At 47.5% G+C, this 131259-nt stretch overlaps 12 protein-coding genes across 21 annotated transcripts; 5 read left to right on the forward strand and 7 right to left on the reverse strand.

The window, feature by feature from the left end:
• Nucleotides 1-7274: 7274 nt before the first annotated feature.
• Nucleotides 7275-13818, reverse strand: LOC131213448 (diacylglycerol lipase-alpha). Its single transcript, XM_058207489.1, has 9 exons — nt 13724-13818; nt 13508-13614; nt 12816-13420; nt 12591-12689; nt 12233-12433; nt 11714-12132; nt 11238-11612; nt 10975-11107; nt 7275-9164 (listed from the first exon to the last, which is right to left on the reverse strand). Exons 1-9 carry the CDS (start codon nt 13816-13818, stop codon nt 7275-7277), a joined length of 3924 nt encoding a protein of 1307 aa, XP_058063472.1.
• Nucleotides 9646-11083, forward strand: LOC131213267 (uncharacterized). The gene has a single exon (XM_058207277.1). The coding sequence runs from the start codon at nt 9746-9748 to the stop codon at nt 10739-10741; it is 996 nt and encodes a 331-aa protein (XP_058063260.1). The 5' UTR covers nt 9646-9745; the 3' UTR covers nt 10742-11083.
• Nucleotides 13819-17786: 3968 nt separating the features above from the next.
• On the reverse strand, nt 17787-18813 carry LOC131213790 (fatty acid hydroxylase domain-containing protein 2-like). The gene is made up of 3 exons (XM_058207915.1): nt 18735-18813; nt 18011-18641; nt 17787-17928 (listed from the first exon to the last, which is right to left on the reverse strand). Exons 1-3 carry the CDS (start codon nt 18811-18813, stop codon nt 17787-17789), a joined length of 852 nt encoding a protein of 283 aa, XP_058063898.1.
• A 1380-nt stretch (nt 18814-20193) lies between these two features.
• LOC131213718 (uncharacterized) lies at nt 20194-20970 on the forward strand. Its single transcript, XM_058207831.1, has 3 exons — nt 20194-20305; nt 20391-20544; nt 20720-20970. The coding sequence occupies exons 2-3, from the start codon at nt 20463-20465 to the stop codon at nt 20968-20970; spliced, it is 333 nt and encodes a 110-aa protein (XP_058063814.1). The 5' UTR covers nt 20194-20305; nt 20391-20462.
• Nucleotides 20971-21013: 43 nt separating this feature from the next.
• On the reverse strand, nt 21014-23055 carry LOC131213649 (glutathione S-transferase 1). Of its 2 annotated transcripts, XM_058207734.1 has the most exons (4): nt 22758-23055; nt 21978-22274; nt 21685-21884; nt 21014-21621 (listed from the first exon to the last, which is right to left on the reverse strand). In XM_058207734.1, the coding sequence occupies exons 3-4, from the start codon at nt 21817-21819 to the stop codon at nt 21055-21057; spliced, it is 702 nt and encodes a 233-aa protein (XP_058063717.1). In that variant the 5' UTR covers nt 21820-21884; nt 21978-22274; nt 22758-23055; the 3' UTR covers nt 21014-21054. The 2 variants fall into 2 exon arrangements, with proteins under 2 accessions (XP_058063717.1, XP_058063716.1); XM_058207733.1 differs by having other exon boundaries at nt 21685-22274.
• A 2823-nt stretch (nt 23056-25878) lies between these two features.
• On the reverse strand, nt 25879-43416 carry LOC131213449 (neurobeachin). Its single transcript, XM_058207490.1, has 22 exons — nt 43258-43416; nt 42230-42461; nt 41970-42166; nt 41770-41891; nt 41446-41692; nt 41187-41333; nt 40794-41111; nt 39904-40044; nt 39668-39804; nt 39529-39598; nt 39298-39441; nt 37818-38404; nt 34708-37714; nt 34475-34649; nt 32895-33326; nt 31753-31862; nt 27271-30148; nt 26809-27152; nt 26631-26727; nt 26359-26555; nt 26127-26278; nt 25879-26004 (listed from the first exon to the last, which is right to left on the reverse strand). The coding sequence occupies exons 1-22, from the start codon at nt 43414-43416 to the stop codon at nt 25914-25916; spliced, it is 9984 nt and encodes a 3327-aa protein (XP_058063473.1). The 3' UTR covers nt 25879-25913.
• Nucleotides 43417-50755: 7339 nt separating this feature from the next.
• On the reverse strand, nt 50756-53302 carry LOC131213674 (protein peste-like). Its single transcript, XM_058207769.1, has 3 exons — nt 53149-53302; nt 52730-52898; nt 50756-52657 (listed from the first exon to the last, which is right to left on the reverse strand). The coding sequence occupies exons 1-3, from the start codon at nt 53260-53262 to the stop codon at nt 51435-51437; spliced, it is 1506 nt and encodes a 501-aa protein (XP_058063752.1). The 5' UTR covers nt 53263-53302; the 3' UTR covers nt 50756-51434.
• A 2743-nt stretch (nt 53303-56045) lies between these two features.
• Nucleotides 56046-98534, reverse strand: LOC131213450 (protein sevenless). Its single transcript, XM_058207491.1, has 21 exons — nt 98438-98534; nt 98076-98206; nt 79766-79828; nt 68757-68816; nt 68337-68681; nt 68019-68261; nt 65909-66073; nt 64766-65836; nt 62574-64723; nt 61618-62522; nt 61303-61551; nt 59828-60050; nt 59405-59762; nt 58939-59287; nt 58649-58848; nt 58433-58540; nt 57730-58355; nt 57484-57641; nt 57135-57191; nt 56738-56794; nt 56046-56680 (listed from the first exon to the last, which is right to left on the reverse strand). The coding sequence occupies exons 1-21, from the start codon at nt 98532-98534 to the stop codon at nt 56046-56048; spliced, it is 8250 nt and encodes a 2749-aa protein (XP_058063474.1).
• Nucleotides 98535-105095: 6561 nt separating this feature from the next.
• LOC131213847 (blood vessel epicardial substance) lies at nt 105096-124548 on the reverse strand. Of its 8 annotated transcripts, none has more exons than XR_009156984.1 (9): nt 124453-124537; nt 123491-123744; nt 122389-123429; nt 113227-113384; nt 111965-112067; nt 111619-111768; nt 111370-111517; nt 108934-109955; nt 105096-107336 (listed from the first exon to the last, which is right to left on the reverse strand). XR_009156984.1 is itself a non-coding variant. In XM_058208033.1 (9 exons), the coding sequence occupies exons 3-9, from the start codon at nt 122974-122976 to the stop codon at nt 107269-107271; spliced, it is 1248 nt and encodes a 415-aa protein (XP_058064016.1). In that variant the 5' UTR covers nt 122977-123429; nt 123491-123744; nt 124453-124537; the 3' UTR covers nt 105096-107268. The 8 variants fall into 8 exon arrangements, 7 of the variants coding, with proteins under 7 accessions (XP_058064016.1, XP_058064018.1, XP_058064017.1 ...); XM_058208033.1 differs by having other exon boundaries at nt 108934-108966; XM_058208035.1 differs by lacking the exon at nt 108934-109955 and having other exon boundaries at nt 105096-107333.
• Nucleotides 119823-121588, forward strand: LOC131213849 (uncharacterized). Its single transcript, XM_058208037.1, has 3 exons — nt 119823-120149; nt 120245-120486; nt 120615-121588. Exons 1-3 carry the CDS (start codon nt 119899-119901, stop codon nt 121100-121102), a joined length of 981 nt encoding a protein of 326 aa, XP_058064020.1. The 5' UTR covers nt 119823-119898; the 3' UTR covers nt 121103-121588.
• A 789-nt stretch (nt 124549-125337) lies between the features above and the next one.
• Nucleotides 125338-128728, forward strand: LOC131213566 (uncharacterized). 2 transcript variants are annotated; one of them, XM_058207635.1, is made up of 4 exons: nt 125338-125586; nt 126846-126975; nt 127044-127354; nt 127428-128728. In XM_058207635.1, exons 2-4 carry the CDS (start codon nt 126860-126862, stop codon nt 128252-128254), a joined length of 1254 nt encoding a protein of 417 aa, XP_058063618.1. In that variant the 5' UTR covers nt 125338-125586; nt 126846-126859; the 3' UTR covers nt 128255-128728. The 2 variants fall into 2 exon arrangements, with proteins under 2 accessions (XP_058063618.1, XP_058063617.1); XM_058207634.1 differs by having other exon boundaries at nt 126857-126975.
• A 696-nt stretch (nt 128729-129424) lies between these two features.
• Nucleotides 129425-131215, forward strand: LOC131213451 (cilia- and flagella-associated protein 57-like). The gene is made up of 3 exons (XM_058207492.1): nt 129425-129490; nt 129607-131097; nt 131153-131215. Exons 1-3 carry the CDS (start codon nt 129425-129427, stop codon nt 131213-131215), a joined length of 1620 nt encoding a protein of 539 aa, XP_058063475.1.
• The last annotated feature ends 44 nt before the right edge of the window (nt 131216-131259 follow it).

A 131259-nucleotide genomic window follows, 5' to 3' on the forward strand; every position in this document is an offset into this window, starting at 1 on the left:
TGGAACATCAGGATAGAACGAGAAAAGGAATTCACATTCGCGCGCAATCACCGGCGACTTATTGTCACACACCACTACAACTGTACTGACACTCGTCTGCCCGGTGTAATAAAAACACAAAGCTGGGTAACATTGTATAGCCCCGAAGTTCATCGGAAGTGTCTTTCTTGGAAAGCCTCCCTTGCCCTCCCAACCTTTTTCTGCCCATGTTCTTTCGAAGAAAGATTTCTGTGGAAAAAATGTGTCCCTGGGGGGCTACATGAGGCGTGAAAACTAGCGTAAAATTAATGTGTAATGTCAAATCGTCTACGCTTCGTGTGGCAGCAAAAATATTAAAACGAAATGTCAAACGTGTTTACGTTCGTGTTTTTGATCCGAGAAAATAGAAATAGAAGAGAAATTAATTGATTTCTGAATATTTTTTTCTGTTTTTTTAGATTTTGTTGCTATACGAGCAAATAAGAACTTGAATTATCCTCTGTTTGTAAGCCAAAAGTATTCAAAAAGTTTTTACGCTCGAGTTTACGCCTCGGCCGACCCGTAAACGTTTTGACAGAGGCGCAGCAGTTTAACATTAATCTGTAATGTCAAAAACATTACGTTACGCCTCATGTAGCCCCCCAGTACCACTAGCTAATTTTCCCACTAGCCGACCAGCCACCATGATGGCGGCAAAGAAGGCCATTGTTTACATCCTAGGTTAGAGGCATCGTGCGACGGTGTGCGTAAGCAACCGTCCCAACTGAACTCTATACTCTATACGCAACTCTATACAGAGTTGGAATGATAGTCGAACGACTACGAATATCACAAAGCAGCCTTATTCGATGAATTTTGATTGAATTGAATTTGAATTTCTCGAATTTTCTCGATTGAGTTTGGCAGAGCGTAATTTTTTTTAATTTGGAATTTTTAAAGGGTAATTTGGAAGCATATCGTTGACATATCGTACGCGTGTTGGTGTTACGGTCCAAGCGTCGCCGGCATTTCCGGTTCCGGGAAAAGTGCGTTACGGCGACTGTTACTTAGAAAGGGTAACACTAACTGACGTTCGTCTGATAAGAAGTTCACACACTTAGGTAATAGTTGCCCGTCGCACCCGTCGAAACACACCGCACTGCCGCACCTGTAATCTCTTTATGCGAAAATTGTAAAAATATCTATACAGAGCGCGTTCTGAACACTAGTTATCTGTTAGTAGTAGGCAGCGCAAACAGACGACAAGCGGAGCACTGTCCGCGAAAATTAATTATTGTTCCAAGTCAGTATTACGTAAAGCAAACCGAATTTTAAAGTTAACGTTTAAGGCTTTTATTAATTCATGCAATCGTGTGTGTAATATCTACCCCATCGGATACGTGCAGAGGACAGAAAACTCGCATTGTTTTTGCACTGTAACGTTAAAAGCAAAAAATATAAACATGTGCTGAAATGAAAACTAACCACTACACTGTATTTACTGTTGACATCAGCGTTTGTTTTAATTTTTGACCCATCCTTTATTTCCTCAAAAATCCATACATAGCTCGTGGATAGGGTATTATTAGAAACATGGGCGTTCAATCGGTGACCTGTTCATGATCCCGTCTTTTTGCTGAATGTTGTATTGATTTTGCTGTTAAAAAATATGTTTCGCCAAGTTCTCTTTAACAAGTTAGCATCTTCTCGCCTTGATTATATCTCGATGTTGCATCGGTTATACGTTATCACCCACCACTCATCACTATGGCAACTAAGACATTATATGTTTACAATAATTACAACTTCAAACAAATCAAATTATAGGCTTACATAGGCTTCTGTTAAAAAAATGACCTTCCCTGAAAATGAATGATTTTCCTATTAAAAAATGAAAAATGAATGGGAATGTTCTATTGATTTTGGTGGTAAAACAATATTTGTGCCCTCAGAAGGCTTAGGTTCATCAAGAATGAAAAAAAAAATATATATTCACCATACTCTTCCTCCTACACTTTACTCATTTCATTGGCAGATAGCATGGATCGATCAAAATCATGTAAACTAATTCAGTCGCGCTCGATATTGCTCTTCGGTTTCACCGGAACGGTTGCCTTGGGCAACCGTTCCACAACTTTGGGCAACCGTTTGGGCAACATTTTGGGCAACCGTTTGAGCAACTACATTCCTGGCAACAGGAGCGAATCGGATCGCTCAGGAATTTGCGGGCCGCGATCGACTTGATCACTACCACCCCGACCAGCAGCTCCGTTTTCATCCGCCGCCTGGGGCTGCTGCTGGCTTGGCGATGTTAAAGATGTGCGCTCCATGGTGGACGATTCCGAGCTTAGCATGTCCTCGATTAGCCACAGCTCCCGACTGTTGTTACTGGAGGATTCGAAACACAGTTCCGGCTCCATCGACGACTGGCTGTAGTTCGCCTCCGAGGTATCCGCGAGCGGGTCAAACTCGACGATGTCCGAGTAGAACGACACAGTCTCATAATCATGCCGCTGACCCTGGTTCACGACGCCTCTGTGGGCGACCGGAACCGGTTGCAGTACCGACCGTGATGATGATAGCACCTGGGGTTCCGCCAGGATGTTAGAGATCGGTTGTGTCCCCCCGCCAGCATTACCGTAGTATGGTTCCAGGTTGTTGCACATGCACATGCATAGATACTAGAAAAGAAGGTGACGTGCGTGTTCGAGACCACGTTTTCAGTCATCATAAATTCGTAAGCTGTCACTGACGTAGCTATAGTAATTGTGTAAAATATCTGAAGACATAGAACTACATATTTCATTATTCTGTTTTAATGTAAACACAACCAAAAATATATATAGTTTATGAAGAGAAAAGGAACAAAAGTGAACAAAGTGGGGCAGAATACATTAAACATGAAACATGTGACATAAATTAAAATTTTCAAAAATGCAACCATGCAGATGCCATTTGAATTGACGCTTCAACAGTTCACCGATGGAATGGACACAATGCCGTTGTCAGTTAAGCGGCAGGTAATATCGACCTGCGCGCTTAACTGTCGGGACGATTACGCTGCCGGCCACCAGAGACCGGAACTTTTTAACCCGTGAAAACCGAAAGTGAAATAAACCGAAATAAAGCGCGTTAAGAAACGTGTCGTGAAGAATTATCCGAATTATATCCGTGAAGAAAACAATAGACAGGGAATGGTGCAGGGGCCAACAATTCCATCCGTAAAACCACATTGGTACAATTCTAATTCTATTTTGACAAGCTATAAACTTACTTTTTTTCGGGCAATGAACGGTTTATCGATTCGTCGGTAGATTAAAAAAAAATGTGAAAAAAGTTTTGGGTATCTCGAGGTGAGTTTAACTAAAACGTGTTTCAAAGGTAATGTGTTTAGTGACTCGTCCGTAGATCAGCCGTCTCGCGCCAGCCGATTAATTGGTTTCTATGCGAAAAACGTCAGTTGCATACAAACCATTACCCAAAAAGCCTTTCCGCAGTATTTCGATCTTTGCTTCTGATATTTTCTTTCCTTCTCACTAGAGTCGCATTAATGTCGAATTTGAACATGTAGAAGTTGATAGTATTGAGAAATTATAAATGTGAATACTCAAAATTGGCCATGTTGTATGAGAAAAACTCAAAACACACCCATTTTCTTTTTCGTCTACTCGACCAATCGTGTTGTGTCGGAAAAGCCGGAAAACTATTGGTGGTTGGAAAGAGCGCAGACGCAGTACGAGAGGGAAAGTGGCCTCCAATCGCGTGTGATAGGCGTTAAACTTCTCTATGCTGCGCATGTCCCGGACGAAAGGCCACTGGTCTACCGCCGCATATCTCATTTTTTATTCCGTGGGTTATTTTTATTAAGATATTCTCGCATTTAAGCGTCTAATAAACTGATTTTTATCATATGGGGTACTATTGCTTACTAATCATTTGGCTTAAATAAATATATAAAATAATAAATTGCGAACGTTTATGCCAATTCAAGTGTATGTGGTTGTTTGCATTCTTATACGAGCTTTAATGTTCTACCTCCTATTTGCATAATACCTGGACACTGTCTTCTTCCTTGCTTCAAATCGGTCCTCCAGGGATGGTCGACGTAGCTGTTTGAAAATGCTCTGCGACAATGAGCGATGTAAAAACCTCGCAGCACTACGCCGACTAAAGATTACTTAATGTTTTCCTCATTGCGTTACTCATATTATTAATTTGTTTGTTAAATTTTAAACTGATATCTTCGTATTGACAATAAAAGCTTCATCATCACTTTGTTAATGTTGCAAAACATGCTTATAATATTCATCGCAATAGTTGTCCATAAAATGTACAAAGATGGGCCCAACAAAGCATCGGCAATAAAATACTTTTAATCAAATAAGATTTGATGTTTTGTTTTGTTTCGTAACAGTAGTTCTGTATAGTTTAGAATAAATACAACATCAGAAATCAGTGTTGGTGGAATCAAGCTATCAATATATCGGTCATTATTTTTATTTTTTACCAATTATCATACAAAATTTGTCGGTCGAACATTTTATAATGCAACGCAGAAAATGCAATTGAAATATGTGTCAGGCAATGGATTAAAAAAACGAAATATCATATGGGTATCGTTAGCGAGTGAGAATTAATTAAAATAGTGTATCTCGGATCGGATGCTTTTCCAACCTTCTCATTGCGCGATGCTTGTCACTTCGCCAAATTGAGGCAAAATATAGTCAGTACGCTACGGAATGTTTTACAAGGGTGGTTAGTTTGTTGTAGAAGTGACAATGGAAAAATGTAGCTTCGGATAGGCTGCTGTGGGGCACTGACCAACGGGCACTATCAGTGGTTCTATCCTATCCGTTTGTATCCTCTTCGATTGGCTGGAGTGTTGGAGTCTTGGCGCATTTCCATCTGTACAACCAATGAAAGAAAGTACATATTGATATTGCATAGAATACGTTGTTAATTCATATTATTGGGCGCTTACCTTCTATATTTCAAGCTGCAAAATGGAAAAGGACTACCCAGTTGCGCGTTTAAAACGGAAAATCCAACGCTTAATGGTTGGCCATGTAGCAGGAATTTGTCGAACCGGATGCGCGCCAAATTGGCATCCAAAAGATGCTCGTACTTAATGTACACACCTGTTATAGTTTTCTTGACGTAGTGCCGTACGACATGAAACATGTCCATAGGCCCGATTTGGCCAAATAATTTTTCCAGATGTGCAACAGCAGCCAGCACACTAATGTTAGCGACGAACAGGACGCATCCCGGACAGGCTTCAGAGGCAATACCGAGGGGCCGGGAAAGGAGCAGATTTTGGAAGACTTCTTTGGATGATTCCTGTAATTGTCGATTGATTTGCAGAATATTGGAAAACATTATAATCATCCTCTGTTGAGCCTCTCATGACGTGCGCGACAGGATGTTATAACAACACAGAAACAGTAAGATTTCCAAACATACGCTTTTCAACTCGAACGTAGATGATACGGAGGAACCATCTTTAGGCATATGATTACCACTTTTCTCGTCTTCTTGCTCTGCTTGCGCTGCTTTGGACGATTTCATTTCGCACTTACAACGATGTTTCCTTTGCACTAGCCGTATCAGCGCTGCTGCCTCACTTTTTCACTGCTAGCGACATTCACCTTCGGTCGATTCGCTTCGACTTAAATCCTGCGCGGGGCAAATGGTATGATATGACTGGGGAATAGAAGAGTGCCATAGGATTTAACTAGCGACAGTCTGTTTCACATCTAATGCACTAATCATTCTCACGTAATGGACTGTTTTGAACATAAAAGAAAACTAATTCGGACCTGAATAATCTAACAAACCTCTCTTTTAATATTGAATATTGCGAATTAATAGACGTGTGATGGCGAAAACTGTTGCTTCACTGTCCATTAGCGCGTCTCGAGCTCCAATGGTTGCTTTGGTGGCGTCCCTGGAACCGTTGTCATAATCCATGTGCAAAGGTTGCTACGATGCCTTGCATTGAAGTCACGATGGTTCGATGGGCGAATGCCACCGGTGTTGTAGGGGATTGTAAGCTTGTTTTTCGTACGTGCATTTTTACTTTCATAAGGAAGATTTTTCCGTCAAGGGAAATGTAATAACAAAACCGGGCCACACCAAAGATGCGCTGCAACCATCAGTATGTAGCATCGGGTCCGCTACGAGAAGTCCTGGCGATGGCGGTGCCACAGCGACATGCCTGGTGTGTGAGTGTATATGTTGCCGAGTGGACAGATGCTTATGATACGAAAAATTACGAAGTGTCCTGCGGCTGCTAAGACAAGCCTATCGATAACAGTCCACGTCTGCCCGGACCCTTTGCATATTTAGAACGATAGGTACTCAGTGAAAAAAAAAATTTTCTCCATGAAGAACAATGGTTAGATTCGGACCTAACGAGAGAGTGATCCCGGCGTTGCCAGTGTAATGAGGTGTGTGCGGTGGCTAGTGGTTCGATTGCCGAAACAGCCAGGTTTAGTTTTCCGACGTCCCGAGGCGACGGTCTTCTGCTTGTGTTTGCAGGTTGCAGTTTTCCCGCACGGGGACAAACTGAACAAAAACACAAAAATGTTACTTTTACTTTACTCTTTATTCATATGAACCGTTTCCTACACTTCGTAAGTATGGTAACTACCGTGTTAAATTTAAATAAAATACTCCTTTACGGTCCTATTGTGCTACAACAATCTTTTGTTTAACGTTTTATTTTCCCGTTGGCTGCTTGCTTGCCCTGCACTCTACGAATCGCGGATGTGAGATTTCAGCATCCTAGTCCTCGTACGTGTTTTAGAAAGATCTATCGGACTACGCGCTATTCTCGCTTCCACACACTTTCCGTTGTGTATATTAAAATTGACAATTACGTTCCTTCTTCCTTATTATTTGTGAGTGTTGCAAACCATACGGTAATGCCGCGGAAATTGCAATTCAACATCACGCAAACGATGAACTGACCCGGGGGTTTCGTCTAGAAGGCGCTTCACCAACCAAACAACCGCTAGGGGATATGCAGGTACAGCAAACGGCGCAGAAGCAGCCACGTGTTGGCGTGCCGGTAGCTCTGATACGGTAAGCACACCTTAGTCATTTCGCCCAGGCCGGGGACGCGCCCATGAGAATATCGACCGGGGTGCTGCAGGCTTTGGCACACGATATCAGTTGTCCAGTGAAGAACGCCGTCGGTGAGCAGCATCTGGAGCAGATGTTGCAGGCGATTGAGCAAAACTAGGAACAACAAATTGACAATGGGTGTGCGAAACCCGGCCACGAACTTGCTACAGAGCGGAAGCCTAGCGCCATTACACATTGCTTTCATTTTTGGCCAACGTTTGAAAGTGCTTCGGCGTTACGGCGGAAGAGCGTGAGGTAGCAGGAGCTTCCGGTGTGCCGGTCGCGTCGTTCGCTGCTTTGAACCCGTCCATGACGATCACCTTCTGCTCGGTCGGATGGATGGAGTATTTCTTGCGGCTAAACCCGCTGCCGCCGTTTGAGGACGTGTGCTCCACCAGGTTGACCAGCAGCGGCAGAGTGTCACTACCGCGCTGGTCCCCTGAGGCGCAGCTCAACGTGCTCTGTGGGTCTTCGCCGATATCCTGCCTTGTCGCATGATTGCCACCGCCGTTGCCATTAGTCGTTCGTGCCGTCGAAAACACGGGAAAGTGTGACTCCAACAGGCCGGCCCGAGCTGCCCCTGTTGTGGAGGTCTGCGAGGATGTGGCAACTGCAGCCGGTATCGGAACGCCGGCACGTCGCGGTTCTTCACGGACCATACTCCCGGACCTATCCGGCCTACCGCCGCTACCATTCTGATCGTGCGTTTGCTTAAACTTGAACACGTTGAACGAAGTGTGCTTGAAATTGTAACACTCTCGGTGGTTGAACCGTTCGCAGCATTTCAGCACACCCTCCGAGTCAACCGCACCGGAACGACAGGGACACGCGGGACACCTTGACGCACAGCGCTCTTGGCCAGGGCCGCTCAGGGCATCATCAGTCCCGGTGGTCGTCGGTAGCCGCCAGCTTACGGGCCGTTCACTCTCGCCGCGCTCGTACGCGTCCACAGACGGACTCGTAGGCGGCAAATCCTTCTCGCGTATGGTGGCCAACAGCAAGCTGTGTTCCTCCGGTGCACTACCGTTTGACTCGTGGCCGAACGAACCGTCGTAGGTGGTGCCCGAATCGAACGAAGACGGCTGGTCGAGGACGAAAATCTTCCCCATCCGTTTGTATTGGTACACGGTGCGAGCGTCCTCGGCACAGGTGGACAGATTGCCACTCACCTTCGGTGTCCGCCGCAGTACCTTCGGCGTGTGAAGCTGTGACTCGCTGCTTGCCGTGCCATCCGCGGCTACGCCCGCGTCACGGTGCTGCTGCGGTTGCTCTATGCTTCTATCGGTGCAGCCTACTACACCGGCGCCGAACACGCTCGCCCGCGAGCTAATGCTCGACAGCTCGGACAAGCTTTCCGGGCTTGCGAGCGGTGCCATGCCGAACCAGTCGTCGTGAATCAGATCCACTTTCTGCACCTCGTACGAGTTGCGGCGCGTCATGCCGAGCGACAAATTTTCCGACCTACTGTGCGCCGTGGTGTGATGCGCGGATCCGCTGGCGGAAGCCACTGCCTGGTGTTGGAACATGAGGAACATATCGTTACGCGTAGGATTAGCGGACGCAATGAAGTTGAGCGTTCGGACTGGTGCACTGCTGCCGCCGATGGTGGAAACTAACGGTGGCGGAACACATACGGCTGCTGATACGGGACCAGCGTTTTGTACTTCTCCCAGGATCGGAGTTGTCATTTCACTTGGGCCTGAGATACTTTGCGGTATACCACTGTCGTCCACCAGACTCGAAGGGACGCTGCGCATTCCCATCACGCTGCTATCGGCCGCGGGCGATGCTTTCGGCACATCCGGCACCGGGTTCAGCCGAGAGTCGCACGACAGCGGTTGCGGCGATTCTCCGCTCTGGTGCAGCTGCAGCAATTGCATGTCGGTGAAAGAAGTTTCCAAACAAATCTTATGTGGTACTACTGGTGAGGCGATATTTTGTTGTTGAACATTTTCGCTTACGGTAGGCGCATCTAACTGAGCAGTAGAGAAGCGTACTGCGACATCCGGGGAAGTTGCATCTGCTGCAGCGCTCGTAAACTGACGGTTCGGTTTTTGCGGACCAGCGGAAGCAACGACCTGCATAGTGGGGGAAAAAAAAGAAAACCAACTGAACCGTTTATTCCAAAATAGCTTCGAATGAATGATCAATGGTAGCGCCCGCATACCAGACCGCAGATACAACAGTGTTCGGTTTTACAGTTTGTGCAACACAGCTTTTTCGTGCACTAACTAAGGAGATAGGCAAACGTTTTCCCTCATTTTCACACTAACAACGCAGGGCGTGTAACTTTTTCGCCCTCGGAAAGTTACACCCACAATTGACACTAAATGCGATGCGTCAATAGTGCAACAAATGGAATGGAAAGAAAATTAACCATTTCAAATAGCTATTGTTTTTATAGCATGCCCCATATCTTTACTCCGAAATAGGATGCTATAAAACTGAATGGCATTTGATTGTCAGTCACCGTTTGGCATAAATTCTGCGCGGCAAACGAGATTTTTGTGTTTTGATGATTACAGTTCATCAACCAAGTGAACGGTAGCATCGGAACGTTGTTTTTCCTTTAAGTGCGAGTACATTTAACAGATCTTTCGCCTTATCCTTCCAGTTCCAGACCATCAGCTAATTACGTTTGGGGTTCTGCTTTCAGACAATGCGTTTTCGTGCGAATGATTCCGATTCAATGGAATGTGTGAAAAAATCTAGAGCTTCTAGATCCAGGCCTACTAAAACCAACCGGAACCAAATGAGAAAATTGGCATCTGTGGATAGCGGTAACATTTACGGCAAAGAGCGCGACCGTACAGCACCACTATCCTGTATTTACGTTGTATTCGGTGCTTTCATAATCCTTTTAATCAGTTGCATTATTGTTACATCGATTTCCACTGACGTGCGGCAACAATTTGTTGAGAATTACCACGAAGTTGTTAGTCAATTGTCCCGTGAGTCAATCAACAGGTGTGTACAAAATAGCCAAGATTTTAACGCTTTGGATGTAGAGATTAGGAAAAACATAGTCGGTCAAGCTTATGCTTACAACGAAATTGTTCAATGGCTTCGAGATGCGCGCATCTTCTCGTATAGGCTTATAGTGTTTCTAGGCAGTACCGGAGTTGGTAAAACATTAACAGCAAAACTTATTATCAATAATTACCCGTGGCGTGCAAACACCTTTTACATATCGTGGAAGGATCGTCAATCACAAACGGCACAATACGCTGTGTTTCAAGGCATCTTGTTCAAACTGCGACAAGCAAGCTACTCCGGAAGTCTGTGCGGAAACTATTTAATCGTAATTGATAACTTGCACACGAACGATATCTCTGTACTCGTCAAAATAATCGCTCGTATCCGTGGGATGAGCGAAAAACATCAAATTAATTTGGATATAGTGCTCGTATTTCAGGGCTCAGCGAACCTGTCGCACTCGTTAATGGAGAAAACTATACCCGAGGCCAAAGTAGTTGAGTTTAGTGCATTAAGTAGAAAACATTTAAATGAATGCATCCAAAGAGAGGCATCAGTTATCGGGCTCGATGTTGAAAAGACGAAGTCTCTGATTGATGCAGTGGCGAAACAGATAAATGTTTCACAATACGGCTGCAAACCAGTACGACCAAAGCTCATTTTGTTCTCGCAACTTTGATCCGTAGAATATCACTCTAATACTTATCGCTCGAATTTAAAAACATGAACATCGCACAGCATTTTGTAAATTTTACGTATGGAAAACATAATTATAAATACGGTTCAGTCCGTTCTCCTAAGAATTACACAAAAAGGTGTGAAGCAAAACAAACACAATGATTGAAAGCGAGTGACCGACCTATAAGAAGGAAATATCACATGACCACCAAACGAAAAGTAATTAGTCCGTACCTTTTCGAGTGCCGCCAGTACCGTATCGGGCATATGATCTTGAATCATAACTGGTGAGATGAGCACTTCATCGAAGTCTTTATTGTCGGCCCAGATAGCTTGATAAACCGGCTCGCGTTTTTTCAGCATTTGCCTTGTGTTGTAAGAGAATATAACAAGGAGCATGAGGAAAAGAGGAAAAGTATTTTATTCCAAAACCACCATACGGCGGTAGGTGGGTTACTGCGATCGGCTAATCTATTAAACAATAGGTGAATACTTACTCCTCTTGCATAGGATGATGTCGCACTATATGTATAATACGTCCCGGAGGATACAGTGGATGATGAATTGTTAACGCGATAGAATTGTCGCTCGGGTGTACCGTGCTTTGGCGAGCACTGTTGCGATCCTGCTTGTACCGCTGCACATTTGAGTCCTTTGTCGACATCATCATCACCGAGGTCGGTTCCGGTCCACAACAGCAACAGATAACCGAGCATGCTATAGTTTTCCACTTCGGATCTATGCTGCGTTGGATCGCATTTATCAAATCTGCTCGCAACGCTTCCATCTGATATAAACCTATTCTAGGAACAACATCTTTTCCCACAACAACGGACGTTATGAAGGATTTGCTGTACTCTACCGCCGGAATGCTGGAGTGCAAAAATAATAGAAAAGCGTTACAAACTCGCACTTTCAACGGTTAGCTTCCAAAAAACTCTTTCGCTCTTGCCTTGTCTCTGCCGTCGCTTACCTTAACAAACCGCCGGGTGGCGAATAGCTGTAGCAGTGTAGTATCTCGTATTCCTGCTTCAACAGGATAGCCAAAATAGCGGCCGTTCCCGCTCCCAGAGAATGCCCAACTAACACCAGGCCAAAGTTTTGTGTTCCCCGCGCCGGATTGTGCAACAGAGCCCGCTGGATCAGATTCTCCTCCTCTAGCTTCTGTTTGATGTAGAGTGCAGCCTGCACCATACCCTTGTGGCCCAGAAAGTCTTCGCGCGCGGGGCTCACGGGCAATGGTTCTCCTTCCGCATTCAGATCAGTCAGCACATCCTTCATGCTGAGCGTGCCACGGATACTGACGACGATTTTGCTGCGATTGTAATCGATGGCCACGAAAAATGGCGTTTCGGCGATATCCACGTGATAGGTAGCGTAAAGCACCTCTACCTGTTGGAGTGAGTGATTGATACAATCCGTCATTATTGTTTTGTTTTTTTATCGTCATCGGGTTTCAGAATGCCTGCACACGGATGCTTCGCTAGCTTACCTCACCCAGCTCGAGCATCTTCCTAAGGGCGGCAAAGTTACAAAAGCAGCAATTATCGTCCACCACATCCACCGCATTCCGGCGGCAGAAGCAATATCGTAGCTCAGACGCTAGCTGACAAATTCCGGTGCTAGAGTGGCTCATCAGATACATCGGCCACCCGTAAGCGCCTTGTGCAAAGTACATGTAACGTATAACGTTCTAGCAAGAAGGCAAAAAAACGGCAATGAATGCAAAAGGAGAGAAGGAATTCAATAGTTGTTGCGCAGCATCATGTTGCCAAGAGTGCACATATATGTTCTAATCGGTGCAGATTAATGATATCGAGAAAATGGAATCGAAACTGTACAACACGCACCTGAAAATGATTGAAGTCGTTTGGGTCATGCAGTGCAAGAAACTTAGTGCTTGCCATGATCGGAACGCCGGACAGAAACTTGTGAGTTCCGTTTTTTTGCTAAAATTAATAATAAGGTTATATTTATGTGTTGTTAGAGCAGTGAGTAATAAAAAAAAGGAAACAACACTACTAACGCCTCCCCGTTGATAATGCGTAGGAAGGAGTGAGATCGGGTGTGCTTACCTGCCGCACTATCACTTCACGTTCGAGCTTCTGAAATTTCCGCAGTAGTACCAAGCCAGCAACTACGTCCGAGGGTACGACATCTAGATCGCGGAAAAAATCACTCAACAGCCGGGCGATGTCGGTGAACGAGTTACGGCTGCGATCGCTGTTTCCCATGCAGCAGAAGAGCAGCCGACATCGGTGATCCCAGCTATCCTGGTACGCCCGGATCACTTTCCGCTGACGCCAGTTGCGGCTACGGTTGCCGCTGCGCTTGTAATTGAAGCGCGACTCGGACTGCCGCATCGAGCGCTGATACTTTTTCATCTTCACCCACGACCGGCCGGCCGGATCGAATGTGCACCAGATCGTGGTAATCATGCTGAACACGACAAATAGGTTGCAACTGACGGCTGCCAGCATCACTTCCTTCGGCTCATCGGTCTGGCAGCTCACGTAATTGTCCCGCAACCAAATGATGCCCATCGTTAGGGCGCTCAGTTCCAGTAGCATCAGTAACAGTCGACCGTACAGCAGGTACTGCATCGAAGCGCGCCGCTCCGTATCAAGTATGCTGCCCCGCATCGAAATGATACATATTGAAGCTTCAACGCACATACACACTGTGAACGGGACAAATCGATCGATATGATGTATCTTTGCTAAGGGCGACTTTTGGTGACTCCCGCGATATGGGACCAACGTGTTACCTGCCAGCAGGATCATGTAGCCGATTTGAAAGTTCAACAGCTGCTGTTGGCAAATCGCGCTCGTGTCGAAGTGGAAAGCGTACGTCACTGTCAGGAGCACGGCGAGCCTAGCCAGAACGAAGAAATCAGATTCATATCGTAGGGTAATGGAAAGAGGTAGCATCGTATCATGATCAGGTCTTTTGGACAATTTCAGCAACGCTGTGTGTATCTTACCAAATGAAATGAATGACCAAAAGAAACAATCCCGGAACCACAAGGTCATCCGAGCCTACCGACCATCGTCTCCGAAACACCACTATGCCGGGCATCTGCAAATGATGAATAAGCAGACATGAGAACGACGTGACTCTGGTAACCAGCAGTGGTAATAGATCAAGCTCGCCATGTTGGCAGTGTATGCAGATACAGTTCGTACCGATGCCGCAGGATGTGGCGGACAGATTGTTGCTTGGTGACTTAATTTTGCGTGCATTTAGTTCACTTGTGTACGCTGTTACTAATCCCTATTGACATCTCAAGTCCAACAATTGCAACCTCCTTTAGTGTTCGCCCTATGCGCTGCTGTTCTGTTCTCGTTTCATTCTTCCTCAAGTTAGTCGCCTTTTAAATAACGCTTTTAAGTATGTTTTAAAATAACGAGATTTTTTAAATATAAAATGCAGCCAATCAGTTAGTAACAAAGTAACAAAGGTAGATTCTTCCTCTCTGAAACGAATCCAAATTCATTCAGTCATGCAACATTCAGTTTTGGTTTAAATTTGGTAAAACATCAACCGTATGAGTAGAGCAGCATATTGTGTGTGATATAAACGAAATTTAAAACAAACAAACAAAAATGAAACCAAAGTGAAGACTGCTGACCACTTTTTATGATTCGAAGGGTTTAATCCACAGTGAATTCGTTCCTGAAGACGGTCAACGGGGAAAACTATTGCGAAGTGCTGAGATGGTTATGGGTAAGAATTGTACGAGTACGACCTGCATAACCAGATCCACCAGCTGACTATTTCCTACCCCCTATGCTCGAATTGGCAATGAAAGGATCATTTCATGACGAGATGCTAACAAGGCCGTAAAGTCTGTCCCGCGATTTGCATGAAATTGGATGCTTTTTTTGAAACAGGAGAAACAGGATACCCTTCACACTATATGAACTGACGAATATTGATGGCGCTGCATTTATATATTTAAAAAAAATCCCGTTATTTAAAAGATCTGCAGCGTAGCACCACCGCACTCTCTACAGGGGCCTGCCTTCCTGGAGTGCGGGCGATACCGAGTCGTAGTAGTGCTTCCTTGTTCGGTAAACAACAATTAACTTCACCCACAATCTCGACCGTAATCTTGCTCATCATTTGGTGGAACTTGAATTTTTAAAATATAGACCCTGTGTTACGGTGGCACTAATCGCCATGCCAGCTGTGCTGTGCAACGGGCGAAGGCAGTTATTTTATGTTTGGAAATGTAGTTTTAACCAGTGAAGAAGCCTCGACCAGCTATCAGCAGCCACCGCAAGGCAAGGTGCACCGGTGCTACTAAGCAACTGAGTTTAGTATTATTCTACTGCTATCATCGGTGTGTAATGTAATCTACAGTGATGCCAATCGATGGGCTGCAAAAACCGTACTCACCGTACGAGCTACGAGCTACGTGCCGAAAATCCGCGGTTGATAGCGTGTGTGTTGTTGGTGTCCCGACGAGAGCCGAAGTCCGGGAAGTCTCCGATGTGCGTGCGTCCGGGTAGAGCAGGGGACGATTGTGGTTTTTTGTTGTTTGATGGGTTGCTGGGGGAGGTGGGTGGTACGGGCAAAAGTTGCACGCCGCCGCTGGGGGGAAGGAATATTATAGCCGCAGCAGCGCGTCGCCGTGACCGCGCACCACCAACATGGCTGACCACTAGAGACACACCACTAGCAAAAGCGAAACCGCATCGTGTGCAGGTCCAGGTTGTGAGCCGGGCTCGCGGAGGTCCTGTGTGTGGTCCCCGGGGGATACCGGATCCGCTTCACGCGGATCGCTCGCGCACTCTGGCCAGCGCGTCGCGGCGTCACGACGCACCGTGGTGGCCGGCGGCAGCGGCCAGCATCCGCAGGTTCAACAATGAGGACCCCAACAGGGTCCGGGCTTATCCTTTTTCCGTGGTTTGTTTGGCTGCTTCGTTTCCCTTACCCAGGGTTGCGTGCCCGGGAAGCTGCTTTTCTCGTTGGTGTCCCCCAAAAGCGGTCGCTGGCTGGTTTGATGGAAAGTCGGCGCGGCGGCTCGAGCAGAACTAGAGAGGAATCCGGTATCGTGGTGTTCGAAGGAGAAAACTCCCCGTGCTACTACTACACTGGGTACCCGTGGTGGTGATGGTACAGTGTTTGGCTAGCGCGTGCTCGACAGTCAGGAGCCAGCTACCGCCAAAACACCAACACACACGCCAGCGTACATCCGCACGGCACACCAGAGGGGCAAGGATAGTACCGCCGCGCCGCGGACGCCTGTGCGGGAACTGTCTCTTTCTTTCCCACACACACACACTCTCTCTCTCTCTCTCTCTCTCTTACACAAACATATAAAACACGCACACGCTTTTCTCTCGTGGTGTAGGTGGCTAGCGAGCGAACTTTATAATGTGCCCAAACGTCTCCTTATCAGGACGAGAGGTCGCCGCCACCGATGCTGTGCGCGACAACAACGCACACAATCACGGACGGTACACGGTCTCGGGTGTTGGAAAACCTCGTTTGCTTTTCGACACAATAGGCGATGGAGAGCGGCAACTCTCGCGAACAGTGAACACAGCGCAAGGATAAGGATCGCGTTCGGTTTCAGCAGGCTAAGCTTCCTCTGGGGGGGAGAGTAGAAGTAATTTGTGGCACCGTGCCAATTGCGTTAAAATATTATTCACGATTCCGACGAGCTACTTCGCGATGTAAACAAATGCTTCCGCGCCATCACTCACATCACTGCACGGCCTCGTGTCTGCTGCTGTGGCAGAGACTCCACATAAAAAGCATTAAGCGCATGCGCTGGCGTAAAATTACAACACGCGTGTACACCACCACGCATCAGTAAGGTTGGTAAGTGACGGAAGCGCAGGTCTTGGAACTCGCTCGGCAACGTCGCCAGTCAGCGAGACGTCCTCCTATCTAGGGAATTTAGATTTTACGACACTCCAAGAGGGGCCCACGCCAGAACCCCTCAAGTCTCAGCGTGTTAATGTTACGGCGCCGACTGCTTCGGAACATCCGCTGTTATCACTTCACTTCCGTTATGTTTTTTTTTTGTTACGAGTTCAAAAGATGACCCACATCGGAGACGAGAAGAAAATCGATCAATAGAGAAGGAAGGAAATGCCTGGCGGTTGTGGGAATTTTCCGGCTACTATCGGGTTGTTCGGCATACACACAACCATACACGTACGCAACGACGTAACCCAATAAATAGAAGCCCTCCTAATCACCTCTTCTGCCTCTCTCTCGCTCCCTTTCTTATCTCTCTTGCTTTTGTCTTCCCACCTTCCCACATTGATTTGTGTCTTTTGCTTTCCTCGTGGTCTGTTTTGTGCTCTACCGCTCCGGTGTTGGTGTGCGTTGCTGTGGGGGGGCTCCGTAAGTTTTCCCGGTCCATACGCGCCGCGGTTCGCGTGTATGCGTGGGACCTTTCTTTTTACTGTGCGGCGTGCGGCGCATGTGCACTATCCGATAAAAGTACGCTCAGGAGGACACGCGATTGATAAGCGGATGGGACGAGGGATTACCGTGATTCGTGATTGGTTTTGATGTTCGCCCGGTCATGTGGGATCCTTTTGAGATGGGATCGTACTGGTTGGTACAACCAGTTAGGCTCCCGACTCGATCGCCGGAGCGGATCCGTTCTGTAACCCAATCCAATGGTACGCCTTTTTTTAAACATGAGAGACCCTCGCTACTTGGTAGGTCACAGATTTTTCTACTTAACTACTACCAGAACCCTAGCTACTAGAAGAACCCCCTTCCCGAAAGCTCAAGGTTCACGACACGCGTCACGGTTGACGGTTGCTTTCAACGGTTGCCCAGTGCGGTTGGTTCAGCGTTCGGCAAGAAAAAAGAAAACTTCGATCCTTCGACCTTTTTTTTTGTTTTCGTTTTTTTCTTTTTCTTGAGTTAGTCTCTTCTATTCTGCTTAAATACACCTTGAAATCCATGTCATGGGCAGCAATCGCACGGCGGCGGGTTGCAGTCGGCGGTGGAAACTGCGTGTGGAAGGCACGTCGCACTGCTGCCTGTGTCCTTAGCCTGTCCCGCTCGCGAGTTCAACTGTCGGGGTACAGCTCGCGGGCCGACTTCAAACACCAGAGCGTCCGGTGGCGCTGGTGTTGCTTCGACTGGCGGAACTTGGTGTCCGTACCGTGCAGCCAGTCCAGGTACCCGAACGTGCCGAAACACTCCGTGAATCTGTGAGGGCGCGCGCGCGGTTTTTGATGAGATTTGGGGCTGGGTGGACACACCGCGGTGCGAGGGGTGGTGCGAAACTTACTTGGCGTGGTGGTAGTCGTGGAACTCGGAGCTGGGAAAGAATGGCAGGTGGTAGCCGCAGTGGTCCCGGATCGTGTTGAAGATGACCAGCGGGAACCAGATGGCGGTGGTGAAGATGTGCGCCTTCATCAGCTGGATGCCAATCATCGGCGGGATCATGTTGCTGATCACGTGCTCGACCGGGTGGCAGTACATGGCGGTCCACGCGAACGGTGCCGTCCACTCGTGGTGCTTCTTGTGCACGTGCCGGTACAGCGGGGTCAGGTGCAGGAACCGGTGCACGTAGTAGAAGCCGATCTCGGCGAAGAACACGCACACCACCAGATCGCGCAGGATCTCGCCGAGCGACGGGAGGACGCGCGGATCCGGCACCGAGCCCTTGATCGTGCCGTGGTAGCCTGCGTACGTCAGCGGGATGCCGACGACGGTCTGGTTGAACAGGATGGTGCCCATCACGCGGCGCAGGTCGGGCCAGGCCACCGGCTCGTTCTTACCCGGTTGCGTCTTGTAGCGGCGCAAAAACGCCGGTTTATTGGTGAGGTCCATCAGCACGAACAGGCCGCCGACGAGCCAGAAAAACGAGTGCACAAACACGCTGAGGGCCCACACATACAGAAACTCTGGTTCGTCACCTGTGCGCAATAAAACCGAGGATTAGTCCAGCCAGCACCACGTTTCGTCCCCAGCCCGTAATGACGCCGCATTTCACACGCAATCACACGCACCGATCACGTCCAACAAGGAGCTCCATTTCTCCTGCACCACCGACCCAACGAGCAGGCGAACGTCGGCAACCGTCTCCATCTCGTCACGTTAGCCGGGCGGCTGTGTCTAGTAACGCTCCGGTCCGTAGTCTCCGCAGCACTAGCGCTAGTCATGGCCGAACGCACCGGGTTTGTTGCCGATTTGATGACACACGTTTCGGCACGTTTTTTGGGACCCGCACGTCGTACGGCGCGCGGAAAAAGCAACCAAAAATAAACACCACACTCACCTAGGGTCACCTCACCAGAGTCCGTCCAGAGGGGAGAAGGGCTTCCGATAAGATAACGTAACCACGGATGTATCTATGTTCCGATCGCGCGCGGATGATTTGGAGGTTCTCCCAAGCCAAACCGCTGCGAACCCCACCCACCTGCTGGCCTGCTTATTGATCCCCGTGGAGGGGCTTGCGTAACTGTGCACTGTGTCGACAATCACCTTAGGTGGGCCTGGTGGTCTGGTGGGGGTGGGCGGGGATTGGTCTAACGGAAGATACGCACGAAAGCGCAAGTTGTGGTCGCAAACGACACACTCAGCAAACGAAATCCATGAGCGCCGATAAGCCGCGAATGATAAAAGGATCCCGGCGCGGATTACTATCGGCACCAGGGACCCCACCCAGCCAGCCCCCAGAGACCAGAGCCAGAGCCAGTGTTCTATTTGCTTACCATCCCCCTGTCTGCCGGCCCGCCGCCCGCACTTCACAGTCGGTGCACGGTGCGCACGGATTTACGCCAAACCCATCTCCAAACCCAAACCGCCAGCTTTAACCAATCGATCCCAGAAATATAACTCCAACAATAAGGGGGTTGGGTCGCGCCGAAACGAAGGCGCTCGATAGAATACACAGATGAAAGGAAATTCAACTGTTTGCGAGATTCGCGAATTTGAATAAGAGCAAGAGCGCCATCTAGCTCTAATTACGTGCGCGATAGATCGAGCTATAATCAGTCAGCGGCCCCAGTCGGGAAGCTGCACAGCTACAGATCGCTTACCGAACAAAACGGTTTATTCCCGAGATCGGTCCCCACTCTGGAGGTTGAAATTATTTGACATGAAAATGAAATTAGCAACTAGCTGCAATTCTGTGTATGTACGCGCGCGTCTGAGTTGTTTTTGGGTGCCAATCAATTACTCAATTAGGCTCAGTATGATTGCTCAAGCACAAGCACTCTTATTTTTGTATTCTCATCGGAACAGGGCAAGGCTTTCATTTGTGGCCCATTGACAACACTGTCCGGATTTGTCCTGAATAAATGTTTGATTAAAGAGTTATCATCATCAGTAACTAAGTACTGCAAACAGTTCCAAAAATTGCACATTGATTGTTCGGATAGTTATTGCACAGCGCACCGTGCAAACACTCTGAAAGAGCTTTATAGCAAAGTCGACCGTAGAATCGGTGCTGTCAAAATGTTGTCAAAAACAATGCCAAACATAATAAATACGGCGCGCACGTTCGGTCCGTTCTTCGAAGATTAAAAACAAATGCCATACATAAGCAATCTGGGTGACGATCTCGAAAATAGCACAGGTTCGTGATTTGCCCTCCCCGGGTATCTGGCTCTAATGTGTGTGAATGCATTTCTCACCAAAATCCGTCCACCGTTTTTCGACAGTGCTTCAGTAACATGTAGTGGCCATTGCAAACTTGCAAACGGACCTTCGTTTGGCCACACCTCTGTTGATTGATGGGCCCAGTTTGCATGCCGGCAAATATGCAGTTGCCCATTGCAAATCCCTCTAGAGAGGTAAATCCTTCAAGCGAGCTGCGTAAGTTTTGCCTGGTTACCTGCCGCTCCAGCCGCCGATGATGAATTCCGGACAGCCTGGTATACACACGAGTTGGGGTGGATTGAACGAAACAGCTGCGCGGGAACGGGATGCATTGAACTTGGCTGATGAAACATTGAATCGTACTTCCATACAAATGTATTTTTTCTTCCAGAGAAGCAAATTCAGCGACATGTGCTCGCGGTTGTCCAGTTCATACTTTCCGTTGTGGTTGGTTTTGCGTTCGGCTTCGTCGGCATCGAGCTGCTGATCGGGCAGCTAGATTTCGGGTTCCGACTGTTGCTCGGCATTATCATCGCATTGATCGTGGCACTGGCAGAGATATACTTTCTAGCGGTAAAGCTAAACGAGGCGGATGACTTACCAGCCTCGGTGACGGGCACAATGAAGCAGCATCAAGAGTAGCTGAAGTAAAGCTAATAAAACGTATCGATCAAGCTTTGTTTTCTGTTTAGTCGTTTATTTTCGAACGAAGTGGTGTGCCAAATGTCACTTTTTAGCAACCTGCTTGATTGGATGGATTGGATGCACCATGCCCGTCAAATCGGGCGGATTCTTCTCAAACTCCGCTATTTCCTCCATGCCCTTTGAGGCGATCGCCCACAGCTCGGGATGCGCCTGCTTAAACCCGGCGTACCACTCATAGACGGTTGGGTAGCTGACACGGAAATCGAAAGCAATCGCTTCGAGGCACATTATGGAGGTGACAAGTGGAAAGTCAGCAATCGTTAGCCCGTTGCCAGCGGCGTACTTAGTACCGGCACGCTGAAGGTACGTTTGAAACGCGGCAAGGGCAATGTTCAACTTCTTTAGGTTCATCTCGGTACGTTGGTAGTCAAAGAAAATAGGTGCCATTACGTAGGCAGATATCTGCGGGTACAGGAACGCCAAGTTAAAGCACAGCCGATGGTTAACTACCGCCCGTTCCTTTGCGTCCCGTGGGTAAAGCTCACTGGCCGGTGCATACTTGTCGCACAAGTATTGCAAAATGGCGTTACTTTCGCTCAGGAAGAATCCCTCGTCGTCCAGCACCGGAATTTCCCGCTGGGGATTCATCTGCAACACGTTCATCAAGCTGGGTCAGATCGGAAGCAAATGTACGTCGGAGTATTGCATTACCTTTTCGTAGGCGTCCGTTAAATGTTCCGCTTTTCCATAATCAACACTGATGTGCTCGTAGGGTATGTTAAGAACCTGCAGGCACATACGGACCGCCAAAGATGGTGGACCGTCGGACACGGCGTACAGCTTCATGTTGGTAGCTTCCGTTCCGTTTTTTACAACAGCCTTATACACCAAGAGTCCGAACGTAACTGCGGCTATAAAAATACACCGATGGTAATGTATGCTGCTATACGACAAGACCAGGTTGCATTGCTTAAAAACCGGTTCCAGCTGCTAAACTTGCTTACTGCGAAATGGAAAGTCGATCTACCAGCTGGGTCGTGCGAAGATTATCGTATGTATATTTAGCCAAGAATGTTGCGTTAAAGGCCCACACGACATTAAATAACGTTGTGTTTGTGTGGAGAGTCGCTGTGGAACTACACAATACTACGAAGCGCGTTACCAATTTGCAAAACACCTGTATTGTGGTTAGTCGGTTAGCATTGTTTCACAAGCGGAGGCATAAAAACGTAAAACACTTGTGATAGTCAGAACGTTGCACTCTTCTTCCCTTGCAGATGTTACCGAGCATAAACTGTACTCTGTAAATAAAAGAAGAATTCCAGCAAATAAATGAACATTATTTCGAACGACTGTTACTGTTGATGTGAATTGGATCAGTGGTATGAAAAATATCCTGATTATCAATCATTTTCCCCCCCCTGAAGATGCGCCCCTGAAAATGTTGTGATTTAACTGTTTCGATACCCGACTCTCGAAAAGCTGGTCGAAACACTCTATACTCATTTATTGTTGAATCTAAGAGAATGATAACAAAAGAATATGAAGCTTAGAAATAAATACGGCCCGGTCCGTTCTTCTAAGATAAAGAAAATAAAGCTTAGATGCGTTTGTATGAAATATTGCTACGTAAACGTTGATTGATATAAAAACAGCACACTATCAGGAAGATTAAGAAAGAAACAGGAACAGAAATAAAGATTTAATGGATGAAGAAAGAATGTTTTTATTTTCAGGTTGCTTCTTGTTCAAAGTTCAATATAAACATCCAGCTCATTTGTTACCTGGAGACTAAACTAATTAAGTAGCTACTGCCCCATGACCATTGCCTTAACATTTTATGCCACAAAGGGAATACACAAAAAACCTACAACATATCCGCTAACACCAAATTTACTTTCGAACAAAGTTTCACGTTACCGCCACATTCACCATCAACCGATTAGTTTAGTGCACACTCCACATGCTAGAGGCATTCTGGCCTTCCGCCAGTTGGGCGCATCCAACGCCTCGTGCCCAGTGCCTTTATTCGCCCGACCGACCGGTGCCAGTCAAAGCGAATCACAGTGACTCGAGTGCCCGACCGACCGGTGCCAGTCAAAGCGAATCACAGTGACTCGAGTGGCACACTATACGATGCAATGTGCGATAAATTTTAAATGGTCAATGCAACTCAATCAAGTTCGAACATTGTATTGTCCAGCATCCATCAAGAATACGGAGCCGTTTGTAATATTCGCTATTTTGACGATAACTTTGTTGGGCGTGGCATTGGCATGCACATGGCTGCAAAAATAAGTACAAAATTTAAAACTGATGTCTTTTGCGAAAAGTAGGAATGGATAACGTTATGTAAGAATCTTTTCAGCACTGATAGGAAATGTATGGTTACACTGGCAAGGTTGATGCTATATCGAAATCATTGATAAACTAAAAGGCTAATTCATAAGCTTCCTTAGCGCGTTAGTAGGATTTGTTGTTTTTTGTCTTTTTTGTGGTTTTGCTTTGCTGTGGAATGTAATAGAATAGAATTAAACCAGTGGAAACGAAATGCATAGAACTATATTACTTTCGTTTCACCGAATGCCTTGAATTATTTGGTATTCAGTAATGACTCTATCAATGTCCAATAAGTGCACAGACTGGTTGCACGTAATTCTTATGATGTCAAATACTAGCCTGTACTGTCTTCCTTCATCCCGTACACAAGCTCTTTACTTTCTTGACTGAACATAGTTTAATGCCGTGTAATTACTGTTTGCTGGTTTAAGCGTTATCAAAATTATGTTCTTTCATTAAGTACTTGTATTTTTAACACTACACGAGCACATTTAGGCAGGATTTTTGTTTTTTTTTGCTTTTGCTTGTTTGCAGTTATTTTCATATGGGATAGATCAAAGGACGCGCTGCAGTTGTTCCTTTTTGCAATATTGTTCTATTATAATTATTTTGGCACGTGAAATAAGGTTGCTGCATCAGTTGCATTTTTACATTTGCTGTTGTGGCTTTAGTTACATCGTTTACTGTTGCAACAACACTCGCATTCGAACGAACGTTACTACTACGAACGAACGATACTGCCGATTTCAAATTTCTTAACTTCTTGTATCTCGCAGCTATTCAGACAGAAAAATAAATGAAAAAATATTGCATGATTGCAGCCTCACAGGGACTCTTTTAATTGCAGATTATTTGCTTGCAGTTTGTTTTTGTTTTGTTTTCAATGCGTTTATGACGAAGTTCCACTGTGTATTCATATTTTATTTTCAGCTTTGGTTTCATTACTCATATTCATGTTTTTTTTTAATTTTTGTATTTTATATGGCTAATGTAAATATTCGCGGACGGATAACCTCAGAATGTTGCATATCTCTCTATAGTTGCACGTTTTAATAATTACTATTGTGTAATTTTTTGTCTACTGTTAATAGCTCACCGTCTCTTCTCTCCGTTTCTTTCGTCGTGTGCATCGTACTCGCCTTACATCCCTCATCAGTTGAACATTGTTGTGTATGAACATTGTTTCGTAGCATAATTTACTCGTATTTATACTCTCTAGCCGGTCTTTAGGATAGGTGTTTTAGTCGCACTAAGCCATTGCACTGCTCTCACTCATTCGTCCGTGTTTCATGTAAATGCACCGTTTGTTCTACAGTTTTGTAACCCTTTGTTCACTGATATAACAATACCTGTTTATCTTATGAATTGGTTTTCTTTATCTTTGATTTTTTTAAAAGGCTGTCATTAAAATCTTTACAATTTGGCATGCGTGTTCTTGCATAAATGTTACGTGTGAGTGTATTTGATTTTGTGAGGCTTTGAGAGAGGAGCGTGTTACTTAGAGCCCTTAGAGAGCTTCTGCACACTACCGTTATTATACATTCTTCCGTTTGCCGTACCAAGTGGCATGCACGTAAGGAAAATGATTGGTAAAGCCACCGTTTGAACGGGTAAATTGCTCACCTCAACCCGATACTTACTAGCTTGTCGGTTATCGCGTGTGCATTGCTTAGCTAAAACACAGTGTGAGCGGTAATATTTGAGTGAATGATTATTAAAATGTTCACCACTATCAACGTGCGTGAAAGTTGTATTACAAGTTCTTATGTATCTCTAAAAATGAATACAGCATTCGTACCTCCGACGAAGTAAACGATGATTGCACAAACGGAAAACGAAACGGAAAACGGATAAACGATGAGCGAATGCACCACTCTAAAATGCAATCACACGCATAATACAAGAGTTACCTCATACGCACAGTTGGTGCTCGTGTCGTGTGATGACATACAGACAAACGAAGCACGGAACTCGCCGTACAAGGCTAACGTGGTTTTCTCGTTAGGAAAATCTGTTTAAAATCTCCCAGCGTTATAACATTTCATATTTTCATTTTGAATCACAATGGTCTATTCATTGCAATAAATTTCTGCCAAGGGCAAAGACTGTTGATTACATAGTCCATGTGTTAGCTTTTCAGCTTTTTCGATTCAGTCCATTTAGTATGGCGTCTATAGTAATAAACCTAAAATTTAATGTATTCTTCTTTCGTTACCCTATAATATTCTGGACTCGTTAGCGATCATTCGTTCTCGTTAGCGCGCCATTGAAAAAAATAATATGAAAAAGCAGATACGGCCAATTAAAAATGTTTACACCCGCACCCTATCAAATGGGTTTGTGGCATTTTCTTTTTGTCTCTTCACTCTATGCAGGAGTAGCAGATGGTTCGGCAAATATTGTATCACTCTGTTCAAGTAGTCGGTAACATGCCAGACACAATGAAGTGATGACTGCCGTGCTTATCGGTTGAATGTATCTTGTTCTTGAGCGAATGCGTTGCCGGTTGTAGGTGCAGGAATTAGAACTTGCGTAGACCGTACAGCATATACATTGGGCGATGGCGGGGCCTTATGCTGCACATGGAGGATTGGTCAGTTTCAGTAGCGCTGCTGGTACTCATGATGCCAGCGGTTGAAGTCGATATGAAAAACAATTATCGATCCCGTGGCCAGCCCAGCTAGCAGGTATCTATGGAGATTATTAAAAGCGGTGATGTTGAAAGGGTTACGGATTACCAGACATGGACAGCTGGGACTAATTTACGGAGCAGCGAAAAACAGCGATACAATAGATGGAGCTCGCCTACTTACTTTTGATCGTGCGTTAAGGCAAGTGAACGTATGCCGCTATTGCAAGCTGGAAACGCATAAAGAGGCGCCAAGTTGAAGGTACGCCACACCTCCACAATTCCCTTATTTCCCGCGGTCATCAAATACTCTCCGTCACGCGATAGTAGCATACACTGCAGTGGAAAACGACGAGAATTAATATTATGTTAAAAACATTTATAAAAACAAAGATGAATCATGTAGTGAATGTTACCTGAAGATTATCATTGTGCGATTCGTAACGCAACAACTTTCCATTGATGGTGTACGCAGCAACACTACCTTCGTCGTAGTTGACGACAATAAACCCCTCTCGCGAAAGCGTTATGTTTTCCGGTGAAACGAAGTCCTTTGGTGCTTCTAACGAGCGCAACAAATCACCAAACGTCGTGTGCACCAATACTGGTCCGTCTGTGATGATGAAAAGACCAAGACGCAACTACCATTAGTACAAAAATTGGCAAAATAGGATGGACATAAACTTACGTATGGAGCCTGAAACAACCAGCCCCAACTCGGCGCTGATGACTACAGACGTTACTGCCGTCTCATGACCGGTGAGAGTAGCGCGCGGAGTTGGTATCTACGACGCAGCATGTAATGAAATAGAACGAATTAATGAAAAGAAGCACAACAAGTATGCTCAGTTGATGAGCACACTCACCTCGCCTTCGCCTACAATCGACTGTGTCCGTGCGTTCCAGTGCCAGAGCAAAATGGTGCAGTCGGCCGAACCGGAGGCGATGTAGCAGTCGGAGGTAATGTTGCATTCCGAACGTGACAAACACGTAACGACACCGAAGTGACCGAAAATAATTTGCACGATTTTGGCCGTTTCGGTGGAGAAAACGCGAAAACTATTGTCCCAGAAGCCACACGCGATCAAAAAGCGGCTATCGACCGTCGTAACGTAGCAGTTCGACTTGATCTGCAGCTTTTGGCTGAAGTTGTCTCCCAGGTGACGCCTATTCTGGTGATTGCTATTGCTGTTATGGCCATTAATTTGCGCTGCAAACAGTGGAATGAACAATAATACCATTCTTAAGTAATACGAATAACAAAACAAACGTTGCTCATCGATTGATCAACCAATCAGAATGGCAAGTATTTAGAGATCACAACTTACACAGTAACGGATCCATCGTTAACGGCAAGTTTGCGTTCAGGTTTTGTGTCGATTCAGCGTAGCTCGGGCTCTGTATGCTCGCAGTGTACTGGCAGTTCCAGCGATTGACCGCGAACTGGTGGCCGGCCGTTACCGTCACTACCGATGGTAATGGTAGCTGCGGGTACGTGTTGGCCGAAATGTGTATGATCGGCGAGTTCAGATGAAACTTGAGCGACATACACACGTCATCCGGCATCGTGTTGAACATCATCGGCGACAGGTGCATGGCTGACGAGCGCGGTGGATGCGGTTCCATCAGCAACAGGCTTGGCGTTTGGCCAAAGTTTTTAATTTGATTTTCGATCGCTTCCCGCGTCACCGGGTCACCGATTGTCTCCAGATCCACGCTGCCTTCGTACGTGAGGTAATAGAACACGTTCGTTGCCCGCATCGCTTCCGGGCCACGCTGCTTGTAGCCGAAAATAAGATCGATCCATTGATGCAGCTGACACGACACGAACTCTGACTCGAGTGCCATACGGTTCAGGCGCACAAACTCCTCCGGCGTTTTGGCCCATGGTGGCAACTCGACGTCACCAACTACACTACCGTCGTCCCGCTGCCCGAGACGATAATCGGACGCGTTGTAGAACATCTCCGGCAGGAAGTACCACTCCGGTATCAACTCCTTCACGTCGGATGTGTCGCGCTGGCAGTTCTTCCATGACAGGGCCACCGAGGAGAACAGCCGATCCGGGTGGTCGAACTTGCCACCCTGCAGAGCGAGAAACATGCTCGTGAAAGGCTCGATCCGTATCAACCAGTTAAGGGCAAACGCAGCCGTTGAGTAGTGCGTTCCGTAGTGAAACGGTGGAATGCCTGGTGTGTCCCACGTTTCGTATCGTTCCTCGAAATACTCGCGCCGGCTTGGGTTGAGCGCACCAATTGGCTTCGACAGATCGCGGTAGTTGGACGGTTGGCTAAGATCGAGCTCGCGCGTATCATAGTTTGTCAGTACCCACGGAAACACAGGGTACTGATTGAGGTCGTTGTACGTTCGCCCGGCAATAGTGTTAAGAAACATTAGATACTCAAAGTTAGATATTTCGCGCCGTTGCCACTTCTGCGTCATGTTCGAATTGCGCATCAGCTGGCGCGGTGACATCATCGAGGCACGCCGGGTTTGCGGAATACCGTACTTGATGCCAACACCTACGCGCGGCAATGCTTTAATCACCTTCTTCACCGTGTGCTGATCGGGAAAGGCGAACAAAATTGAGGTGCGGCTAGCGAGGAAAATTTCCAGCGCTACATTCTGCAGCAGGTAGCGACGGGAGAAGATGGCTCGTATCTCTGAAAAGTACCATTTTCCGTGCAGATGGTCGCAGTACTTCAGCACTTCCGTGTCGATCGACTGAAACTCGCCATTCTCTTCGTCCACCTCGAAATACATCTCGGTAGATGTAATTGACATCGTTCCCGGGGCCACTACACCTGGTGCGATCAGTTTCGCCTTCGTGCTGATGTTTACCGGTCCTGTTAGGTCGAGATCGAGCTCACGGTCCTCGATCAGCAGCTCGGAGTCATCCAGCAAATCCGGTTGCTGCGAGCGCGGCACTGCGATCTGCGAGTAAATTTCATCTCTCGCCATCGCTCCCACACGGTTTCCACCGGCTGCACAACCGTCGACCCCGCCGTCATCCGCTATTGACGCTGTCGTCGTCGCCACTCCAGCCGGACTAAGGGCCGTGCCATTTTCGAGGGACGCCTTGAGCGTGGCCTGCGGATGACTGCTACCACGAGGGTTCTGAACCAACCGCTTCCGTCGTCGGGCATCATCCTCCCATGCGTCCAACTTCCAGAAAATTTGTTTCGGGTAGTTCGCGTTCATGTCACCCCATGCACCATGCCGGTTTCCCATAATGTTGCGCACCTTCTCGAGCAACCGACTAGCGATCACGTTGTCGCGGCGCCGCGCCGCAGTAATCAGATGGTCGCACATGCGCTCCTCTTCGCGTCGCTCAAGCAGTGTCTGGGCGCACTGCGATTCGAAATCCGCGTGCTTCAGCACATCGTCGGCCCGCATCCGGTTCAAAATAAACTCGGCCTCGTTCGCAACGCGCACAATGTGATCTTTCATTGCGTGAGACAAAAGCCGACCCTCGTTGATCAGCTCAATGAACGCGAGGCCCGCGTGCTTCTGAAGGCTGTTCTGCCACTCCTGCGAGCACAGCAGCATTACCAGCTCCACCACCGAGTGGCTGTTTTTGAACGTCGTCAGTCCCTTCCCCTCCATCAATAGTTCCTGCCCGTGCGAACCGACGAGCGTTTTCGAAAGGAAGGGTGCAAAGTCGACCATGATTTCGCGCAGCAAAGGACACACCGGCCCGAGAGCAACCTCCAGCTTCTGGGTAAGGCTGGCTTCGCGCGATGATATTGCAAGTGGGATTTGTCCGACGAATGGGGCTTTCAGGTTCAGATCATCAGCACGGCTCCGGTTCGAGACGTTAGGTGCCATATGGCTGAACCCATCCGGGACACGCACGACGGCTATGTCCGATTCATGCTTGCCGCCAGCCGTTGCGCTGTGTTCGCCACCAACGCCGTCATTGCGTACTTCGCCTGCACCCATCGGTTGAATTGACGAAATGCTGGTAGCGACGCCGGGAGGGCCACCGACAACGGCACCACCACTGATGACGCCGATGGCACCAACTTCAGCGCGCGGTTTCGTATCGGTCGTCACGTCATCGTTCAGATTGACGTCGGTCCAACTTTCGTCGTTCGAGTTGGTCGGCTTGCTGTCATCCGGCATGATTTCGCTCGAAGTTTCAACCTCTTGCGGATCGTTCTCGGTGGAGTTAAGGTTTAACGAGCCCCCATCGGAATCGACGCTCTGAAGGAAATATGGGTAAATTTTGGGGGAAGTTCGAGAGGACAAAAATAAGAATCAAATTAACCATACGTACTGAGCAGCAAAGAGGGACACAAACACAGAACAAACTAAAGCTATATACAAACACTAAATGAACAATAAAAGCTCAACACCACACACAAATTTGTAGAAAGTCCATAAAGAATAGACTTAAGTAATGCTGAAATTCTTCTCGCATAGCGCACATAGTTTCGCATAGTAGAGGTGCAAACGAAACGAAAGACAAACACTCAATATGAATTTTTTGTGTGCACCGTTTCTGTCACCATTTTTTGAGTGCATCCAACCTAGAAAGGACGAACGCAACGTGGGAACATTGATAACAACTTAAAAATGCAAACAATAGACAAGTAATGCAAACACGAAAAGGTAAAGAAATGTCAAGTGCGGGACGTGAAATGAGAGAGGCGATTAATAGATAGAAGATGTGAATGAGAAAAAGAAAAGAATATGGACAACCAATCCAACCGACCACGATATTACACGTAGCTCAGCCCAGTACCCTACCCAGTCACCGGGAAGGTGCGCTTTGTCAATGTTGTGCCCATGATGTGTGCGTGTGTGTGTGTGTATGTGCGATTCTGCCAGGGTTCGTAGTTCCTTCAATTTACCTTTCCCGTGCAGCTAGCCCGTGAGGTTCCCAATTCGTCGCAACGATGTTCCACCGTAATAGTGGACGTGGCGATGGTAGTGACAGTGTTAGTTGTTAGCGGATTGGACATCATGGGCTGCTGATAACTCGGAGACCTCGCTATCTGACCATCGCTACGAGGCGGTGATGTGCCTGAATTTCGGCCGGTTGTCCGCCCGGAACCAATGGCCATGCCCGGCGTAGTGGACACCTTTGGTGGCCATACGAGATGCCGTACAACAGTAACAGCAGCCGGTATAAATATATCGGCACAACGTCAGTGAACGGTTTTATTGTGATAGGTTAGAGAATAGCGATACAGGCGGCGATTTTAACAACACGATTTGCAAAGGAAAGTGTGTTGTACAGAAGACATTTGTTTTATTTGTTGGGCGAAAGAGATAGTTACGAACGAACAGCGCGCAAATATGGACGGTAGGGAATTAAAGATAGGAAGAAAAAAGAAGAAATCAAACAATTAAAAACACCAATCAGCATGCAGGTACAAATGAGCTCAGTAATCGATGGCAAAATAACAAGATAAAATGCGTTGAACTTGATGCAAGATCGCAGCATACAGATATTTCGCATCTAAAGAGAATACGATTACCGTTGATAGTGAAATATACTAAAAAGCTGCTACCGTACGGGAGATTAGTTTCTTAACATTTACTTCGCGAAGACACAAGTAATCGGAACAATAGAGCGAGAAAATCCGAGATATACAATAGCAATGTTACTAATAGCAAGAGAAACGAGCAGCATGTTGCAATCAAACTGAGATCAGTAAACAGCCCATCACTACCAAAATATGCATGAACATTAGAAACACACGAAACCCGCGCATCCGCGGGGTTTGATAACTGCTAGAAAATGTGGGCGCGAGCAAGTTTAGGCACGACCGCCGATGAAGAGCGACACGAAATCAACTTACCTTGATCGAAAGCGGGCCGCTGGAGTGAGAATCGTTATCCGCAATGACGGAAGAATTGTTCTCATCCACCACGATTACCTCGTAATCACCCTCCTGCATCGATTGCGTGCCTTCAACGAAAAGAAAAGACGAAACAGAAAAAGTGATGTTAACGTAACGTGACGTAATGTATAAATCTGCACGGGCAATGTAAAGACACATGGTCACATCGGTTAAGTTGATAATATAGAAGAATATACATAATATTTACGGTTCAAACTACCTCCGTAAAACATAAATCATATATGTCACATACAACCTACAATTTATATCACGTATGAAACAATGTCAACAGAAATAAAGGGAAACGGGCCTGAAAACAGGGAAAACATAATCAATGAAATTTAAAACATTAAAGCAACTGTGGTGAACGAGGCAACGTGAAAAGAAACCATTGCAATATAAGGACACTTACAATCACTAATGTACCTAATATTTGATGACAGCAACGGAAATAAAAGAAAACAGTGCACGCTACAAATAAAGAATACATTCACAAGCAAATGTATCGGTGCTGACGAGCCTTAGCTGTATGTGCCTGCCCGTAAGTCACGTTTATGTTTGCATAACATCATCGCATCGGTGTATGGACAGGAGTAAGATATTTAGGCAAATCACATGTATGCGAGTGTATGTAAGTGTACTTGAAAGCTGCTCCTGTGCTTAAAATGGCAACATCTAACATTAATATCGTACGCAACCGAAGAGCGAAATTTAAAGAAAAAAATAACTATCAAACGCTAGAGTACAAGGCGTGCCTTTGGACATCTTTTCACCAACGACGCTAGGATGGTGAACACTGTTGCTGCTGCTGCTGCTATTGATGACTCCGTTGTGTAGAGCAGCGACTGCTGAGTGGTGGGTTGACCGGCTACCACCGCGAAGCTGGCCGACCACCGAACTGTACTGCGTGCCGGACGATGCAATCAATGACGCGAGCGAGTTGTTGTTAAGAGTGTGTTGCTGTTGGTATTGTTGCTGCTGGTGTTGCTGCTGCTGCTGATGTTGTTGTGGTTGCTGGGGATGATGAAGATGACCTCCGATGACGCCTGTAGCGGCGACTGCCGGAGAATAGCAGTTCATCATTTCATTGGAGAAAATACAGTTGCCGCTTGGTGCTATCGCAGTAAAACCGCTTTGACCGTTGTTGTTGTTGTTATTGACAGCGCTACTGTAGTATAACGGTGGCAGCGAGCCGTTCACGCTCGCACCGACATTGTCCTTGGGATTGGCGCTAGTGTTGGTGCTATTGTTGTTGATGAGATTACTGTTGTTGTTCGCGTTGGCCAAAGCGGACGACGAGGAGGAGATGGTATGCGAGGACGACGAGATGATGGTGTTGTTGCTACCGTGGTGCAGAACGGGCACATTGCCACTGCTACAAACACCACCACTACTAGGCGCCGAAGATCCTTGAACTCCACCGACCCCGCCAGTAACGGCAGCCGTGGGTTGGTGGCTCGGATGAGACCCGGGAAGAAACTGCGGGTAGACGTGATGAGACCACTGCGGAAACAGTGGCCGATTGCTGGATTCTATGCGATGCGACGATGGTCAAGGATGCACGTTTGTTGTAGCACACACCGTCGCGAGCAACACAAAAGGTGCAAGTAGTTGTACAGCAGCAGCAGACACAATACGAGTTGTATTTTGTACGGTTTTTGTTGGTTGAAATAAAGGTTTTGTTTTTTCATAGCGATCGAAATTAGCAGGATTTTAGCATTACACGCGTTAAAGGCAGTGTTGTACGTTTGCAATAAGTTGCCGAAATGCGTGTGAAATTCGTACGAGCGCGATGAATGATCCAATTGTTTAATTACGGTTTATGTTTTCGACAATTCAGTATCGAAGCAGCATGAGACAGAAAGGGAAGAGACAGAGAAAGAACGGGAGGGCGAAAGAGAATATTCTTTGGTTTAGAAAAATTAGCTATAACCGAGGCTTGGGTTTGTTTTGCACCTGACAGCATTTGAAGTTTGTTTTACTCATCGTGCTGGTTGTTTCGAATCAAAAGATAAAGATTTGCACAAAAGTATGAAATGTACAAATGCAATCAGTAGGTTTGCGTTCAATCATACCAATCATCACATATGTCAATTATCGTATTTTTTTAAGAAATTTAGATATTTGAACAGTTGTCTATTCTCTACCCAACGACAGTGGCACGGATTGATCTGAATAAACTTAAACTTATAGCTTGAAGACAAATGAAAAAATAAGAATCATGAATTTGTGGAAATGTATAACTCTATAAACCTCCTAATATGGCTCGTTCTAACATATAGAGGCGTATGTCACGCATATGGGTATTAACCGGTAACTACAACGGACAAGAAGCCCTGCCCTGTAACAGAGACTCCCTCCAGCTCTCGTGATCGAGCGTTTTCGTTCAGTTCGCTGATGTAAAGACTACACGATTGGCCCTCGCCATAGGCGGTGTCCAAATTCAATCTAAGTATATTTCTCCCGGACTTTAAGTATATTTTCTAACCTCAGGTCCAACATAAAATAAATAATAACTGCACCAACTTGCATAATGTATTAGTTTGGCTTTTCTCTTTCTCTTGCAAACATAGCGCAAATTTGAAATGAGTCCTCGAGAGGAAGGAGAGGAAAAGGTTTAGCATATACGCAAACTAAAATAAAGCGGTGAGCGACGCAGCAAATCTAAAAATCTTCCTACCTTGCGTTGCGGGTGTTGCACGGTGTGTAACAGGAGAAGAGTTCCTATGTATCTGCAGCTCGACCGGTGGCTCGAGAATATCGCGATATTTGGATACCATCAACACAGAAATGAAGTAAACGATCGCCAGCGACAGGAACTGTGCTTGCTTGGTTTCCTCCTGAAAGAGTCGTTTCTTGAGATTATCATTAGCCGCGAACGAGCACTCCTGGATCCACCAACTCATCACATACCACATCCCGATAGATGACTGCCCGCAGTCGGTTTATGTCCATGTCCTGCAGCAGCTTCTCCGGGTCCTTCACCGGACTCATTGGCCCCGACAACGATTCAATAATCGTCTTCGACGACGACTGTGCCCCCCGTATGAGCGCCTGCAGGTGCACGCCGCCGGGAATATCCTTCAGTGCCATTCCGTTGTACAGCCCGCGAGTACGTTCCTTGCACTCGAGACAGTTGCGTACCGCACATGTACATACCAACCGCAAACACTGGCGCAATATGCCGCCCGACGACATGTTCTTTTCGGCCTCAAGCTCGCTAAAATTAAGTGAGCTGGCGAAGATGAGAACATCGGCCATATTGACGAGGCGCTGCAAAAATGAAACGGCCACATCAAGCGGCATACCCTGGGTTGGTTCAAGCACGTCGAGCTCGGAATTGGGTGAAGTGGCGCTCGCTAACAGTGGCAATAGTCCTCCACAAGCGATGATCAAATTGTCAGCCAGCTGTGATATCAGATGCACGGTGTTGACCACGAAGATGGCATTTTCGGCCGAATTGACAAAATCTAGCACACTTTTCGTCGAGTGACTGCGCCACACCTGAATGTCGGTTTCTAGTGAAAAGAGGACGTCGGACAATAGTCGCTGGTGGATGTAGGACCATTTGAATTCCGGTATACGGAACGGTGGTCGCGTTGGTCCGGGCGAAAACATTGGCCGATTTGACGAGGGGACCTTGGATCGTTTGCCACCTTTATAGCTGCCGCCAGCGATTGATTGAGAAAGATGTGGCAGTTGGCTTTGCGGTGGTGGTTGACCACCGCTAGACACACTGGTGATAGGCTGTTCCAGGGACTCAACGAACTGCTGCTGCGTATTGGTGGATACGTTAACCGCCCGCTTAGCTGCTGGAACATCGTCGGACTGTGGGAGAACAATGTCGGAGGAAACAATGCCACCGTCTTCGGCTACAACTGTCCCACTACCGTAAGAATTGTCAGCACTATTGTTGAGCAACAATACGTCCGTTTTCACGTTGCGTGAATCAATTGATTCGACTATAACAACACCACCCTCATGTTCCTGTTCCACCTCATCTTGGTCATCCTCCTGTTGTTCTTCGTCCTCCTCATTCCCTGGCGCCTCGTTTAGAACTACAATTTTCTCGCCAGCAATGCCCTCCATCGCCTCGGATACGACACTAATTTTTGGTTGCTCCTCTCCGTCGTGATGATGATGCTGTTGATGGGGTACGTGATGGTGGTGAGGTTGATGGTGACTTTGCTGCGACTGATTCGTATCAGCTGGTTCCTTCTTGTCAGCAGTATTTTCCACCCGACCAAGGGCATTCGTAATTATAGTTTCGACAACCTCTTTCATCTCGTAAGCTAATGCCACTCCAGCATCTATGCTCGAACGATCATTTGCTAGACTGCTATCGATCAGCTCTTCCACGATAGCATGGATCGTCATTGCCACCCTTCCCTCATCCTGTTCATCTTTATACAATGGTGGTTGCACCGCAGTTACGGTTTGCTCCTCCTCGCCCGTCATATTGCTTTGCGTTTCGCTTCGATCAACAATTCGCTCACTGGCCCCAAACCATTTTGAAGCTACGATTGCATCAATTTCCATTCCATTGTCATCACTGTCGTCAATTCTGGCAGCAATTGTGTTCTTGTTGTTGTTGATCAAGTCCACCGATCCTCCGCTACACTCTTCGTCCAACGGTTTCGACGTTTCCTGGCTCATCTTTACCACCTCGTTGACCGCCAGTTCGATTTCTTCGTCCTTAATCACGGGCGATGAAGTGGGTTCGTCGGAAGCTTCCTTGGTGTGCTGTTCGCACCTTACTTTCTCCTGCACATCGTCGCCGGTAGATGGTAAGCCAGAATCGTTCACCAACAGAACATTCCTGACCGATTTATCAACGATTTCATCAACTATTTCCTTCACCACCATTTCCGACGAGGCGACCTGATTGCTGTGAAGCGAGTAAGACGGAGCAACTTCACCGTCTTCCTGTTGATCGACTTCATGCTCCTCCTCTTCCTCATCATCGTCTTCCTCGTCATTGTCGTCAACACTTTGGTGTCCCATCTGTCGTCCATCGTCGTCATCCTCTTCGTCTTCCACCTCACCCACAACACTTTCGTCCAAAATGTCGCGATCCATAAGGCCGGGAGAACCGATCGGAAAGCTGTCACAATTTGTTTTCAAAACAACAGACTTCTTGATTGCAGTTTCATTGGTTTCTGGTTCGCAAATACAACCACTGGTAGTGCTGGTGGCAACCAGTGATGGTGGTACCACTTGGTTGACGCTACCGTTATGTAATTCCAGATCTGCTTCCTTGCTACTACCGTTGCCAGCACCATGCTCCCAACCGCTGATCGTGCTGATGGGACGCTGTTGTCGGAGCGCCGGATCAGTTATGTTGTCCGTGCGATGTTTTTCGTAGTGTTCGTACATCTGCGCAAATTGCAGCTTGAATTCCTCGTACGACACCTTCGAATGAACGATGGCTAGCGTATCAACCCACACTCGCCACCCACCGTACTCGTATTTGATAGCGTGATGCAGCAGCATGCGAAATAGCGAGTACACCATATCGGATAGCTTTTGCTCCTCGGAGCTTTTCGGATGGATGTAAGCCATCGCAATTAACCACTCCTGCCATACGCTCATCTGCAGCACCGTACGCCGGTTTTCACGATTGTTGTTACACAACAGCGTCATATCGGAAAGAAATAGTTTCTTCACCTCGATTAGTTGCTCCGACTGTTTCGACTGTCTTATCAACGTGGCGACCACTTTGAGAATCATTGGGTTTTCCAGGCGGTAATGGCTTTCTGGCTCCGGGTGCTTCGCATACAGTATTTGCTGCGAGATATGCTCAGTCATGATCTCGTAAAGGACGTTGTAGGTAGGCAACGATACTGATTCTTCATACAGCAGCAAGCGCTCGGCGAGCAGCGTGTAAAGATTGTGCGGAGACATTACGTCGTATTTTCGCCTGTGAATGAAGGCAACAAAACAGGATAAAATATAAGTTATCAGTAGTAGCTTTTTCTTTAAAAAACACCTTTGCAAAGAATTCAAAAACACCAACTACTCACTTGTGCGTGCTGCGTGATAAAAAGAAGCCGAGAAGCTTGAGGGCCTGAAGGCGTATCAGTTGACTTTCGGCAGCCAGTAGCTTGAAGATAGTGCGAACACCGTGCTTCACGTCGAATGCTGGCACCATCGAACTCGGATGTTCGGACATCAGTGAAATTAACATCTGCAGAACATCGTGCAAATTTTCGTCCTCGTGCATCGTCATCAGATAGTTCAATATGCTCTGCAGCTCGTCGTCTTTCACTCCGTTACCGATCATGATCAGCTGCTTCAAAAAAAGCAGAATGTACGCCCGAATCGCCAATATGTCTTTCTGGGCCGGGCGTGGTCCATCGAGCCCTTTCGGCGTGATTCCACTTTTCGAACGTGGGTTTACAACCCAATAGTAGAACTTCAAGGTGTGCACGGTTTGAAGGACGGTGCTGACACGCCGCACGTTGCTATAGATTTGCGTGTCGCTGAGAAACTCAGTTGCTAAGTAGGCGTAAAGACGAGCCTGCACCGTAGCCGGCGTATAGATCCACAACGATGGATTGAACAGCACGTGATCGAGCAGCTGCCATGTAAGGAAAGAAAAACAGAAGAGCTACCGATTTAACTTTGAATTTCGTCTGCTCTGCCACAAGCCAGTTGAGTTTAAGGCATGCAGCAAGAGATTGTCAAACGAGTTAATTAACTTTTACACGTTTTATAGATCCACAACATTTACTATATAATAATGCCGCATCATGCATTGGATACAACTTTTCCCTACAATGCCCAAAATGATTCTTTTGACTGCTATCAGACTCCATAAGTAACTATTGAAAAATTACAGAAAGATTGATCCCATTTCAGAGTCAACGCAATATTGATGTGATTTTTTTCGATGTTCGGAGTAGAGTCAAATAACCCAATCTCACTTGATGGCATTTCTACCAGGTATGCCTGTGTGTAAATTTTCTAAAACTTAAAACATGCTCAAACTCAATTAGACAACCAATCAGCACACACTGAAATAACCAAAATCATGCATAATTCACAAAAAACCTATAATGCGTAGAATGTACGACATTATAGTACATTGTTGACACATGTATTCTGTATGTGGGTTATCATTTTCTGACAAAACAAAACGATTAAATGAGGATTTCAAAAACAACTAACGGAAGCCACAAAATTAATCAAAATACAAAACATTGATTTATATAGAGTATAGAGAAGAAAACAGCATGCAAAACGTTTGAATTTAATTTAAATGTATATGGCTGTCTGTTTGCGCCTGTGCCCGCCAGCCATTGTTTTGTTTTTCATTATGTACTATCACGATGGTTGCTTTCTATGATCATCCAGAGACGGATGGATGGTGGTCATCGACAGATCGTTCATCCCCCCGTAAGCTACAACGTTTTGGCTGCTTCTCAAACCAAATTCAGTTCCGTTGTTTTCCAGTCCTAAGACGCTCGTAAGTTTGCTGTTCAGACGGAACAAAGCACATACCTGTTTGAGAAGCAGGTCCGAGTTGGCGGACAAACATGTCACGAGATACTTCGTGAGGCTTAGGAACGATCCTAGAACGTCTAGCGACAAGTGATCACGGGACGATCTTTGTAGCATGAACGATATCACTAGAAAGCCACGGTTCTATAGAAATTAGAAAAACCAAAAGATTGTTAGTTGTTAAGTGAGTTTCTCTTTTTAGATAGGCCTGTATTGAGCTGTTTCACATACCTGTATCATGTGTTGCTGCACGGTTTGCGAACTTTCCACCAGCTCGCAAATAAACCCAAGAAGTTTGGCACTAACGATAGAAAACAGTATGTCACACTTTCATGTTGAATATTGTTTGTTTCCTTACAAAAGCACCTACCATAATGTAGGATCCTTTCTAACTTCTGTTCCTTCGTATGGCATGTCAAGCTGGGAGAAAAGAGGGAACAGCACCTGGATACCGCCAATCGAATTCAGCGTACAGTGGATTGAGTGTGTCACAACCGCCTTCACATCCTGCGTAGATGAATCAAAATACACATAAAGAAATTATTAAACCTGATTTGTTTTCGATTCCAACAAACATAGACACGATAAACGTTTCGTGGCGGTTACCTGCAGCATTAAGGAATGTGGAGTATGCACGAAGTACGATAGATTGCCCTTGGGAGCCGATTGGAGACAAAGTTGGCCATCAGTTGCGACAGGATTGTACATGAAAACTATTGCGCTTGACAGCTTGCCATCGTACAGAACCTTAAAAGTGTTTTAAACGACCAACCACGACAAGAGTATCGTTAATTGTCGTGAAAGAAAACAGAAACATAATTTAAGTTGTAATGAAGTTCGAAGATAAACGACAAAATATGCCCTACGAACACTACGAGTGCGAAGCTGGAAGAGCGAGGAGCAGTGCATTTAATTTGCAATACAATCGCCTTTAATAAAGTTCCACCATTATTATTAGCAGAACAGGCAGAGCCGTATTACTGAGTGACGCCGTTCGCTTAGAACGTGTTTAATCTGCACCAACAGTACTAACGAATAATATTTATATTTACATTGTGCAATGTCGCTTCAACTTAAATTAATTTAAAAGTAATGGTTAGTAAACCTGCTTTAGTTTAAGATATAGAAATGAATTAGGAACGTATCATCAAAAAGTCGTAAATATCCCGAAAAAAGTTCTTGCATCTCACAGTTCTTTTATACCATTACACAATATGCTAAAACAATAAGTCAATGTTAGTCAATATTACGTTATTATTGGTCGAAAAGATTCATACCATTTACTCAAACCGTTACTGAAACCGTTACAAAACCGTTTACTCAAAGGATGTAGAACATCCGATATAAAAATGAACATAATACGGGTGATGTGTCTAAATGAATTATTAACGGAAGAAAGAACCATTAAAGCTAAAACTAAAACCTGAACACAATTCAAAATGAAAAGCACTAATAAAGAAAACATATTTAACGAATGAACATAAAAGCATGCTTACGGATACTAAATCAAACGATTCGCAACCGGTGCCGGAGGCGGTAGAAGCAAGCGCAACGCCAGGTGATGAGGCTGAATTGGCCGAAGTCGCAGAGGATGTGGAAAACGGGGGCGATGGTTCGCTGGTACCAGAGAGCTGGGCCGAGGTACTGTGAGCCGTACTACCGCTAACTAGATTTCTATGGATGCTGGACTCGGTCGGGGCAAGGGGTGTTGGCGAAAGGGACGACAAGTGGCTGTCTTTCGATGCCATGTCACTCACCCGCTTGTGGTTGTCCGGTAAGTTCAAATAGCACTCGTTGTCGAAACGAAACTGGGACTGGGGCGGGAATGAGAATGGAAAGCAAAAGCAATATTAATAAACGAATAATAGAGAAACGGATTTCTGCCATACCTTGTAACCAGGGCCGAGTCGATGCATTGCGCAGATTTGCTGCGTTGTTAAAGCTTCCGAGAAAAGGTAGATTGCGGCCATCTGTCCACAAAATACGCGTTCTTCATCCAGCTCCGGTGTTGCACCAACGTAGCACTTGTCGAACGGCTATCAGAAAAAAAACAACGGCGAATTAAAAGTCAGCGAAGAAATAAAATGAGAACTCCTCGAAGTAATATACGCTCGCAATACGTTTTGCATTCCTGCGAATGGTACTCACGTCGTTGGTCGACACCAGCCAAGCCATCTCGGTACTGGAAGCCAGCTGTCCGTTCACCAGGCACTTGATCTCACTCTTCGTCCACCGGTTGTAGATATATACAATGGCAATCATGTACCACTTACGCGGCTGAAACTCATATTTGACACAGTGCTGGAATCCCTTGCCCTTCACTTTCATTGAGGTAAGGACAAGGCAGTTGCCTACGAAATGAGCCGTATAACCGACCCCCTTGGACGTTTTAAAACTGATTGCAAGGAAAACAAAATAGAAATTTAAAATTAAGAAGAATAAAAAGCAACGGCCACGGCGGTGCTGATTTACCAGTATAGGTAAGGTTTTTCACGCTCGATGTTCACAGAGTTGATAGGATCCAGCCGGAACCAGGTGCTGAAAGTGAAGCCATTTTCATATGGCCATTTGGCTAATGGAGGAAGTACGACGGCCTGTTCGGATAAAATGAACAACGATGAAACTGTATTGTTCGAGAACAGTAAAACTCTGTCTCACGTCAAAATACCTACCGAACCTTTGCGACCAGGAAAACTAAAAAATACATCTGGACCGTTGCGATGAGGCATCTGCTTCAGCACATTCAGTAGCTTGGCTGAGTGACGGAGCCACTTCCCGTTGACTGCCTTCATTGCACCGAACAGCAACTTTAGTTCCTTCACCGTGATGCTGTAGCTTGCTAGCACGCCAAGCATCTCAATAAGAAGATCTGCAACAACAAGAGAGAGCAGTGGTTAACAGTAGTAAAAAAATTAATGGAGATAATTATTACCTGCTACAATCGGTTCGGCCTGATGCAGGCGGCCCAAAACATGCTCGATGAGACCGACCTCGGTACAGGCCTGCAAGTTACGCACACTCTTCTTCAAGATCGCTATGAATACGCTCCACACCTCTGCTTGAAGGTTGGCTGTGCAGTGATCTAGCAGCTCCAGCATGTGTTTTACATTCTGTGCATCCTGCACTACAAAGTTCAGCTCCATGTCGAACTCCCCGCCGACAAGCTACGGAAATATGGGAGGTTTGTGTAAAAAACAGGACAAAAATAAATGGAAAAACAAAAACAAATGATCGCATAGTAATCTTAATTTAATTCTTTCTATCGAAGAGGTATTACCACGTAATCTCGAAATAGGATGCTTTATACTATTCGCAACGCTTTAACACTCTTCTAGCCTAATTTTAGTGATTGTTCTTCTTATCCGAAAATTAAAACCGCCACGCGGTATTGACTCGCAACAGAGACAATGTTAAATACTTCGTCTACTCATTTATTTAAGCAGAAACCATCCAAATTTGTAGTTCGATTCGGTTAAAGAAGCACGACAAAACACTGCAAGCTGAGTGTTATTACGATCAGAGATTCTTAGTGCCAAGTTTAAGGCTTGACACATTGAAAGCCCTGCAATTATTAAAAAACAAACCATTTATTACAATTACAATTACAAGTAAGATTACAATTGCAAGGAATTACCCAAACGCAGGACGGTAAAAAGTAGATCTACGGTTTGACCACGCGGGTGTTTTTTTATGAGTTACTGTTTTATCTACTGCCATACTTAGCTACGCTGTACGAATTTCGATTCAATACCCAGAAGAAAAGTTGTCGTGCGAATCATCCACTTCACTCTCACTGGGAGCAATTGCACGAGAGCACAACCGACACAATGATAAGAAATTAACTAACCACGATAAGGTTGGAAAGACGATAAACTTTATATGTGCACCAAAGGTCCATGATTCCCATCTTCTTTTCACGGTGCCTCGGTGGTAGTTTACCTGTAGAATGAGTTTTCTTACCAAATGCAGCACCGTGTTGACGACCTCGCGATTTGACACCTGGCCCACCTCGATCAGCCCGATCAAGACGGCAAACTTTAGATTGTCGGTCATCGACATCTTCACCACTTCTTCGGGTCGTTTTATGTCACAAAGAGGGGGCCTCGTAAGGTCCGCCATTGTGACCGAACCTTTCTAAAATAATACAAAAACAAAACACGGTGAAGGAAAACAGCGACAATGGATTTGGGAAAATAATAAAGTAAATTACGCGAGCATCAAGGTAGTTGGTCTTACGGGCCGGGGTGGTCAGCGATAGGTAAGCGAGCGTAATGTGTGTGACACGTGGATCAAGTGTAGGATACGCAGTGATGACCGGACGATCGCTATGGTGACAAAATGTGCAGTTTTAGTTCCTTTTTCGCAACGCCGATCTTGAGCAGATTTTCTACTCTATTCTTGTGTTTGATTCTTTGCCCTCTGGTGGCACTTTCTATTGAATCAAACAGACGATACAATAGCTTGTAGACCAATACTTTTTACGTGCCACGGAGGGCAGCGTGATGTTGAAGCCGATCGACTCTGTCGAAAGTGCACAGGTGCGCGTTGCTATACTTTTTCGCTCACTTAACACTTAGTGTCACCGATGACGTGCTCTTGCCTTCCGGCCTGTCAATCAGGTATACCGTCGTCGCCGCACCCGCCGCCGGTACCGTAGCCAACTTACCGATTCTCGCGAGATGCCGAGGTTTTGTCCTTACGTCACTAGAAGCAGGGGATGATTGAATGGTGTCGAAGTTGGTTGCTGTTGGTAGATTGTGCTTGCGACAACTGTAGCAAAAACGTTTCGCCTGTGGTGTTCCGATTGCTGCATGCGTACGCCCCGACCGCCGTGAAGACACCGTGGTGGCTGCAATCTGAGTAGCAACAACCTTTTCGCTTTGCGCTTATATGCTTTATCTTCTATCGGTTGCTTAACCCTCTTGAGATAGGCGCACTGGAGTAGCAAACAAAGGGTGTCTCGGTGCGGCGAGGGAAGGGGAATGGAAAACAAGGTATCCACTTTCCGTTCCACGGCACCCTCGACGCACCAACACTTACGGACACGATGGCCCGTTGAAGCAGCAGGAAGTAGCAGTTGGCTCCACGCTCAGGCGCACGACGGAGCGATGGTTGAACTTTTTCGTTTTCTCCTTTTCTATGCAATAGTCTTCGGATCCTGTTGAGCGTGAGCGTGAGCGTGTGGCGGTCAGGCTTGCACTAGCCCCAGCAACCCGGTCGCTTAGTCGCACTTCGCGGTTACACGCAATAACGGTGGCCGCGGCACGATACCATGGACAGATTTTTATAGTCGGGCGGCGCAAACTGCTCAATGCTGCATATTGAATCTTCCCCCTCACCATTCATACTGAACCGACCGTCGACGCCATGGCCAAATCAGTGTTGCAAAGCGGGAGACGAGAAAAGGCGCCACAGATACAAACCCGAAGAGAAACGACGACTGGGTCAGCTAGGGACGGAACCGTACCATTCAATCACACAGGCGCGCGACCATACGTACACATTTGCACACATACACACAAACACACACGCAAGCACCCAAAGGCTTTTCACTTATATTACACTGCTGTCGCGGGGCAGGGAACGTGGCGAACAGAAAACATACGTGACACACTGGGAGCCACGGAAGTCGAGACGATTTAAATCTACGGCTAAGTCTTTACTCACACCAACACTCGGAGCAGTCTACGTCGTGCTAACCGGAACGAACAGAAACAGATCATTCGTTAGATAATTGCTGATAAAACAAACCGGCCGCTACCGTCATGCTGCTCGATAGAAAGGGCCGGACTTTTTGCGATCAGGACGGAGCGCGCGTCCGCGCCTGTGTTGCTTGTTTAATCAAATGGATAAAAACCGAAGACCACTGAGCAGTATCACTGAACAATCAGCATCGGAACCACGGACATCCCACTATGTTTTTGCTCGACGACGATGGTACATTTCCGCCATACTGGAACTGCTCAATTGTTATTGCTCAATTTATTTTATGTTATGTTTTGCCAATATTACTTGTCTGCGATTTTTCCTTTCAGTCCAGTTTTTTCTTGCCCTCTCTCGGTATACACGGCCACGGCTCGCTGATTGGCTCCCAAACTGGCTGAAATTTGGTGGTTTGTTAGCAAACTATTACTACTCCGCTTTGCTTTGGCTCAGTCAGTTCGGTACGCGTTGCGGTCCTGCGGAGCCGAACAGTTTGCAACGAGCCGTATCCTCGCAACACGTCGACGGTACAATCGACATCTTCAACCAGAGATTGACGCGAGCTAAATCATCGATTTTCACTTTTTCACATTTTGACGGCTACCTTCCAGGGCGCTTCCTACGGAAGTGTATGTATGCGTGATTGTGTGTGGTTCGGAAAAAAAATTCAGCAGATGAACATGCACCGTAATGACAGCTTCAAGTGAACAGCGAATCGATAGAATGAACTGCACGGTAAGAACACGCTGACGTTTCAAAACTGAACACAGTGGGCGAAGCTCTCAGCACGAACAAATACAGCTCTCATAGCAATTACTGGTCAAATAGTACTTACGACTAACAATTTGACACTTATCGATCCACGGTATTCTAAGACCATATTTACTCCTTTATTTCAGTCGAAACTAATCCAAATCTAAACTAACATCTTTCTCTGATCGAATCAAAGTTGCCACGTTTCGGCTAATGCTCCACAGGCGGCGTGGTAATACCATACTAGCGGGACACACGATAGCGCAAATAAACGTTTTTGTCATTTCAGATAAATGCCAAACTGAATGCCAGAGGATAATGAAAGTTCTTGTTTGCTGGTGTAGCAACAAAATCTTAAAAAAACAGAAAAAAAAATATTCAGAAATTAATTTATTTCTCTTCGATTTCTGTTTCTCGGACCAAAAATACGAATGTAAACACGTTTGACTTTTCGGTTTTATATTTTAAACCTGCCACACGAAGCGTTAACGGTCTGGCGTTTTCACGGTCCGATTTGCGCTTGGTCTGGCACCACAGTAAAAATCGCATTTCGCAATCGCCATCGACGGGACTTGTATAGAGGGACTTAGAGCCCTATTATGAAACTCGAATCGAGAACTCGAACGGTCATTCGACTTCATTTTGCTATTTTTTGGCACCTGTTCGAGAGCTTTCGACTGGATGAACTTTTTTTGTCAAACGATCAACTACTCACAGGATTATGAAACTCGAACGGATAGTCGTATTCGACAATCCGGCTTCTGTCAACTTTTTGCAGCCGTTCTGTTAGGATGTCTTTGATTTTATCAATTAGTTTGTATGGTTTGTGCAGCGCTGTCGGCGCGCTGACACCAAAACGGACGGTTGTCGTCACTCAGCTGACGAAACGCCGTCCGTCAAACGCACACACTCATCGTTCTGAGAAAGCTTATTTTATAGCAAATACAGTGACAGCTCCGACTTGTTTACATTCGTGACAATTTTCGCTTCGAAGTCCGAAGTTAACATTGTCGAGAAATACCAGCTGGCTTTTTTGTTCGTTGTTTTGCCAAAAGTGAATTATGTTAACAAAATTAAACGAAGCGGAGTGTTTTATCGCCAAAGGAAAAGGTTTTTGAAAGCGTGGAGAGGATCGGGGAAACGGGGAAACGATCACACATTTGGGTTTTCGCTTTTGCGCACACTGTCACTCATTATACGCAGTAGGGGCGGCGGGTCAGTGTATAGTTCGTTGGTTTCGAGGATGTTCCGTGTTATGCGTAAAACGTTTTAACAATTCTACTTTTGTGCACCCATTGATCCCTTGTTTTATTTTGGCTTCGGATTTGGTCCATCAGCAGTACAATAACTAGTAACAACGCCGTCAAGCGTACCTGTATTAACCCCGCTGCTGGTAGATACATACACACCCCGATAAACATCAGAACAAGCACTACCTGGGACTGTACCCGTTCCAACATCCTTAAGGACGGCATACCTTGATCCTCGCCCGTTCATTTGGTTCGGGAACGAGCACTTGGTACACGGCGACATGCTTCGAGTTGTTTCAAACATTGTCAAGGTAGGTAAGGTGTAAAGAAATTAGTTTCGTGTGCAAGGCTAGGTATTTTGTGGAATGGGCATCCGTTTCGTTGCAGTTTAGACGAGTGCTGGAATTGAATGAGGATCGACTGCAACAGCAACTGCCAGGGAACGATTGGTGATCATAGAATGCTACGCAAGATCTTTCACGGGTATGATTAGTAAAAGCAAGGTTGTGTTATCATTCTAACATTGTGATCTTTCCCTTTTGTAAACACCGGCAATTAAACGCGGAACGGAGTCTTTGAAGGCGGAAAATCGGAACCAACGTCCGCCAGTGCACGAAAAATCGAAGTTTAAGGAACGACGTTTCGACGAATGTGGCATATTTTCGAGTTTCAACGAATATGTCAATGCTGGCGGTACGGAAGACGAAGAGCGAAATCAACGAGCTGAGTGTACCGACGGAGCGCAAACCGTTTCTTCATACCGCGTTTTATAATTAGGTAGTCGATCAGCTGCGTACCAAGTCTAAGAACGGCTATCCTGGCGAACTTGCACTGTATAGTCTCAATTCGATCAATCCTGCAATTATGGTGTTGATGCCATACAACACAAGCGTACGCGCACTCTGAACTCATACGAATAATAAACCCGAAAATTCTCTACGCACGGTTGATTATATTCTCGAAGTACAAGATAAGCTTCAGCTTCGCGTCCAGTATTACACCTAAGTCACGGATAACAGCTACACGCGTAACAACAGATGAGCCAATGCAATACGGAAACAGAACTGTACTGTACTGTAAACAGAACAGTAATGTAGCAATAATGTTGTAAACCCGGCGATTGTGCGTTCGTCGTTGGTTTACTAAATAATTGTGTATTTTAAAAATAAATGAATAAATATATAAAACATAAAAAAAGAATTTACTGGTCTTTTGCTATACTAGATTTGAATATTTGCCGGCGATCTAAAGGCCGGTCTACACGCTGCGATCTGCAATGCAATATCGCATGAAGTGACATCTCCGGAGACGTCATTAATGTCACTGCCGCGGGTGGAAATCTGAAGACTCGACATGCAATTTGTGAACAAATTTCAAAACAGGGTCAGTTTGTCGGTTGACTTGTTGATGTTTTGTTTTGGCCTCTTATTTATATTTTGGACGCTTCGTCAACGTTCGCGAAAGTGTGTAACTGAATTTATAAAAATTTACGAAAGTCTGCCATGTCTTTGGCAACTAAAAAATAAAAAATATAGTGATCGGAATAAAAAGGCGGAGGCATACGATGCCATTTAAAAGCAATTTCCTCGACACTGTAACCTCTTCGCACGTTCTTTTTTCGCGTTTTAACCGAAAAGCACAATGGTAAGGCAAACTAACACAGTGTTGCTTCCATGGCTGATTCCAACATTCCAACAAGTCCAACCGACAAACTGACCCTGTTTTGAAATTTGTTCACAAATTGCATGTCGAGTCTTCAGATTTCCACCCGCGGCAGTGACATTTATGACGTCTCCGGAGATGTCACTTCATGCGATATTGCATTACAGATCGCAGCGTGTAGACCGGCCTTAACGGATTTTGCGGTCGGCCGACACATACACGTTTTGACAGAAGCGCAACAGTTTAGCATTAATCTGAAATGTCAAAAACGTTTCGTTGCGCATCGTGTGGCCGGACAGGTACGTTTTTGTGCCCGCTTCGACTAATTGAAAGCTCGCGGCTTTTTGGATTTCGCGCCCAGGAGCTGTCAAAAATCTACCAGGACATCGAAGCAACATTTGTTTAACTAAGAAGTGCAAAGTTTTTTTTTTTTTTCCTTTGATTATAGAGATTTTGACGAAGTGCAAAGTGCTTATACAAAATCGCTTATGTAAACGATAGCATCAAAAATGGAGTCTTCGGCGTTCATCAAAAAAGAGGATGGTGTTGAGTAAGTTAGTTTTAAATAAGGATTAAAAGGTATGATAGCGAATTGTTTTCCAGAAGCGCAAAAATATGTCGATGGTACGCAACGAAGAATGAATCAGTTATTACTCCAAACCATCTTGACCACTCTGCCGAACAAACGGTTGGAACAGAACTGTCCATTAAAACGGAGGTTGCCTCACCGGATGCAGCGAAGGATTTGCACTTCAATCAGAAATGTTTTACTGTTCATCAAGCAAATAGTACATATGAATGTTGTGGGAACATACCCGATGATTTATTCGAGGCAGAGGAAAATCCTATTCCAATCAAATCAGAGTACGAAGAGGCCGATGAGCAGAGTCAGCTGCAAACAACAAAAGACTTTCTGGATCATGGCCACCACAACGAAAAACCAAATCCTTTGGAATCGAACTCTCAAATTCCAAAAAATCACCCTGTGACCGTGGCAAATAATACATGTGCCGATGATTCAGCAGCAAAATCAACTCAAAACGTCTTGAGTCCCAGAACCCGAAACGACCATAGCAAAAGCAATTTCAAAAATTATAAACACCGCTGCCCTCATTGTTCGGCAACATATTCAGCTTTAAACAAATTAAAGATTCACATCCGCACTCACACCGGCGAAAGGCCACACAAGTGTACAGCCTGTGACAAAGCCTTCTATAGTTCAGCCAATCTGGCAAATCATTCGGAAATCCACAATAAGCAGCAAAAGTGTCCTCATTGCTCTGCAAAGTTCGCATTTTTATATAGACTACAGATACACATCCGCACTCACACTGGTGAAAGGCCATACAAATGTAACGACTGCGACAAAGCCTTCCGTTCATCAGACATTCTGGCAAAACATTCGAAAATCCACAATAAGAAGCAAAAGTGTCCTCATTGCACTGCAAAATTCGCATTGTTATATAGACTACTGACACACATCCGCACTCACACTGGTGAAAGGCCATACAAATGTAAAGCCTGCGGCAAAGCCTTCAGTTCATCAGGCAATCTGACAAGACATTCGAAAATCCACAATAAGAACCAATAGAATCAGTGTCCTCATTGCTCTGCAAAGTACTCACTGTTGTCTAGCTTAAAGAAATATCATATCCACACTCACACCGGCGAAAGGCCATACCAATGTAAAATGTATGACAAAGTTTTCAGGTCATTATGCAATCTAGCATGTCACTTCAAAATTTACCAGAAAAATTAATCTTAATAATAGTTCATAGTTCATTCAAGTTTGAGTTTATATAAGATTGAATTTTGTACGTTTGCTGAATTAACTTAATAGAATTAATTTTCGTCTGAACCGGTGCCGTGTATAAAATAAGAAATCTTTAAAATGGGACACATGGGACTGCTTCGGACTGCTTAGAAAGCTATGGCATGCACAAGCGTGCGAGGTGTGGCAATGAATTTCCCAGAGTATTGTAACAGCTTTTTGTTCGCATTTTTTTTATTTCACTTTTCTCCTTCAATGTATACTGCTTCCGCAGCCCTACACCGCCTCCAGGAGAATTTTCCACTGTGCAAAGCAGTGCTACAGATCATTTCCCGACAGGCTGCTGGGTAGCTGCGACGCGTTCTGTTTTGCGTCGTCTAATGACTCTTGATAGGTACCTTCCAAGCAGGATTTGAGCTTTGCGACCGGGAAGAAGCCGAAGAGTGCGAAGTCTGACGAATAGGGCGGCTGTTCCGTAACTGTGACCTGTTGTTTGGCCAAATAGTTATTGGTGCGTTGTCTGAATGGATGACCCCATCTCGGGTTTCTTTATGTCTCTCCGTTTTTTTTTTTGCTACTAAAATTCACGTGTTCAGAGAAATGACAGTAATATATAAACGCCAAGTTTGTTTTGGAATTATTTCGGCCACTCTTTGAATATTCAAGTTTCTTTTTGTAGTCACAAGCCGCCGGGAGCGCTGGTCACATTCATCGTCTTCCCCTTCAACTCCTTAAAACGTTTGGACCACTCAGCCACCACCGCCTAGCAGATTTGTTGGACAGAATGCACAGTGTTCATGTACTTGGGTAACGATTCACAGCCAAATGTGCACACAGCGGGCATGCAGTTAGAGTTACACAACTAAACATGGGGTCGGTCGATGACGGACAAAAGTACGTCATACATCCGCAAGTACCATAAATTATCTGGAGTATGGTTGGATTCTGCAAATAGTAGCTCAACTCTGTTCACCTACAACAACTGGTCGCTCGTTCAGTCAACAGCCACCGGTTCCGTTGTTGCTCAACTGCGTGCCGATGATGGTGTAGTCGCTGCTCGACTTGGGGATCGCCTGGGGCTTCTGCTTCTGCCTATTGCAGCGGCCTTTGCAGAGGCTGTAAATCACTGCCAACGCCACCAGCAGCACCCCCAGGCAGCAGCCCGAGATGGCAGCCTGGTGACCGACCTCGAGCAGATGGAGCAGGCGCTTGAGCCGATGCGTGCTCCCTTCCGGTAGCTGGTAGTGCCGGGTAAACCGAAACAGCGGCACGTTCACCACTGGAAGGTCCTGAAACAACGCTATGTGGGCGTTCGGCCGCAACACGGTCTGGAACTGCACGCTGATGGACGACTTGAGCACGGTGCCCGTAATCGGCTCCAGGACGAGTACGATCTCTGCGCTCCGATTGGCTGTCGAGTCTGACCGGACGGGATCACCAAACAGTGGCAGTCCAGTGCATTCGTAGGAGTTCACCATCCCGTAGTGGAACGGTCCCGAACCATTGTTGCGCGGTGGCCAGGTTGGCTGGCTCGGGCCCGGGCCCGAGGCGGACACGAACCGGTAGCCCACGATACCGGCAACCACCGTCTCACGGTCGTACACCAGTGACAGTCTTTGGCAAAGGTCCACCAGCACTAGCGCCAGCGGCTTGGTGCGGTCGATCCGCGACGGGAACAGGTCACCCGTGAAACCGCCGACACTGGGTGCCTTCGAGCCGGCACAATCGTCCGCTCCGCGGGCGCATGGCTCCAGGTTTACCTCCCCGTACGACCGGCGATCGCGGATACCAACGTTCAGGTAGTAGTACAGCGGGCTCGATTTGCGCGTGCTGTTGAGCGTCCGGAAGTACGCTAGCCGCTCGGGCTGGCACAGCACCGCGTCCGAGGCGTTCGGTGGCCTGCAGAACAGTTCACGCCACCGGGCCAACAGTGGGTCCGGGTGGTACCCGGTGAACAGCAGCTGGTCGGCCGGCCCGGCCACCGTTAGGTGCTGCCGTAGGTTGTGCAACAGAAATGACAACTCGCGCTGCGCGCCGTAGTCCAGGTGGCGCACCGCAAAGGCGGCTCCCACAGCGGCAAAGTTCACCGTGGTGATGTTGGGTTCGGGGGTGGCCGCCATCGTCGCTTGCGTTGAGGGCCACCGGCGAAAGGCGATACGTCTGCGGTAGCCTATCGTACCGTTTCCGTGGAACACTTTCACGTCCACCATCTCGCTGAGCTCTGCCGAAAAGGGTGAATATGGGATAGGCATATGGTCATGTTGGGCGCCGCTACTCCAACCACGTGTCGTACCTTCATACGTGTAGGGGCCAACCTCCTCGAAGGTGGCGGTCGAGGCGCGCGGGTCGCTCAGATAAGCCGGCGCGTTGGTCCAGTTGAACATGTAGACGCTCCACAGGGGCCGAACCGTTGGACGTCGCCATTCCTTGTAAAATACGGTGCCTGGTACTAGTGCCTTTTCCTGGAAAAGGAAAAAGCAAAACAACATTCAAACAGCTGAAACCGGGATACCTGATTCTGCCAGAGGTCTTGTAGATTGTTGTTTTGTTGTGTGGCTTTCGAATGTCACTCTCGAAACCACACCTCATCAACCACAGGCCTCCATCTCCATCAGTCTTTCTAGTCCGCAGAGCAACTTTAAGCGTGTCGACTACTTGTCGTCCCTGGGACCCCCCGGGGGTGGTGTAGGTTCGTCGAAGCCGATTACTTACCTCGTTGACGAGTGTGTCGAAGATGTCCCGCCAGGCGAGGAAAAAGATAAGCCCGGTGGCCGCGACTCCCAAGCCGAGTCCGACCACCAAGTACCAGCGGCAACAGCGGAGCATGCTGCTGAATGCTCATACAGACGTGCGCCGCTAATAGCTCCTCGTATTTGCGCCTTGAGTGATGATTAAGTGTGCTGCTGCGACTGCAACGACCGATCGGGAAAGGAACCAAACCACAAACTGAACCATGCTGCTTGGTTGAAACACATACCTTGGCACCGTGGAGCAAGTGCAATCGAGTGCGTGGCGATACATTGGCGTGAGTCGGCACAACATTCGCCCAGAGAGAGAAAGAGAGAAAGAGAAAGAAAGAGAGAGAGAGAGAGAGAGAGAGAAAGAGAGAGAGAGCCAGAGAAGGGGGCCCAACCTCCGGTTGGAAGTGAGAGATTGTATCTGCACGTAAACAGTTCTGAACACCCTTACAGCCCTTTCTAGAAGACGCCGGACGCCGACGGTATCGCATGGCGTTGCACCTGCGCCCCTGAACCTATTGAACACGCTACGCTACTGCTGCAAGTCGTTCTCTATTGCATCCATTAGCGACACGTTAACCTGTGGACAAATAGTAACGGAAATTGGCATATTATTAAACAAAATTTCACGATCCATGGTGCCCACGGAGCTCTAGAGTAGTGAGAATAGCGAGAAGTTGGTGCCGAAATCGTTATGAAACGATCACGAAAGTGGAACCAATAGTGCCCACAACTAAGCCTCTCTCAGCAAACACCCAGCCAGTAAACCGTAAGTAACGGATGCGCGCGCGCGCGCGAGAGAGAGAGAGAGAGGGAGAGAGAGGCACAGTGGACAACCTTGGTGCAGCGTACGCCATGGAAGTACACCACCTGCTGCTGCTGCTGCTGTTTGCTGCAGCTAGTTACTACGCTGCGGTCAGGTGATTGTAGAGCCAACAGCAGCTTATTTGACGCGCCACATCGGTGCAGTGCGATCGAGGCGATTGTCAACTCATCCCCGCTGCTACCGCCACTATTCGACTACGCTATCAACTCTACTCCGATTAAGTACTCCGACCATGCCCCGATCGTCGAACCGCATCGCTCAATGTTGGTTCGCGGCGTCAATTGAGTCACCGGTACTTCTCACGAGCCTTATCGGTTTTGTGATACCCAAAATTGTGGTGTTAATGGTAAATTTGATCCTACGTTCTAAGAGTCCAGAGTAGGACGTCGACTATCTGCAAGCAAATCAAACGATAAACACACAGACCTCCAGACATTATATATGATAAGCAACTCGGACAGAGGTGATCCGCTTTTATTTCATGTTCTTACTGCGTTCAGAGTTCATGTTACTATTGCGCATGGTACAGAGTGTGTGAGTGGTCAAACATGATTCAGGATTTCTGACGGAAACAAGGACCGCTTGTATGTGTGCAATGGTGGCAATGCAAGGGTACGCACGCCGCGCTTAAGCCTACAGCATATGATGCTACTACTGTGCTCCCCCCGCCCTGCTCATAGTGTGTGCGGAAGACAGAAAAGAAGATGGAAGCGCTACGGGTGGTCATCACTTTATCACTCCTATTCCTATAGCTTCTTGTCCCACAACGCTATCTATCTATCGCTTTTTTATACATTCCCACCCACACCGTTTCTGAGCATTAGAATAGTGTTCGAATATATGTCGTTTTTTTTCTCGTTTTAAGTCGCACTTTTAAGATATTGAATGTAGTGTGTTGCGTAACAGTAACAAGTGAGACATGTCTTGTAGGTGGCCCTCTGCCATGCGCTGAGTGCGGGGAGTGGTGATAAATGTATCTGCGGGCTGATACTAGGGAAGAGTTCCTCTGTCGTTGACGGTGCTTGTATCTATCCTGGACTGTGTTGTAAGAATCCCTACTACTATTGGCAGTACACATACACACACACATACATATATTCACAATTGCTCGTTCTTCGAGCGGCGTTTGGTAGAGAGAGAGAGAGAGAGAGAATAAGGCAAATATTACGTACAAGAGAATAATATTGATAAAAGCTTGACACACACGATTCTCTGGGCACCAGCTGCTGGCCCAATCGCCACTGCGGGAAACTGCTTCCTTCGACCCAGTACGCGCGACACCAAGTGCTCGGCTTAAGTCGTTTTTGGTATAGGATTTCGGCTTTCGACGAGCGTTCTACTGGGCGCGATGCCTGTAGCATTGCGTGTGTGTGTGCCTGTCGGTAAGCTTTAGGTAAATAGTCTTAATGCGAATCGTGTTGTCTAATTGGGTTGCAGGTTTCAGTAGTACACTCGCGTACCTGCCACCCCGTTCTTCGCGACCCTGTGAGAGCTGCGGTGGTCCGATTCCTACTGTCCTATTGTGATACTACTAAGTGCCTACTCAACCCCTACTTAACCCCTACTCCTTAATCGTTAACCTTAACCCCAATCCTTTCTCATCCTCCCAACTGCGGGGAACACACGCCCTTAGTTTCTACTACATGGTCGATATGACATGACATGGATAAGCTTTCTTACAATAGCCTCTTCTCTCCGGATAGCGAAGAAAAGCGATGTTACAGAGGAGTAGAATTACAAAAATATTCGAAAACCTTACACAACTACAAATGCTTGTCGTTTTGCGCGTCGCGGCGATCCCCCCGTGCACGTGCCGCGCGGGCCAATGATTTCATTCCCGGAAGTGAAAACCCAAAAAATACGCACGCGCAGAGTATATACGAGTATCAGTGCGGAACGCGGAAGATGACGCAGGATAAATGGGCGTTGGGTGGTAATGGGGGTGTGTCGGTGTGTAGTACGCGTAGTAGCTGTTGCTGCTGGATAGCCGTCGCTCTCCTTCTCCTCCTTCTCGCCGCGGCCGGGTCAGAGAGATAGAGAGACGCTTATTTCGCTGCCGATGACGGCCGGTCGCTACCGCATGCCACTACCGAACTGCCGATAGGATCGCCGCCGCCGCCGCCGCCGCCGCCACCGCCCACGGTACTATCGGTAATACTACTACTGGCGCCGAACTCCGGACGCCGCTGCTCCGGGTCGTAGTCTGGATGACACACTGCAACCCCACCACAACGCAGCTTGCGCAGCTCCACCTCGAATCGCTGCTGGTGGTGCTGCTGCTGCGGCGTCAGGCCCTCCGCCAGGGTCGGTGGTGGCATCATCGCCACTACCGGCAGCAGCGGATCCTTGCTCGAGCTCGAGCAAACTTCCGATCGCGCCATCGCCTGAGCACCACTTTCTTCGTCGGCGCCTCCGTCACCACCAGCGTCGCACAGGTGATCGGTGATCGGAATCTCGTAGCCATTGTTCATCAGCATCAGCAGCTGCGTGACCGGCATCATCCGACCACCGCGATCCAGTGGCAACAGGTCTTCGGCGTACGGCTGCTGCTGCTGCGGGTGCTGATTGACGAATGGGTTCGAGATGTGCGAGTTGCCGGCACTGTCCTCGTGTAGCAGCTCCAGATACTTTGGAATGTTCGCCGCACTGATGCCTCCGGTAGCACCGGGACCGGCACCAGCACATGCACCACCAGCACTGCTACTGCTGCTGGAGGTGGTCGGCGGTGTTGCAATACTGCTGCCGCCGCCGTCCAACTCTTGCTCGCGCGCCCGGTAGAGCTGCTGTAGCATTTCTGCGCTCGAGAGGCACAGAGGTGCGGAACACGCAGGAGCGAAGATTGGATGCGAAGAGTCAGAGAAGAGGAGAGAATGGTTAGACATTTGCGCACCAGATCATAGCGGCGCTGCATGTAGGGGGGTAGTACGTGGTGGGGGGCGGGGTGTGCCAGGGATGAGCGGGGACTTTGATGGGTGATGCGCACCATATACCACCGGCGCACCTGTTGCTGTTGCTGCTGCAGCTACTCGGGGGGACCGGGAGGCCAGGCCAGAGGGCGCAGTGCTTTAGGTACGGGTAGGTAAATGGTGCAGATGGATGTGCAGAGTATGGTGTGAAAAAAAAATGGTGACTACCTGGCGTAAGAGGGTCGTAAACTTCGTCAACCGAATAGGAAGGATTTGAAACGGCCTCTGGAACGAGAGATATGAATGGAAGATGCTTGCGTTGCTTGATTTGGTGGTGACACACAGAGAAGAAGATACAGTAAAGTTCGAAGTTCGTGCAGTGCTCTGGCCGTTGGTTTTTTTTTGCGGGACGGTAGGGAAGAAGGTGGGGTGGGGGGCAGGATGTGGTTATCATGCGTCCAGAGGATGGTGGTACGTGGGGGTGTACCACCTCCTCCGATCCGGCCGCCGATCGCAGGCACCGCACACAGCGCAGCACCAGCAGCATATCGGGCATCGCCATCATCGTCTTCCTTACCTCCTCCGCCCGGCTGCAGTAGCATCGACGGGAACCGTGCAACGATCTGCGTGTCGACGCTCGTATGTTCCCGCAGAAGCTCCAGCATCTCCACGCAAGTGCGGAACGTCGGGCGCTCATCGGGCGAAAACTGCCAACAGCACTGCATCAGCTCGTACCTGCCCGGGATAAGGATAAACAATGTAAGATTGTGTGTGTCTGTGCCCATTTAATGTTGCCATCGGGCACTCATCTCGGCTGACTTACATCTCGTCCGGGCAGACTTTGGGCCGGTCCAGGTGGCCTCCCTCGCGCACATGGTTCAGCACCTCGATGTTATTCTTCGCCTGGTACGGCTGCTCGCCGAGGGTCATGATCTCCCACAGCAGCACCCCGAACGACCAGATGTCCGACTGCGAGGTGAACACGCCGTCGACCAGGCTCTCGGGCGACATCCAGCGGACCGGCAGTAACCCTTCGCCCTCCTTCCGGTAGTAGTCGTTCTTGTAGATGTCCCGCGCCAACCCAAAGTCGCCGATCTTCACGACGCGATCGCGCGGCACGGTCGACGACACTAGGCAGTTGCGGCATGCCAGGTCCCGGTGCACGAAGTGCATCTCCTCCAGGTAGCGGCATCCGGCCGCCACGTCCTGGCACATCGCCACCAGGTCGAGCATCGTGAGTCGCGCGGCCTGCCCCGGGATCGGGCGGCTGCGGCGCAGGTAGCTTAGCAGGTCGCCGCCCCGCATCAGCTCCATAATGATCAGCAGCGTGTCGGCCTCGAGACACACACCGAGCAGCCGCGTGATGTGCTTGTGCTTGAAGTTGCTCATCAGCTGCGCCTCCTGCAGGAACTCTTGCTTCTCGTGCTCGTTCGCTCCCTTCTTCAGCGTCTACAAAACAGAGAGAGAGAGAGGCTCCAATGAATACCTGTACGCAAGCACACACCGAGAGACGGCACCCCACTCACCTTGATGGCAACCCTGGTTTTGGCTTCGCCGTCAACCCCCTTCACGACACCTTCGTAGACCTCACCGAATGCGCCACTACCCAGCAGTGACGAGCTGGCCATGTAGATCTGGTTGGTGCGTGTGCATGTGGATTAGGGAATAAAGCGCGATGCATTAGAGAATTCCTGGCACCTCCCCAGCCACTCAGCCAGCCAGGCTGGCTGAGGCTGACTTACCTGATCGCTACGGATCTGGGGCAACAGCGACACCTCGGCGTTCAGCACCGCGCTCGGCCCGTACAGGAAGTTGCCGCTTTGCACGAAGTTGCCCCGCCGAGGCAGCTCCCGCAGGTTGGCCAGCTCCACGTCCGGCAGGCGCGACCCCCCGGTGACGCCATCGCCCGTAAACGCCTTGCGCTTGTCGTCGAAGCGGAGGACTGCGGGGAGGAACAAAACGAAAACGCACCAGGACGAACCGGTGAGCGCTAGAGGGGCCGCTCTGAGGAGAGTGTCTGAGGCACACTTACTGCAGACGATGACCACGATGACGGCGAGCAGGACGATCGCGAGGATGCAGGTGAACACCATCACGTAGCCGACGGCCCGCCGCACGTACATCGGGTGGCTGACCGGGCGGCTCTCCTTGCTGTACGGGCCCCAGCCGAACGAGTTGCGGGCCCGCACCCGGAACAGGTTGCTGTTGAGCGTCTGCCGGTCCGAGATGATCCAGTAGGTGTCGGTCCCGTTGTACACCAGACACCAGAAGTCTCCTGCTTCACCGCCCACGCTGGTGGTGGTGGTGGCGGCGGAGGTGGTGGTTGCCACCGGATAGGTGGGGGGTGTCACTAGGGCCATCGTTTCGTTGCCGCTGACCGCCTCAGTAGCCTGCTGCTCCGTCGTGGTGCTGATGGTGACGTTTGCGCTCGACGTGTCGTACAGCTTGACCGGGCGGAGGACGGTGGTGTCGCGGTGGGGAGGCGGCTGCTGGCGGACCAGGGCCTCCAAAGCGTACTCCTCGAGCGGGGCGCCGTTGTCCTTGGCCATCTCCCAGCTCACCTTGTACAGGTCCGCGTGCAGCTGCATGACGACGGGGCGGCCCGGGGCTCCCGGCCGGTCGGCCAGCGTCTCGCACACGAAGCTAAGGGGGCTGTCCTCGTGCGGCCACAGGTACGGCGCGTCCCGGTCCGGGTAGTAGATGCGCGCCACGAACCGGTACGGCGTCTTCGGCAGCAGTGCCCCCAGCTCGTACCGCGCCGGCAAGTAATGGCGCTCCGCGTCGAGCGGCTCCGGCCCCGAGTCGAACATGGTGATCCAGTGGCGCTGCCCGGCGATGCAGTACTGCAGCTGGAAACTGCAGCAATCGTGGTGGTGGTGAGTTGGAGAGCGAGAGAGAGAGCAGAGTGCGCGTTGACTTACCGTACACAGTTGGGCGGGGCCTTCCAGTACAAGCGCAGCCCGGTGGAGTTGATGGCCATTAGCTCGATGTCGCTCGGCTCCGGGAACGTCCGGATGTCGACCGACTCGCTCTCGCTGTACGCGTTCAGCGTCGAGTGCGCCCGTATCCACACCCGGTACAGCTGACTCGGTTGCAACCGCGTCAAGTTCATCGCCAGTAGACCGCGCTCGACCTTGTTGTACTCTGCGCGCGTCCGAGTCCATCCGAGAAGATGGCAGATATCGATATCATTAGTTTGCAATTCTGCGCGCCAGGTGAATTAGAATTAGCCACAGCTAGTCAACGCATTGGACCATCGGACGGAAGAAATCGGGCAAAAGCGTGTTAACCAGAGCTTCCGAAAGGACTCGTGCTCGTCTAGAATTACGTCCAAGTCCAACAGTCCATCTGGTATTTATGAAAATGATGTGCCCTAAAGTGTGCCCTAACAAGACTGGGTTCGGGAGTTCGAGAGCTCCCGTTATAGTCTAGACATTCTAACGAGACCCCTACAGATCTACCATGCCTGCGCTACACATCATCTACATCTACACTACACCCCTGTTGCAAGTGAATGAAAACTTTTGACACAACGGCACCAACTGCAACTAGACTTGAGAGTTCGCGCTGCTCAAACTCAGGCCTACGGGCCATAGATGGGCCGATGGCCAACCCTGCTAGATCAAACAATCCCCCCTATTACAGAACTCGCACGGCGGATTCGAGTGAACTTCTCGTACTCGTTTGTCGAACTCGATGGTCGGTATCACGGTTTTTTCGATTCGAGAAGCTCCGAGTGCTAAATGTGCTAAAATGTGCTAAAAAGCTTAAATGTGAAAGCTTGTCAAGCTCTTCGAGTACGAACTGCCATTCTGGTGCATTTTTGTAAACATTGCACACACAGCTACACATACACAGATAGCAGTTCAGATGGGCGTACGATTCTTGCTTTTACGTTTCTGAACTTTTAAGATAATTTCCGCGTATTACGTTTTCGATAGCGACGGTGATAGCAAAGAAACTAAAACTATAACGATACATCACAAAATATTGCGATGTAAATCCGACCCACTGAATTTTTTATCACCAGGGTAAGTAGTGTGCCCAAAATCGAAAATGATCAATCGATTTTTCTTTCAATCGAAAATGATCAATCGATTCTTCGATCAAAACCCACCAGTATCCTTTCGGCCTACCTAGCCCTATCCCTGCGGAGCATAAACAATACAAACTAATTGATAAAATCAAAGACATCCTAACAGAGCTCTGCTCTTTCCGCAGCAAAAAGTTGACAGAAGCCGGATTGTCGAATACGACAATCCGTTCGAGTTTCATAATGCGGTGACAAGTCGATCGTTCGACAAAAGAAGTTCATCCAATTGAAAGCTCGAAAGAAGTTCATCCAATTGAAAGTGATGGTTTCGCGCTCGCTCTCGAATTCTCGGAGGACACTCACCGGTGACACGCTGCTGCTGGCGGTTCTTGTGCTCGCCCGTCTCCGTCTGCCAGTAGAGCTCGTACCAGACGCGGTCGTTGTTGAGGTAGATGGGCGGCATCCAGCGGACGATCGCCTCGGTCGGGCTGACGGGCAGCGCCTCGATCCAGGCCGGGCGCGACGGGGCCCCGGCGGCCGTCGAGAAGACGGTGGCCACCGCCGACGGGCCGTCCAGGAGCCGCAGCCACGCCTTCTCCTCGTCTCCGTCCCCTACGCCGCCGCCGCCGTAGTACTCGTCCTCGTCGCCGTCGTCCCCGTCGCCCTCGATGTCGTCACCGTCGCCGGCAAATGGTGCCGGAGTGCCGGCACTGGCCACCGCCGCCGCCGCTTTCTGGGCCCGGCCCAGGTAGTAGCTGTACGGGGTGACGTGGAACGCGTAGCGGGTGTACGGGCGGAGGCCCCCGATCGTGGCGACCGGTTCGTAGGAGTACTGCGTGGTGGACGAGTAGACGGGGCCGCCTCCGCCGCCGCCGGGCAGCGCGGCGTACCGGATCCGGTAGCGAACGCCGGGCGGCCGAATCGTACAGTTCGGTTGCGGTTCCGGGAGCGGAAGGCGCAGCCGCAGCGTATGCTCGGTGAACGCTTCCAGCTCCGGCCGGTAGTGGGCACCATCGACCCGGGGCACCAGGCAGCGGGCCGGCGGGTACACCTGGTGTTGCTGGGCCGGCAGGAACGTGACCGCCTCGGCGAGCTGCTTCGCCGCGAACCCACCCTTCCGCACGTGCACCGTCCGTGCCGGGGTCTGCATGGCGGTCCGCAGTCCCCAGGACAGCAGCGGCGAGCCGGGGGTGGCCGCCAACCGGTACAGGTACCGGCCATCGATCGCGGTCAGCGTTTGCATCTCCTCGAAGTCCTCCGGTTCCTGCTCGTGCTGGTGAAAGAGCGCCCAGTAGTCGGTACAGCCCCGTGCCGACTCCGGGACCGGGCCGTGGCTGCACATGTAACGGCGCACCGTCAGATCGGGGTCGTCGAGGGGCACACTGAAGCCGCCCGCCGCCCGACTGGTGCTCATGAGGGCGTGCAGTGTCCGGCGTTCCGGTTCCACCACCAGGTAGTCGATTGGCCGGTCGCTCACGAGGCTACTGACGAGCGGGACCAGCTGGGCAGTCACGACCGTGCCCCTCGCTTGCTCCATCTTCGTCGGCTCTAGCCGGTTGAGATCGAATGCGTACAGCGTGGTGCTGACCGGGTCCGCGTATGAGGACGTGGGAGCTGCCGCCGCCGCCACCTGCCCTGGTGCCGCCGTGATCACGGTCGCCATGTACAGGGTCCGACCGACCCAGTCGACGGTGAGGGCGGTCGTGTGGCCCGGCAGGTGCCCCAGGCGCTGCTTACTGTCGGTCGCGATGTCGTACGCGTACAGCTCACCGTTGATGTCGACCCAGAACAGGCGCCGCTCGTGACGCAGCTCGGCGAGCAGCGTGGCCGGAGCGGTCGGTGGCAGGAGCAGGAGCGGTGTCGCGCCCGGGGGGGGCTCGTGGTCCAGATCGAACAGCGTGATCTGGTGGGGGGTGGCTACGTACACTAGCGGCATCAGCACCGGCACCGGGACCAGATCGGCGCGGTCGCCGCCACCACCGCCGTCCTCCGGCTCGAGCCGCACGGTCAGCGGCGCCGTCGGCACTCCCTCGAAGTTGGCGTTAAGGGCGCGCACCCGCAACCCATACCTAGCGCTCCGTACCGACTCCTGCTCCTCCACCAGCAGCTCCATCACGTCCGCCGGCACGCGTATCTCGTCCACCAGCACCCCCACCGCCTGCTTCCCTTCTACCGCCCCCTGCACTGTCGTTAGCTCATCGCCGTCGTCCTCGCCGCCATCGCTGACGTTTCCTTCGTCTGCGTCCGACCACCAGACCCGGCGGCAGGAGACGCGGTAGCCGATGAGGGGGCCGTTCAGGTGGCTCGGAGTGTCCCACCGGAACAGGATGGCGTCCGCGAGCTGGTACGTGCCGGGGCGGTACCCTGGCTTCCGGAAGGCGCGGGGCCGCTCCGGAGCGGACGGGGTGCTGGTGGGTGTGCGGCGCCGGACCGTGGCCACCGCCGACGAGCGCCAGTAGGTGAACGCGTGCACCGTCACATTGATCAGCGAGTAGGGCGGGATGGGCGGGGAGCCCTCGTACGCGTACCACGGGACGCTCAGCTCGTGGGAGCTGGTGAAGGTGGTCCCCGCGGGGCCCGCTCCCGGCACCTGCAGCAGTAGCTTGTAGAACACGGGGACCGCGCCGTCCTGGGCGTCCTCCTGGGCGTCGGCGGGTTCCAGGACCGGGGCCCAGCTGATGTTGAAGGAGTGCCACTCGCCCGTCACACGCACCGTCGCCCGGTTCACGGCCGCCGGCACCACCACTACTCTCGCCGCTTCCGCTGCTACCGCCGTCGCCGCCGTCGCCGCCGTCGCCGCCGTCACCGGTGATTCGTCGTAGAGTGCGAGCGCGGTGGTGCCGTGGAGTAGCGGCGACCGGATGTACGCGAGATTCTCTCCGCGCTCGTCCCCCACCACCCCCTGGCCGTCCCGCACCCAGAGCAGGCGGTCGCTGAAGTGCAGCAGCGGACCCTGCGGCGGTGGGCCCGGGTCACCGAGGGCGCTCAGCTGCGCCTGGCCCGTGACGATCGCGCTCGGGTCGATGGGAGCGCCGCCACCGGCGGTGCCGGCCAGCGGGGCCCAGTAGAGGTGCGAGACGCTGAAGCTGCGCACGATCCAGTACAGCCGGCGGCCACCGTCGGTGTCGAGGGCCATGCCGACGATCTGGCGGCCGGTGAAGAGGTTCTCGCTGAAGTACACCACCCGGTTCTTGCCGTTCAGCCGGAACGCCTCGAGCAGCAGGCCGGACGAGGCGTACAGGAAGCCGCGCCGCTCGTCGAAGCGCAGCTCGCGCACGTTCGGCACGTTGTGGATCGGCTCCTGCTGCTCCCCGAGCAGCCCCGCCCGCACGATCATCTGCTGGGCGGAGTGGTGAAAGTAGAGCCGCTCGCCCCGCCGATCCAGCGCGATACACTCGACCGAGTCGAGCTCGCGGACCCGCACCCCGCCCTGGTACAGCCGCAGTGTCCCGTTGCCCACCACGTACAGGGTGCCGTTGTGCCAGGCGAGCCCACTGACCGCATCCACGTCCCCCTCCGTACCGGCCGGCAGCAGCGAGCTAACGTGGTCCCCGATCAGGTCCGAGCTCAGGATCCCACCGCCGGCCGCACTCGCCCACATCAGCTGGCGGGACACCAGCTGGTGGGTGGTGCGCAGGGTCCGCACACGGAACTCGCGGCTCCACGGGCCAGCACCGGCCGGGGTGTGAGCCGCCACCCGCACCACGTACCGGCGGTTCGGTGTGAGCCGCCCGGCGGCCAGGCCGGTCGAGTAGCTGGTGCTACCGTTCGCGACGGCTGCCACCTTCAGCACCGGCAACGGCAGCGCCGCCGCCTCCGCAGCCACTTCCAGCTCCGAGTCCAGTTCCTCCAACGCGTCGTCCGGGCGCACCTCGAGCCGGTAGCTCCAGCCCTGCCACGCACCCTTACCCTTCACGCCCAGCAGGTACGGTGGTTCCCAGGCGATCCGGAGCAGCTCGGGCGACACGAGCGCCTGGACGTGGCGCGGCGGGTTCACCGGCACCGGGATCGGTTGCTCCGACGTCAGGTTGACGCTGATGCTGAAGTACGTGTTGTTCGACGCGACCGGGAACGCGTTGTGGTAGTAGCTGTCGTGCAGCCGGTGGTAGTCCTCCGCGAACACGTCCGTCCCGTTCGTCCAGTAGAACAGGCCGTGGGCGAGGGCGAGCGAGCGGACCCGCTCGAACCGCGGTTGCTGCGTGTTGTTCCGGATGTCCTCGACCACCTTGCCGTCCAGTGACACCGCCAGCACCGTGTTGGCCCGCTGGTCCGCCACCAGCACGCGGAAGTTCGTGTGGTCGATCGCGAACGCGCCCAGGTGCGGGCTGCGCACGATCTGCTGCGGCCGGATCTCGTGCCGCACCCCGTTCGAGATGTCGCCCAGGTCGAGCCGGAACAGACCACCGGCCGCCGACGCCGCCACCGCCGGATCACCACCCTCGGTGCCGATCACCCAGAACAGGTAGCCGTTGAACGGGTCGACCTCGAAGTAGTCCGGCCGGTGCTGGAGCCCGGCGATCGCCACCGTCAGGTGGTCGCCGGCAAAGTCACAGTGCGAGATCTGCCACAGCTGCGTCGTGTGCGCCCGCCCCAGCACGTACAGGTGATCGTTCAGCCAGTCCACCGACAGCAGCGTCGGCCAGAAGTTCGCCCCCGAGGTCGGGCTGAGGACCGCGACCCGCTCCTGTTCGGCGCCGGGGCGCGACGGTGCCCGCCAGATGAACCCGGCGTCGTCCGAGACGAAGATGAGCCCGCGCCGGATGTGCGTCGCCGTCCCACGGATTTTGTGCGTTTCGCTCCGATAGAACCGGGTCGGTGGATCCGAGAACAGGTTCGAGCTCTGCGTCAGGATCGAGTGCTCCGCGCCGAGGATGAGCGTCGGCAGTAGAGCGCTCTCGTCGGCCCCCCCGCCGCCACCGATGCCGTTGCCACTTCCGGCGGCGCCATCGCCGCCACCGGCACCCATCATGCCACCACCATCGGCTGCCGTTGGCTTCGGGGGCGTCGACACGTGCGTCACCGAGGCGGGCCCTTCTCCCTCCGGGTTGCGCATCGCCACCGACACCGAGTAGTTGCGGAGCGCGTCCAGCTTCTCGAAGATGTAGTACCGGGACGTGCTGGACTCCGGAACGTCCTGCCGCGAGAGAAGCGAAATGAGTGAATCTGGGCGACAAATAGGAGTTGGGTGGGTGCGTGTATGAATGTGGGTGGGGTGAAACACACCGCTAGGCGGACGGACATGCTGGGCTGCGCAGCATGCATGTGTCGTGCGCCGTCGCAGTGGAGATTATGTTGGTGGGTCACACATAATCCATCAAAAAGAGAGAGAGAGAGAGCTAGCGATGCGAGATGCGAGGTTAGTAGATGCGAGGCTCATCATTGGGGGTTAGGGTGTGATAGGGATAATAATGCGTTACGGATAGTCAGATAGGGGGAGAGCAACCTAAAGCAATATTTACACACCATGCACTCGCTAATGAAGAATTGGTGCATCCGCGTCCGGGCGTGCGTGCTTGGGTCAAAAATTCGACCATACGAGAAAAAACGTGCAGACTACATCGGCCACTACACTTAGCCTACCATCCACCCCAAACCCTATCCCAACCGGAGAACTAACGATTCCATTGGCCCACAGTGGAAAGAAGCGGAAAAGGAAAGAGTAAGGACTTAAGTAAACATTCGACTTTAAGTGCTGAAAGTTTCTTCTGGGTACGCTGAAAGTTATGTTTACTTAAAAAGTTATGTTATGTTAAAGAACTCAAAAAAAAGGCAAAAAATTCTGCACACTCACGCCGAAAAACCCCACGTGATCTAAGAACACGCGCTAGAAAGTTGTACGAGAAGGTTCGGACGAGGTACAAAGAATGCATGCTTTTGGGCGACAGGAAATGGAATTTGGACAGCTTCCTGAACCAAAATTTGATCTCGCCACGGCACGGGGAGATGTCCCCTTCAATTTCAAATTTGTATTCGCCAATAAATTTGCACAAAAATTAAAAATATGGCAAGCAATTTACACCTGTGGACAGAAATCAAGTTTTTCATCACAAGCGCGACGATTAACTCAACACTGTACAAGGAATAGTGCCTGAAAAAGCGAGTTCTATCATTTATTAGGTCACACAAAGGTCCGGCTAAGTTTTGGCCTGATTTGGAATGCTGTCACTACAGCAGGAAGGTAGTTCTGTGGTGCGTCGTTTACAATAATGTGGATTTCATCGTAAAGAATATCAACGCACCAAATTGCCTTAAACTCTGCCCAATCGCAATCAATAAGAAGTTCAAGAATACTGGAAAGATGATGCGGGATGCTGCAGAGATGGCGAGAAATTGGAACAAATTAGCCACTGAGGTGGACCAGAAGATTGTGCAGAAAATGATGGCGTGCATTCCAGAGAAAGTTGGCGATTTCATCCGACGACCAACAAAATAAATTTATGAAATTTTCCTCTGAAAGTACATTAAATACCTTCATTTTGACACCTTGACATGTTTTCTAAGTCAAACCAACCCCGAGATAGAGCTAATTCAATCGTTCCCTTTTCGAAGTGGACCATGCTTTAGTTCCACTTGTTTGCAAAATCTTATGTAACCGCAATTCTTCTCTGCAGACCTCTGCTCACCAAACCGTCGTCCGCTTCAAAACTGCTGGGCAAAACCTTAGCAAATTGGTAAGCAAAAGCATCAGTAGACAGTGATGATCTGTAAAACAAGTGACCGAACAGGCTCCAGAGAGTATTTGGGTGTAGCAGGATAAGGAACTAAGCTTACACGGGGCGGTGGTGCTGAATGTGATCTAAACTATTCTTCGTTATCATGAACTAAATTCTTGACCCACAAAACCATAGTTAGCCCTCTGAGCACTAAGTTTTGCTACGTCCGAAACCCTCCCCCCCCCCCCTCCCCACCGTCCACCTCGCTTCCTAACCTCTAAGGATATTACAGAGAGAGAGTGCAAAAAAAATTGGCGAGCAAAAAGCAGCACACATTAGAGAGGCTAACGAAAGAAATGACAGATCAACAAGAAAAAAACAGTAAAACGCAAACAATAACAAACAAACAACAATAACGGGGGGAACCTTGAGGGCGCTGTAGCCTATCGGATGGAGGTCTTTGATCTGGAGGACATATGACAGTACGGGCCCGTTCGGGAAGGGACCCGGCTCCCAGGAGATGGAAATGCGTGAGTGGTCTACCGCAACGGCGCGTACAATGGTCGGCTTGCTGGTCGGCACACCGGCCGGCATCGTGCTGATGATGACGCTCTGCTCCGACGTCAGCACCTGGTCGTGGTTCGGGGACAGCAGCAGCGCCACGCGGAACTGCAAAAGAAACCGGCGATCGGTGGTCAGTAGTAGCCGGAAATACAAACACACATGCAAACACACGCCACTTACGCGATACTTGGTGTACGGTTGCAGGTTGTCCACGCGCACGGTCGAGCTGTCGCCCATGCTCTGGTTCCGGCAGAACTTCCAGTCACCGGCCACCTCCTCGTAGCGCCACTGCACCAGATAGCTCTGGGGGCCACGGTTCCGGTAGCGTGACAGCTGCAGCAAGCGCTCCGGGACCTCCCACTCCAGGGCCAGGGCCGTCGCGGTCAAACTGTCCGCTACCAGGGCCGGTGCGTGCGGCGTTCCGATTTCGGTCTTCAGCCACCGAAAGTACCGGTTCAGCCCGTCGTTGCAGCCCATGATGCAGTACAGCTCGCGCGCCTCCAGAAACTCCTGATTGGTGATGTTCTGCCGGATGCGGAAAACATGTGCCCGGAAGTTAGCAGGGGCAGTGTGTGCGAGTGAGAACAGGTGAATACTTACACACACGTTCTGACAGCTGGACTCTAGCGCCTGCTCCCAGTGTTGGCAGCCAACGGTGCACTGAGGGGGGCGAAACGGACGGAGACAGAGAATTAGAATCAACAGGTGTAGTAGTAGTGTTGCCCGCCCGTGTTTTAAGCCGCTCCCTCACACACGACGATACGGTGTTTAAACCTGGAAACCTAGGGAAGGAACCTCTTTCGCACCCTTGCTACTCAATCATCCCGCCGCAGCTCTAGCAGCCGCGCGTTAATAGATTTAATGGACGCCACTGATTACCGTCGATTGACGGCGGCCCCGGCTTTGGCTTGGCCCCGGGGGGCTTTGTTTGGCTTAGCTACCTTCTCTCGCACACTCACACAGCCGATCGTCTGACCGGAAAGCGGGGGCGGCTGATCGTGTTCCCCCTGATCCGCTTTTTCGGTGTTTTACTGTGGTGGTGGTAGGTAGACTCAGAGCGTTTTGATTGACCCACACAGCGCAACATGCATTATAGAGCCGATAGGTCCGAAAAGCACCACAACCAAAGGGGGAAGAGAGAGAGAGAGAGAGAGACAGAGGTTGACACTGTGACAGTTGTTCACCGGGAATCAGATGGCATCTAACTAAACAGAGCGCGCACTTGCATCTGTGATATTGGCCCAAATTCTTCAAACTGTTTACACTCAACACGGCTCAATGGTTAGAACCGTGCCCCCGCATCACATTCGCTGCTACACGGAGTAAGTAGACAGATGTGTGCGGTGTTGACATATGTGACACCAGAAACTGACCACGTTTTGTTTGTCAATCTTCTCTGCTTTTTATGGCAGGCATAGCACCGGCCGGCACCGGCTTCATTAAGCGTTCTTGTATTCCTCCATTTTAATGTACTTGCCAGACTAGCTAAAACGTTCGAATATTGTGTGGCGTGTTCTGCGATTGGGGTTAGTATTCTGCGTAAGGCACTAATCGAAAAAAATAGTGATTCGGTAATTTTATGTTGTTTTTTTTTCGTAACTATTTCTCTTAACGTGTTTATTTGTAGCTATTTGGCACAGACGGTTGCCCCAAAAAGCCTTCCTGCGACAGAGATACGGATATGGTGATGCTGCTAAACGATGGTATGTAATCGATAAATAATGTTCAAAAAATGGTTGCTCGATCCGGAAGAGGAGCCGGGCACACTGGAGCTCCCGCAAAACCTCAAGAGAGGGGACACGTCGTCAGCGATTGTTGTCGCCACATGCTTGCTTCAAAGGGTGCTGAGAAACGAGAACGCTAAGGTACTCTTCTCTGTGATTGTTGATCGCATTGTGGCACCCTTTGCAAAATCCAGAACTAAACACTACTACTACTGTCGCTTGTGATGTAATGAGACGGGTATCAAGATCGGGGGAGCGATGGACCTTGCGTCACCCTGCTTGCTGGTGATGCTGGAAACTTGGATCCAATTAATCGAATCGTTGTAAAATGTTGGTAGGTGATCATTCCACGTACTAGCTGTATCTTGAAAACTGTAATTCCCACACTGGGGGAACTGTTCAAAATGGTACTGACTCCAAAAACACACGGCTACAGCGTTAAGCCGATTGCTTAGAATAGGATAAGCAAATCTGGGGTGCTGTTATAGATCCTCCTTAATTCTCGGATCACAACCCATCACGAGGATCCGCGAACCGCATAATCGAGCGTGAATTCGCACACGTTAAAAGTATTTGCTCCAGAGAAACCTTTATTGAGCCGAACTCCGTCGAGCCTATGGTTCGAAGATGTAAGCAAGGCGCTCTGAAAAATCGAAGGAGCTTTACTACAAAATAAGCTTACCCTACTTATGAATCAGGTATGCAAAAAGATGCACATTAAAAAATGTATTCAATTGTGGTAGGTAGAAATTGAATTGTCAACAATTAAAACACTATTCAAACATTAATTCTACACCACTAGAGTCCCAGCGTGCACCAGCCCTTCCATGCGGCGTTTTTCCACGTCCCACAGCTCGTACTCATACTTTGGACTCCATGGAAGGTTGCGCATCGGTCGGTGTATCGATAGTTCGTCGATTGGCACACGGGGCGCCAACTAGCTGCTGACGAGTTGATATCGATCAATAGAGCAAACGAGCTAATACGTCAAGCAATATGCAATAATAGCATGATATGTCCCACTGGCCCCCTCCCCTCGTTGGATGTGCTGCATGCCGCCGTCAGTGAACAGCAGTTTGATGGGGAGCACAGATTGCACATTGCCGCTGCCGCCACATTGCGCCTTCCACATTCGAAAGGATCCTAATTCCGCAAATAGCGCACGCGCGCGCCCTGGAGCCGCGCAGATGATGCATGGGGTAGAGGAGTAAATTGATGAATGAATCGAAGTATGTATGAATGAACGGGCCCCGCGCGAGCTCGGGGTTCTCTCTCCACCATTGTGGTGTTGTGCTGTCCACTGTGTGTTCTGCCGGCGGCGGCGACGGCTCCTCTTCCGCTAACTAACCTACGAGATGATGATGATGCCGAACACTACTTACTCGCGTTGCGCTCTGCGGGGTCGAGGTCGGGCGTAATAAATGGTGGTTGGTGGCGGTTCGCAAAAGAACACGCACCGCCCGAGAGCGATGATAAGCCGCGACCGCGCGGCGCGCGACTACTATTAGAGTGTGCGGGTGTGTGGGTGTGTGTTGAGTAGCTCCAGAGCTAGGGTACCACACAACACAATTGCAGGAAGTGCATCATCAAGCCCGCTTCCCATCAACCGCCACACCACCCACCTCCTCGGTGGTGGATGGGACGGGGAAAACGAAAGCAACGAGATCCTGCTTCGTGATAATGTAGCTATGCTAATTAAAGCAGACAAGCATATGCCACTGCGCCCCAATGGACGTTGAATGCTCTTTGCGCGGTTCCCCGTGGAAGTCCGGCAAGAGGTGTGTACCATATACCGGAGGAGACCGTGATGGTAGTATATGATAAGTTGAGATGCTTCTGCGGCTTTCAAGCCAACAGAGTATTCACCCAAGGACGCTAATAAGAGGTCCGTCGCGCGATGGATAGAATTTGTTGGGGCGAACCTAATGTTCGTTCAAAACCAATGGAAAAAGAAAGTGCAAAAAATTCAATGAAATTTATGTGCAGCGATAATTATTTTCGCAATTTCATTTAATTACGTGCTTAAAAGTATTGTATAAGTTTGGCTCAAAAGAAATCGATCATTTTCTGGGTAGATGACTTTAGTGATCGGATATCTCGTTAGGTAGCGATCGAACAATTTCATTTCTCACTTCACACTGAAATAAATGTTTGACTGTTTTGACCGGAGACAACCAAAATTGCCCAACAGAAAAGATGTTGTGTTCAGGGCAACGCAAGACCACACACGTCTATAGTGACTCGCCAAAAACTCCGAGAGCTTGGCTGGGAACTTTTAATGCATCGACCGTATAGTCCCCGGGGAGCTTTTTGCCCGTAACGACCAAGGACCTTCTATAAGGGAGGCCAAATGAAGCTATCTTTAAAATGACAACAAATTATACAACAAAACGGTGCATATTTGAAACCAATTGGAGCGGATCGGAAACATGTTAAAAAAAGTTTTGAAATTCACGCAAATATAATGGATTTTCTTTTAGACAAACTTATGTATTACACCGGATGGTCTGTCTTTCACAGCTGTTTATTCATTCCGGGGTACGTTTGGGCATTAATCTCATCTGCCGATCGTAAGTTCCAAAACGTCCTAGATTACTTTGAACCTTCCCACTAGCAATTTTATATTCAGCGCAACGATTGAAGACACTACGCACCAACGGCAAACAATACACGATCGATTGAAAGAAAGAGAAAAGCTATCAAACTACTAATTAGGATCTAGAATTACTTGAGGTAATATGATTCTTCCCGATGTTAAGCGCTGCAAGGTCTTCCATAGGCCAAACCCAAATTTGCAGCAGTATACATTAGGACCAGGATTAGATATCGCCCGGTGGCTTGGTGCCCCTGAGCAGAATGATCCGTACGCAGAATGAGCAGTACGTCCGACCGTCAGTGCCAAGTTTCCAGCGCAGTGTCCCCAAGTGTTCCAATATACGTAGAGTCTATCATCCAGAGAACTCAACAGTACTCTAGCAGAGAGTAGTACCTAACCGACCTAGCAGCGCGTACCACGTGGAAACCGTATGGATGTGTGACGAAGCACCAGTTCCGCTGTTTCCCACACAGCAGCCAGGGAATCGATACATCACCGGGGAAAACATTCGATCGATGTGTGTATGTGTGTGGAGCGGAAGACACTCTTACCAACACTTACCTCTTACAGGGCCTAGGCCGGCGGGCCCGATCTAAAGATAATGAGAGCCATCATCGCGCCCTTCAGAGGCGATGACCACAACCGCGGCGGACCTCGGACCTCGTAGTACTCGACATGTGTCGACGGCAGAGACTCGTCGATCGAGTGCCGAGTTGGAGTAGGGCTGCCCCACACAGCCCCTCCACAGCTCGCTCCGCTCGATCCTGATTATCCGCTCGATCGACGCGTCGGAGTGACAGTGAAAAACAAAACCAACCACCGACAGAGAGGAGAGCTCGAGCTCGGAGAGCCCATATGGGTGTCACGTGTTTTATTGGGTCGCCGCCAGCCACCGTTTTCGAAATCGAAACTCTTTCGAAATCGAAGACTTTCGCACGCTGGCACATACTCTCTCCACATCTCGACTGGACCAGACGACGTACGTACGTACGTGACCGTGGCGAAATCGGGTCCACCCACCCTTCAGGAATGTGAGCGGGGGGTTCTCGCTTCCAGTTTTAGGGGAGAATGCGCTTTTGGCACCCCTATTTCGGCAGCGAGCTCGCGCCCAGTTGAACGGAACGGAAATTTCATAGACAATTAGGCGCAGCAGACCAGCAGCAGTATGGTGCTGGGTGTGAAGTAGCTAGCTGGTGACGTTTTCTCTCGTACAGTGGGGATGTCGCGGGCGCGCGCACGCAGCGCACACATGTGCCCGACACATGTTCCCCCCTCCGAGAACACAACAACAACAATCGACGAATTTACATTATGAGACGGACCAAAGTATGGCCTGGATCCAGCAGAGTCGATGAATGATTCCACCGAGCGCTGACGGGAGCCGGCCGGCCGGCCGTCCGGGTGTGCCCCAACCGATGATGGGCAGCGATGCCAAATGGGCTGAAAAGTCCCTGGCCTAAGGGGGGGAAAAGGGCGTTTTTTTTGTGGTCCAAATTGGATCTCGTGCAATTTCGGATTTCAAACCCTCCAATTCATCCTACATAATGTTCACCGTTGATGGTACTTCACTTCTCAAGAGATAGTCGCTGAATATTACAGTGAGGCGTGAAGTCCTCAGTGAAGTGATGGATCCATGTTTCTTCCAAGTTAACATAAAGACGCAAAAATCTGGTTTTTTTTTTCAGATCAGAATCATCAAATTTGTTCTTGGTTTTTGGTCTACGGTAACCTACGGTCCACAACGTTCCGAATCATCCGTGTCTTTGTTAGCAAACCAATGTATTAAAAATGACAAAGCTCCAGTGTCGAGCTCTTAGTACAATAACTCGCCCCGGCTTATTTATAGAATATCATGAAATTTTAACAGCTTTCTTTTGAAGGGTTTGTTACTATCTACAATGCAGACTAGCGCTATTGATGGGCTATAGACCCGGGACTTTTCAGCCCATAATGTTGAAGAGCCGGAATTGATCGAGCCGCTGATGATCGGGATCGACGGAATTGAAGCTGTGGCGCATTCCAATAGTGTGTTACTCTGCCATCGGGTGCCATCGGGGGTGTTGCACTGGGATAATAAAATCCCGACGAGAGCCTCTTTGCCTGCTGCTGTAAGACCTTCTCTTTACCACATCATGACCGCGTGCTGTACGCCCCCACCGACATCGTAAAAACTCAAACCAAATCCAAACCAAAAAACTATAAAACATTAACAAGCGTAAACGCAGGTCCGGCAAGCCACCACGCGACATGTGCACACCAGGGGCACCGTCCGTGTCCAAACATCCCCAGCTGGATGGTCCCTCCATTGTCCGAAGAAGGCGAACTATCGGAGCAAGTAGATCGACCTCTCTACGTGTCCTTTTCTCTTGTGGTGCCCTCTTGTTCGCGCGGGTGTGGGGGGCATTTGCATCCAAAGACGGACGCTGGCAAGTACCATCTCCTGCCCTCGCGGTTCGGTTATTGTTTCGCGCACCCAACTCTGACCCCGCCCGGCCAGTTGTGCACCATATTGCGCGCGCGCCGCACAACCGCAAATTAATTAGACGTCATTAAAGAGCCATTATTGCGCTGCCCTGCGCCGCGCTGCAAGCAAAGCCAAGTGTCGTGGCATTCCCAGTGCACCACACCGCACACGCTGCGCCGTTGCCGGATTTTCGGGAGCCGAATTTTCGGGTACCGAATTTCGTTGATTTTTTTTATTTCAAATGGCGGCACGTTCAAGCCATTCCAGGGGTGTCCTTAGGCTCCGGCCCGGGTCCGGGTCCGGCCCGATCCCTGACACCATAATTCCGGATTCGATCCTTTGTTTTTCCGCGGTCGGTTTTACGAGCAGATCAGAAGCGTCCTCGTAAAACGCGACCCGCAGGACGGACGCTTATTGCGATCCACGCGGCGGAAGCATCGTAAACGCCGGCAACAATGGGAGCTCACACTCCGAAGAATTATCCAAAGCACAGAAAGAGCGATAACCGCATAAACAACACCGGTGGGGACCACCCCCATTGGTCCCTTGACGAGGATTCGCTACGAACAGAGACGAGACGTGACATGGGCTTGATTTTTTTAATTTTTCGCATTAAACCATTTTCGCAGTGTCGCTTCCTTCCGTCAAAACCTCAGTTCAGGTGGTTCTTGCACCGACGAGACCTCACGCATCCTCGAAGATCAAACAACGGCGGAGATTTGCATTGACCCCATCATACTGCTGAAGGGGCGGTGGTGATGATTTATGGGGGACCGCCCAGACTTTAACGATCGGCAGCTTTTGTTCGGTTTTACGGCCGTCTTGAAATTGGCATTTCTGCATTTCTTGAAAATTCGCTACCAACGGCCGATCCGATCCGGGGTCTTTTGTGTCCCTCCCCCGCAAGCAAGACTCACTCTGACTGTGTTCTGTCGGCGAGTGAAAGTCATTCTAGGTTCTGCAATTGCATCGATCTCGACGGAGCCTATCTTCACGATCGGTTCCAGTTTATGGCCGAACCCCATCTCGAAAGCAACCAGCGGGCTCTTACTTCACTCCGACAGGGTAGCCAAAGAATGGTGGAACCCCGATGGACCCCACAATCGCGATCAGTTTTATCGGTTTTTTAGGAAATCCCTTCGCCGCGTCCAGGAGTTGGGATTTCGGCGTTTCTTGAGCACAGGTGAAAGTCACTCTAGGTGTTTCAATTGCTTCGATCACGCCAGCTTCTCATTCTAGGTTCCTGTGTTGGAAACTTATTTTGATCCAGAGGCAGACGTTCTTAAACGTACCTCGGACCCAGTTTCTCTCGATTGTATGGCCACCGATGAGAGGGAAGAGTTAGAAAAGCAGCAAGTAGGGCCCAGCAAGAGCTATCGATGACTCATGGATGACTCATTCTTTGAGCAGTGGCGTCATGATGATTTCATGTTGCAATTCGTCTAACACCATAACGTGCATAAATCTAATTGCGTTGCTTTTCTGGGACGTACCCCTCCTCTTTCTTGGGAGGATCGTAAAATCCGTGCGCCCAAGCCATGAACTGGCAATGGGGTTGACGACTCGAGAGAAACGCACAGCGGAGAAGAAACAATTGTACGGATGGTGCGTCGCAATGACGACGAACCCCACACGCACCATGGTGGCTGGTCGGTCGGTGTCGGATCGCGCGCGCCGATCGCGATCCGTTCCGGTCGATTTTACGACCGAAGCAAAACATTCCCGAAGGGCGCACCAGGCACGCCGTACGGACTCTCTTGCTCCGGTGGTCCGAGGAAATCGGCCATGATCGGCCAGCGGGCTTTGTGCCGGTTTTATGGCCGACACCAAAACAACATCTTGGAGCGGGACTTTCTGCGCTGCGAAAATGTGCTCCCCCAACGGCCAGTCGAAGTGCGCTGTGCACCCCTTCATTCCCAGGATCCCTTAATTGCGCATCGGTTTTGGAGTCGGTTTTACGATCGCAAGCAGAGAAATCCTCATCAACTCGACTTGACCCGATTCGGGGCAGAGGTGACGATCGCCAGGGTGATCATCGATGACTCATAGCCACTTTATCCGCAAGTTGGACACCCTTCGAGTGGTTTCCCCCTGCTGTGTTTCGCGTTTTGCAATCTTCTCGATCTTTCTCAGGTCCTTCAAACGTAGGGCTTGTGGCATATTGGGACACATTCAGGTGACTCGCGAATCGTTGTAACGTTTGCGTGTAGCATTTTCGTCCAAAAGTTCTTGTAGTTCCGCGTCTTCGACCTTTGTTGGAGGTCTCCCGCGGCTTTGACATGCTTTGTGAAGTCACACAATCGCCAAGTTTTTGTTTTTATCACCCACCATCCGATTTTTGGTATCAACATAGATTTCAACAGCCGAGCTAGCCCGGGATAGGGCTCTCCTGTAGTCCTGGAGGAAATGCCACAGCTAATCTTCTTAAGTCAGATTAAGTTAACTATCAAGTAATGCCGGTGCCGGTTGTCTAAGATTAAAAAAAATCAGGGCAGCGATCGGGTCAAGAAACTACTTTTATGTTCTTGCTTCATTCTTTAGTCCGGTGGTGATGACTCAGGAAATATACGATCCTTCCCCACAGACCGATGATGCGCTGCTCAATGCAGTATGTAAAGCGCGGACTGTAATATTGATAGTGTACGCGATAAGCTGCTTGCTGTCATCGCTCTCTGTCAGAGGATTAACGCACCCCATACGGTTCAACAAACAGAATAAAGTCCCCGTTGGTCGTACGGGACGGGTTGAAAACTAACGGCCGTGCCCTACGCTTAGGTCACCGCGTTGTGCGAGACCCTCAGTTACTCTGATGCTCTGGGCCGGGGGCTCAGTCAGGACTATGCCGTGCGCATTGGAAAAACGCATCGACCGACCAAGAACTAAACAACCTGTTGGTCACCCGTCATGTGTGCGTCCACCCCGTCACTGCAACAGGTACTTTCGGTCAACCGGCACGCACAACCGAGGCCGTTCCGGAAGATGGAACCCTTCCCTTGGGTTCCCCCATTGCCGGTGTTTGTTGGCCGGAGCTACGCTTGAGCTACCAACTCTCTCTCTCTCTCTCCGGGGGGAGCGCACACATGTGAACGAACACCCAACACACCTGTTGTGGTTTGATGGTGGACTTTCTGGGACTCCCTCTTTGTGGGTGTGCATAGTTTTGATGATTTTTTGAATGTTTTTGATCGTTACGACCACGTTTGACGTTTGACGGCACGGAGTTTTTATAATACTTTTCAAGCCATTTGCTTCGCTTGAACGGTAGTTATTTGCCATCAAGAAGCAGCACAACACACGAAATTGTCTATGATCCATTATTTTGACAATAACAATAACAATAACAAATCAAATCAAATATGGTTTGGACATAGTTGGGTCATCAAATGTACTCTGCAGCATTTTCAACGACATCGACATTTTAACATTTTGTTTGCAACACAAAATTTCGCCCAATATCCTTGGCCAATCGAATTATTAAGTTGGCTAAACAGAAATCCATTATTTTTGGGTGAAATTCAAAACTATATTTATCAGGTTTCCAATAGTCCGATTTGCGTCAAATATGCACCATTTTGCTGGAAAATTTGTTGTGGCTTTTTCAAAATACCTTTATAGTGCCTCTCTTGTAGAAGGTTTAGGTCGTTATTGGCGAACACCTCGAGCAATCAATTTTCACAATCCTTTTTTGATCTCAGTTTTTCATCCCTCAGGAAATTTTGTAATGCGTGAAAACGGTGTCAATCGCTTGGTGCAAGGTCCGAACTATACTGTGGGTGCATTAAGACTTTCCAAAAAATCAATTACTGGTCAGCTTCGAACTTTGCAGTAATTGACAGTTGAGGTCTGAATTTAGTGTTTGGCTACATGAAAGCAACTCAGAATAAACGATTCCTTTCAAGTCCCACCCAAATACCCAGTAGATACTTCCTAACCGTTATTCCTCGTTCGACCACCGGTTAAGCTGCTTCACCACGCTTACACCTCGATTTGGTGTAAATAGGATTGCGCCCAAACATCGAGCTTCTTTGTGAACCCAGCATTGCGCAAATGGCTTTAAGCTGTTCGATGATTGATTCTTAGTTTCTGGACGATGCTCTGATTACTAACATGCCGATCAACTTTGATTATTTCTGTGATTTTATCTATATTTTCGTTGACGTGTCTATCTGTGCGAGGTGCATCTTTAACATCGAAAATAACTGAAGCGGGTCGACGGAACCAAAATTGCACCTAACTAGCTGTTAGAGTATCGGCAGTATAAAAGCCATGCAAAGTTTCAGCGGCCTAGCTTGAATTTTCGCCTTTTTCAAAGAAAAACTGTAAAATGTAACAAATTTTCCCTTCCCTTCCCCATTTCTCCATTGTTAACACCCTGTAACCCACAAACGAATGGAACAAATAATTAACAGTGAATAAACATTTTTTAAAGTGTAAAGTATCAGCTTTAAAACGAGCCTAAACTTGAAACTGTAAGATCGATACCTCACGAGATATCAATCACTAAAGCCATCTTCCGAGAAAATAATGGATTTCTTTTTAGCCAACCTAATATTAAAAATCGAACCAGCAAAAAATTAACTTGTTCGTAATGAGCGATGTAAAATAAACCTAATGCCAAATCGCGATGAAAAATTGACATTAGGACAAGTGGCAGCTGTATCAAGCTGCAGGAAAACAACTCTTTTAAAACATTTAATTACTTTTACAATTTTACAATTTTACAACAATACAATATAATACAATACTTTACACTATACTTTACTTTACTTTACACTATACTTTATACTTTACAATACAACATCATGCTTTGGCAAGCGGTACTTACCTGCTTTATGTAGCAATCGTTGCCACAGCTGACATCAATGTGCTCGGTAAAGCTCGTTCGGTTCTGGTGTCCGGTGGCCGGCGTGCCCAGACGATGAAGAAGCGATCAGATCGAGGGCACCACGAGGCAGGCGCACGGAAGATACATGGAACGTGAAGTGAAAAGAGAGAGTGTGTAGAAAGGTTAGAATTTTGTCATTTTTCCATTCAGTTACGGCATTACGACATCAAATATCCCCGACATTTGCACCACGCGGACGAAGATGTCCAGAGGAGACCACAAGCCGGCAAGTGCTGCTTGAAAAACAGGTTGCGCCACATAAACCCTCTCTCTCTTTCTTTCTAAATATGGTTGTATCCTTTTTTGGGCTACATTTTTGTAATGTGCTTTCGGCGACGCTCTACTTTCGGGTGTCTGTCTGGGTCGACTCTGGGTTGCACTTTCGAGTGCGCCCAAGTGAAGCAGCGCCCGACGCGGTCTTGGTCTTGTCTTCATAGGTTCTCGGACACTCCGCTTTTTCGCTCTCTTTCGCCGCCACCCGCGCGCTACTTTTGTTTGTTTACGCAACATGAGTTAAAAATGTTTCAAGGATATGCGCGCTGCTCTGCCTTCGGCGACAACGACGACGACAGGATGATGCTGATGTTGAGATGTTGATGTGGTAGCAAATAAACAATAACAACTCGCCGGGCGCCGTCTGGAGAGGGTACGTTGTTGGACCGATCGGAGTCCTTTTCTCCGACATCCCGTTGTGGTGATACCCGTGGAGACCCGTACCCGAGAGCCTACAGTAAGTAACTAGCATTGCTACTGCACCTTGCCTACATAGATAACAAGTCCTGTTCTTCCTTTACAGGGCCTGAGGCTGAAAGAGTCCTCGCCAGCCCCAGGCAGTTATTCTGGGGCGATTTCACATCCTTAGTTGTTAGTTAATGCTAGGCTGCTCAATAAGTTTGTAGCCTCTGTGAGAAAAATACATTTTTACGGTTTCAAATACACTTTACATTATTCAGTATGATCTCCCTGAACATCAATACACCTGTTTCAACGAGACTCTTATTTACTTTAATTCATGGATTATTGCCATTTGTTGCATTGGGTGAATTTCAACATTTTTAGTGAATGCGGTACCCATTGTGCAGACACCTTTCTGAAACCCAATACTTTAGTCAAAATATTAGTTATACTGCTCAATGAGATGGCTAGCCCTCATACTAAATTTCTTTAAGTGATTCGACGATTTTACAATACGATATCCTTTTTTCTTTTTACGATTTCAGGTGTTGAGTCTGTTTTTTTACGTTTTTTACATGGATCGTCTTGAAAGCTAGCATGACCACATTTGAACTGAGAAACCCCCCTTTTGACCCTCCAATTGAAGTGGAAGAGCTTTTATACACTTTCAACATACGTTCATAACCTTCCTTTCTTTTCAAACTTTGTAAAAATAAAAATTAAAACACTGCGCGATACTTGATTTTTTCCATTGTAAAAAATTTTGTGACATGTCGATACTAAATGACTAGTAAAAAAATTTAGGGACCGATTGAAAAGAAACTTAATATACGTTCATATGAAGAGTGTACCATTATAACATAAAAATGGGCTCGTAGCACGCCCCTTTGTTATCAAAGCAAAGAACTTATTGAACACACTAGCATTTTGTACCACAAATTTAAATAAATTAAAATTATTCAACTAACGTTACTGAAACTGATTCATTCGTTATTCGCTACATGCATCATTTTAGTCACTGAGAGCGTTCATCGTATCATCTCATCGATTTATGGTAGTTTCGCATGAGCCTCGTTTTTCCAGTCCAGAACTGAATCGTGAATATGAGATTCTCTTGAGAACGCCCCAAGAGATTTGCATATGTTTAAAGAACGAACCGGTTTCGCAAGGTCTACGCCCAAATTGGCGCAAAAATAAACGATACCATGGATAAGGGTTTTTAAAGCATAAATTGCTATTTTTATAACAAATGATGATGGATTCGGTAAGAATGCAGAGGTATCGGTAGTGTTGGATTCAAGAAGACACCTCTGAATGCCCTCTAAGCGGGTGGTGTCACCTTGCGATCCAATGTGTCCGACGTCCGAAAAGAAAAACGATTATATTTATGCAACATAGTTTAATATTGTTACCGATTTCAAACTGATCGTTTTTTTTTGTGTGTTCTCGGCGCAACCTCGTATTTGTGTGCAATAGTTTTGTAGGAAAGACAGAGTTGTGTGTCAATAATAATGGGTAGAATTTTAACCTCGTTAATGCCAAATTACATTAAATTAATCGAATTAAAAAAAGACACCTGAATATGTTAGGTCCCCCCAAATAAATCATAGCAAACCAGAGCAAAAATAAATAAAAAAAACGATGGTCACCAATCCGGATCGGAAGGGGTTTCCCGCAGCACCACCACCATACGCACAGCATTCGATTAGAGTCTGGTGACTTTTAAATCTCCCATTTGGGGATCGATCACACGGGCCCGAGAAACACGATCACTTTTTACGAGGTGTGTTTAAATATTTTCGCGACTTATGAATTTCCGCGTGTTACGGATTTATTATCGTGGGGCCGAAATTCTGCCATTTTGAGTGATCAGTCCATATTTTGGGCAGCTCTTTTGCTTGGACGTGTTTTAGCTCTTCGTCGATTTTTGTCTGCTCCAAAAAAGTGGATGGCAAAGAATCTGTACCAAATTGCTCTCCGTTTGCTATTTCAAGCACTGATTGGAACACCCCAACATAAACCCAACATATCAACCCACCCCATACATTCGGTGACATAACCCACCCAAAAAGCTGACGTGGGTCTGACGATGAATGAAAACCAATGGTGATGGTGGATGGCACCGCCGTCGTGCGTGACCAAAAGGCAGCATCCACCACAAGAGAGGCAAGAGCAGTAAAAAAAATTAGATAATGCCACGTTGGATAACATATAATTTAAATAGATTTAAATCGAAACATTTTCATTTCAATCATTTTGATACCTTAGACTTATTGAATGGCTGCAATCCCAAAGTGGAATATCTCTGTACTCGTCCCTTCCAAGCATTTATGTTTCATAAAGTTCCAATTTCCAGTAAAAATAAGCCAAGCCATCCCAGCAGCAGCAGCAGTAGCAGAGAGCAGTGCCGGAGCCAGGCCAAGGGTTGAAAAATCGGACAACGGAATCGGTCAACGGAATCGGTCGAATCATCAGCGCCGCCAGCAGCGGAAGGGTTTGCCGGTGCTGGTGGTGGTGTGTGACGGCGGCCCTTTCCGTTTTCATGAATATGAGCATTTAAACCGGGCACGGCGGGCTGGTGGTGATGGATCGGTGCGCGTTTATGCTCTGTTTTGTTCTCATTCGAAACTCTGTCTGTACACACTGCTGTACACAGTGCGCGCATGCATTCATTAGATCCCGCTGCCCCGGAAGTGGGGTGGCTTCCGGATGGGGCGGCCGCCTCCTGCTGAACCGTCATTAATTCAAATTGAGCAAATTGGTGTCCTCGCAGCAGCGTAGCCGCTGGGAGCGCAGACCCTTAGCAGCAGCCAGCCACCAGCAGCAGCACCAAAATACGCGCGCAAAGAGAGAGAGAGAGCGAGAGAGAGCGAGAGAGAGCGAGAGAAAGAGAGAGAAAGAGAAGAGGATGGTAGGAAATATGAGCCCCGCCACTGAAGCGTCGAGTCAAAACAATCGAGCGAGAGATGCGAAGGAAACCAGAACCAAAATGACCACCACCAGGAATCAGCAGGAAACGTAAACAAATGTGACCAAAAAAGGAACCAAACAGAAATCGGGACGAACGAGCCGGCGGGCAAGGACAGGCGGTTGTTGAGTTGTTTAACTTTTACTTTCTCTCTCTCCTTCATTTACTTCTAGGAGTCCCAAACACTGGACTTCTGATTCTGGCTTCGGTAGCGTCAATTGGCAGCGATTCCCACAGGATATGGCCGGCAGTGCAGTGCGCAGTCGGTGTTGTCCGGCCACTTCCCGGATTAATCTCTGGCCGGGGGGGTTTTGTGGGTCGGGATTGTGTGGTTAACGACGACCGCAGCACGCACACACACAGCCAATTTATTCCAGGAAGGGAGACCTCCAGCTCGGGATTAAGGATCCAGAAAAATTGGAGCTTACAGGCAGCGCCGTTGTAGGGTTTCTTCAAACACACGGTCCCACGGTGATCGCGGGATCACCCCGAGGTTGCTATATGTGTGTGCCTGTGTGTGCAGGGAGAGTTCAATTGGCTGGCAGAGAACTGGATCACGCACGAAGATATCGAGAATATTGTACCTCCGGAGAATTGGCGTCTATTATTCGGGGTGCGATGCGAAAAAAAAAGATAAATAATGCTGATAAAAAATCAGTGCGTTGCGCACGTGATCGAACCACCTCCCGTACCAGGCCCATTTGCAGTGTCCAAACATTCGAGAGGCACTGGACCACCGGGAGCATTCGTTAAAAGCCAATTAAAAACATAAACCACACAGCCCCCCCGTGTGGCGTCATCAGAAACGCAGACGCGCTTCAGAATGCAGAAACGCATCAGAAACGAAAGACACGCTTCACGAAACGTTAGAGCTGCACTCTCTGTACAGTCGCGAGGCGAGCCCCGAGTGAGATTGTGACACTGTGTTTTTAATGGCTTTTTAATGAACTAAAACGGAGGATGCCTATTGGGGGATATGGAGGGGGTGAGGTAGCATTGTCTCACTGAGGCGATGAGTCATTCACATTCCTCACCCGGTAGGTGGATCAGGATCGCACACTCCGCAGATCAGTTACACCAGCGAGGCGAAGTGTCAGTAGCCCAACTAGATATAACTAAAAAGACGCCAATTTTGCCAAATGACAACCCGCGTCCCAAATGATATTATATGGTTGTGTTATTTTTCTTGATGGATCTTTCAGCGATTTTGGGTAGATATGTTCAACTGCTCAACTGGACTCCCCACCTAGCGAAGCGGCGCACCTGTTATCCAGGTCAGAATAGAACACCATGTTTGTTGTGAACCAAAGTCAAACGGTTGCGTAATTGTGGTCGTGGATTCGCGCACATCATCTATGGCATCTGGCGGAGGAGACCCAGATTTCTCCTTTTCGTTCGGACACTTTAGACAGACTACTGTCATCAAATTGTGAGGGGCCAAATACTTCGTTCGTAGTAGTGCTGTAGTTTGTTGGTTAATGTTCAACAAATACTCTTCAGAGCTTATCAAACAAAAATTATTCAGAGGACTCCAGACTTTCCAGAATTTCTTGTCTTGTGGAGAAATTCACGAGTTTTGATTTCCAATATAGAATTTCCAATACCAGAATTCCAGAATTCAGGTATTGAACACCGTAGGGGCTTATTACTTTTTTTTGGCACGAAGATACATTTGCTCATTATAAGGAGGATTAGCTGGTTTATTGCCAGCGCTACACTTCAGAGACATTCAGGCGACCCCCGGCCGGCAGTGACCCTGCTCTGCTGATCCCCCGTGTGCCGTCTGTCAAAGGTGCCATTAAATTAGTAAACCAGTGTCACCTACCACACACACATCCACATTGTTAGCAAGGCAATAAATGATAGTCAAGCACGTGTGCGTAGGCGCGCGTGCGGACTCGGCCGTTTGACGGATGGGAACAAAACAAAACGAACGACTTCCCGAGATCCGGGGCCGGCCGGACCGATCTATCCGCCGCCGCCGCGCGGTGTAATTAGCAACCGAATCTGGGCCCCCTCCGAGGCCAACCCCACCCCGCCCTAGAGGCCAACGTGTAACGCGCGGACATCTTCCCGCGTCCACCCCCTCACTCACTCTCGTGTAGCAGTAGAAGAAGAATGGAGAATTGCCGAGATCGAGAGCCTTGCTAACCAATTAACTAATCAACGCGCGCGCGACGCTGTTTGTTGGGTCAAACGATCGCGATGGAAGAGCCGAAGAGCCACACACACATCCCACATACCGCCACCACCACCGCGCCTTACAACAACCTACCGGAGGTGGTTGAAATTAAAATAATGCGACCGCGGCGCAGCAACCGCAAAATGTGACAGCAGCTTTGATAGAGAAGCGGAAGAAGTGAGAGAAGCGGAAAAGAAAATATGAAAAGGGAGAGAAAAAGAGAAAAAGTGAACGCGCGAAAAGCGAAGAGCAGAATACGGAACGGAACAACACACAACAGGAGAACAGAGTGGAGAAGAGAACGCGTGAAGCGTGAGCACGCTCAACAGGAAGAGGAAAGGCGGCCGACGCCGCCGTCACCCCTTTTGACAGATGACAGGAGGAGATCGAGATCAACCAAAAACAGAAACAAAGTGGACAACAAAAATGAGAACAAGTGCGCAACCCTCCTGCCGCCTGCACCGACACAAGTAGCAGCAGCGCGGGGGCCCTACTCCCACGCACATGTGCGGGGTTGTGCAGCCGCTCTCGCCCCCAACCAGAAGCCCGGTCCGGTCCCCGGCCCGCCGTTATAAATTCTAATTGAGCCTTAAACTAAACCTCCTTCCGGTTGCGCGCGCTGCAGCCATACGCGAGACACAACCGGCCACGGAGGGTGCTGCGCGCTGCACTTGTGCCGGTGCGCGGGTTCCGGGGGGGAGGCGATGGCGAGTAACAATTTTTTTTATTCATGTTTTTCATCTCTTTACATTGCGCGCGCCTCTTTTTTTAGTGTCGAATTACTCTCCCCAACACCACTCATCATCTGGTGAGGCCAGGCGGATCATCATCATCTGGTGCTGGTGCCGCACGCTGGCGTGTGCTGCGTTGTGTGTGTGTCACACGCACACACATACACAGGCTACATATGCTCGTTTGACTGCAACCACTTGCTGCCGAGAACGCGAACATCAACCAACCGGCCCGAGAGTTGGACCACCTGTTGGCGCTAGAGACGGACGGAAAGAGCGAACGAGAGAGAGAACCAACGAGCGAGCGAGACAGAGAGATTGCAAAAAATCCCAGAGTTTAGCTGGGGGGGCTGGCTGGCTCTTCTGGTGTGGTGCCGATATTATATAGAATCTCTGGAGGGCGCAGCTTAACTCCTGTGCTCACGACAACACCACAGGAAGCTGGCGGGGTAGTTCTCGTCCGAAGGTGCTTACTTCGCATCTATCTACTGGAGGCTGTGGCGTAACCGATTTATCGATTCCCACATGCGAAGGGCGCCAGTTCGAACCCTGACTTAACTTTAACACGCCAAACATTTACGACGCCCTCTGTGGTCGCGGCGCGCTGGAGGTCGCGCTCCAGTTCTCCAGAAAATGGCTCGACCTCTAGAGGGCCTTCAGCCATCAACATTAACGCCTCCCATTTGGGGTGGCTATCGGCGGCAACTTTTTGGGGACATTTGGTTGTTCCGGATCCACCACCTAGTTCGGCAGGGTCCTGGCCGCGCGCCCTGAGTATAGTCTTCATGTAGACACAGACATTGGAAAAGATCACGACTAGTCTTGACTCTCGACGAAGAAGCTCTGGAGTCTGGGGTTTGGAGTCTGTGCCCGAAAATGACATGGTTTTGTCAGGCAGTCCAGTTTCTACTGCTCTAAAAAAATACAGAAAATATCAGAAAATACTTGCACGGTTGACCAGATTTTTTTAATTGATTGAACATACATTCGGTTAAGCTCTACGTAGGGTTTTTTCTCAGTCTCAGTCACGACCAAGGACCGAGGACCACCAGATGCCGGACACACAGATTCGATTGGCTTTGGGCTAGGCATTCTTGACGGGGCATTGGAAACAAAATATTGACAAGACTTGTAAATAAACACATTTTTCCTCTCGGATGATGTTTGAACGCCGTTAAATTTTGAAAAAGCTCTCCTAGATGCGTTTGCCATGCTTATGGAGAAAAAAACTGAAGCTCAACCACAGCAGAGTATTAGCAGCCAAATACATCAGTGTCTAGGGTACTATTTACTAAAAAATTAACTACTTAAGGTACTGGCGAAACTGTGTACTATTGGCAGATAGAACACAGCATTTCTTATCGGGGATGTTCACTTGATACGTTTATCAATTGCCATCGCTCGTGACTTTTTTAGCTGTTGATTTTTGCCTCGCTTTTCCGAATGTTTCGAAAGCAATATGCTTATGCCATACCACCAAAACATATATGTATGATCATTTAACACGCGTTTAATCGGTTAGTTGACAACATATCAATGCGTTGCGCCATCCTACAACAAGTTGAGAAACCAAAGAATAACTTCCAATGAACACCAAACTCATGGTCTGGGTCATCCATTTCGCAGTATTGAAAACACACGATAAATGAAGTTTTCAATGAAATTTGTTTTTTATTATTTAGTTTGTACCTTGTCATTATGCGTGAAACACAATATTGTTCAGAGATGGTGGTCACCTAGCGGGACCTATGGCAACACAGCTGATTCTGATAAGATAATTTTTAATGAATGTTTTGCACATGTCGGGTGCACAGTAGCTTGGCTTTAACTTGACGACCGTTGTTTGTGAAAAGCTCCAAAGTGGGTAGGCTCGGTGATCTTCTGCGTAGCCCTAAAAAAATCGTCGCTCGTCGCTGCCGAAAGTTTTGCTGGAAAAGTGGGCGTTTTCGAATCCTCGAATTTCTGTAGTAAGTTTTAATAATTTTAACACGTTGGTTTCCTGTTGCTCAACGATGCATTTTCTAAAATGTCATACATTCGAGGGGGTTAGGGGATTGACGAAGATATATTCGAAAACCCAGTAAAATGCCCCAGAGCCCTGTCGAAACTTCGAAATGGATGACACCCCGTCAATCCCATGACATTATTGCATAATTATTACACATAGCTAACTAAATCGAGTAGCGATGAAGAGAAAATTGAAAACATTCAACCAAATTCAAAAGAAGCCTAAAAACATATAATTTCACTTTTCAATATCTGGAAATTTGTGATTAAAAAAAATGCTTTATTCCATTTTCGATTATTTTGTGGTGTTAGATTGCCTCACATGTCAGTGACTTATGGTGAAAAGTTCGGCCATTTTAAATTATCACTTAATCTTTGACAGCTGTTTTACTGTGCTCGTGTGCTTGGCCCATCGGCGATTTTTTTCTCTTCCAAAAAATGGATGGCAAGGAATTTTTATCAAATTTTATGTAGAAAACCGAAATAAGGAACGCGGACGCATTCAAAATGTTGACTGTGGCTAATGGTGAAGCTATTAAGACCAAAAACAGTGCTTATCGGTGGTTCAAAAATTTCTCAGAGGGCCGAGAAGATGTAAACGTCGAAAAGCAAAGTTTGGTCGAATGCAAGAAGTTTAAGATCGTTGCTTGTGTGCAAATTTTTGGCCAAAAACTACAAACTAATGATGCCGAAGCCACCGTATTGACCAAATCTGGCCCCCTGTGGCTTTTTCTTGTGTCCAAAACTGAAACTACCACTTCGTGGTCAATTTAATAAGGAGAAGGCAGAAATCGCCAATGAGACAAAACTCTTTCACGCAAAAAAGCTGTAAAAAATTAATTGAGCTTTAAAAATAGCCGAAATTTTCAACATAAGTGAGTGGACATATGTAGCAACATTACGTAACAGAAAAATCGAAAATCAAATAAAGCACTTTTTTCAAATCACAAATTCTCGGTACTTATTTGACGCTGAATGTATTACTTGAAAAAGTTCAAACGAAAATCGACTTTGTTTCGCTCTGGCCACTCTTCTGTAGACCACAGCATACACATACACATAGGGGTCGGTCACCTGCATAAATCGACTTTCACTGATGTCGTTAAACAACAACAAAAAAAACACACTCACACACAGAACAGTAATGCAGTAGTAATGCGCTGGTGCTGCTCTGCTCCACCCTGTACTGTGGTGTTGTTTTTTTATGGCCACAGCACAGCACAATCCACTGACCTGTATTCGCAGAAATATTTTAGCACTTGCATATCTATTAAAACCAAAAGCTAACAGGCACACAGCAGCAGCAGCAGCAGCAGCAGCAGCATTAGCGATAAGAGGAGCTGCGTGGTGTTCGTCGTAGCCACTTGGGGCCGCGTGAGGTAATTAAAAAGTAGTAAAAAGTAGGTGAAACAAGGAAAAACGGCGGCCTTCCCATTGATTCGCGCGATTTTCGCACGCGGTTATCTGCAGCAGCAGGAGCATCCCTCCTCGACGACGGCGATGTTTGGCCTTCATTATATATAGATAGAAAAGGCAACGCAAGAAACCGCAAGACGGGCGCGCGTGAAGACCGGGCACGCGTCGCCAAGGCGCGCATTGTGCCGTGAAAAATAACAACATGGCTCTCGGTTGCAGTGGTGTCTCGTAGCGGTGTAGCCACCACAGCAGCAAAAGGAAGAAAGCACTCCTTGGGCCCGAGGCGGACGTGGACGACCCTGCCCGAGGACTTCGCGCCAGAGACGCAGAGATAAACACAGGGGCCACCACGCCGGCCACTGGGCGGCTCACGGTTTTATTTATAGGCGATGGCAAGATGGCGACACATTCCTGATCTCTGAGGAGAGGTGTGCTACCAGCTACTAGAGCGGGTGGTGGCAGGCGATAATGACGATCGCGGGGGTGGCTCATAATTGCAATGATGTATTTGGTCGTCTGACCACCACACGACCAGACGAGACGAGAGAGAGGTGTGATGTTGGGGAACTGTCGAAAAAGTGTCGGAACCGCCCAATACTTCACCACCCCACGGGCCCCAACTGGCACCAGCTCTCTCTCTCTCTAGATACTCCGTTGAGTGAGATCCTAAGCGGATATATACGATACCAAGAATCATAGTCCTTGTTGTGTCTGACGTGTGCCTGACACGTGCCCCGCCGGGTCTCCGCTGTGAAGTCAGTGCTGGGACTGTATACCTAGACCCTAGACCCTATAACCACAGTGCGGGTCTCCCAAGGTCCAAGACCTGTGTTTCGGGTGTGTTTGTTTTGACAGAAAGAAGAGGTGTTCTGAGGTGAAGTCTGAGGGTCCCGCCGCCGCTGGGTAGTCGGTGTGTGTGTTCTGGGACATCCAGACCTTCACTTGAGGGCTGTCGGCCCATTGGCAAAAGGGCTCGACACTGTATACCTACTAGGACCCTAAGGGCCACAGTGTTCCGAACCTTAGACTACAGTGATCCTGAACTAGACCATAGTGTTCTAGACCCTAGACCACAGTGCGCCTGTGTGGCGAGGCGACCTAGACCTTCTGAGAATGGCTGGCTCCCGAAGATCACCTGTACTAAAGGGACCTACTTGAGCGGCTTTCTCGGCATCCTCGAAGCTTGTGGAGTGGAAGCCGAGCAATAGACACACAGCGGGCAGTGGAGCCGCTGTATTTGTATAGCCGCTTCCTCCTACACACCTATCCCCACAACATACACCCTCCCCCCCAGCTGCTCCACACACAGAGAGCTCGCTCCACAGAACACCGCGCGCTCTCGGCAGCATCGTCGTCGTCGTCGTGCGTTTGTGACAAACAGTGTTTGATTGAGATTTCCGTGAACTCAATTTGCATCCCTCCCACGCCGTCCCCCCCCTGCCCCTCTCCATAGTTCAGAGTGCGGGCCGTGGGGGGGATTAATAGGGATGCTGTGGTTGGCGGTACACAGAGCCAGCAGCGAGAGAACCGCGCGCCGCGGTTTTAGAGATTCTTCGGCCAAGTCCGGAGCGCGATCCCCTGTGCAAATCTCATGATCCAAACGTGGGTGTGCGTGCATGTGTGCGCGTCGTGTGCTGCAATTTATGTCATTGTTGTGCAGAGCTCATAGGAATGCGCCGGGTGGCGGCGCACACAAGTCTATTGCGTGTGTCCCCACAAGCGTCCAAGTCCTACATATTTGAATAACAAATGATCGGATCTCCAAACCCTCCCCCATTCCTTCCCGTTGCTGTGCGCTGGTGGTGTTTGTTCGGTGCCCGAGGGCTTACAATGGTTTCTATTGTGTGGCGACGAGAGCTCGCCATCCAATCTGGACTGGCTCTGGTGTGTAGTGGCTCTCGCCGCGCACCCACGTCCGGGATCTGTCTATATCTTCCAATACCGAGTGGAGTACCCTCTCCCGACCACAGCACTTCTCCCAGTCCCCGGGATGGTTTATAGTGCGTTCAATCCGTGCCTAGATCTCTGCTGGACAACACCCCACACACCACGTCCCGTATGGGTGTGTGCGTGAGCCGCGCGATAAGCCATCTCTAGAGCGCGCGCTCTCAGATGATAACTGGCGGGGCCGCGCGCTGTCAAAACTTGACGGATATTCTCGGGCTCGGCGACCAAGGGCTGCGTTCCGCCTTCACCAGCGCCACCCAGCAGCGTCTCCCCCAGGAGTGCGTACACTACCGCAGAGCCGTCGCCACGAAGGGGTTGCGCAGGTCATCTCGCGGGGCGCGCGATAGGGATGGACGACGGAGACCGCTCTGCTGTCCGTTTTTTTTTGTTTGGATCATCGTCGTCATCGTTGTCATCACCGTCAGCAGCTGCTACGTACGGTACGGTACGTTATACATATTGTAGACGCGGCCCTGCCGATAAGGAACCCGTCCGGACCAACGGTGGGACCGGGACCAGACATCATCGAACACTCTACAGTCTCCAGCATCAGTCGGGGTCTCTCTCTCACCGAGGACCACGAAGTCGTGAACCTAGTGAGTCGTGAATAACGAACTATTCCAAACTACCCTCCGGGTTATCGCGCGCCGTAAAGTTTCTTGTAAACCGCGATCCCATACGGATGTCGAACCGAGGTCTCTCTCCACAGACCTGCCCCTGACGCCAAACGCCAGAACACTCCTCTCGACTGTCCAGGTATTTGGTCTGCGCAATTTGGGGAACAAGAGTGGCGCGTCAGTGTCAGAAACTGACGGCTATATGTCCAATTAGTTTCATTTTTCCGGTGTCCAATGTTCACCCCGTCCGAAACTATCCACAAGAAAGAAGTTCACGAATGCTCTAGCTGTCAGTTTGGGGCCCTTCCTGATGAGCTGCTGCTTTTTGGCCCTCGCTGCCTTCTGTTCTGGCATCTGGCAAAGATTTCCACGTAAAATGAAACAGCTACCGAGAATCATGCATCAAGTGCGCTGTGGCAAAGCGCTAACGGTGATCATGCATGCTCTTGAACATGGCGCGACTTCACAAATAGGTTGTGGGAGACAGACCTACAAAACCGTTCGAGGACGATGCCAGGAACTGATTTTGTTCGCCAGGCACGGAAATCCTTTCTCTCTTCGAATTGGGACTGGTCATGAATGGAAATGGATTTATTTTCAGAATCCCTAAACAGGATATATCATGGGTAAGTTCGGAACTTTGGTCCACTTCGACTGTAGTACAAGATCGATATAAAATAGCGTTTTTCATGCCCATAAACATGGGATTTCTTTGCGAAACTATCCGGCTTCATACCGGAATTCCCGAGTACATATGAAATGGTATTACAACGTCAGAAAGGGCTGAGAAGCCGCAGAGCGGATCGGGCGCCACGAACCAACGGCTGATAAGGCGCAGGAGCAGCGCAGTACCAGAGAGGTCACGACGCACGACTAGCAAATGAAAATATTTCTGTTGTGAAGGAAAAGGAAGCGCACGCCCAGTTGATTGACAGTTGGCGAGATCTTAAAACGTTCCTTCTTGTTGAAGTGTCCGCGCCGGGAAGGACCTACTGCTCGAAGGACCTCGCCACCATTCGCTGTCGGCCCGGTGAGTTCGCTGTCTGGTCCACGTGATTAGCGCCGGCTATTGACTGGGACGTCTCCTCAAGTGAAAGAGAGTTCCCCCGGTTGGTCAACGTGTAAAACGCCGATCGAGGAGAAGAGGTTCCCGAGGAGCTTCGCCCTGTTTAAGGACTAGATCGTCGCTGCGCTGCTTCGACCTATTTCTAGCCGCGGAAAAGGCGATGGATGTCCTCCATTACCTGACGCAAGTCTATTCAGCGGCTTACCACCGGAGTAGTTCAGAAGTAGAGTCCAGAGTATCGTGCGGGACTGGGACTTCCGCTTCCGGCCCGGACGTAGAGCTGAACGTAGAACTGGATGTAGAGAACCGGGGGTTCTCGTATTTCCGGAATGTGGCCTCGGACTGTGGACCAGGACCCTCTGGCGAGGATCACAATTGCAGCCTTCTGTGCGACGTACCAAAGACTGCGTCGCGAATCAGCACGCACGGTGCCGTGGACAGTGGAGAAGCGTGTGCAAAGTTGGCAAAGTGACGTCCGCGGTGCATCCGGCGGAGCGAACTGAATGGAGGCCAACCAATAGAGGGCCGGCGGGGATGAGGGCGACCGATGGCGAGAGGGTTAAATATGAATGCACAATGAATGAAATAACAGCCGGATATTTGCTTCCTGTGCACAAGGCCCCCATAGGCTCCCCACCATCAATTCACGGGCATCTCAATCACTCACATGGTTCTCTCTGTCTTTCTCTGCTTCTCTCTCTCTCGCTTTCTCTCTCTCTCTCACACTCTCTCTCTCTCTCTCTCTCTTTCTCTCTCTCTCTCTCTCACGCTCTCTCTCACTCACTTTCTCTCCCTGCGTTCTCATTTAATGACCCCAGAACAGTGGAAAGAGAACAACACGAGACTTGGCCACTCTCTGGCCTAGGGTTAGGAGGTGGTGGTGTGTGGAGGTCACGCAACAAGTGGTCGGATGGCACACTACCACCCACCCACCCGGAGAGCAACAACCAGAACAACCTTGAGAGCAACAACTATAGACAGACAGAACAGAGAGCCTAACAACACACCTTCGACGGCCCCAGACATACGGCTCGCGTAAGGACTTCGCTGCTGCGGCTGTGGGTAAGCCGCCCCCGGCTGATAAGCTTAACACACCACCACCGATAACGTTCACAGCTCACACAGCCTCTTTCTGATGGACCGATCGAGAGTTGATGTTCTAAACACAACACGCGAGCGAAGGAGACAGGGAGAGAAAGCGAGAGAAAACATTGTTGAAGGACCGCGTGCGTCCTGGGAATCATCAAGACTTCGCGCGTGAGACAATCAACGGACTGACTGATACCGCCAAAGAGTCAATCAAAACATTGAAAAAAACGACCTACTTAAAAAATCCTAATTCTTCGACCAAACACACGCACACAGACACGCATCACGCATGCGAAACTGTGTCCCGCTTTTCGTGCAATGTCTGCCGTTTTAGAAAATGCATCGTTTAACAACACAGAACCAACGAGTAAAAATCATTAAAACTTTCTACCAGAGAGCAGCTCGGGGATTCGAGAACGCTAATTTTTCCAACAAAAATCAAGCAACAAATCACCGCATCTCGGGGGCGGCACGGAAAACCCGACACTCAATCGATCTCGATCAGGATCCAAAAAAACGCGGCAGACTGTATGGTGCTGCGCGCCCATTATTGGGCTGGCAGCGACATAGGACCCGTCGATTTTTTTGTCGAAAACGATGAAGGGAGGACCGGACCACTACCGTCAAAACTCTCAGGCGCGATACCGTGCCAGATGATAACAATTTTTTTTTTATGAGCCACACAACACACGATCACGGATTTCGATCTAGTGCGCGGCCGAGAACGCGAGATGCGTGGACTGGGTGGTTCATTAAATTCGAAGCTTCGATAACAAAAAAAGGGCGCTGTGCTAGGAACCTAATTTTTTTTTGTAATATTTGTATACTCTACATATGAAAGTATGGAAAGTTTCATTTCAATCGGTCACCTAACTATTTTTTAAAAGCCATTTAGTATCGACGTGTAGGCACAGTATTTTTTACAACGGAAAAAATCGTGTATCGTGCCAGACATTGAATTTTTATTTTTGGAAGGTTTAAAATCAACAGAAATCTATGGACAAAGGTTGAAAGTGGATAAGGACTCTTTGCCTTCAATTAGTACATTAAGCAGCAGTGAGCAGTATAAGCAATATTTTGACTGAAGTATAAGTATAGTTTCGCACTTTTTGGTGATGCCTCCAAGTGATCACCAAAATCGTGCGTTTTTGGCACCCCGTAGGGAGGCTTCAAGTTATAGTCCACCCGAAACCCGTTCTAGAAAATCATTGCAAATTATCTTATCTTATTAGTTATCTTAGAACCGCGTGTTATCATAGGTCCGGAGACGGAGACGGGCATCTGAACGGCGATGTGTTTCACACGTATAATGGTGGCAAAGTACAAACTTTACGATAAATAAAAAAAAAAATTTTAAACTTAATTTTTCATGCGTTTTTTTTCCTTAATTTGTTTTTGAAACTACGAAATGGATGACCCTGTCCAAAATCTTGATTTATCAAGTTCCCACATTTGTTCCAATTTTCGAAACGTACTGTTCCGGAGAGAGCACCCTTTGCACAGAGATGCTGCGTATCGATCTATCGGTTTGGTTTCTTGTTGGTTTTATTTTCTGCCCTTCTGAATTTTTTGTTTGTTTAATTGTCATTTCCGCGTTCGGCGTTTAAAGGTCGAACGGAAAGTTCCGTCGGGTCGCGGGTTTTGTTGTAGTTTAAGGAATCCGCAACAAAAAATCTGGTGTTGCTGGAAGATTCGCAACACTTGCTTGAAAACATGGCTAGAAAATTCTTGTTAATCTTGTTAACATTAATATTCATCTTTGTTGCCTTCTGTAACGGTGATGCAGATATTTTTCAGTCCACTAATCTGTCGTCTGTGGAACCACAACATCAAACCGGAGAGTTGCGCCTAGGAACAACTGGTATCTCTAAAACACGATCGAACACGAGTAATGATAGTTTTGTATTTACGCGGGTTACATGTATTCGATTATCAATTCGGCCATTTTGAATGACCAGACCACACATTGTTTTTGAAAAGGAACCATTCTGAGGAAGCAATAAAGTAACGACGAAACACGTATCGATCGAGACAGTGCGTCTCCTCCTAGAGAGCTGTAATAGGCTCGAAGTCTCGAATAATACACAAGAGAAGAAAACAAAGTGTGTGTTCTCTTTGCGCCTGCTTTTTCATCCTCGCGCACTCTCTGGGGTGTCGTTCGGAGATGGGTGGCTTCCGCAGAAGTGGCTTATTAGCCTGTTTGTGTCGTCTGCATTTTGAAATCGGAAAACGTACCTTGCGCTTTTTATTGGCAATTTTCAATGGACGGACGGAGGAGACGTTATAGAACAATGTATTGCCGTTTGCGCGGATTTCTACGAAATTTGCGCTGACTGGCCTCCTGGAGATTGTGATTCGTCGTCGCTTCGCGCTGTCATCCTATTGTACTAGGTCAGAAATCAGAACTCTCAGAAATCTAAGAAAATCCCAGTATCTGATTTGAAGCAGCTGGAAAACTTTTCGGCGAACCGCATCAGCCGGAGTGTCTGCGTGCGTACTTGCATGTTGGTTGGTATTTTCGAGCGTGCATCTTACAACACCCAACATCTTCTCGTCAGCGCCGAACTTTTGGACCTTTTTCTGTGTTTACCGTTCTCTGCCGCTCTGCGCTGCTGGCTGGCTGGCTGTTGTTGTGTATTGTTCTGTAATTTATTTTCCTTCTCTTAGCCAGCCACGAGAATCCCCAGCACACTGCACTGCGCTGCTGCTGATCAGCAGAGATCAGACACTCTGTTTGCTGGGATGTGTTTATTTTTTCCCCGTTTTTCGTTTTTTGTTTTCATTTTTGGACTGATTACGCGCGCGGTGCGCCGCCGCGTCGGGATCAGCGGATCGCGGGAATGGATCGATGGCCCGGGAGCGCACTAATCAGCGGCAAGGGAGAAAAAAAAAACGGAGGCAAGAGAGGACTGTTCACCTCTCTCTCCGGGGCAGGGGCAACTAGTGTGCTCTATAATCCCGCGCGCCCCGGGAAAAAGCTATCTAATCGCGGACCCGCCACCGGAGGAGTGATTAGAGATTTTGGGCTGCTGCTTCTAGAGTCGTCGGTAACCTACGGGAGCCCTCACAGCAAGCAGCCCAGGCAACTAACTTCCTAGGCAAGGGAACAGGATACACCAGCAGAGATTTGTGACGTGTTTGGAGAAGTGGTGTACGTGGCGGCGCAGTGTCCTTATCGCGCTCCCCCACCAGACTAGTCTAGGGTACCTACTTCTACCATCTTGAGAGGACCAGCTTAAGAGGATCATGTACCGACGGCCCAAATGAACTAGAACACAGAACTGGCAGGTCGTCCGAGTAGTTCGAGAACTCGAAGAACTCGGCTGTGGTTTTCTTTTAGTACGCAGACATGACTGAGGACATGAAGTCTCAGAAGTTGATTTCAGGGGAGCGCTAAAGAGGAGCAAAGCAGGTAGAACCCATTTTGCGGAGATTCCTTCAACGCGAAAGCCAACTATATTGGTCCGAAAGCAAAACATTCTGGCGGAGGATAGTGTGCCTCAATATTGAGAGGAGAGCCCAGAGACTACTATCTGGAGAAGCCGGACTCACCTGATCCGGGCAGCGGTTGATGCATCGGTTCACCTGCTCGCGCACCGCCCGCGTGTAATCGTCGTCCTCGCTATCCTCCTCGTCCTTGGTGGGCTGCTGGTCAGCAGCGATCACCGCCGTCGCCGCCGCCGCTGCCGCCGGGTTGTTGTAAGGCTCGATTGGGTCGTCGGTGCCGTCAAAGGGCTGCTGCTGCTGCGGCGGCGCTTCCGGTCCGTGCGCCAGGACGACGACGACGGTGGCGGCTGATAGAAGAAGCAGCAGCAGCACCCGCGACGGCGTTGATAGTGGCTCGAGTGGGTCCGTTGATCGATGGTAGGTGGCGGCGGCGGTGGTTGATGAGGGGGGTGGCACCGCCCAGCCACCACCACCCTTCTGCTGGTACCGGCGCCTCGGTCGGGCACCACAGGACATGGTGGCGTCCTTCTTCTTCTTTTTCACCTGTTGTCGTTGTTCTCTCATGTTTAGGAGCTTTTCACACGTTACACTACACACTAATCGACACGCACTCTCTCTACGCCGCCGGAAAATGCGGCACACAACGGCACACGGCGCACAGCAACGGCAACAGTGTACCGGACGAGGAAAGCTGCAGCACCATAACGGGTCCTTTTGCCGCTTTAGAGCGCGCTTTTCCTTAGGCTGCAAAATTCAACACCCCTCTCTGCTGAATTTTCTGGCGCTTCCACTTTTCACCTGTACGCCACTCTCGAGCGAGAAGCCACTTCCGGCTGGCGTGCTTTTTCCTCTTCGGCCACACCACACACTGTACACAAACACTCACCCCACCACACTGCACACCGATTGGTTTTTTGTTGTACAGGAGACAGAGAGTCACAATTCGAATAATACCACACACAAAAAACACACTTTCGCGCTCTAGCTCAATCTTTCAATTCTTCACGTTTATTATCAGCAGAGAAGATCGACACAAAACCGTTGCGAGGAGCAAATGAGTCCTTTCGCGCGAAAACACACTCAACCGGCAGAAGAAAAGCGAGCTTCCCGTGCAAACACACGCTCCAAACACGGATTTCCACTTCACTCTCGCTCGAGCTCGAAAATTTCAACCAGTTTGACCGACGGACAAAATCGAACAGAAAGATCCCGACCGACCGAATGTCGGGTGAACCCGATCGCGCGATCGTGTGGCCGGCGCTGTCTCGCTTTCGCGCACGGCCGCCGCACGGTGTTCATCTCGCTCGCTGTTCACTTGCTCGCTCGCTCTGAGAAAGTGAGAAAGCGCCGGTTTGCGCTACCGTCCGCCAGGTGGCGCGCTCGGGCGCTATTCGAGTGAAGAAGGGGTTTCACTGCACGATGGCTGATCAGTTGACGGAATTTCGATTGGCAAGGTTTCATGCATAGGTTTGTAGGTTGTTACATTTTTTAACGGCAGAACCAACAATTTGCATAGAATATCCTCCAAGGGATACTGTGTTGGCGAGTTCATCCGAGTCGCGTCCGACCGTGTTTTGAAAAATGAAAGGGGGATTGATGATCATTGGAGAATGACGTAAAAATGCAAAACCAAATTCCGATACGCGATCTTGATCGATCTTGTTTTGTGGATGCAAAGGATAGACACAGGGCAACGAAGAACAGTCCTTACAATTTACACGGGACCAACGAATCTTGTCCTAAACCTTGCTGGCGCGCACGAAATGGTTCGGTATGGTACGAAATTAACAAACTCAAAGAGGCCCTAATCAATAGATGCAATAATTCTATCCACCCTCAATTGTCTGAAGAGATTAAAGTTAACTAGTTGTAAGATGTTGTAAGTAGGATAAAATAACTCAATGCCCACGTGGCATAACATACAGTAAACGGTGGGCCTGTCAAAAATTGGTCAACTTAAACTTGACGCAGTATTTGTCATAGTGCGTCAAAAAATCTTGTACACCTCTCATTTTAAAGATGTTTTTGTGTAGTATTATACATATTATTCGATTTAGTCATTTGCCCTTCATTTGTGGAAATGACGTCGAAACAAGAGGCGCATCATCTCAAAATTTAGCACAGTTAGCGCGAAAATCTGAATTACTCGCGCGCCAAGTTAGTGAAATTGTTGAATGTGGCCAAATCAACGGTCACCAACGTATTAAAAGTATTAGAAGAACGTTTGACGACAGTCATAAGGACTGGATCAGATGGAAGTCGGAACCAGGAGACCACAAGATCGACCAAACGAGTGATCAGTTGTTTCATGCGGAATCCCAAACTCTCCGTTCGAGATGTTGGAAGCAAGCTGAAAGTATCGTCTACAACCATGCATCGAGCTATGAAACGACCTGGACTGACTACCTACAAGAAATTAGTGACGAAAAATCGTTACGACAAGCAAAATAAGTCGTTCAGAAAACGATCGCGGAATCTGTGCATGGAGATGTTAACGATTTGATTGCATAGTATAGGATGATGAAACCTGAAGGTAGACTTTAAACAGCTTCCTGGACAGGAGTACTATTTATACGGCAACTGAAAGAGAAAAGGTAGGAGAGATTTGGAAGAATGTAAAGCTATCGAAAATCGCCAAGAAACATCTCGTATGGCTATCTGTTCCTGTAGTTTTAAAAGTGGCATTTACATCGCGATCGGGACCACCAACCAGGAAATTTATGTTCGAGAGTGCCTAAATAAACATCTTTTAACATTCCTTAAAAAAGTACAAAGGTTCTTTTCTGTTTTAGATGGATTTAGCATCTTGTAATTATGGGAAAAAGGCCATGGAGGGGTATGCCGCAAGCAACGTCCAGGTGGTTCCCAAAGACTTCCTTAAAACGGAGGACTGAATGATATTTTTTAATGATTCTGTATAAAATGAGCTTTCAAAAGAAACATTACTTGATTTTTTAAGAAAATGTTTGACTGATTTATAATTTTTTTTTGTACCCCTTTTTGACAGGCCCACCCTTTATAATAGAAACAGATTTAATCGAAACATATTAATTTCAATCATTTTGATACCTTATACCTTAGACTTATTAAATAGCTGCAATCCCAATGAGGAATATCTCTGTACTCTTATGTAATCTAGCATTTATGTTTAATAAAGATCCAATTAAAAGAAAAACGAAGAGCATTCGAGCACCGGGATTGAACGGTATCTCGAATATATCGAATATACCCAGGATCACTGGTCGATCGGGAAACCTTATGCAGCCGGTGGAAAACACAGAGCATGAGCTGCCGAAAGCAGGAGCCGCCCGGATCCCGAATTCCCGGAACACGGATTCTTCCGTCAGAGCTTCTCTCGAGAGAAGCATAACGATGGATGGAGAAAGACGACTTGATCGGGGCAAGTTGAGCATTCTTAGAGCAAGGGGCGTCATGTTGATTTCAAGTCGTAATCCGTCGAAGGCCATATTATGCATAAATCTGTTAACGTTGCTTCTTTTTGCGACGCAATAATTTCGCGAGGCGGTGCATTCCTCGGCACCTTGCAGGCGGGGCATCCCGGACGCTCGTAACGCGTAACGAGCTTGCAATTATCGAACTCACTTCAGAGGATAATTAAATGCACAATAGACAACGAAACGGACACAAACAACAAGATGGTGGTCGCTGGTATTTCGAAGAAGGCCAGCAACGGCCGAGGGGAATAATTTATAGCTCCCCCCGCGACGGACGCCACATACACGGGCGTGGTTTTGTTCAGTTTTACGACCGTTATTTGGAATTTCTGCGTTTCTTGAAAATGCGCTGCCAACGCAGCTTGACCCGGGGCCCTTTGTCCGCGAGCACAAGACTCTGTGTTCGTGGTGTATGGGGTGTCAATTCTGCGTTGATTCTAGTATCGGCGAATGAAAGTCACTCTAGCTTCTTCGAGTTGCTATCGACGGAGTCCATATTTCCCTGATCGGTCCCAGCGAACAACCTCGAAAACAACCAGCGGGCTCTTACTTCACTCCGACAGGGTAGCCAAAGAATGATGGAACCCCGATGGACCCCACAATCGCCATCAGTTTTATCGGTTTTAGGAAATCCCTTCGCCGCGTCCAGGAGTTGGGATTTCGGCGTTTCTTGAGCACGGGTGAAAGTCACTCTAGGTGTTTCAATTGCTTCGATCACGGTAGCTTCACATTCTAGGTTCCTGCAGGGAAGAAGTCATTTTGGGTTATTCTCGAAATTTATTGTTGATTCAGCGTCGCACTTTTTCAAAAGTATTTCAGATCCAGCTTCTATTGATTGGATGGTATACGATTCGAGAGAAGAGTTAGAGAAGCAGAAAGTAAGAAACAGAAAGCTATCGATGACTCATGGATGACTCATTCTTTGAGCATCATCATGATATCATGTCGCAATCCGGTAAAGGCCATATGCATAAATCTAATAACGTAATTAATTCATGCATAAATCTAATTACGTAGTTCCTTTTGCGACGTGTCGCGCAATGCGGCATACTCCTGGACATTTTTCTACGTCGTAACTTTCTTAGGAGGATCGTAAAATCCGTGCGCCCAAGCCATCAACTTGTAATGATCGAGCTCAGCGACTCCAGAGAAACGCACAGCAGAGTTGAACAATTGCACGGGCGGCGACGCCGCAATTACAACGATGTATTGGGGGAATTTGGGGTGTCAATTCTGCGCTACGGGCGCGTGAAAGTCATTCTAGGGTCTTGGGTTGATCGGTCCCCAACGGATCCGTTTTCCGGTTGGTTTAGCTACCGAAGTGAGACATCTTTGTAACAAGCGACGGAAGCGTCTTTCGATCCGGAAGGGTCCAGTGACACTACACTCTGTCAACTTTCTATAGCCGCACCCACATTTTTAACGTATCTTCCAAACCGTATCTTCTTTTTTTCCAACCAAATACGATATAGGCACTGTCAACTTTCTATCGCCGCACCTAATAAAATAATCAATATGTGTGGATTTCAAGTCTCTGTATTTATTGCGATGTTTAATAGTCAGTTGGCTTTCCAGATCGCGGAATGACTTGAAAAATTCTGTTTGTCATACTGTCAAACAGGTTTTTAAAAAATGTTGGGTCCATATGTTCCCAAGCTTCCAAAATGGATGCCTTAAGCTCATTAAAAGAGCTGTATTGCTTCTTATCCGCATAAATTTGTCCAACCAATATTCCCCAGACATTTTCAACCGGATTTAGCAAATTAACAACAAGCTAATCGATTTTATGGGTAGCAAACCATGATCTAGTTATTGAACTGGTGTGAATGCTACCATTATCTGGTTGTAAAACCAATTATTTTCGGTGTTTGGTAGCTGTAAACGGGATCAGGCAGTCTTCTAGAACCTGGATGTAATTGTTAGAGTCCATTTTACAAAATTTAAAAGCCAGGCATTTAAAGCGCAAAGCAAAACCCATCAGAGATCGTCCTCCAAAGTTACGCGTGGAGAAGTACTCCGGATCTTTGCGTAAATCTCGCCAGTAGCCTGTTAAACCGGTGGTCCCATCCAAATTAAACTTAAATTAAATTTTCTTTGTATTATAGAGACTTTGCCAGTTGTCCTGCTCTGTAGTTCAGCGTCCCCGAGATACGTTGCGATCGATCAAAATGAAGCAGCAAGTTGTATTGATATGCGATTAAACAGAAAGAAGTCAATCGACGCTGAAATCGGATTGTACCCCACAAATAATGCCGGAAAAGGATTCCGAGCTTCCCTGTAAGTGGATTACGTTGCCTCCTTCCCTGTACGTTGCCTCAGGATCGTGAATGCTTCCCGGATTGCCACATCGTTGAAAATATCGAGTTTTCAGTCGATCGTCCTCCTTCAACACGCGGCACAACTGTATCAAATTCTGTTCCCGGACGGGCCCCGGCTTCACCGGGTATCGATTGCATTACACTGCACCGTTGGCACGAGGAACCGACGAGTCTTGCGCAGTCGAAGCGGACTGCCAGCCAAGCATTCGGGTGCGATGTGTGTGCCTGTTAAGGGTATTAGGCACGGGTGAACGGGCATTGACCAGTGACATCCGAAAGGGATATCCGCCGGGCTCGGAGCACATTTGTGCAACAGATCTGACGGTAAAGGACTGGCTTTGGACGTCTCTGCTGGCCTCGAAGCATCTATTTCCTGCTCGAGAAGCAGAACGGCATTCCGATGCACATCAAATATTAGCCCTAATGCCCTTTGAATGCCGCATAGCATTAGGCATATACCTCGTAACAGCGTCTGAAGTGTTTGCTTAGGACTAACCGGGTCCGGGGCGTTTTTACTGTCGCTTCGCATACCCAACGCATTCGAACGGGTTGCATTTACATATGACGAGTGTGTCGGCCGGACTTATGCGGGCTGGGCAAATTTCCGACAAACCTTTCGGTTCGGTCGAGCATTGGCAGATCATCCAATCTCCCCAGTGTCAAGTAAAACCTAACACACTGGCCAGCTGGACACGGCTGGAACTGATTCGATGAGCACTGAAACAAGTCAGCTTTCCCGTTTGCTGGGCGTTTGCATGTGTAACCTTCTGAGGATTACGCTCAAAAGTTTAACATAAACTAAAAAGTAAAAGTAAAAACCGATTATGATCTTGCTTGTCTGCAATGAAAGATAAAAAATATCGATAAATAAATTAAAAGTTTGAGATTCATAATTGATCAGTTTTATTCAACGAAACATTCCTACTCAGCTGTACGGCAATTTCTGTTTATTCAATCTTCAAATTAGTCCAACAGGTACTCCCACGAGTTTCACACCTGCGCCTACGATGGTACTTCGATTAGCTTTCCGCGGCATCCTTCAGCTTCAACCTTTTTGGTGACCATTAAGGAGCAACAGATCGCCGGTATACCATCAACCACAGTTTGACTGCTTAAACCAATAGTTTAGCGAAGACAAGCAACAGAGCGATTCCGTTGGGTAGAGTAATAAAACGGCGACAAAAGCTTCAATTGATAATAGAGCTACTGTATTCAAGAAACATATCGTTTTGTTTGTCGCATTCACCTGTTTCGGGGCACGGGGGCTTTGGAAAAGAACCCGAATGTTACCTACGACTGAACTAGTTAGAATGTACATTGATGTTTGGTTTGGTTTTTGGTTTACTTATGTTTGTTTGGTTTACTTTAGGTTGTGTCTTTCGAATTTCGAATGCAATAAACATTCAATCGCCAATATGCGAACATTCATAAATCATTTGCTATATTTTTAATGTTTTTGTATTTTTCTTCTGATTTCGTTTTTCATTAAGAATTCGCTACTATCTCCCGTAGCGACATAACGTAGATTTAAAATTTCCTAATTTGCAAAATGTTAAGTGTCTTTTAAATGTAACATCCCTCTGTTTTCCAACTATGCCAACATATGATCGGGCCAGCTGATTTATGTTGGCGTAATAACATTAATTTCCGTTTCCTGCAACCACGCAAAAAGACGTTAACGTACGAGGGGTCGACTAGCTCTGCTAAAAGTTTCTCTACAGTTTCTCTTTTCTCTGCTCTTTGCTATCCATCTTAACCATAGGTATCATTTTATTGAGGATACACACTGTATGCCGCTAGTATTCAGGGTACACTACTGCTGACGAAAGCAGCACTAGAACGGGATAGCGTGTCCTTTCCCCACTGGGGTAAAACCTATTACTGAGCCGGAGTAAATAAATTATTTTTCCTATCTAAACTCAAGCACGACGGCCGACAGATGAGGGTTAAGTTGTTATAGTACCCTGGTTTTCGGTCTGTAATATGGGAATAATCCTTATTTCCCTCCGTTCTCCGTTATGAGATGTTACGACTAGCACCATGCTCGCCAGATGCGTCGACAATCAGAAGGTTCGCTTTCTCCTTCCTAACGTGAAACATTCCACAAAACGGATTACTACAACATGGCTAAACATTCATTATGGCTACATACTGTGCTTCGATAGTCACGTTACGCGTTACGTTGCACATTAGTTAATGAGATGTGATTGTGTTGAGTATTTTGTTGTGCTTGCTATTAAGTGTACTTATTCATTTAAAAACCGTCTCAGTTTGTATTGCTAGTTCTGCGAGAGAACAACGATTGACCCTTCTTTTCACTAGGTCTACTTCTCTCTTGCCATAAAGCACGTGTAACCCATTCCAAAACTATCAAACATGTTTGAGGAGAGGAAGAAAATACCGTCAGAATAATCTTCAAAGTTTTTAGTTAGCTTTTTTGAAAAACCTTTAAACTTCAGTAGCGGAATGATTTTACTTGGTAGCAAGAGCAGAATCAAATATAATTATGTACACAAACGCAACTTAGATGCATTGTGGGTGCTCTGAGAGAAGTACAACAAACACCTTTCCCACGTTATAATGCCGACTGCTGAAATTTGAAGCCTTTGGTTTATCTAATTAGGAGATATTTATAATTGTTATGAGTGATTTGGTGGTGGCACCTCAACGCTTGCGGTGCTCTCTTCTAAAAAAGAAAAATACTCGCTAATAAACATTCGCTTGATGGTGCATGCCGTTAAACTTTCTTGGGCCTTGTAGACCTAACCAAGGACAACTGAATCGTTGGCAACTGTTATTGCAAATTGATTCGCACAAGCTGCTTCTCTTCTATCACATCACAACTGTGGCGAGATAATTTGATTCCAAGAGACATTCTACGTACGATGGGTATTGTAAACGTGGTAAGACAAGCGACCGCAAAGTTAAATATTGTTCCTACGCATAGAAGAAGAACGCATACATCCGCTTTCGAGATGCTTTTTTAAATTTTAAACGCTTTACACATAGACATACAAAAATTAGCCGTGTTGAGATTGAACGGAAAAGAAATAGAATCTCAAAACTGGAGCTGCCCCGTTCACGGTATTGTCCTTGAAAATTGTATTTCAGTTACACAATGGGTCGATTGTAGACGTTACATAGAAGTAGAACGGAAAGGCAATCGTTACCTAGAAAGTAAACCCCAGCAACATGCGTTCAGCGCAAAGTCCGTTGTGGCAAAGTCCCGCCCTTGGAATACAGTACAATGTACGACCCGAGTGAGCTCTGAGTGATTACCATTCTTCGTAAGTGATACCTCTATATGTTTTACTTTACTTTAAATCCCCTTTATGAATGAGTGTGACCGGCGCAAGTCAATTTAGTCAACGATACATAGAGGTTCAACTTTTGCATTGGCAATGCGTTGCTGCCCCTTATAATTAACACCAATATTATCACATAATTTGTTGAAAAGGATGTTCGCATCCGCTGCAGCATGTACACCAAGCCACCAGTTAACCGCTATTTCCTGACATCCTTCACCTATACCGCTGTTTCGTGGTCAGTCTCATCGATTCTCCCCAGTCGCCAGGCATTATGATCGTTTGCTACTAAAAGCGGAATAAAATAGAAATAGTTACATTATTGTATGGATCGTATTCGGGACACTACGCTGTGCATAGAACAGTTTCAAAGGCTGGTTATGACCATCCTTGCTAGCTCGCCTACTGGCTGTTAGACAGAGACAGGTAACCAGAGGTAACCAGAAGCACAGTGGGTCGTCCGTCGATCAGCTATCTACACTGCACCAATTAATCGGTTTCTATGCGAAAGAAACGATGTTCGAACTCTGACTGTGCATCAGGTTGCTCTTTTTATTCTAGAATTTACAGACAGATCGTATTTTTGTGCATCAGCTTGATGAGTGCACAACCGTATGTTGGTCGTCATAAAACGGCTCTTACAGTTCTAACAGATAAGAAATAATAAGTAGAAGCAAAGCAATCATTTATCTGTCACCGCTCTGCTGATTATTGTTTGAAACGTATAAATCATATTAAGCTGAGGGCAGGTCGAACGGGGAAATACATATAGCAAAGAGATAACATGTACGTCGGAAACTTTAAGTAGTAAAAATCACCTTTTTGTGTAAACTAGAAACTTCTAGGTAACAAACATCTAGTAAGGCGACATCAATTAAGCTAGAAAACTTGTGAGAGAGGCACATTCGTTTTTTTTCTCAGCAGAGCATAGAAGCATACAACACATCTGTAGTACACACGAAACCAGGGTTTCGGTAAGGCACATTCTAATACAAGAACACATTTGCTAACTACTAAACGCTTGTTAAAATATATGTATATACGCTTCGTTTTATTAAAACAAAATGTCACTGTAAATTCAAGGTACCCCCCGTGGAAATAGGATTCCACCGCTATGGACTAGTTACACAAATGAGTTGTAATTGGTAAGAATATTATTTGAACGATACACATTTAAAAAGGTTCAAAAGCCATCGATCAGTTAAGCATTTATCTGCAGAACTCGGCACCTTTGAAATACAAAACATAGTTACATTTCCGCTTTCAGTTAATTTGAAAGTTAAATCAAAACAGTTTTACCCGCACTATAGAACAACGCGCGAGTTGTTATTGTTCTTATCATAGCATGCTTTTCCTAAATATTGAGTCGTGTGTTTTCTCTTAAGCGCGAGAAATAAAATAATTAGCATTGCACGGCTGGGAGGCTTGCATTTAGATAAATCGTTGGACAACAAATTGCAGCCTAAAATAGACAAACAATGCTATAGACTTTCAACTTAAAGTCTGCGTCGCTCGGTTTTCGGTGGCGATCGGCCCTAACCTGCTATTCGATCTTCTTAAAATAAATAGTGAGGAGATTGTTGGTTTCATCGTTGTTGCCTTGTTTATAACCTAACAGTATGCAGTGGAACTAATAGACGATCAGACGTGCACGCGATGGGCCGAATGGTTTCAAATTTGATGTGAACTAAACATAATAAACATAAAGTGCAATTTCTTAATAGCTCTTTAGCGGTGAGTTTGTTGACTTGTTTTCAACAGTCATGTTCGCAGACTACACCCCCGCTGTTAACGAGCTAATATAAAAAAAATCAGCAAAAAGTGTCTGAGGGGGCGGCGGTGGGAAAGAAGGATTGTGGATGGAACTACGTATTTCTAAACTTACCGCAGTAATAATACTTCGAGATCCGGGGAAGGGCTTTTGTAGCAGTAATAGCAACGGTAAAAGTATGAAGAGTAAAAGTAATAGCGACAATAGTGGTAACAACATTCATAGCAGCAGCGACACAGAATCAATTATTACTCATGAAAAACAAATCAGCATAGGTAGGCATATAGGCACAAAGAAAAGGTGTATCGGCAGGTTCAGGGATAAGTAGAAACGATAAAAAAATTATAAAAGACGGAAACTATAATTTCGAATGATATGACGCATCACTGCGGTACGGTAGGCTACGGTGTTTAGACAAGGGTTTTTGTGAAAAACTCTAAATATAAAAGAAAAAAAAAATTGAAAGTCAATATCCTGAGCACCAAAGCCATGGTATGCCGACGATCTACAGACAATACAGCAGATCGGCATCGGTATAAAAAAATTATGTTTCACATGGGATGTTCATCGTTTTGGTTTTGTTGAGCCCAACTGTAATTTTTTCTGAAAAACCCCAACCCTATTGCAACAACTACTATATGATTTTTTTGAGAAATTATAAAATATTTAGTCAATTATACAGCTCAATCACTTTTAATACTAAAACTAAGTATAATTATTAGTAACATGGCAATTAATTATCTCGCAACTGGTAAGCAAAAGGAATATAAGTTGTCTATCGACATCTTTGAGTGCGCCGTTGTTCTGTGATGTTTGGTTGGTAGAGACAATATTTGGGATATCGCATATTTGTTAACCGTCGACGCTTTTTAGTATAGAAATAAAATCTCGCAATCGTTCGAACACGCGCAATTCTGTGGATAGTTTTTCGGCCCACCGTCCACCGCAGCATCGTCAGCTCTAGAGAGCTTCGGAGCCGCGCCCCATCAGCCGTTGCAGAGGCTCAGCAGAATGGAGTGCTTCATCGCAGCGCCAAGTGCTGCATATATGGCCGCCGGGAGGTACATGCAACTTTTGCATGTCGATCGTTAGCAATGGATTGCGCGGCGCGGTCGACAGTAGGGGAAAATGTTCATCTAAAAAATAAAAAATAAACAAAACATTAAACAAAGTATAAATGCAAATGAACTATTCTAAGATAAAAAAAAAACAAATGAACGAAAACAATCATAAGCAACGAGTGAACTAAAATGTAAGGCAAATAGAAGAACTGAAAATTGTTGTCCGCTTCGTAGGAAGTTACAGTTTTCGTTATTACATACACTTCGCTGCATATAAAATGCATCCACCCAACAGTGGTCGGCATTTGAAACTGTGGTTATTCAAAACATAATTAGCTTACGAATGTTTAGCTCTATTTAGCCATTTTTAAAAACTATTGTAAGACAAAGGCTTTGCGATGGTAGAGAATTTTAAATACACCATACACTGCAATTTTGTAATATTCAGTTAATTTCACATTTTACATCATTATAATTAGTTTATTCTATTCATTTTTCCTACAAGCATTTTCACACCATAGTTCCTTAGATTCTGCAATAAATTTGAAGAAGCTTGCTTGCTAATGTAGACCAAAAAGTCTCCTACCTCCCCTTGAGCGATCAACCTAGCAAGACAAACGCAAGCTCATTTATTCATTTCCTCATTCGTACACTAAGAACCATAACCGAGTTGGTCTGGCTGGAAACATAGAACTTTTCGCGTATCATTATATTAAATTGCATAAATTATTATAAATTGAAAAATAAAATCCGGAAATAATTAGCAAAATAATAGAGCTAACGATAATAAGCTAAAACATTAATAAAACGTAAGTAAAACATGTCTTCCGCTGGATGTCAATTTCAAACATGTCCATCCAATCGTTATCCATTTTATTGTACAACGTATAGGCCCCTTTGAAAGGTATAAAAAATAGAGATTTCGCATGCAAATAATCAGTAACGTGAAAGTAGTTCGAAAACCATTGTTTCGTTTTGGGTAGGAAAAACGGTCAACCAACGTGATGCACTTTACATAACGATTTGGCATCATCTCTCTTTTTTCTGGTCTGCAATTAGTTTTTTTGGGAGCTTTGGGATATTGGACGATAAAATCTGTAGGTTTTAATTTTGGAATTGATTGGGTGCACAAATAAAGTAAGTCCTATGATGTTCGCTATACATATGAGCACGGCTCGGGGTCCTTTGTAACAAAGTAAAACACCAACCCAGTTAGCGAAACACACATTTGGCTAGCATAAGCAGGTCGGGCATGCACAATATAGAACAAAAGATAACCCAAACGACAATGATGAACAATTGGTGGCAATGATGCACCTAATAACGAAGCGCGGATGACATTGCCATAAAGTACATCGCAGCATCGCACACTCTGTCGTGCCAATGGTTTCTACTACGTCCATCATACAAACACACGAACACACATACGCAAGCACACGCTAGTAGTCTACCATAGTTCACACTTAAAACCCCCCACAACGTAACTTACCTTGCAGTTGACGATTTATTAGGGCAGTAATGCCGTGACCTCCGTTGTCGGACATCTTGCTCTTTATCACTAGCATCGGTTTGTCCTCCGAGTCGTCTCCATCGCCGGACGAGATGCAGTCGTTGCTCTGGGCCATCGTTTCACTGACCTACGGGTGGTGCGAGGCGAGCCGGGCGTGCTTTCAGTGGCTAAATGCTTTCGCAGACGTTGTTGCCAACGCTCCCACTTCCTATAGTGTTGTGTACTCACTTGGGTGACCTGTATTAGCTTTTTGACTACGTCCCTGCTGAGGATGTGGTCGAACACTGTCTGCAGGAACGGTTCCGCCATGATTGACAGCTTCAACTTGTCACGATGCCAGATCAGGACGCGCGATTCCTCCATCGCCATGATGGACACCTAAAAGGATGAGAATAACCAGAGAATCCCAGCCAGGCAGGCGAGCGGATGGGTGTGGGAAGGTGGGATTCAGCAGGGGAATGACGGATGGCGGGTAGTGACAGAGGACAGGCACAGGCGGGTCCGTTAACAGCGCATTAGTAGACAGCTCTCATCGGCTAGCGGACGCGAATAGAGAACAGAAAAAGGTCTATACCTGAAAAAAATCGTCGGTTGAGACACCGAACCATTCGGGTGAATCGAGAAACTGATGGGGAAATACTATATGAAGCGCTTTTTGATTCTGTGAAACTACTAATCTGCACAATGGAAATGAAATCGATAGAATTAATTAAAAACAAAGGTATAAAAACAATGCTTGCTCACTTGGCCGGTAGCTGCCTTGGGTATAGTTAAAGGCGGTGGAAGCGGTAAACATTACTGTCTCTTAGAACACGTAGCGACTCCGACTCGTACATACCAACCCAGTTGAATAGTAATAATAAACATAAACACCAGTCTACGCCACCACGAACACAACTGCATGGCGATGGCTGTCTCTATCAAATTATGTATCACAAAAGCTCCGAAAAAGCTCCGTTGTCGTGCAGTTTATGTCGTGAATTATGTCTTCTAAGAGGGCAGTGATTTTTGCCCTTTCCACCGTCTTTAGGTATAGCGAAGGCTGGTGAAGGCAATGAAACACGGGCGTGCGCGAAGACTCTTTATGCGTTACTTTGGGCTACACATAGCATGTGACGCGTAGTGTATAGCACGGGCGGTGCAGGAGAGGGCATATTCGCACAATCAAGATGCTGACTAGTGACCGGTTTGCACATTGCAGCGCCGTCGCACACCATACGACAAAGAAGCCACTCGGTCTCGACCGAGCCACTCGGTGGGGGCCTGGTGGATCTCAATATGAGGGGGTTTTGAAGGGTGTATATCACAGGTGCATACACAGTATACTAAACGTACAAATGTACAATTAAAAAAACTAATAGTGGAGTAGAGTGTGTGACAAGTCGAGTCGGTGACTTTTTTGTCGCGCGAATCAAACGATTCCAAAGCGGTGAGCCATAGTAGTCAACTACAACGCTATGGAACAGCCGCGCTACTTCATTGCAGTGCCCACGCAGGCCGGACAGGCAATGAACCAGTTAAAGGCTCTGCACATCGTTGATCGAAGGAAAGCGCGTTTTTTTGCGAAATGCAAAATAATTATTGTGCAACGAAAAACGGAAACGGAGTACGCAGCGGGGGCGCGGCACGAGAAGGTAGGCGGTCTTCTGTCTTTGAGGCGAGGGTGCAATCATGCCGTGCAGTTGATTGCGCCGCGATGTATACGTTTCGTGATACGTGATGCATTTTCCGGCTGTCCCGGCCGGACTTCCATCGCCATGCAGGAGGAGAGCAGGACACAGCCACAGCGAGCCGCTAACAGGGGGTTTGTGCATTCACCACATTCCGATTACTTACTTTCCCGACAGCACAAGTGACAAACTATCAACTTTGGTAACTTTTTCCTGCACATAGATTTCCTGGAACTTGAGCGCCCGCACGATCTTCATGCAGTTCAGCACCTTCTTGAACTGGTGGCGGGACACACGCAACGGCTTGAACAAGGCCACGTACACCTGCAATGTCGAAGAAGAAAAATGTCAGTTAAAAAAACAATTTCCGGTCGAAACTCGTTGACCAGTTATTAACTTTTAATTAGGAAAATTGACCCTCAGTAAAACGCTGGCGAGCTCAGACCACCAAATCAAATCATTTTTGAAGCCCGAGCGATTACAGGCGATAAGCAAAGGATTTATCATCATTATGCGGCAGCTATAACCGCCGAACGGTCTGCACAAGAGAGGCTCCCTGCAACCGTTCGCGATGGAGTGCATTCTGACTCCACTCCAGAGTCCTCGATGACTCACTTCGATTGTGGTTCTAAGAGCTGCAAAATTAAATACTTTTTCTAAGATGCCCTAGTTAGCCCTTCCAAAATACAACTAATCGCTAAAATCAACCAATTTATCTCATCAAAGAACCCTGCAGATCGAAGCGCCAGTAATTTTTTGCTTTGTGCCATATGTAACGAGCTCCTTTCGAGTACAGCCGACCTGATTGAGTGTGTGCGCCAGTTTGAATACCCGCGCCAATTTGACTGTGGAGATTAACCGTCAACAGTGACGAAAATGCGTGTAACCATGAATAACAGCAGCACTACACCTGGGGCATGCGATGATGCATCGTCATGACGCTGGTTGCTTGATAAGCGATACAATTGGCCAACTCATCGTACCCCGCGACCGAGCTCTCTAGCCGGACACCGGACCAAGTGCGAAGTCGATACGCTGTCCGCGCCAAGCTATCTTAATCCACCACGTTGGTAGAGCGGGACCGACGCGCAGTCAGTGGCGCCCTGACGGCACATTAATTTGTCGGAAGTTCTTAAGCTTCACTCTCGGCTATCGCCTACAAACCGCCGACTGATCGTGCCCACTGAACCCGGGAGCATAAAGGCAAGTGAATTTGTGGCACCGGCGTGGAAGGTCGCTTGTTGCAGCGTCTGTTGCCACCTGCTAGCAGCAACACCCTGCCCGCTGCCCATGTGTTCACTATCGCGGGTTCCCACGCGCTTGTTGTGGTGAGTGGAGCGCGTGTCAAGCGGTGAAACCGATCTCACACATAAGCTGAAAAGAGGCGCAACAGCAGTTGCTCGAAAAAAAAGAGTTTGTTTGAGGTTTTAGATATCATCAACCGGCACACGTCACGCTCGAAGGTTGCGGTTACTTCAGTGCCCTTATTGCGAATTGCTTAGTGTGTCAAATCTAAAGTATATTACATTTTTATAGCACAGGACGAGGAGATGCTTCCTGTACACGGCCACGTACGGCGACGAGACTTTGCGAGACAACGGGTCTGGCGGGGCGAATGGGATTAGAGGGAGGGAGAATTGGCGAATCAATAACAACAAACAGTTGGAGGCGAAACCAACCTTTCTTCCTTCATAGCCGTTTATCGCGGAGTGTGTCTAAATGTGGCTCGGGATCATCCACGTTGCGGAATTTAGGGGAAGTAACGCATTATCAAAAATTGACAAGGCACTGCTTGATTTAGATTGTTTTTCAACCTGTAAGATAACAGAAAACTCCAAACCAAAAGCCGCAAACTAATCGACGAAGAACTGCAGATAAAAATGACTATGAATGGAGGCAGTAAAAATTACAAAGAAATTGCAAGACTACATCTTTGTCTCGTTCTCCTTATTCGGCAACCACCGCCGAGCGGTCTTGGTCTGCGAAGGAAACAGTTTTAAAATTATGTTGCTTTCGGGTTTTTACGGACGGGTTTTTTTTTTCGAACCGCGCCAACCTCCCCTTGTCACGACGGTCACCCCAACAAAATTGTATTGGTTGTTGAGGGAGCTTTGGAGCATTGAACCTATGACCAGTTGCGTGACAACAACGAGCGTTACCGACGACTACTATCAAAGAGGAACAACGGCAAAACTATTTGATGAAAATGAACCACAATCAGCCAAACAATCAAAGCAAACTAAAAAAAAATAATAAGTCGTTTTCAACGTATAAAACGCTGGACATATGAATTCTATACTCAACCTACTCTACTCAAGAAACAAATCAATTGTTATTGAAAAGCGTCTTAGCCGAACCATCAAATAGAAGGGTAATCAGCTGTTGTGGTGTAAACTATATAATACAAGCTAATTTAACCCTGTTCTCAAAAAGTTTCCTCATTTAAAGAAAGGCCAATTTGAAAAGTACACCAACTTTTTCCTATCGACATGTTTTACCATCCTCTTTATTCTGGGAAAAAAGTGCGATTGATGATATTTGAGGAATTGAACCTTTCTTATATTAGTTTGCCCAATCAGCATAAGAAATCAAGTAACAAAATGAGTACAAAATAATTCAACAGCTGTAATTAAAAAATCTGCTTAAGTAATTAAAACAGTCTATCAACAATATTCGAGGGGTGTAGAAACAAATGGTTTTACTTTGGGCAAAAAATATGCATTAGTTTTTAAAATGTGCGTCCTTTTAAGAACCGCCGTTAAAGTGATTTTTCGTTTTAATAAGGTCTGAAGGTTTGGTCTGTCTGAAGGTGTGGTCTGTTTGAAGGTCTGGTCTAAGGTCTGTTCCACTGAACTTCATGTTTTAGAACACCAAAGGAAATTTAGGTGTTCTAAATTTGTATGACAAAATTATGTTACGCACAGTAGTGATCTCGAAACATAAGAGAAATATTTTAACATGTCGGGTGTTTTTGATTTTTTTTTTGTTTAATTTAATTTCATTTTTTATCTCCGTATTTCATAAAATCTTTAATTTTTATGAAAACCCTTTATTTCGTTATCCAGCCACATGACGGAGGCAAATATGGCCATGTAGGTAACCGTACCATAACCAACATTCAAAAGGCAAATTACAAAAGACATTATGGTCTGGGTGATGTTAGTGGACAGGGTAGTACCCAGCTAATTCCCAAGGCAAAAGTAATCAACGCACCACTTTCGACAAGGAGGATAGTGACGTCCATATCGACGCCACGAGATTTCACCTGCATTGAACACATACACTGCTTTTCATAATGATAACCTCACCCGTTTTTTCAGACTGAGGCTAAGATAAAACGTTGGCCTGTTGGTGGGGTAGGCTAAGGTAAACCTATTTTTCGTAGATAAGGAATCAATTAGTTTTGCAAAAGAAATAATATCCATTGCTTGGTTTTCCGAAATAAAAATTATTTCGACTTGGGGAGCCAAAAAATGATAAAACGGCTGTTTCCAAATGATAGCCTCACTTGTAAAAGTCAGACCTAGTCCAGTCCTACTAACAGTTGTTGAATTGTCAAGTAACTGAGCTTTTTGATCTCAGTAGTCTTGTATATTTCCTGTAGTCAATTGGCCATTTTGGTCAAAAATGGGACGTGGGGCTCAATTAGGAGAAGACGAAAAAGGGAAAATTTAAGTGTACCATAGTGTTGGGAAGTCAAATCGTGAAATAGCCTCATTACTAAAACGATCTCCAAGGGTTGTCAATAATTACTTGAAAAATCCATCGGAATATGGGACTCGGAAGTCATCTGGACGGCCAAAACTACTCAACCATCGAGATGAACGAAGAATAGTTAAAGCTGCGTCGAACACTACGAAAAGTTGTCGGCGTATTAAGAATGAATTGCACATGAATGTTACCTATGCTAGAATCTGGAGAACTCTTAGTTCCTCTGTAACAATTGTCAGAGAATCAATGAAAAAAATTCCAGCAATGAAGACACGCCACAAAGCAGCAAGATTGCAATTTGCGAACGAGCATATGTCATGGAAAGATGAATGGAATTATGTAAGCTACCGATACATTGAGTTTTCCAATATTGGAGTTATTTTTTGTAAATTTCAGGTCGTTTGTAGTGACGAAAAGAAATTCAATCTCGATGGGCCAGATGGTTTTTGCCCCTAATGGCGAGATTTGAGACGGGAACCTCGTTTTTGTAGACGACGGAATTATGGCGGAGGTTCCATGGGGTGCTTTTAGCAGCCAAGCTAAATGTAATTTGGCAATAGTTCCTTCAAGAATGAACAGTGAAGGGTATATAGCCATTCTGGAGAGTACCTAATTTGAAGCCGTACTTGCATCGTTTCAACCACCACAAGCTACTTTTCCAGCAAGATAATGAAACTGTCCATTCAAGTAGAGCAACAAAAGCTTACTTGGAACATTTGGGAGTCAATGTAATGACCTGGCCGGCTGTTTCTCCAGATTTCAACCCTATTGATAATGTTTGGGGAATTCTAGTTCGAGAGATTTATGCGGATGGCAAGCAGTACGAAAACATACAGACGTTTGAAGTGGCGATTAGGAATGCTTGGCGTTCCCCGTCGATGAAGGTGCTAAAGAACCTATCCGAAAGTATGCCAAAACGTATTTTTCAAGTAATAAATCATAGTGGAGAGGCCACCGATTATTAACACATCATAGTTTTCATTCATTTTTACTGGGTGGCCATATTTTCTTGAATAATACATAATGAGGTTATCATTTGGAAACAGCCGTTTATCGTTTTTTGGCTCCCCCAGTCAAAATAATTTTTATTTTGGAAAACCAAGCAATGGATATTATTTCTTTTGCAAAACTAATTGATTCCTCATCTATGAAAAACAGGTTTAGCTTCGTTTTAGCTTAGCCTCAGTCTGAAAAAACGGGTGAGGTTATCATTATGAAAAGCAGTGTATAAAATGTATGTGTTATATGTGTATATGATCCTGAAGACTACAGAAAGTCCTCAATGACAACAGGGCGTCGTTTGACAGAAATGTCTGGCCGGGGAAATTCCACTGTTCTGGATGCTTACAACGAAAAGTGTTTTTCTGTGTCAAAGCACCCAAATGTGACAACAGTGCTAATAAAAGTTTCAACTAACGTTTGCATAATACAAATAGAGGTTATTTTGCCTTTCATGTTTTCACCAAATTTCTTCTTGACTGTTGAGATATGCTTTTGATTTTCAAACCCGTTAGAAATAGAACCCACTACGACCCGTAAGTAGAGAGACTAACTGGCAAACACATTAATATCATTCGAAACTAACCGCAACAGCACACGCAGACCCCCAGTGAGCAGAGAATTAAACTATGCGCCGCGCACAGGTGAGAGCCGGCGACGAAGGGTTGCTCAGTTCAGTGCGCCAGGAAACAGCGACCTTCTTTTGGGGGTATCATCCTTTTTTATGGGTCTTGCTCTCTATCTCTCTCGCTCTCCATGTTCCTCCTCGCTCACTCTTTCACTCTCACTCTCCTGCTTGTCGACACACGATCGCGTGTTGCTCGCGCGAATGGCGGACTTGCGGTTAGTCACGTAGACCACATCACGCTCGTAGACCGCGTTTTGCACATATACGCGCGTACGCATATGTGCAACGTCGGCGACGGCAATTTATCCGTTAAGACGGCCGCCCGATCCTACTATATATCTAAACACCTCCCGGTCGGTCCCTGTCTCTCTCTCAGGTTTACTGGGTCACAGAACGAACGCGTACCTTTTTTTAGGGAACCCACAGGAAACACACAAACTACAGAATCAGCCAGCCTAATTGACTAGCTTATTCAATTGCGCCCGTTCTTCCCGTTCTGGTTCGCAGTGACACCTTATTAGCGTCGCGCAGGCGATCAAAGGCGCGTTCCGGCAGTTAGTTGCTCCGAAAGAAAACCGAACTAAATTGAGCAGATTATGATGATGCTCGCGGAAATCCCACCCAGTTCCAGAAAGGCCCAAGTCCAGTTACCAGTTTCATTCATCCAGCTTTCAGTGGGCTTCGCCGAAATCGCCAAAATGCCCTTGCTAAAAATAGAGGAAATTTCCCGCCCGAAAATCCGCCACGACGTCACGGAGAAATTTCCGCGATAGTTTGCACGCGCGCACGTGCGCCGACCCCGCTCATGCGGTTTGCGCGACGCACACATACACTATCGGGAGACGCACAATAAGTCGCGCCTGGTCAGCGGGGGGCGCCCCGGGGTTATGTATGTGTGTGACACGCGCGGCTGAGCTTAAAAATCACCACCAAACGGCACACTGTACCATTTATGGCAATATGCTGACGGGTCAGGCGTTCCTCTTTTTTTGCATCGTGGCAGGCCGCGAGGGGACGCGAGTGTGTATCACGCGGCGCCAATCGCAGGATGCAGGAGTGGAGTTTGGTGTGTTGCGAGATCGATGTCCACTGTTTCATCACGCTGCGTCATGTGCGCCGGGCGTACCGTCTCGACGCGATAAGCAGGCTCCAAACACGTGACGGTGGTGCACTGTACTGTGTCCAACCTACCACCACACAGGCACAGGAGCCGCGCTCTCGGTATCCCGCAGGCCGACGCACACACACAAAGCCGCCTACGCAGGTCGCTGGGAGTGCGCCCCGAGGGCGGCGAAGGGGTGGACCGAAAATAAAGTCTTATATATACGATGGCTGCCCGAGCGGAAGGGACTCATTCGGCGCACAGCACCTGCAGCAGTGATACGTAGCAAGCCTTCGCAGCTTTCCATCGATCCGAGTGCCGGACGCGAGTGAGCGAGTGAATCAAATCCGCGCTGTTCAGTTTCGACAGGGCCACAGGATCACGCATTGACAGAGTGCATGATGTGCTGCATTCGCTCCGTAGCATCAACGTCGCCGGCGCTGGCACCGGACCACCGACAAGGAGACGCAAAGCTGGCAACGAAACCCGGGGCGAACTGCACCCGGGCAGCCGAAGAGGTCGCCGCAGTGCAGCCGCAGGACCATCAGCTGCACCAGGACATCCTTGGGCGGGCGACCCGTACCACGCGCCAAGTGCTGACGGTCATACGCGATCGCGCGCAACGGTGCCAGCAAAGCACGCCGTACAGGTGAGCAACGTGGTTTTAGCTATGATAGTGTTTCCGCGCCTCCCACAGTGTGTGTAACGGTTTCGTTCTTGCTCTTGGTCGCACGCGCATTACAGAATATTGACCAGCACAACGCAACCGAGCCACGCGATAACGGCCATCGTGACGTCGCTGGTGCTGGTGGCGCTCTGGCCGAACCTGCTCGGATCAGACGGAGCTGCCGGCGGATCGTATCGCACGCCCGTGGATGCAGCGGACCGGAAGCAGAATGTGGCTAGCCAACTGTTCACGCAGCTCGCCTATCTCGGCTCGTTCACGATACACTTCGGTGCGCAAATCTGGATGACGTTCGTATCGGGTAAGTCTAGCTTCATCCTCTTCAAACTCCCCCTATACTATTCAGAGGGCAGTGTGTTCTTCGTGTACCAGGACCTAATCTAACGCTCCCTTTTCTCTTTTTCCTTATCTTCCTGTTTCTCTCCGTAGGCTTGGCTTTGTACTTTTCGCTTCCGCGGCACACCTTTGGGCTGATCCAGGAGGTCCTCTTCCCAAAGTACTTCGCACTCGGGACCGGGCTCAGCACAATCAGCCTTATCAGTTTCGTTGAGCTGCGACGGAACCATCGACCGGAACTAGCCCACCGGCCCCTCGCTTACTGGGAACCGGCCGATCTGCTGCAGATCGTAGTGCTCGCCCTAACCGCAGCTCTTGAGCTCATTGTTCGCCTCTACCTTGCACCTCCGATGCTGCGCCTGATGCACGAAAAGCATCGCATCGAGGCGAAGGCCAGCATCGGACAAGAGGTCGGCCAATATGAGGGCGGATCGAGCGAGCAACTCGTACGTTCCGATCACTATAAGGCCACGCACAAAAAGTTTCGCCAAATCCACATGACAACGGCGATCCTTAACATCGTGTCGCTAACGTGCACCTGCATTCATCTGCTCTACCTAGCGACGAAAGTGAACGTCTAAAAAACCCGCCCGCTGGCTGGACGGGAGAGCTACATTCGGTCCAATTCCGGCGCTATGTGCATTTTGTTCGCAACAGAATACTGTGCGGTATTCATCTTTCATCCCACGATCAACTGACGAACGCGGCGGTGTTTCGCTACGCTACACCATCCCTCCATTCGCACAGCTCTCTTGCAATCTCAAAAGTGGTTCGCGCTTCGCCTTCCAAGCCTTACGTAGTACTCATCAAGAGCATGGGCACCAGCACCAGCAGCAATCATTATCAGTTATCAGTATTTAAGAAAAACAGCACTTTAGCCGTCGCCATCTCAATACCTCCCCAAGCCTAGCTGGCCAACCTGAACGAGCCGCCAACCGAAAAATTTCAGTATTTGGTGGAACGGAAACGGAACACGGTTTCGAGTAGAATGAATATAGAACGGTCAGTTTGGTTGGCTTGGGCAAAAAAACAGACAACCTTCTCCATCTTTTGACACCCTCCCCGACAAGGATTCATTTACGCTGTGATAACTTATTTTTATAGGGCGTACCGTATACACCAAAACGGGTGTATGCTTGTATACGAAAAGGAGCACTCCTGTAGAAAAAAAGTTAACGAGACAGAAAAGGGAGGGCGTGTGTGAAAGTGTAAACCGTTCATGAGCAATGAAATTGCTACAGTGAAACGTTGACAAAGATTCGTTTTTCTCGTTCTCGTTTTTGTGCCAACACCTTGTTTTAGTTAGCGAACACCACACAAAAACTGCCGATACTCTTACGAACGGATAAGATTCGATTTGGTTCCTATGGATTTAGTTTCTCATTTTAGTATGTACACAGTGCCGCACATCGTCACAAACAAAAAAGTAAATATTCAAGTGATAGAGTGTTAGAGAATTTGAAATATGTTCGAAATAGAATATTCCATAAATAACGATAATAGAATATTAAGAGACCACAAACAATCACGATTGTTGGATGTGCGATAGCTCAAAGAAAATGAAAATAACTAAAATATTAACGACTTTAAAACAAAAACAAAACTACTTTTACTATGTTGTTGATTATTGATTGTACGAGTGCAGTTGCAAAGTGTTTCGTGAGTAAGCATTATCTTAAATTGAACCGTAAGCAGGAGCACATTCTGTGGCATAAATACAGTAGATATTTCTAATTATTTAGTTTCATTTTATATCTTTGAAATCATCGTGTTGAATGTGTGGAAATGTTGAAAGTTCTCCAAAGGGCTTTTCCAAAGAGCATGAAAGAACATGATACAGCACATGATTGCTATTTTCGTTACTTACCGATTCGATTTCCTTCTCGAACTTAACCGGCCGTAGTTTGAGCAGCAACGCTACCGCGTACACAGCGTTAACGCCCAGGAACAGTCCGAACCAGCCGACAGCATCAAGGCTACAAGCCACAAGCCAACCCCAGAGTCCCATTAGAATGCAACCGGCGAGCGCGGCACAGCGTAACCATAGGGCACCACAGGCAGTGCTTGGTGCCAGAAACGCCAATAAAAACAACCCATGGCCTAGTTGATAGTAGAGATGCTCCCGAAGTCCAAGTGAGAAACAATCTGGCCACGACCAGGCAAACTGCACCCACAGCCAGTTATCGGCGTCACGAACGGCCGTGGTCCCGCTAGCACCATCTCGTCCATCGGCACCGCTTTTCTTCTGCGCCGAAGTCAACAGCAAACGAAACGTTGTATCATTACTATTGTGTATGTAACGCTGTTGAACGTGCGTATCATTTTGAGGCCGGTCTGAATCGTTTCGTTCGTCGATTCGCTCAGGCGATCCTCGACCATGGCTAGCACTGATACTGGATGAGGCGTACGGTACCGTGCCATCACCGCTTCCGGATGGCGCCGAAACTGCAGGCATCGAAGCCGCAGCCGAGGCTACTTCATCAGCAGGATGATGTGCATGGTAGTGTGGTGAGTGTCGATCTTCCAATGCGACTATCCTTTCATCCTTGGTCCACTCGGATTCATTATGGCTCGTGGAAGCCAGTGGCAGCGGTGAATCTACAGTAAATATTGCCGTCTCCTTTGTCGTTTCTTCAGTGCTCGGCTGCTGCAACTGTTGGGCAGAGTGCTGCTCATAAGCCGCAGCCTCGGCCACAACAAGTGCCAAGCAACCTACGAAACAAACGATCCACCGCAAGAGATCCAGCTTGATGTTAACAAATCCCCCGGCAGACCACTTGCCCGGGGGTAGCGAAGAAGCAGAGCAGAAAGTAGTTGAAAATCAAGAGGATAACCGAAACAGATTCACTCGGCTTGCAGCACTCGCTGGCAACACGTTCGAGAACACGCATTCGATCACTTGCGGACGCTGAAACGAAAGAGTGTGGACGTTGCATGAATTACATTTACAGCGCTCATTTTACTCTTACAATTATAAGGATACCGTAGGGTGCGCCCAAATCGCGGTCTATTCGACTGCAAGTTAATCACGAACGCCAGTAAAATTAATTATTCCGGCTTGACAACATTGAACTATCTTGTTTTTAGCAGCAAATGTCTCTAGTAGGCTGTGAATCATTAACACCGGTGCGAGATACGGACGATTCTTTTTTTACACTTTTGTTAACTGGCACAGCAAGACTCGTGGTATGTAGGATGGAAGAAACAAAATCTGCAATGAAACCTACGAACCAAAATACTTTAAAACTCGTTCCCAATGTAGTCCAAAACCTTTTCGTGAACAAATAAATTAAAGATTTAGAGATATTTTCGGTCGTTCTCGTTTCACAATTGAACGTACTCCGCAGAACTTTAAAGAACTATTAGTCACTTTGACCATGTACTTTTCACGAAGAAGAAGCGTCTGCTGCAAGTTAATCACGAACGGTATTATACTATGCACTTTGTACTGCATATAATATGCACTATGAAAGTTGAAGTGTGGAAAAGTTACTGTACTCGAAGTAGCGAATGCTACGACTGGCGATTGGCGAATGGCTACACGTAGATACTTTACATCATACACTACGCTCAGAAAAAGTTTAACTCAAAGCAGATTAGTAATTTTAAGAAGCAAAGAAGCACACCGCAAACACACCTTAACTGCTCACCCTGAAACCCAGCCACAGCCGTGTTTTGGTTTTCCAGATTGAATATTTCAATAGCGAACTTAATTCTTCTTATTTTTACTTAATTGGCACTCCAACACACAACTAAATCGAGAGGTAGAAATTTAGATGACGAAAATAAACAAACATAAAAATGCCAAATACGCCGTAGCGAAAGATCTATCGGTTGATTGCTAATGCCGTGATGAAGCAGTACAAGCTGAAGGCAAAATGAGGAACGAAGCCATGTTTTCTTACCTCGAGGCGGAAATCTTCAAACTTACCGCAAAAAGTAAAACGAAAAGCTGTGCCGGACTTATTTCGTTCGTATTCCACATTCAATGTGAACTACGATTCGCATACTTCACCTTTTCTGTGCTTGATTGACGTTTCTACGATCCCGGAGCCGCACTTTTTATCCATTTTGTGCTATAACAAACTGCCATAAAACCGACCAGACCAATGCCGTTACAACGCAACGCTCCTTTGATTTCCTAAGCACCCACTTGGGATCGAAATTATTTGCCTTAAAATTGAGATTTGTTGGCAAAACGGCATTCCGCGGCCTTGCATTCTGTATATTGTGCACGCGCTGGATTGTAATTGTTCAATTTGGTTGAATCATTCAGTTCAGTTAATTTGATTCAATCAATCAGCAGGCCGCAGCTGTTTCGAGCGTTGTTGTATAGGATGTTGCCATATTGTTCGATATCTAGCTCAAGTTCGCATGGTCTAATTAATTGTTAATAGATAATTTGTATTTGGATGAATTTGTTACGAGAAGGATTTGTTTAGTATCAAAACAACTATTTCTATTTCTGTTTTGCCTTTCTCGATGTAAATTGCAGTTGCTTTACGCTGTAAACATAATATTGAGAATCCAAATTCTTGCAGCACCTGAAGTCATCGTCATCGTGCATTCTTCTTCCTGAAGACGGCGAAGAGGCCTGAAGAGAAAAAGGAAGGAAAGGAGCAAAAGAAAATTGCATTTCAATGGATGCATCTCTGTTTCGGTCGCCTCTGGCGCAAGCTCGGTATGGTTTCTGCCATGCGGAGTGGACGTCAAAATGTTTTTTTTGTGTTTGTACACATTTTTACTATTATCTAAACACATACACACGCCCACACTGCAAAAAGATACAAATATCGCTTCTCCCTTGTGTACAAGGTGTATTTTTGCCTGGCTGCTCACGAAATACTTCACTCACGCTAGAGTTTTTAAGTAGGCCACATTCATTTCTTCGTCCTTCTATTACTGAACAAAACAGAGCTTCATCTATCAAACTACGGGGAAATCCGCCGCCGTTTCGTTCACCATTATGCTCGGCTCGTTTGGGCTATGTGCTGTGTTAGTTTATCTAAGCAGTTTTGTGTAGTGTCCGAGCATAGTAGCATAAGCGTATCCTATGATAAAAAAGGTAAATAAGTGCTGCTAATCGTGTGTTTTGTAGAATCAACAGAAGCGATTTGGATTTCGTACTTTTCTATTGCCCTATTGGTTGCAAATGCGATCAGGGATTGGTGACTTCCGTACCGTGAGCAGGGACCAACGTAGTATGTTTTTGTATAACTTTCATGCATTGTTTTAGTAATCTCCATCTGATCGTGACCCAAATAGCTTCACCGGAAGCTGGAAGCTGTTCAATATGGCAAAATGACATTCAGCTCAGGATAATGGTTGCAATGCTCTATAAGGACTTTCCCAACTTCCACCTTCCTTCTGTGCCTTCACCTTAATAGCATGATTGCAAAAAGATCCGTGAACTACGGCAAATTAGTATCATTGGTTTCCTGTGACCGCCGGTTTTCCAACTCAATCCGCTACGTCATATGGCCAACCCGTTCTAACTTTTTTTTGGCGAATAATTTATCACTGCGCTGCGGTGGAGACGAATCGTAAATGACGATAGCAAAGACGTAGTCATTCGTGAAACGCATTTGCGTTGTAACGTGTGCAATCAAAAGTGTCGCTAGTGTTGCGTAAAACCGTTTCTCCGGCCGTTCACAGTTTAAGTTCACATTCAAACTCAAACTCAATTGCAAAGTGGCAAATTCATGCCACAGTGGCCCCTTAGAACTAATCCATGCGTTGCCCATTTCTCTATTTAATTCTTCTTTTAACAAAGAAACGTTCAAACACAGCGCTGTATGTTTTGTTCGCAGTACAGGGACGTAAATGTGAAGAGAAATAGTTATTTTTAAATGAAGTGTACTTGCGTCCTTCGCGCAGCAAATCTAGGTTTCTGCTAGTCATTGGGTCGGCGGGAAGCGTATTATCCATTTCGCCGCCCGCACGCATACCAGTGGGATTGATTTAAATGGTAGGCAAATCACGTTACCGGTCTTCGGGCGAAATCGTGCGCATTGAGTGCGCCATTCATTTATTAGCCTTTGTTTTTCTGAAAAGAGCGTTTTTCGTATCGCACAACAATGATGCAGCGTTCGTCATAGAACGGACAACGGAAAACAGAAAACAAATGCTAGGGAAACCCAAAACACACAGCTCTTCACGCGTATGATGTTTGTTGCGTAGCTCAGTGGAAGAAGTGGACGCACACGGATTAGTACCAAGAGATTAGCTATTTATGGTGTGTCTTAGAAATAGTGTTTTCCCTTCACAATCGATTTATTCAACTTTGTTCATTTTCCATGTCTTTTTTAACAATTGACTTTTGAGTCTGATCACAGTCGATGAAGACGTTAAGCGAAAAATGGTCAACTATGTGGTGGCGAGGCGATACGTGGTGTAATTCCGACACGGCTTTGCGAACGTTACTAGTTGTGGCGCTACTATGTGGCACCTTTTGGTAAGTGGTCGCGCGAAAGTAACTTTTTATTTTGTTGCCAAAAAATCATTTTCATTTCCTTTTCGCAGGTACGACTGTCGGCCAGCGGCTATGGTAGGCGCCGTTTCGCTCGGAGCGCTCTGGTGTCGGCACTGTTCTTCGGTGCAGTTGCAGACTTCTTCCCGCCTCGACACAGCGATCGCGAAAGCAAGAGCACGTTGTTGCACACTGCGAAGCAGTAGACCCTATAGCTTCATAATTGCGTTAGTAGTGACTGTTCTTACACCAATCATCTTGTTTTTCGTGCTTCCCTGGTGGGTGATACTAATCTCCCTGCTAGTGCTAGGAATGGTCATAAAATGGACATACGATATTAAAGTAGTCTTTAGCAACGATACTGGTATGATTTGAGAGAGCACACGGTTTACACATTGTATAATGTTAATTTGTTTACATGCCTTTCTTCTCTGCAGCTACTATCCAGGAGCAGCAGTTCGAGCTAGAGGTGAAAGAATTTCTTCCAGAAATCAACGAACTTAATCAGTCGCTGCTAAAAGAGGTTGGAGAGAAGGGAGATATTCCGCTGCACATTGATTGGTGCAACGAAAAATCCACCCAAGAAGGAGACAATTATGGAGAAGATGAGCTGTACATTAGGATGCTGTTACCGGAGGATGGCAGTAGGGAATTGGAAACAGTCGAACAGAGTGACTCCAGCAGTGACGAATTATTCATGGACGATGGCGGCTCGCAAGTGGTGCGTAAGAGGTGCGCAAATGGTACGAAACCCGCCATAGACGAAGTGTGTGACGAAAGGATACAGTTTAAAATCAGTCACTTTAATGCGAACAGTTCGTCTGATTCGGACGAGAACATCTCGAGCGGCCTCTCTTTCGGAGCGGAGTCTTCCGAAGCTCGTAGTCGAACAAAAAGTACTGTATCAGACAAAATGAAGCAAAGCAGACAAAAGCGTGTCTCTGCAGGGAGTAATGACACACCTGAACTCAATATTGCATCTTGTGCGGTGAACCCAGCAAACACCGCGCTGATGGGAGCTATGTTTCAGTGCTTAATGAATGCGACTACTGTCCAGCGACCGACTGGCAGTGGCAGCAGCAGCAGTGGTTCCGGGGCAATTCCTTCCGAGCAGTCCAAAAGCTCTATCATCATCGACGCCATCGGCGGCGTGATACGTTCAACACGGTTGTTGCAACCGTCGTCGAAACAAGAAAATTCTTCAGACGATGACAAGGATAGTGATTTCGAAATTTTAAACTCGGAAGAGTTGAATAACTTTTGAAAGCATTTTGCACCGATCGTTTTTCGGTTCTTTTCCTCCAATATGAAGACTCTCATTGCGCGATGTTTTTTTTTGTTAAACTTCGAAATATCAGAACGGAAAATTTTCTATTGGAGTAGAGCAGACCAATCGCTAGAAATAATGCTGTTTATGCCATATATATAGTACATGTATTTAATACATGTAATTAATTGTGCATCTTAATGTTTAGTTTCCGTTTTGCTATTTGGCCAATTCTGTGCCACCTGATATGCGATGAATATTAAACACAACTCATCTCATGACCTCAACATATTAACCATAATGAGTTTCGTTTCTTTTGAAGTCAGAAATGGCATCCAGCATCTGCTACAAACATACGTATTGAATATACTCAAAGCGCATTATACATTATGAATTAAATATTAATTATTCTGTCAACCAATTGTGATATGATTTCATTTTGATGAAATGTACAACACCCTCTCCCTTTCCTATGCACAAATGAAATAAAACCAAACTGAAAACCCATCATTCGGTATATTCTCACTATGTGTAAAGGACAAACATATTGAAGAGCTTCAAGGCTTTAAATTGAGCTAAATCAAAACAACGACAATAAATGCCAGTTGGGATGCTTTACATCGTAGTGCAGCCAATGATACGATTCCGCTTGGAAATTGGAATCGTAAGAAATCATTGATCGGTTCCCTTCAAATTAATTTCAGGCCATGTTTTTGGTGACTGCTGGTGGCAATTAATCACTTAAATATGTAAAGCAAATTTGTTGGTAAAGCACAATTAACACAAATTATTATTGTTATTATTCTCACAATTATTGTCACAAAATAACTTTTTTCTTAGAAAATTTATAATAAATATTCAATTATAGCGATACCCACAAAATAACGCTCTCATAAGTGGTATAATCTTAAATTGAAAAACTGGTATAAAAGCCTATTCAATCGAGCGGTTGAAAGTTTCGGTTTGTTGTCAAGAGCTGTCATTTGTTTTCGTTTTCGTGCCTCACCTTCGCTGTTCTGTATCGACGCGTACCTTCGTTTTGTAACTCCCATTTTGTAACGGCCGTAAACTGTTTTCTCCTTGTGTTCGTGTTGATCGATTCGGCGTCTATCTAAGTTATAATTACGTTGACCGTACTAAATTGATGTCTAAGCAGTTACAAAAGTTATGGAGAGTAACAAAATAACGCAGCAGCATTGTTTAACACTGTGGCGTCGTGTGTTGTTTCTTTGGGTATGTACGTTTGTCTGCTTTTCCCAAACCTAATTCTGCTATTTCCATCTATCCTCCTTTTGGTTTGTTTTTGGGCTGTTTAAATTAACTCACCAATTGGTTTCTTCCTACTGAAGGTGCAATCTTCCAGTTCGATCAACACAGATGATTCTGGTACCTTGAGCTCGTTTTATGAAACATTCCGTCACCGACTCAACCCTACGTTTGAGATAAAGGAAAACACAGTAATAGAATTTTTGCGTTCCCATTTTCCCGACTTTGAGCTTCAACTCTGTGCCGAAGGAGACATAGCTGATGGAGAATATGTGTACATTTTTTCACTACTCCTATATTTTTCTTGCGTCCGTCATCCCGTTTCATTTTTTCAAAACATCTGCAAACAATTCGACGAGTCACAACAATACATCCTGAAAACATTTCTGAAATCCTTTGTAACGGAAGGTACGGCAGAGCCTAAAGTCAATCGCAGCTTTATCGACGCTGCAGTTCGGAATGCTTTGCAACTATCAACGTTCAGCCAAACCCAACACAGTAAAATGTCGTTGGATAGTGACAACAAATCAACTGAGATCTTTACAAACAGCCCGATTAAAACACTGGACGAACAAATATCACGGCCAAAATCAACGCCGAAACACGGAATGATGCAGTGTAAGTTACGAGGAATGACAACGCAACTAGAATCGGCACGTTTGGAGAACGCATGTCTTGAAAAACAAAACGAGAAATTGCAGGAGATGATAGTCAAGTTAGATGAAAAAAATAAAAGGCTTTTGACGAAGATCAACGCACTGGAGGTGAAAGAGCAGCTGTACGCACTGAGTGTAAAAGAAAAGTCACTAGATCTTGACCATCATGACAACTTAATTGAGCTTCGGAAACAATTGAAAGAGAAAACCGATTGCGTTGAAACATTGGAAGATGAAATTCATAAGGCACGAGGGAATGAACGTTCTGTGGCGGAGCAAAATAAGGAACTACAATTGGCCAATAGAAACCTTCAAGAACATATTCTTCAGATTGAAAGGCTAATGCAATCGATAAAAGAGGAAGCCTTCAAAAAAGAAGAATTCAACACAATTTTGCAAGAAAATATAAACGAGTTGCGGCGATTCATTCATGAAAATAAGCTCACGTGTCCTCAGGTTCCAGAGAGTTTTGATTGTTCAAGTGACTTCTTGGATGTTTCGTTCAAAAATGTTTCAATTAACGATAGTTGTTGCCGTGACCGTGAAAACTTAGCCTCATCTGTAGTGGAGGTCTTATTAAAAGAGAAGGAACAGGATATCGCTAAGCTTTCGGACAATCTGAGAAATGTTAATGATCAAGTTAAACAGCTACTCGCTTCAAAGGCAACACTGGAGCGGGATAGATCTGAATTGAATGAGCGGTTAAGTAAACTACAAACATCTTTCGAAGCAGAGCAAACAACGAAAAAACATTTGGAAGAACTACATCAACAAGTAACTTTCAGTAAGGAAGAGTTTAAGTATAAATTGCAAACTCTTACTACGCAACGAGAAACAGAACAAACAAATCACCACCGGGAGCTATTGGAACTGAAACAAATGTTGAGCGAAGCTGCTGAATCAACGGAGCAATTGAAAGTAAAACTCGATCAAGAAATTAAGAAATCGAGTGTCCTCAATGTCCATCTAAAAGAACTGCAGGATTCCACGATCCCTGAGCTTGAGCATACTAAAACCGCTATGCATGAACAACTAATCCAACTACGAACATCTTTTGAAACAGAACAAGCAACGAAAAAG

This window comes from Anopheles bellator, chromosome X (genome assembly GCF_943735745.2).
Source record: "Anopheles bellator chromosome X, idAnoBellAS_SP24_06.2, whole genome shotgun sequence".
Lineage (NCBI taxonomy): Eukaryota > Metazoa > Arthropoda > Insecta > Diptera > Culicidae > Anopheles > Anopheles bellator.

What these genes read in the sequence shown, in the direction of transcription:
- LOC131213718 (XM_058207831.1), top strand. Translation starts at nt 20,463, where the DNA reads ATGGGCCCAGTTTGCATGCCGGCAAATATGCAGTTGCCCATTGCAAAT. An exon ending in AAATCCTTCAAGCGAGCTGC is followed by an intron (nt 20,545 to 20,719) that starts GTAAGTTTTGCC and finishes TTTTTCTTCCAG; the next exon opens with AGAAGCAAATTCAGCGACAT.
- LOC131213449 (XM_058207490.1), bottom strand. Translation starts at nt 43,416, where the DNA reads ATGGCGGACCTTACGAGGCCCCCTCTTTGTGACATAAAACGACCCGAA. An exon ending in TTCCTGGTCGCAAAGGTTCG is followed by an intron (nt 41,892 to 41,969) that starts GTAGGTATTTTG and finishes TTATCCGAACAG; the next exon opens with GCCGTCGTACTTCCTCCATT. An exon ending in GGCTGGTGTCGACCAACGAC is followed by an intron (nt 41,334 to 41,445) that starts GTGAGTACCATT and finishes TTTTTCTGATAG; the next exon opens with CCGTTCGACAAGTGCTACGT.
- LOC131213849 (XM_058208037.1), top strand. Translation starts at nt 119,899, where the DNA reads ATGATGTGCTGCATTCGCTCCGTAGCATCAACGTCGCCGGCGCTGGCA. An exon ending in CAGCAAAGCACGCCGTACAG is followed by an intron (nt 120,150 to 120,244) that starts GTGAGCAACGTG and finishes CGCGCATTACAG; the next exon opens with AATATTGACCAGCACAACGC. An exon ending in CTGGATGACGTTCGTATCGG is followed by an intron (nt 120,487 to 120,614) that starts GTAAGTCTAGCT and finishes TTCTCTCCGTAG; the next exon opens with GCTTGGCTTTGTACTTTTCG.
- LOC131213649 (XM_058207734.1), bottom strand. Translation starts at nt 21,819, where the DNA reads ATGAAGCTGTACGCCGTGTCCGACGGTCCACCATCTTTGGCGGTCCGT. An exon ending in TAACGGACGCCTACGAAAAG is followed by an intron (nt 21,622 to 21,684) that starts GTAATGCAATAC and finishes AACGTGTTGCAG; the next exon opens with ATGAATCCCCAGCGGGAAAT.
- LOC131213450 (XM_058207491.1), bottom strand. Translation starts at nt 98,534, where the DNA reads ATGAGAGAACAACGACAACAGGTGAAAAAGAAGAAGAAGGACGCCACC. An exon ending in AACTGGACTCGGAGCTGGAA is followed by an intron (nt 64,724 to 64,765) that starts GTGGCTGCGGAG and finishes CCGGTGCTGAAG; the next exon opens with GTGGCAGCCGTCGCGAACGG. An exon ending in AAACCAGGGTTGCCATCAAG is followed by an intron (nt 58,356 to 58,432) that starts GTGAGTGGGGTG and finishes TCTGTTTTGTAG; the next exon opens with ACGCTGAAGAAGGGAGCGAA.
- LOC131213448 (XM_058207489.1), bottom strand. Translation starts at nt 13,818, where the DNA reads ATGCCCGGCATAGTGGTGTTTCGGAGACGATGGTCGGTAGGCTCGGAT. An exon ending in TTGGTCATTCATTTCATTTG is followed by an intron (nt 13,615 to 13,723) that starts GTAAGATACACA and finishes CGTTCTGGCTAG; the next exon opens with GCTCGCCGTGCTCCTGACAG. An exon ending in GTGAAGTGATAGTGCGGCAG is followed by an intron (nt 12,690 to 12,815) that starts GTAAGCACACCC and finishes TATTAATTTTAG; the next exon opens with CAAAAAAACGGAACTCACAA.
- LOC131213451 (XM_058207492.1), top strand. Translation starts at nt 129,425, where the DNA reads ATGGAGAGTAACAAAATAACGCAGCAGCATTGTTTAACACTGTGGCGT. An exon ending in GTCGTGTGTTGTTTCTTTGG is followed by an intron (nt 129,491 to 129,606) that starts GTATGTACGTTT and finishes TTCCTACTGAAG; the next exon opens with GTGCAATCTTCCAGTTCGAT. An exon ending in AATCAACGGAGCAATTGAAA is followed by an intron (nt 131,098 to 131,152) that starts GTAAAACTCGAT and finishes TCCATCTAAAAG; the next exon opens with AACTGCAGGATTCCACGATC.
- LOC131213790 (XM_058207915.1), bottom strand. Translation starts at nt 18,813, where the DNA reads ATGGAGACGGTTGCCGACGTTCGCCTGCTCGTTGGGTCGGTGGTGCAG. An exon ending in CTCCTTGTTGGACGTGATCG is followed by an intron (nt 18,642 to 18,734) that starts GTGCGTGTGATT and finishes TATTGCGCACAG; the next exon opens with GTGACGAACCAGAGTTTCTG. An exon ending in CACGACTACCACCACGCCAA is followed by an intron (nt 17,929 to 18,010) that starts GTAAGTTTCGCA and finishes GCGCCCTCACAG; the next exon opens with ATTCACGGAGTGTTTCGGCA.
- LOC131213674 (XM_058207769.1), bottom strand. Translation starts at nt 53,262, where the DNA reads ATGCTCCGCTGTTGCCGCTGGTACTTGGTGGTCGGACTCGGCTTGGGA. An exon ending in TCGACACACTCGTCAACGAG is followed by an intron (nt 52,899 to 53,148) that starts GTAAGTAATCGG and finishes TTCCTTTTCCAG; the next exon opens with GAAAAGGCACTAGTACCAGG. An exon ending in TGGCCCCTACACGTATGAAG is followed by an intron (nt 52,658 to 52,729) that starts GTACGACACGTG and finishes CCTTTTCGGCAG; the next exon opens with AGCTCAGCGAGATGGTGGAC.
- LOC131213267 (XM_058207277.1), top strand. Translation starts at nt 9,746, where the DNA reads ATGCGTTTTCGTGCGAATGATTCCGATTCAATGGAATGTGTGAAAAAA.
- LOC131213566 (XM_058207634.1), top strand. An exon ending in CTACTATGTGGCACCTTTTG is followed by an intron (nt 126,976 to 127,043) that starts GTAAGTGGTCGC and finishes TCCTTTTCGCAG; the next exon opens with GTACGACTGTCGGCCAGCGG. An exon ending in AGTCTTTAGCAACGATACTG is followed by an intron (nt 127,355 to 127,427) that starts GTATGATTTGAG and finishes TCTTCTCTGCAG; the next exon opens with CTACTATCCAGGAGCAGCAG.
- LOC131213847 (XM_058208032.1), bottom strand. Translation starts at nt 122,976, where the DNA reads ATGCCTGCAGTTTCGGCGCCATCCGGAAGCGGTGATGGCACGGTACCG. An exon ending in CAACCGACGATTTTTTTCAG is followed by an intron (nt 111,769 to 111,964) that starts GTATAGACCTTT and finishes TCATCCTTTTAG; the next exon opens with GTGTCCATCATGGCGATGGA. An exon ending in AGCTAATACAGGTCACCCAA is followed by an intron (nt 111,518 to 111,618) that starts GTGAGTACACAA and finishes CACCACCCGTAG; the next exon opens with GTCAGTGAAACGATGGCCCA.